Source organism: Hippoglossus stenolepis, chromosome 7 (assembly GCF_022539355.2).
Source record: "Hippoglossus stenolepis isolate QCI-W04-F060 chromosome 7, HSTE1.2, whole genome shotgun sequence".
NCBI lineage: Eukaryota > Metazoa > Chordata > Actinopteri > Pleuronectiformes > Pleuronectidae > Hippoglossus > Hippoglossus stenolepis.
In genome coordinates this window covers 8,263,357-8,401,560 of record NC_061489.1, presented here as the reverse complement: position 1 = coordinate 8,401,560, position 138,204 = coordinate 8,263,357, and the positions used below count along the sequence as shown (strand labels likewise).

Below are 138,204 nucleotides of genomic sequence, written 5' to 3'. Positions count from 1 at the left end.
TAGATAGATAGATAGATAGATAGATAGATAGATAGATAGATAGATAGATAGATAGATAGATAGATAGATAGTTAGTTAGATAGATTACTGTGTTAATCTGTCCATGTGGAGTTTTTTGACACAAGACATATGAGCAAAATATACAGTCAGTTCATTGACTGAGTTTTTCCATCATGGAACTGCAGTTCACCAACCACAGTCTAAAAACAAATCTTTTCACCACAGCATACCTCTGATACCCTTCATTTGGTCATAGCATTATGAGGGGTGGCAGAAGAGAACCAATTACTTAATTATAAGTATATCTATTATAAATATAATAATGTATATTGTTTATTTGGTTTACCTTATTCTATTAATTGTTTTGTCTTATCAACCATTCTTTTTTTTTGTTTTTTAATATTGTTATTGTAGATATGATTCTTTGATTATCTTCAATATTTTAACACATTTAAATGTCACGCCAATAAAGTTAACTGACATTCAATTGAATTGCTAAGACAAGCTAAGGTAGCTACTGTAGCTAAGTCAGTGGTGTTTGGGAAACATATTTATCTAAGAACACATTATTAGCTGTTAGATCATGTAGTAAATCTGAATATCATCTGTTACCGTCATATTTCTAACACTATAGAATGTAAGCCACATCACCATTCTGACACATCCACTCGTAGCCACAACTTCCTGAATTACTCCGACATCACCACTCACCATTGTGTCGCGTGCAGTGGCTGTAAAGCAGAAAACAAGCAGAGGTTTGTGTGTTTGATGAGCAGAGGGAAAGTTGCAGGCCAGTGGCTGAGAGGTGGGTGGAGATAAAGGAGACACATTTTGCATATTCATAGATCCACGAATACCGAATGAGGCAAAGGTGTGAGAGTTGCATCCAAACCAATTTTAGGCCATGAAGGGATTCTTTTAATGGGAAAAACTTCTGAATATCTAATTTCAAGGAACAGAGATTAGTTTTAATCAATGTCAGGAGAAGAATGTTTTTTACCCGCCAAACCTTTTTTAGAGATATCACATTCCGGCAATAAAATACTGTGGGTACAACAAAGAATCTTTAAAAATTATAAAATGAAATAAAATTACCTATTTTTATTTAATTAAATACAGACCACTGCTAATGCATGCAGCTTGTAAAGTGAAATGTTTTCATTAAGGAATTTTTACGAAACCTTTATAAAACCCCAAACACACACCAACACTTTAAAGTGACACTACCTCTTCTACTATCAGTACTACAACCAGTTCAGTTTGCCAAAAGTACCGAACCCCACTCTCTCTCTCTCTCTCTCTCCTTCTCTCGTGCTCTGACTCGCTCTCCTTCCCTCTGAAAGAAGGTCTTATTGTGGCAATGTCAGCTGTCTCAAGGGCATCCAGAACAAAGACGCTTTTCACCCCTCTGCATATCTTCCTCTCATCCCTCACTCTCTCACCTCACTCTTATTTCTCTCAATATCTCTCTCTGCTCATTTCTGAGTCTGGTATCATGCAAAACCAAGTCATTTGTTTGCACCTTTTCTTGTCCCTCGTCTCATGCCTGCTTTGGCACTCTCATATGTGTGTGTGTGTGTGTGTGTGTATATGTGTGTGTGGTTACTTGCGAGCACACTTGCAGGGAGCAGGTTGACGTAAAATGAGATTGGATGAAATGACTCTAAAACACTGCTGGAATATGAAAAAATAATAAATCCATGATTTGATTTGGACTTAGACACAGCACAGTGGAGAGCAGGCTGCGGCTGCTGCTGTGTGTATGTGTATGTGTCTGTGTGTGTGTGTGATATACGTCCTGTACGTATCTGTGCCTGGCAGAGTATGGAGGCAGCAGGAGAAGGATGTATGCAGGCAGCAGCAGCAGCTGTTGGAGATACACAGTGTCAGGAGAGCTCAGAGAGACAGAGAGAGAGGACAAGAGAGGATGCCTCCTTAGCTGACTGTGTGGAAGGGGGACAGTGGAGCATAACAAACAGGATCCACCTTTCTGCTTGGCTAATTTTCCCCATTAAAACAGCCCAGCAGGAGCCTCGGCAGTCCACCAGCTGGAACAGAGGTTATTTTAGTGCCTGTCTTTCAGCAGGGTGTGTGTGTGTGTTTGTGTGTGTGTGTGTGTTGCATCCATCCTGACGTGTGAGCCTGAGGTTTGGGGAAGCATAAAGATCTTCCATAGGAGCGGATTCAATTCACTGATATTAATTTCCTTCTCTCCAGCCATGCATAAACAAAGAAAATCTCCACGGCTGTCTGCTGTGTGTGTTTCACCCTGCTGGGCGACGCTATAATGTGCTCGCCGCTAATATTGATGTATGTGCCCATATTTGCCCAGTCATCTCTTTATGTGGCTAAAGTCATCAGCCCTCCTCTCCTCTGTCTCAGTCAGATCCTAAACTAATCCCCAACCCTGCTACTCTGACAAGAAAATCCCCTATTTTAATGCATGCACACACACTCTGTCTTCCTCCCTCTCTCCCCCCAGCCACACAAACCTGACATTCACTTACACACACGCACAAACACACACACTTTTTTTTTTTTTATCCCTCTGTGTACCTGTGCACCACATCTCTCTAGGCTCTTTACCTTACCGTAAAGCACGCCTGGTATGCAAGCCACCACCATTTGTGGTATTTGTTATGGTAATATCTTCACAGTATGGTGGCGCTTTTGGAAATTTATACTGTAATGAAATTTCTCCTTTTGTTCACACGAGGCCCAGTTTGGCAGCGCATGCACAGTTATTATGCTGGAGGCTGTCAGCAAATGTTAACCGAAATCTGTTACAGTCCATTTACTGTAAGAAAACATAATCAGATAACAGACATTTGTGATGCTCACGAAAAAAAAAAGGAAAAGTCATAACGGCAACTAATTTTTCCACAGTGCCATAATGGTTGGAGATGATTTCCAATGTAGTCTGAGATGTGGGAAACATTTAGTAACTGTGGAATGGATTTTGGAGACAAATAGTCCATGAAAAATGAAATGACATTTCTTTCTTCTATATAACGGGTTTTGTGGTTAATTATGATTGAATGTTACTTAAAGCGACATCATGTATAAACACAGACAACAGTTACTATAGCATAGAGGCAGCAGCTTTATAAATACAGGGTTTTAAGTGTCTAATAGCTGAACTCTATGACTTTTAAGTTTGTTTATGTGAGTAGAAAATGCAGACACTGCACTCAGCCTTTGGAGAATACTAATGAAAATATAAAAACAAGAAGGAAAATGTATTGACATGCACTATGTGTGCTTGCTTGTTTAAAAAGTGAATATTTCGACTGCTTTCAGATTTTAATTTTTGTATCAATTAGAACATGTTCACATCCTGTGAAGTTTAAAATATGCATTATTTCTTTCGTACTATGCTGCAGCATCACCTTCTGTTATAGGTTATCTTTTAGACTACCCCCCAAAAAGCCCTGATTGGTCAGTTGGCCCACTCTTTTGTGATTGGTTGGATCACGTTTTGGCGGTTACGTAAAGTTCCTAATCAGATGTGAACACAATTCGGTAACAATGGCGTCAGTCCTGCCATACCAATATGAGCCAAACTATACGGGCGTGTGAAACGCAAAAAAGTCAGAATGCAAACGAGGTGTTTCAGCTAATAGATAATAAACAGATAAATACATCTCTATTTTGCTGTACGGTTTTATTTATGTTGAGAGCAATACAATAAACCAATTTGCAATTAAAGTTGCAAACAACAATTTAAGATGGAAACATGGGATTTCAAGGTTCATTAACTAAACCAAATCTGAAGCCGTTTTCAAACGTAAAGCTTGGGAGTTTGCCTTTCACATGAAGAAGAGTGAAGAGTGAAGAGCTCCACAGTGGAAGTCACATGTTTTCGTTTACTGCTGGTCCTTATCACCAAAATCGTTCAAATCCCATTCTTTCCAAGTTGACATCTACATCTTCATCTCCGACATGTTTGGCTCCTCTTTTTTTTCATCCTGAGATAATTGGATTCTCCCAGTTGCATGTCCGTTGCATGTTAGGAGTATCATCAACCTGCCGACTCGCTGGCTGTGAATTTTCTGGACATTCTTACATGGGCTCACTCTAACATTTGTCCGGACATTTAACTCCGACATTTTCCTGTTCTTTGTACCACCCATCCATAAAGATTTTGGAAGATGCACATATGTCAGAGCAAGTCAATAAAAGAGTAAAAAACTGAGATAGCAGATACTGTTACTCTGCGCTAATAACCTAACACGAAATAACAAATGAAAAGGTTTAATAGTCTATTAGCTGTGAGACATTATAGTTAATGTAAGTGTCTGCAGCGTTTATTCAGTCCACAGATTAGCACCAGTAAACAATGGTGTGCTTTCTTAAACGAATTTTCGACACAAACAGCAAGGTGGGTCCTAGTGTATTCTCAGTCCTGCTGAAGAAAAGCACATACACAGGCAGAGAAGATGGACTGAGCCTTTAATTTATGCCCTTGTTGGCCTGTCAGCGGCTCTGCCAACTCCAACCCATTTGTATTTCACACGCTTGTTTACAGGCTATAAAACATTTTACTTTTAATTTCTGTATTTTATAGTTTATAGTGTATTAACAGTCGTGATAAAACAACACTGTTAAGCTGTAACCCTAAATACCGTTGCAGATTATTTATGAGCAGTTACAATAAAACTCAATATGACAGATGAACCACTAGTACATATCCACATGTTACCGCAGCTAAAATCAAATAAGAAAACATTTATCACACAAATATAACTTAGTTCTATTAGTTATGTTACATGCAGCATGCATGAGGACTGTCTGCGGTTTCCCGCCAGGAGAGATGAGGTGCAGTTGACCTTGGCATGTGTGCGAACACACGCGTGCAAACCCACACACACACACACACACACACACACACACACACACACACACACACACACACACACACACATACACACACACACACACACCATGTAGGGGCGAACTGACAAATGGCAGTGCAGCCGCTCACTTAGATGGTAAATGTGTGTTTAAACAATGCAGAGTGACGCTTACACACGCAGCACTTAGTGGCCGGTCTGTGATATAAGATTGATTTGGTTCACTCTCTCTCTCTCTCTCTTTCTTTCACGCTCACTCTCTCCTCTCGCTCACTCTTTGAAACACACACATAGTGGAATATGAGTGATGTGATTCAGGACACCTCTCGGCAGCCACTCTGCTTTCCATCCTAACGCCTGAGCAGAATACTAATCACTGGATCACATTACACAGAGAGAGAGAGAGAGAGAGAGAGAGAGAGAGAGAGAGAGAGAGAGAGAGAGAGAGAGAGAGAGAGAGCACGGATTATACCAGATAACAGAAATATAAAGGTGGGCTTCGCAGGCCTGTTTTTTTTCCCCCTTTACATCTACACCTTCCTGTGAGCAGCATGCAAATCCAGTGTGTTAGTGATGAAATAGTAATGTCACGGGCAGGTGAGAGCCAAGCTAAACAGCAGGGCTGGAAACAGAGATGGGATCAGATGCAGCAACAGAAGTTCAGTCTCTATGAAAGTCACCCACAATAGGAAGCTACAGAAACAATTATCCTGCAGTTTAAAATACATTATGAATGCCTAAATACATTACCTAGTTACTGCACTAATATAATTTCAAGCACTTTCATCTCAAAATACCTATAGTTCACTACATTTAGATGCAATTGCTGTACTTAAACTGCTTCCTTTACTTTAATGACTATACTTTGTAAATTAGGATGTTACATGCAAACATATTTAATACAATGTCCTAAAGGTTTAGGGTTAGTGGTTAGCACTGCCACCAGTTTGAATCCCAGTTTGGCTGGGGGTCTTTCTGTGTGGAGTTTGCATGTTCTCCCTGCGTTAGTGGGGATTTTATCTGGCTGCTCTGGCATCGTCTCACAGTCCAGAGACATGCAGCCTAGAGGGCCAGATTCATTGGAGATTCTAAATTGACTCTATGGAGGCATTTTATGTTGTTTTCCTGTGAGCGTAAATGATTGTAATTCTCTGCATGTTTGTCCTGTGATACGCTGGCAACCTGTCCAGGGAGCACACTGCCTCTCACCCAATGTCAGCTGGGATCGGCTCCAGCCCTCCACCCATGACCCTAATGGATGGATGGACTATTTCCTAAATTAAAATAATAGTTAAAAGTAGCTCCACTTCAATCAACTACACCAGTCAAACGGATTAGTGTTTGAAAAACAATACCTTAATAATTTATCACTGACACGAGCCAACATTCATACTTAGCCTAAATACTAAAGCTTAACTAATTACTACATGTAACACAATACAATATAATATAATACAACTTCATTAATCCTGTAGGTTATTTGATTTGAGTAAAAGATGGGGAAAAAAAGATACAGATATGCTCTGAAAAACATCCTCAATAACACAATATTACATGGTAAGTTTGTCAGTTGAGCTGAAACTATAATTTCTTAAAAATTACTAATGGTCATACTAAATAAATAAAATAGTCCACATTGCAGATAAGCATTTGAGAGTATGTGATTTTAAATGTGTCAAGCTCTAGATGGAGCAGAGAATTGTCCCATGATGCCGTCTTCACCAGGAGGACAGCTGGTGGCAGATACATATGAACAATGGTCAAATAAGTGAATTAGTGTCACTAGATCAATCCAAGGAGAATTATCACCCTCATTTCTTTGGTTGGTTTGGTTTTCTTCTTTCGCATGCTACTATCATCCACCTTGTTTCCTGAAGTGCACCACCACAACACAACAATGCTGCAGCTTGTTGCATGGCCCCCCAGTGGCCAACAAATGAATTTAAACTGCTTTAAGTTTTACACATTGCTGCTAATAGTTATGTACTTTTTTAATGCTGGACATTAACTTGTACTAGATCATTTTTGTACTGTGGCGTTGCTGATTTGATCAAAGTTAAAGATGAGAAAACTTCCTCCATTACAGTCTGATACAATAAGGAGATGAAAGCAAAAGAAGCTCTATTCACCGGTGGGACTGATCTGTATTAGAGACACTGAGTCAAATTAGGTGATTCTGACTCATTTTAAATAAAGAAACCATTTTGGACTCAAAAGGATAGTTCACAGAAAAATGAAAATTAACTCATTATCTACTCACCACTATAACGATGGAGGGGTGAAGTGTTTGAGTCCACAAAACACTTTTGGAGTTTTAGGGTTAAACAGCGTTGCAGCCAAATCTAATACAATTCAAGTAACTGGTGACCACTCCTTCAAATGTAAAGAAACAACAGGAAAAAATACATAAAATGCCTCGACATTCAAATTCGACTCACAACTGAGTCATTTACACCATGTTTTTAGCCTCAATGTCAGCTACCAGACGTGGCGATGCAACTGCGCACCCTTGGGCGAGAGCTTGTGTGCGGCATGTGAGTGTGAACGTGAACGCGGCTCCTGAGGAGGACGTCAGAGGACATTTAGGATAAAAACATGGTGTTAATGACGCCGTTTCAAGTGGAATATGAATGTCGGGGCTTCCGGACACCTGAATGACACCACAGGAGCAGTATGGAGGCATTTTATGTGTTTTTTTCTGTTGTTTTATTACATCTGAAAAAGTGGTCACCAGTTACTTCAATTGTATTGGATTTGGCTGCATCGCTGTTTACCCCTGAAACTCCAAAAGTGTTTTGTGGACTCGAACACTTCCCCCACCCTTCCATCGGCATAGTGGTGAGTAGATAATGAGTGAATTTTCATTTTTTTCAGTGAACTATTCCTTTAATCTGCATCATCCGGGTGTCAGTTTTAGTTGTTGTGGCTTCCTTCATCATGCACTTGCCTTGTACGACTAACATGCACAACAAAAACACTTGCAATGAAAACCTCACACACTCGCTCCTTCTCCTCACCCTCCCTCCCTCCCTCCCCCTAGCCCCATGCTGAAGCAATTATGTCCAGTGCGCGAGTCTTCCACAGGCAGTGTGAGGGTGATTGATGATGCTGTCAGCGCAGGGAACATGTTTTAACGTCAGAATAATCTCCCTGCTAATATATTACATCCACTGGATAGGGTTCAATCATTACTAATAGCACTGCTAAGTTGGTGAGAGGGGAGCTGGTGAGAGCACGTGCCTTGTGTGTGTGTGTGTGTGTGTGTGTATGAGTTTGTGTTTATGTATCTCATTAATCAGAGTGGAAAGAGAGGCAGGGAAATCCAGTAAGGCCAACCAATAAACAAGTAAGCCGGTGCAAGGTGGAATAAGCAGCCGGCAAAAAGAGTGTTTACTTCTTACATAATTACAACCTCGTCCTACAGTCGGTGAATGAACTGAGGGGCTGTTATTGTGAGGGCGAGAGTCTTACCACCTCTTGATATAATATCATTTTATGAAGTGAAAGAGGTGGGAAGAATGGAGCACAAAGGCATGTGACGCTTCAAAAAGAGGCAGCCTTGTGGTGTCTAATCCGCGCCGTCTAATCTCTCAAATTGCTGTAACGTTTGATGAAGGGGATCGAGCTGGTGTGAGGAGAGGCCCAGTCACAGAGAGTGTGTGTGTTTGTGTTTTTTGCTGATGTGTACAGTACAGATCCAGCTGTGCCCTCTGCGTATGAACAAATCCTCCTTTAAATACGAGCTCGTGTTGTTTGCAGTTCTCTGCCTCCAGACACCATCAGCTCTCTGCCTACACACACTGAGTTCATTTGACACTGCCTCCTCGCTTATCTGCTGTGCGTCCTGCTGATCACATGCACCATCCCCCCACTACACCTAGGAGAACATGCACGTAGACGCATGTTGCATTCACGGTCACGTAGACATGTATGTGCTATACATTTCAAAACATCTGGGGGAAGAAAGAAAGAAAGAAAGAAAGAAAGAAAGAAAGAAAGAAAGAAAGAAAGAAAGAAAGAAGGGGTTGGTGTTATATTCTGCTGGTGTCAGCTGGCTCGTGGCCTGCAGATTAATGTATGTGTGTGCACACGCATATGTGCATGGCGCAAACAAAGACGCCCTCACAAACACCCGTAAACAGATTAGCTCGTCTGAAGAAAAACAAAGGGTTAAGAGGGAATGCAGATTTCACAGGGAAAGGGGAGGGAGCCGGGCTTCGCGTCAAATTTTTTGGGGGTGTGTGTGTGTTGTGTATGTGTTATGGGCTAGCGGGGGGCCAGCGCGGCGGTGGAGCGTCGTGATCCCTCTCCCTAATACTGTGTGGAGAATCTCCTCGCCGGGCTCAGCTGCCAATTCTCGGCACTGTAACAGTTCCATTCTCCTCCTCAGCCAGTGAAACAATGCGGCCCTGCCTTTCTGCGCATCCCAGCACAAAGAGCCCAGCGCCGAGACAGACGCTCAGAGTGAACTGAGACACAGCGCCGGGACAATAGACTAAGAATGGTTTTTGTTTGGCATTGTGTTGTGTGTTTGTGGAGACAAACAATAAAGGAAAGTTCCAAGGGGACGAGCGACTTCTTCGTCATTGTTGGAACTTTAAGAGGATGGACAGTTTACAGCAGTGGGAGCAGGGGATTTCCTTCTATGGAGAACCAGTGTGTACTGATACTTGTGTGTATTCTTTCCAATATCACTCTATTTGGAGTCAGACTTGGAAAAACAAACCTGTTTTCCAGCTTGAACTATCACCTCGACCTGATCTAGTAATGGCCAGGCCTGTATCCGATGTACACTTAAAGCTTGTCTAATGTTATGTACTGTATCTACCTGCTCATTCCACAAACGTCTGTCTGTCCTGAAACTTGGGTGTGAAGATTGTTCTGATTGATTAACAGACCTCTGCACATAGCCAACACGTATGAATATATAACAGCAGTTCAGTAAATCATTCAAACTTACATATAAACCACACACATGAACAGTAATACAGCAAATTCAGTTTCATTCTATGAAAAACATTGACTTTAAAATCTGCATTGCAGCTGAACCAGGTATGATGACCACAAAGTGTTCACTCTGCTCTATTAACTATTTATAAAAAGCTCTGCACACAACGTCCAGCTCACAAACGATAAAAAGTGACAGTATATTGTAGAACCGTTTGAGGAGGACTCACTAATGACAAGGAATAATTCTGAAGTAGCTCCGGAGCATTAACACAGGTTTAGAACGGGCGCTGCACTCCTGTGTAAAAGCAGCAGCACTATCCCAGAAACAGTGGACTGTCAACAGTTCCCCCTCTACTGGCGGTGGCGGATGCTGAGACGCACTGCCACAGAGGACCACCTCTCTGGGACCCTGAGCCAATCACGAACAGCCGAAAACAAGCCCTTTATCTACAGGGGCTTATTAAGCTAATTGAATTAGCATGTTGTGGTTTCTGAACCCAAATACGATTAGCCTGTTATTACTGTGTTATCAGGGTCCCTTGTTACAGTAACAGCAGGTTACTTTTGGCTGCTTCGTCGGGGCTCTTCTTCCCTCTCTGTCTCTCTCGTAACGCTGCATCACTGTGGAGCACATGACAGCTCCTTATCGGCTATAGAGCTGGCACGGTTACAGCGTCATGAAAATCAAAGGCATTGAGCATCAAGCAACTGTTAAATCTCAACCTGTGTTCATTTTGAAATCTTTTTTTTTTAATCAGGCAGATATTAAAGGGTCCTCGAAGGTGCTCTTCTCAACAGTTTTCTATTAACAGTGGGGGGGAAATGCTGCAAGTAACTAATTATTAGTGACCCTGCATACTTATTCATATTTTGCGTCTTTTAGCTTCTTGTTTTGGTTCACTCTCTCTGCTCTCATCCGTGTTGTTTAAAGACACAAGACGCAGGTCAGCCCGACAAATAACAAACAATGTAAGCAACCTCTTGCATTTCACAGCTTATAAACTAGATGTTTCCCTCAAATCGTATTACCATCATCTAGTGGACACAAACACAGCTTCAAATGAATGTCAATATTGCTCTGTGTTTACTGAATGTGTAAAAAATTCAACTGGCGGACCATCAAATATTCATATGTTGATAACAAACTCACCAAGCACCTCATGGGGAACACCTGTACACCTGCGTATTCGTGCCATTATCCAGTTATTATCCAGGAGCTTTATTCAGTGTTCACATTAAACATGAGAATAGAAAGAAAAATGTGATCTCAGAATCTGACACGGACAACATGAATCCATGGACCCAACCGGCTTTGTGTCAACAGTCCAGAGGAATGTTTTCTTGACACGGTACTTAAGACCAATCACTCATGGTTTGAATGCCAGAGTGTTGCTGACCATGTGCATCCCTACATGCAGCAGGATAATAATGTTCCGTGTCACAAAGCAAAGGTCGTCTCAAACTGGTGCCATGAACATGACAGCTCGAGAGTGTCGTCTGTACATCAGTGACCAGATGTGAACCCAGAAGTACAGGAGATTGGCAGCACGAAGCTGAAGGGGACGAATCGTCGTGTCAACATGGAGCAGAATCTCAAAGGGAAGTGTCCAACAGCTCCAGGAATCCCTGTCAGGAATAATTAGGGCTGTTACAAGAGCAAAGGGTGGGACTAGCCGTTATTAGTGTGTTCCTACTAAAGTGCTTGGTGAGTATGTTATTCTATGTACCACAGTCTGTATATAAAGATGAACGACATATCTGTTATTCCTTCCATTGTGGAAAAATCAAGCCAAAATATCTCAGATACTAGTGCCACCGTGTTTGTATAAAATCAAATTACTAATTAAAGCCAAAGCTATTGACAAAAATTGCACTTGAACAATTATCAGTGTGATAAGAACTAAAATAACAAAAAACCTCTTTGAGAAAATTGTATTTAACATGCACTTTGACTTGTTTGTCCGTGTCTCATCTCATCCCACATCCTCCATTAACATGGAAGATACAGGCTTTATGACCTATGCAGCCAGCCCCCAGAGGGCGATCCAGATGATTTGGCTTCACTTTTTGGGAGCTGTCATAACATCTGTCTTTTAATACACTCTGTAGTATTTCCATGTGGAGTATACAGCTTGTTGTGCTGCCTCCAAGTGGCCAAAAAGTCAACTAATCCAGATTTCAGTGATAAGTGAACTGATGAAATTGATAGAATATATACCAAAAATCTAAAGCTTCTACATCCTACTCTTGAATAGAAGCAGTATTGTTTTGATATTGCTTAATTTAATGATCGATAAAAAACAACAACCTTGGAATTAAACTATTCCAGAATAAATATATGGCTACAGGTGTTAATCATTGTATTTCTTTACCATTTACTTAATATGATATATCTCTTTTACGGTTTTGGTAAAGACAGCAGCGCCACATTTAACATAAAATAAAAACAATATTATTATATATATATATATATATATGAAACGAATCAAGGATTGCAATCAGGGAACAAAAGACCCCAAAAGTCCAGGACAGCAATAAATAAACCATTTGACAAATATTTTACATTTTTAAAGTACATATGTAAAATGTATTAGTACAAGTCACGTATCACTGAGCCAAAGCAAAAACACCAGGGTTTAGTCTCAATGAACTTGTGCGAACACAGCCTTCCTTGTGCAACAAAGCTCCCTTTAACAGCCATGCAGGGAGTCGCAGAGGCTGGCTTCAGTGGGTGAGTGGGAGGCGGGCAGACGTGATGGAAGGAGGTGCGGGGGGAGGAGGAGGAGGAGGGGGCTGGAGGACCAGGTTAGGGAGTCAGCTGGTCTCCCTGAGCCTGTGATTAATTCACTGGGGCTGCTCTGTTCCACCTCCACACCACACTGTCCTCACCTCCAATTAGCATGCTAATGAACCTGCACATGTGAGACTGCATGTACGTGTGTGTACGAGCGTGTGTGTGTGTGTGTCACCTGAGGGCTCGTTCTCACTGTGCAGCATAAACACAAATAGGCTGGCATTCAGAGGAATGGCTGCTGCTCTGCTAATTGAGACTGTGCGTGCGTGCGTGCGTGTGTGTGTGTGTGTGTGTGTGTGTGTGTGTGTGTGTGTGTGTGTGTGTGTGTGTGTGTGTGTGTGTGTGTGTGTTATGGACTGTGACCCCGGTCGTACTCTCTGCTGTTATGGAAACCAGTTGAATAGGAATGTTTCCTCTGTCTAGTTATACCTGTCATGGTGACCTTTGTTCTCAGTGATCGCTGGGAGGTGGACACGAGCAGTCGCAGCTCGTTCTCCATGGGTAACATGATTTACAGGTTCACAATGACACAGGAGGCATATGCAAATATTCAGAGGCCCTAAACACACAATACGTGAAACAAAGATACAGATGAACACCACCTGAAAATATGTGTTAAGGAAAGCATTTGAAAATATAAAATGTTTTAAAGGTGCCATGTTGAGAAATGTCATAATTTTAACATTTGGGATGCCTCAAGGTTGAAAAAACAATCCTCATAAATGAGATACCCTCTCTGTTCTTCTACTTTCTTGTCCTATTTTAAGCTATTTTAACACGTAGATACTGTATATACATACCTATATACATACCTACATAAAATGTACTTGGATGTGGGACATTTTGGGAGATTTGCATGTTCAAGAATGAGCTCAGAAGAATGAAAGGTTGTGATTTATACAAAGCTGGAGCCGACAACCATAGACTGCGTATAAAAATGGACGAGGACTCTGGGTCCCGAAAGTGAGGCCAACGCAGAAGTGCCTGAAAACTGTTTTCTCTCGAATGACCAGCACAGGGCAACTCCACTGGTTTTAAAAAGAAGTCAGTATAGTCTATGTGATATTGACTACTTTTCACTTGATATATAACGTCAGTTAACATTCTCAAACAAAGTTTATGTTCTCTATCACTAGTTTGAACTCTTCTCCAATGCTGCATGATGTTCATGATAATGGTTCAGACCTTTCAATGCGGCTCACCCCCCCTCCTCTAAGAATGGTTACGTCTGGTTTCAAAAACACTCGTCAAAATGCAAAACTCAAGGGTTCAAAACAACAGCTCGAGAACCATTGGGTGATGTCATGACACAACCGACTGCACAGAGACTGGAAACTGGGAAGAAAAGCATGGCTCTGTCCAAAACCCTAAGAGTAAAAAACACACCCGATTTTGAATGTAGATTTGAACCAGAATGTTTCTCCTTGCATGCATACACCAGCCATGTGGTTTTTGTTCATATCAAACAAATACATTAAGTGTAAAGGAGTGAGCTTTAGAAGTGGTGGTAAGTGGCTTTTGGAGAGATCGGCTGCTTGCATACAGTTTTTGTGCTAAGCTAAGCTAATCAGCTGTTGCTGACAGCTTCAGATTTGACTTACAAATATGAGAGAAGTATCAGTGTTCTCTTTCTCTTCATTTAAGCTTCATGATGTTTACACTCATGTGAAATATTAAAAACAGACACTCCATGTTTTCATGGCTGCACCATCCATCACATCTAAGTGCGTGGTGTACAAAGTTTCATACAAATTTAACTCCACTTTAATCTTCTCTTGATTAATAGAAATATTGATTTATTTATCGCTGACAGGCAGGTCAGTGAGCTTCAGAGTGCTTAGGTCCCGAAATCATCAGTAAATTAATTTTAAGATATTTATAAATTAGTAATTAAGTGGAACTGTACATGAGAATTTCTTTTTAAAAATACGAAACTCTGCTGAGGACCCCTTCAGCCCTTTCGCTCTCTCTCTCTCTCCCTCTTTTTACCAAAGTTTTTCAAAAAAGTGTCGGAGTAAGAGAAAAATTTCAGCATTTTCCGCCTAATGATTAAAGGGAAAAGAGAAACTAATGCAGGATGTGGGAGGACATGGAGAATTTTTTTTTTCTTGTCCTTTTTTTTACTGGCGGTGACCACAGGATTTATGGGAAACGTGGTCCGTATATTTAGGAAACACTAGCACTTGTGTAGGATAATGGCTGAAACTTCTAGTTTTTTGTGTTAGTGGTGCTCAACCAAAACCATAATGTCACAGTCCTGCATCCAAAATGCAAAACGGTAACAACCACACATTTCATCAGCTCTAAATAAATACATCTCCATTTCACCAGTGTATTTTGGCTGTGATGGTGAAAAAACAACCATTTTGACACTGGAATATGTTTCACATGTATGGTCAGTAGACTAGAGAATTAAAGATAATTTAATCAACAATGTAATCCTGTTTCTAGTTAGGCCGCTTGTACAAGAATGTGCATTTTGGTGAAAGAGTAGTAATGCACACGTGTGCTTGTGTGTGTACGGACACAGGCAGGGAAACAGTGAGCAGCAGTGCTACAGTAACCTTTGCAATAATCAGTTCTGTCTGATGGGCCTCTTTAATTAACCTTGTAGGAAATTAATCCCAGTGTTAAATGGACAAGAAAAAGATGTTTGATTACCACCGCGAGCCAACTGGGACTTCTCCCTCTGTCTAATTGCCCAGGAAGAGAGAACAAGAGAAAAAAGTAGCGAGAATGAGAACGGGAGAAACAGATAGGGAGAGAGAGGCGAGAGAGCGGCGAATGGAGCGCCTCGAATCCTGTGGTGTCATTAGCGTCTGTGTGAATGTCAGTTAGTCCCCGGAGCACTGATAAGGCTTCAGCAAGAAGAGACAGGAGAGAGGGAAAGAGAGGACGGGGAGGAGAAGGACGCCAAGGAAACAGAAGGAAACAGTTTGTTAAACTGAGAGGGACTAGGAACTTTACATAAGGGGCAGGAATTCCCAAGTAGTTACCAGGGAATAACTTAGGAAATAACAACGCGAGGCTAACGAGCAGCTCCAGAGTAAAGGCCGCGGGATTCTTTAAACTGCTTTGGTTGTGTGCCATGTTCTCTAAAGCCAAATATATTTATACATGTTCTGAATAACCACACTCGGAGGAGAAAAGTTTGCCTTCATATGTGTGGTTTCAAGACGTCTCTTCTCCGAGAGACTTCAGTTTTACACATGAAAATGAAAGTAATGTCAATGTAATAATCATATTTAGAGCACATTTACATGACTTCTGACAATAATAAATATTTTTATAGGTATATGTTATTAGGAAAGTGGTCAGCGAGCAGGCTTCCAGAACATTTTCCTCTGGGTTTGAGGTTTCTGTGTATCTGTGTACACATGTAAAATGGAGCATTTGGGAAACAATGACATCACAGTTCCCTCTGCACATGGTCACTGTTGCTTTGTGTTATGAACATGCACCAGGAACAACAACAACAACAATGGCAGCTATATATACGGTTTCTCCATGATTGGCTGTCACTGCTAGGTCTAATTACAAGTTTGTAGCTAAATTCAAAATCACGGCACCACATTACTTGGGTCACAGGCGTCTCCTTCACCCAATATTACCTGGACCTCATCGTTCTTCTCAGGTATTTGACAGATCGTTGATGCAGACTTTATCAGCACCTACTGGCCTGGAATGCTTGTTTGAATGTTCATTTGTGGTTGTTTTTGTGTTCTCATCTGGACAGAAATAATGTGGAGTATAAGAGTCATGTATAGAGTCTTTTTTTCCTCTAGTTTGCAGCTTTTGAACAGGATGGCAGCTGTCTGCACCCGCGAGGCATGATTCACACTTACTTCCCTATTTTTGACAAAACTATTTTTTGTAAATGACTTTGCACATAAACAGCAACGTGCATAAACATCACGAAATAGCAAATAATTCTGAGGCGAATATCTACACTTTTCACATTGAGTGGGATGCCATTCAGGGATTCAATTATTAGAATTAAAAAATGTGCCCCAGGAAAAGAAAGATGGAAGCAACATAAAATGATGATGATCTGCTGCTCCTTTCATTTAATGGAAAGTAAAAAAGATGTAATACCTGGGTACACCCGATATTGATGACGAGAGTAGAACTTGGTGCATTTCACTGAGGAAGGAGCTTAAAGGTTCAGTTATTTGTAAAGAGACGCAGCATACTTTTGGAGTCGAGTCGCCTGGGGCTTGATCTTAGCTTCAACTTCATGTCAACTACATCACATCCTTCAGAAATAACTGTGACCAACAGCTAAAAAATATAAAGACAAAATACTATTATATCAAATGACAAATTCAATAAATAAATCAAAAAGCTTTATGTCGGACTGGGTGGAGGAAATTGTTCTTCTAGTACTAATTCTTCAGGATGTGAAGTTGTCAGTAAGACTCTTTCTGATTGGTTACATATACGCATTTTGTAAGCGAAACTTTGGAAAAAATTGCAACTTTTTTTTAAGTTAAAGAGTTAAAAAAACATCCAAATAAATCTCGTGAAAAAAAACGCATCTCGGCCAACACACTCGATGTTACACTAACAGCAATTTGCGATGTGAAGGAACTTTAAAAGTCTCAAAAGTTTCAATCTTCCTCTCATCCTCTCATTCAATCTGTCCGTCTCTCCCGGTTCGAGCAGGTGCTTCCCCTCTCTCCTCACTAATGTCTCCCCACTGACCTCAGCTCTCCATGACTCATCCTGCAGCGTGCCTGCTCCGTGTGTCGGTGCATGTGTGTGTTGGCTGTGTTCATCGGTGTGAATCGACTTCCCGGATCTCTGCAGGTGTCTGTATCAATAATCCACAGGGCAGAACGAGGAGAACCAGCGGAGGCTACGTATCCACTGTTTTCGGCGTCGGCTGTTTCATCTGCCGTTAAACCTGGGTCTGTCTATATGTCACAGAGTTTGGCAAAGAAGTCTGTCCTCTCAGATTTTCATCCATTATTGAGGAAGAAAATAGGTTTTGTGTATTTTCCACATTATAACTGTTGGTATATTTAGTTAATGTAAGAAACATTTCCACCAGGAAACACTAAAGTATGTCTTATCTAATTAGTTACTGTTCAGAGTAGGAGGAGTTAGCATGCATTTTGAAGGTATTGCAGAACATCAACCGATAAAATTAGACACCCCAAGTGACTGCCCATTTTCCACATCTTCACACTGTCCATTTCTGAACGACCCAAGTCTTGAACTGAGACTTACCACTGGACGGCTAACTAGCAAATGAGACAACTTGTGAAACATGTGCTTAACTAGAGAGATTTAGTTCTCCTCTTGTGGTGGAGGCTAGCCACCTACCAGCACCTCCTGACTGGGTGATTAATCAAGTTATTTCCCTGAACAGAACTCTTTCTATCTTACCTGTGATGGCAGAATTTTTTGAACTTCTAGCAAAGGGCCTGCTGAATCTGAGTTTGCCGATTAGTCGGTGTGGACAAGGTTGTAGATGTGGTGTTGCTCCAAACTTTAGTCATGATCCAGCTGCCTCACTTGGGTGGCGAGCTAGCAGGTGAGTCCACAGATTCGTTGTCGTTGTAAGACTTTGTTGTAACTTTGCCAGCTATCCTTCCACTCGCTTCTTCTCAGAGACTTTGGTGTCACAATTGTCTACTTAGGACGACTTCGTTCGCGAGTGTCTTCCATTTTCATGGCATAGAACAACATTACTAGCTTAATAGGTCAATATAGCATGCAGTAGGTCAAGTTGATAGTGAACCTGTAGAGCGCCCTCTGCTGTTCAAGTACATCTACTTTAGATGGTCTGTTGTGTTCATAGACTTAAAATTTTGACTTTGAAGAGGCCGTTATATTTCAAATATTAACCCTTTAGTTTTAGCTGCCAATATCAATTTATATTATTTTATTAAAAGCTACAACTTTTCTTACTTATCTTAAGTTTCCATTTAAGTTTTAATATTTGTTTCTTTTAATTACCATGAGATACCGGTCATGTGATTAACTGACTCTCCGACATCTGTTTTTCAGATTTGTGCTAATCTGCGAGACTGTTTGAATATTGTTCCTGCCAGTCGAGCGTCCATGAACTTCATTGTCTTCCGCTCACCTTGCCTTCTCCTCTTTACGAGCTCGTTAGTGTTAACTCATCAGCAGGGTCAAACACTCTGAAAACACACATTACAACACAGCCAAGAGATCACGTTACACAATTTGAATAAATACAAGGCAATTTGTCACTGTCATGTCAGAGTTGCCCCTTTCTCTGTCTGCCCTTGCCGCCTCCCTCATCCTCCCCTCCACCCCCACTCCCTCTCCACGCCCGGCCTCCTCTGCTTGACACAGCAGCAGGAAGCAGTAATGGTGATTGTATTAACCCCCTCGCAGAAAGCACTGACCTTCGCTTCTGTTCAGCTGGAGGTAATAGTCCTGGAACACACACACGCACACATGTGTTGGAAAACACTCTCTCTACAGGATCAATCAAATGTTTTGGGATGAAGCAGCGGCTTGTTGAATTAAAAAATTGTCTTTCTGATACGATGATATGTAAAAACATGTGCATTATGATCTCCTGACTAAGTTTGTCGGTAGTTTTTGCAACAGTAGTTCTGGAGTTGGTCAAACAAGGAACAGTCTCCCTCAGAAGACACACTTCACTCTGTCTCTAAAGTCCAGTGCTGTATTCTCTCAGCGCCCCGGGGGAAATCTTATTATATAGTTGCGATGGGGCTTCATGTGTTTGTGTGATGACAAACTGAATTACAGTTACAGTTACTGTAAAGGCTCATTTATGCTGCTCTTAAATATCAAAAGAAAAATGATGTAACCGTCACTGCTTATACCTACACGCGTCCTTTACGTTGACATGGTTGTTGAGCAATACATCCACTAGATACTAGACACCCTAGGAATCCTTCTTTGTCTGACCGTCTCATTGTTTACTCGCTCATAGTGTGACTGATTATTAAGGTTGATAATGATGATGAGTATTTCTTGTGAGATGCTGCCCACACATATGGACCCTTTCAAATTTCGCCAATCCCACCTTCGACCAGGTGTGATTTGTTGCTGGTGCAGAGGATTGTTCAGTTGCTTGCTCAGTTGCTTTTTTCATCCTTGTTTTGCTTTTAAGCTCCTCTGCATAATAAGTAATTAGCTTTAATAATTAGCTAGATAAGAAATACTGTGGGCATGTGTAAGCTATTTGGTACGATGTAGATAAGAGCGTTGTGTAAGTCATGTATTGATACATGTTTGATACTGAACAGGACATTTAATTATGATCTGCATGAAGGTGAGCTCTGCAGTGATATGTATAAGGTACATACTTTTAATACATACTACAGCTGAGTTAAGAAAATAGATGAGAGTGTATGTCAGTGTGTTGTTTAGAATAGTCAGTAGTACTTTATAATAACTACACACTATGAAGCATTAGTTAAGTATTAGTAACTAGTGAATTCCTCATTTACAAAGCATTGCTCCAACATTAGTAGCCATGAGTAAGTAATTCATAAACACAGTCGTAAATGTTTTATTCTTAATGAATAAGGTCATCTAAAATACATTTCATATTTTTAATTTAATAATTTGTAAATATACTATATAATAACCTTTTCTATATTAAATATTTTATCAATAACAAACCTGTTATTTAGGAGTTGTAAATAGTTAATACGATCCTTTAGAAAGTGTAAGTACATGGTTAACAAACTATTTACTTTTACATTTGTACATGCCATCATTAGTTAGTTAGTTAGTGAGTTCATTAACAGTTTTTTTTGTAACTACTTATTAATACTGAGTTAAGTATTTTTGTATGACCTCATCTACAGTGAGAACTATCTATGCCTTATAAAGCATTTACAAACGAGATTGAAAGGCCATCAGTACCTTGTGACTCACAAAAGTCTCAGTTATCTTCTCAAGAGACAGAGGAAACAGACACAATACAAAGTGATATGGTGCGAGCATGGACTGTATTGCCACTATGGACATTCAATGCTTTAGTAGAATCCAAGCATGATTTAGGCAAATTACCTTCCCTGTACAAAAATCTTTGCCAAAATTGAAATACATTTAAATATATTAAATAAATTGTGGCCTTCTTGTCTAAAAGCAGGGGTAAATAAATGCTTGAGCCATTTTGCTCCATCAATTCCAAATCATTGAGGACTACATCGCCAATCCCCTTTTGGTGAATTGCAGCCACTTTCAGCACAACAGCATTAATAGGAGGTGGACATGCTCTCTGTAGACCAGCTTCGGTCTAGTGTTGAGTGAACGGGCTGTACACTTCTAAAAATGGTAAGGTGTTCACTTTCTGATGTGACTGTTTTTGGTCAGAAATAAAGAAAGAGTAATACAACTGGCCCGGCTAAAAGAAACAAGCTCTACCACTGTCAGCTGACTAAAAAAACAGCACATTTACCATAATCACTCAATGAATGTCCAGACATTAAAAACTACTTCATATCACTTCCCTTGAGAGTCACAACCTCAGCTGGCTTATTTTCATTGGTGATTTGACAGCAGATTAGTGGATCTATCAGTGACTCCCCGTACGTGATATCTTGCCAAAATATCGCCCACATTAACCCTGACTCCTTCACACATGGATCGGTAATAGTCCTGAAATTAAAACGAAGGAGGAAAACATAAAAATATTACGATTATTTTACAACAGAGGGATTTTTCCTTTACACTCAGATGTAGACTTTTGTCTGGGGGGAAAAAAACATCTTTGGGCAGAGAGGAGAGCCTTTAATAAAAGTTTCTCAGAGACGTGTGTGGGGCGAAAGTCACACGGGGCACCTCCAAGTGTTCGGGGTTTAGCACAACAGCTCAGACCTCCTGTACTCTTTCATCTGCCTGTTTCAACATCCCTCTTTCCCCTCTGCCCGTCTCCACTGCTCTCTCTTAAACAAATCCTCTTGTTTCTAACAACTGTCGAACTCTTAAATAAATCCTGCCCCATGTGAGATCCCCGCCATTACCTTTCTAACCCAGACAATTCCTCTCCGAATGCACGCACACACACACACACACACACACACACACACACACACACACACACACACACACACACACACACACACACACACACACACACACACACACACACACACATCATGTACTCCTATCTTATATCTTCTTGAGGGCTCTCATTAGCATATGCATTCCTGGCCCCTTATACCATCCTAAATGCCATACGCCTCACCTAAACCTAAATAAACCATAAAAGATTCTTAACCCTGAAACAACTCTTTGAATAATGAGGCACGGTCAAAATGTCCTCACTTTCCAAAAATGTCCTCTCTCTGTAAGGTTTATATAATGGTCCTCACAGAGAGATAAGTACAAGTACACACACACATCCATTCAAAGACCTCCGGGTCAGATCTGTGACCTATCAAGACTTTGACCTGTGTGGGTGAAACAGTCAAAGTCCTTGTAGACCCAGATGTCCTCTCGGCTTTTAAAAACCGCAGTCTCTCCTTCACTTCCTTTTCTCCTCCTCTCTTCCTCGCTCGCTCTCCTTTCCCTGCAGTCCCTCTGGAGACTCAGTGATAACCAGGGCAGACGGGAGGAGGAAGGGAGCGGAGGAAAGAGGGATGGAGGGAGGGGGAGGAGGGGGGTGAGAGGGAGTTGTGATGTCCCGACTCAGGGATATTTAATCCTCTCGGTGAGGGGCGAGCGTCTCTCTCCCTCTGTTTGGCTTTGGGAGATCAAAGAGGCGGTTCAGATCCTGGTGAGATCGCTCGCACTCTCCTCCTGAGTGAACCAGAGAGTCTCACACACACACACACATACACTGAAGTGCTTGGGGTGACTGGCGAGGATGTCGCTGGTGGTGGTAATGAGGCAGAGACTGATGGGACTTTATGCAGTGTCCTCAACCACCAGTATGTGAGCACACTCCAAATAAAATCCAATCTGTGTGCAGAAGGGAAATGAGGGGAGCAGAAGCCGCACACTCAGGTTAATTTTAGTTCAGTCTCTATAGAGTTACACCAGTTCAAAAGTTAACGTCTTGCTTGAAGAATCTTTGTTCTCCGGTGGACTCACAGTCTGTTTCAGTGTGTGAGAAAACAAACACACCTGAGGTTACAGTCACTGTTGTGTAATTTCCAATCATCTACAGTCTGAGAACCCACCAGATGCACTTTTCGTTTCAGGGCACACTGTTGGCTTTAGGCCATGGCTATAATGCTCATGTGGATACATTTGAACAACCATCCTTTTTTTCTGGTTCGGCCGTCCACCCACTCTAAATTAATAATTCATCCCTCAGAAACAGATTATTTAAAACATGCTCCCCTAAAATGAAGAGATCTGAGAACTCTGGTCTTATATTACGAGTGTTGCATGTTTTCAGCCATCTTGTTGTCACATGGTCAACTTTTAACATGTAATCGCAACAACATCAGTTTGATCTTGGCAGGTGATCTCTGTTGAATGTCTTTCTGTCTTTCTGCTCTACTCTCTTGTTTATTGGCTATATGTAGTATTATATAATAATGAAATGCTCTTCCAGAAATAAATAAATGGCACAAGCTGCTAGAACACACAGGCCTGATAGAGTTGTTGTTTGTCATTTGAAAGTGGATGATAAACCTGAAAGTCTGAAAATTATGCTGGAATTCCAAGTTAATCCAAGAGATATACACATCTGTTTTACTCATAAGGTTTAGGTGTTGGTCTATGACATATACAGCCCACAAAACAATTCATAGATACAAGAAAAAGTAACAGAGAAATTCAAAAGACTAACTTTCCTTCCGGTTTATCTCCTCTGGCTGCAGGTCATCGTCAGGGTGAACAAAACACATGTAGCTATGAAGTCTAATTTCTAACAAGTATCATGGCGTCTGTCAAGAAAAGTAGATGTGGAATGTTGCGTTTATACGTTTTTTGTTCAAGCAAAAAACAAGTGAGTGTGTCTCGTTAGCGGGGACATGATTGTAGCAGCGTGAAAGCCCAATTTTGAGAATTTGTTAAACTGGACAAGTTACAAGGACGTATGTCATCTGATAAAGTTAAAGCTCTTTGGTGGTGTTTGTGTGTTGCCAACAAACAGCTTTCACAAAACCACATTCTCACAGAGACAATGTTACACAGGCAAGTTTTGTGGTGTGAGCTAATAGCTGAGAAGCTGAAACCCCATTCAGAGGGAGAGTTTGCAAAGGAGCCTTGATGCCATTGCAGAGCAGCTGGAACCGAATAAAATAAAATTGGTCAGGGAAGAACAAATCGTTTTTAGTGCAGATCAAAGAGAAGATCCAGGATTTTCTTTTCTCTTTTTTTAACAGACATTTTTCAACATTTAACCATATTCCCAGGGAATAATGCATGCATGGTCAGTGGTGAAAAAAATTTGGCACATTTAGGGAACTGATATTTATGAGCGTGTGAAATTTGGTGCAGATCCAAATAAAAATCGGCATCTCGTGAATTTAAACTGTTGGGCCTTGGCTGAGGTATCAGTGCCATTCTAGTTGATAAATATATTGGATCACTGGAGATATGGAGAATGAATTGCTGTCTCTGCAACCCATGAATTGCACTACCAAAGGTGACAATTTGTTTGAGCAAGTCGTTTGGGCTAAAACCAGGTGTGAGTAGCATCATCATCATCAGCATCATCACTACCATCTGACATCAGACACCTCCTCATACAGACTTGGCTCTGAGTTAAACATGTTAAACAACTCTGTGAATACGCTCATCACAGGCAAAGCGCTTTATTGTTGGACGCAATACTGTTTTTCTCTAATTCCTAAAATGAATTTCAAACCCATTGCAGTAGAACTCTTTGCCAAGTGTTTATAATATTACTTAAAAGATATCCTGTGAGTCATGAAGTGAGTACATTTCAGCGCTTTCTGTTTCATAACCCTGGAGGAGTTTGTTAACAGTGGGAGCTGTAAACCGTATAGCAGGCGATAACAAAAGTGATGATTCCAATGTTTCCGTTCTGTTTGTGTTTTAATTTTATACCAATCCCCTGAAACACACACAATCACACAGCACACTCACACTCATGCACGTACACACACAAATGTAAACCCACGGCTCCCCTGCCACTCGGCTTCTGAGGTTTGCAGGTCTCTGATAGGAAGCCTCTGAAATGGAAAAGAGATAAGAGTAAATAAACAAATAAATACAATAAAAATGAATTTGTGCTGGTTCAGTGCACACAGAGGGAGCGGGGGAGAGGGAGGGGACGGGAGTGCACTCGGCGAGGCCCGACGACGAATCCCACAAAGATGCATTCTCAATAAAAGCAAAGCAAGGTAAATAACTAAGTGAATTCATGCAAGTTCCATTTATTCAGTGGGATCTGTTGAGACTTTGCACTGAGAGAGAGACCATTTGGCTCTCTAACAATGGAGCTATCGGTTACTGTCTCTGTGTTCCCTCGATATGATCTCTGACCATTTTACACAACTGAATTGCTCCAAAAGACAGATTTTATTTCCATCACAATAACTTCATTTTGGGGTTGTCAGCTAATTCTCAGTGGCACGGCAATCTTTCCTTCAGCCCCTGCCGACACCTTCGCTGAGGAAACCGCGCTAAACCAAATGTTCTGCGGTGCCCATCTGCCTTTAAAGCGGCGCTACAAGGCTTTGATGTGCACCCACCAACACGCCACTCCAGCAGCCTTTCTTCTCAGATGTTGCTTAATTACACTATCATAGTCAGTTAATTACCTTATCAGGGCTGCATAATCCCATGGTCAGTGTCTGAACGCCATGTATCAAAGCAAAGCAAGTCTCTTTCATGTGCTTTTATTTTGGTCGTGATTAGTGGATTCAGTGGTTTTAGGGTTGCAGATGAAGTTGGTTATTTTTACTTACAATTATTGTCTTGAGGAGCAAATAGAAATAGGTGTTTGTTTTATTTTGTTTATTTAGTGTAGCGGTGCTCGGATAATTCTAATTGTGCCCCGGGAGAATTCATCTTGTGTCATAGGAGTAATGAAAACAAAACAATGTGCTGGCCTGGTTTGTGGATGTGATGGTAAAGAAACAGCTTAATGTTTTTGGATATAAGAGTTATACCACTGTTGTGTCTTTACTTTAAATACAGAACCAGAGCTGGGAAGCCTAGTTTAACATAAAGACTGGAAAGAGGAAGAAAAAAATCTAGTCATATAAAAAAAAATGGATACAGCACCTTTAATGCTCAATATTTAAATAAAGGCCTAAATCTAAAAAGTCAGCCTCTATTTAAACAATTTTAGTTAAACAATATTGACTCTCCCTTTATCTGAGGGGTAATCTTCATTTGGATTGATTCAAAATGGAAAAACTGTTAAATCTCCACCAAGGCCCAACAGTCTCCCTGAGGGAGAGACGGACAGGAACGGTACAAACTAACAAACTTACTTCTTTTCATCAAGATCCATGAATTATACTGAGAATGACTCAACAAAAATGTTAAAATTTCACAATGTTGAAGACTTAAAAAAAAAATCCTGACATTTCCTCCTGATCTGGATCCACACCAAACAATAATGGTTTCTTCCCTCAGCCACACTGCATTCTTCTACCAGATTTCGAGATAATCTGACCATTCGTTTTTTTGCATAGTCTTGCTTACAAAGAAACAAAAAGGAAAGACAGGGGTTTAAAACATAACCTCCATAGCAGCGGTAATAAGAAACAACCTGAACACAGTCACTGCACCTTCTGTTTTTAGTAAAGAAACAACTTTGTAGAACCATAAAATGTTATATTTCATTTTGTTACTGAGCTACACAGATGCTTCCAGATTTTATTTTAATCTAGCTAACACTTCTAGCTCAGTGACACCCAGGCATGGGATTTATGTCAATCTTTGTATCTTGGAAAGAAAGTCTGTGTCTGCAGAGAAGCATACAAAATGATTTATAGGTTAATAATCGAAAAGTAATGTCAGTCCTCACACAACATCCTAATCTTGTATGTTGGAAATCGTGGAGTGACTGCAAACATGCTCTGACTGCCACGTGTATGTTTACCTTGAGTGCATCTGATGTGTTGCATACGTGTCGGTTTGATCCGAACACGGCTCTGTTTCGGCAATGGAAACGATAATTAAGAAATAATTGGAGGGGCTAGTGAAATGTTTCTCAGGCGTGGAAGATGCATGCCTAAATGTTAATTCCACTCAGAATATGTTACCGTGTGCACAGATGTTAATGTAGACTCCACGTTAGGCTCTTGTGTTGAGCACCTTAGTGCTTTCCCCCAGTGCGCATGTGTTCCCCCCCTTAGCTCAGCCAGCAGCCTACTGGTTCTGTCAACTCGGGGGAAAATTTCCATTTTGCAGCTAACTCTGCAGCCTTTTGATGGATACGTCTTGCCGACTTTTATCTCTCAGTGCGTCTGCAAACTAATTAATATTTTTTTCTCTCTCTCGCCCTCTCTCTCTCTCTCCTTCAGGCAAATATTTGTTTCTTCAGAAGTGAGCGTGGGCAAACCTTCCTCACAGCTCCATATGCTGCCAGCTGCCAATCAAACGGGCTGGAACCCTGAAACTAATCGCAACCCCCCTCCTCCTCCTCCTCCTCTCATCGAGTCTCCTCTTCCTCTCCTTCAGCAGAAATGAAAGACAGAGGGGCGGGGAGGGGGTTAAAGGAAAATAAAGACATACAGTTGAGGAAAAGGAAAGAGGATGGTTGAGACACTAGCCTGAAGCAGTGTCTCCTCTGTTGTGTCTGTCCACACACAGTGCTTCATGCTCGTCTTTGTTCTAAACTCTTTGTTTCTATTTTACTTTATTGTATTTTTTTTATTTTTTGTTCAGTCGGATTTTACTGTATCTGCACTGGATTTGGTTTGTTTGCCAAACAGCTCCAGCAGTGAGTGGCACATGTACACAGCGGCTTGTGTTTGTATCTGTGTGCATTCATTGAGTGTTTCCTACCCAGGTAGTGTTGTGTGCCAGGTCCAAAACACAAGTACACACACACACACACACACACACACACACACACACACACACACACACGCACACACACACACACACACACACACACACACACACACACACACACACACACACACACACACACACACACACACACACACACACACACACACACACACACACACACACATTGGGCCAAAGCCAACAGCTGTAGATCAGCAGGAAGTGAATGAAGAAGGCAGCACCAACAACAAAAATGATTAAAGTTGCGTATTATATCCGTCACACTGTTGTATTTATTATATTTTAATCTGCCGGCTCTGACGCTGCAGCTGACCTGTGAACGCCAAAACAAACACTCAGAATTGGATTTAATAACTACAACTTACCCGATAAATATCGTGTTATGTAACGCTAGCACTGTGCCAGGTTTTGCTGAGCCCACCATCGCTGTCCTCTGTCGCTAGATAAATTGGTGTTGAAATGAGGAGGGAGAGAGAGAGATATTGGAAAACAAGGCAGCAAAGGTCAACAGCCAGACTCAAAATGCTGACTCATCAACACTGTGGTCAGATTCCTGAATTTCAGACCCACCACAAAGTCCCAGCAAAAAGCTTTTGAGGTTCATTTGAGTTTCATCATCATGTCACTTTAGGTCATGTCCTCTTGACCTAAAGTGAGCTAGCGATGTTACATCTTCTTGCAATGACAATGGAGGACGCAGGCAGCTAAAGCCGTCCTGAGCGGACAATCATGACGCCAGCATCTGAGGAGCGATGTGTGGAAGTGTTTTGGGTGAATATGCAAAATCTTTAGGTGACAAGATTTTGGAGCTAGAAGCCTTCTGCTTTCCTCATCTAGTTTGACCAATCACGTTTGAGCAGTCTTTGGTTGCCCGCAGGTAAACAGTCTGTGTGGAGAGCAAATGAGGTGGAACACACTGCCCGAAATGTATCAGCTGTTTGATGTATCTACATTAATATGCAGAACAAAATGCAAGCAAAATGAGCTGAAACACGTTCAAAAAGTATCACTGTTTTTGTTTTGTGTGGAAATACGTGCGACTCGTGTGATGAAAGAAACAAGTCTTTGCATTTGATATTTGCTGTCTGAACTGGAAGCCCCGAAATATTGGCCTTTGCCCCAGAGGCCGGTTCGTCATCATATAATAGCAAAGACAAAGACAAATGCTGCTATATGAGGCGTCTTGGTTTATGATGTTATTAGTCTGTTTGACCCGCTGCAGTTTACATGGACTGTTGTGAATCAGGATGTTGAGCTGACTCTGGTTATCAGGTAGAGAGTCTCAAAACCACTAGAGGGCTACAAGAGTTTCTCTGTGAGGGCGTGAAAGTCGACTAAACAGTATGTGGACTTTACTTTGCTGGATGTCAGGGTAATTGCTTACTCGTCAACAACTCTGTTCTTCGGGTGTTTGTATTGTCTTGATGCAAAGAATCACATAAGTTTGAATGACAGACAACACTTATGGACAAAGCCGGATAAAATCCATCTAGTTTAAAATTGTTTTCGTAAACCACATTTCAACTTTACCTCCTGCCTAACAATCACTAAGCTGTGGCCATTTGTCTTGGCCAAAGTGAGCAACATTCTTGAGAACTGGTTTGAGTTGCTGTTGAAGAATCTGACCACCAGTTTGTTTATCTCACATCGCAAGTCCTTCACTTTGACCAAACTCTAAATGAGACAGAAACCAGCTTCATACAACCAAACAGTTTTGTCCTGTTACACAAAACCTGCCCCCAATTATCCACATCAGCCCTCACATGCGGTATAATACAGAAACAGACACATTAGGCACATGTATACATTTTACATCCATTTCTAATATTTACGCAAATATATAAGCAAAATGATATAGTGTCTATTATTCTTATTCTAGCAGGACTTTACATCTTGGGTATTCTCCTCTGCCCCTCACCTCACTAGTCTATGTCATTTCCCTTCCAAATGTAAAACCGAGCTGTTTCTATTCACTACACATTCAGCACTTCTCAACAACAGCAACATCAACATTTCACAATGCATTTTCAATCTCTTCTGTTTTCAGCAGCAAAACAACATCTGGTGATTTGGCTGTAACATTAGAAAGCACATTATAGTGAATAGCGTGAACATGCTGAGATGTTTTCTTTCAGAAGAAAAGAGCATATGATATGTCATTCACTCATAAGTCATATTGTATGATGCCCTGCTCTGTAGAGACTGTGTTGTACAGTCACACACTCACTCTGTGCTGTCTCCCTCCTGCTATCATCATCACAGTGTGTGTGTGTGAGTGATCCTGTCTTTGTGAGGTTAATTGAAGGCAGCAACTCTGACTGTATCAGACATAATCTGCCTGCGTGTGTGTGTGTGTGTGTGTGTGTGTGTGTGTGTGTGTGTGTGTGTGTGTGTGTGTGTGTGTGTGTGGTGGTGGTGGGGTGGGGGGTTGAGGGGAGGGATGTCTTTAATAACCACACTAGTGATTTATACAAAAATTGAAAAAGAATCACACACAGCAACTATTCTTTATTCCTCCACCTGCTCCCTTTCTACATCAACTATACTCTCCCCAGTACAGATTAGTGTGTGTGTGTGTGTGTGTGTGTGTGCGCGCGTTGGGGGGTGGGGGGGGGCTTTTCTGGGGATTTTGGCTGTACAAAAGAAACAAAAAGGCAAGAGTGATGCCATAAGGCCTGCTATTCTCTCATATCAGCTCTTATCAGGGCAGTCATTTTTGACAGGAGAAAAGCCTTTATCTGGGAGAAACTGTGTCCGTCTGCACAAACACACACACACACACACACACACACACACACACACACACACACACACACACACACACACACACACAAAGAGCTGCGCTCAGTGCCTGGTGGGCCTGAGCTCACACACACAGAGCAGGTAATCGGCTCACTAGGAGAGTTAGGGGGTTAGAAAAGGGACGGAAAGATCTCTCACCAAGTGTATCCCCCTCTTTGACTGGATTAGAACCAGCAAGTATTCAGTCCAGGTGCTCTGGGGGGACCGAGGGGTGAGGAATCCACCTTGGGGTTAATTTTCCCCAACCTAGTGTGAGACCACATCCTGCTGTTTGGTGTCTGACATCAATGTACATGGGACCTTAAGCAAATACTGGGAAATTATCAGCAAATAATGCTGCCACACCTTAAAATATCCAAATCCATGCTTACACATGTACTACTGGTCAAAGGTTCAAAACACCCCCAGTCCAGTGAATAACTGTAAATGGCACAAAGATAAGAGGTAAACGGCCTAAAAAACGGCCATGGACATTTTATATAAAACAGGCTTTTTTAAGGAATTAAAATTGGTTAATTTACAGTTTTTAAATGAAGGCTTGGAAGGGAATGCAATAAACAATTCCTAAAGATTACTCAACAGAGTCAAACTGTGTTACTGCTACTGATGCATCATCGGGTCAACACTGTGCTCCAAGAAGATGGAGGATACTGTGTATGTTGTCAGAGGGGTGAGATACAGACAAATAGCAGAGGAAGACAGTCTGGTTGGTCAGAAACACTGAAACATTTAAAGAACGGAGACAGACCTAAACCATCATCACTGAGCTGGTAACCTCGGCCAAGGAGGTTATGTTTTCATCTGCATTTGTTTGTATGTGTGTTTGTTTGTTAGCAGCTTTACGCAAACTAGCAGGCAGGTTATCACCAGACTATTGTGGTATAGGTCGTTACATTTTGGCGTTGATACAGGAATTTTTGGTCATTTATTTAAATATTGTGAGGGGGTGTTTTTAGTTTGTTTGTTTTATATTTTTGTGACTTTCACAAGAAATAATGCAGATATCTAAAAATATCAGGCATCTGTAGAGCACTAATATCTATTAACGGGTGATATTAGATGTGGATCTGGATGATGATCCAGATTTTGTGAATCCGAAAAAATATTTGGGTGTGATCTTTATTCAGTTACTGCACAGAGAGAAATATTATTTTCATCTATATCAAATAATTGATATTTTCCTTGTGTTTAATGTGAGCTGTACATTTCTGTGTACATGGTTTATGTATCTGATCTCACGATGCAATATATAATACATAAAGTAGCCAATCAGCCTTGGCAGAGGTATGCATGCTCTGAGTGCCCTTCAATTTAGAGATGAACTGGACAGAAGGTAAAAGCAAAAGCAAACTACTGAACGCCACACGTCTGTTCAGCTGCTGAAGGAGTCAATCATTAAAGCATTCAAATTTATTTCAACACAAAGAATTGTTGATTCCTTGTTTTAAAAAACTTGTAGTGAAGAAAACTTTGTCTCTCCCTCCTGGCAGAGAGAGTTATTACACAAACACTGTTGATGCACACTTATGATGTATGCATAATAGGTAAACCTGCCCCTCTGGGTACTCTCTTCAGCTTTCATTTTTTAGTAATAGAGTAAATAATAGCTAGAGTTTAGCAGAAGTATGATCCATATTGTATTTGTAAGATAATTTCGCCCACTGTGCAATCAAATGTCCAATATTCCCATAATGTACAATAGTTTCATCATTTACAGACAGTATTATCAGGATAGTAAAATAAAGATCCATGTCTAAATACGCTTGTTGTGTCCATGTGTCTGTTTTTTTAAGCTTCTCTTTTTGTGTGATGTCTATCAAGCCAAATACAACTGACACACTATTGTATGGCAGTGTCAAATACTTGTTTGTCTAAATGTGTTTTTATGAAAGTATTGTTGATTGATAAACAATTGATTTTTTGTTTTCTTAAATATGACTTGAAGCCTACTTTGACTCCAATGCTCCAGACAATAGTAAACCAATCATTGCTTGTTGATGTAAAACACACTGGTCCTCCAGCGTAGAAATGTTGCAACAGACACCAGATTTAAAACTCTCAGTTTACGAAATACACCGATTTTACCTGGAGTGGATAGATTTAAACAGTACTGAGAGAATGCATCTGGCATTAAAGTAACTGTCGTCCATTTACATGTGAAAGTCCCACACTTCATGTTTCCAATTGTTTATTAATTCTATTATTTAATTTCAGAAACACAGAGACATTCAATTATGTAAAATGAAATAGGGGCTCAAAAACTTCTAACTGGTAACGTACATTTAATTCACAGCCATTACGCCTAATCAACAAGACGTATGCTCTTTGGGTTCCTCGGGTGTGCTGGGGTTAATTTGCAAAGCATTTATTACTTTATTATCATGTCATGTCTTTATTCACATGATGCTCACTATGACATATGCATAATATTATAATGCCATTATTGCTGACACTTCAAGTGCAAGATTAGTTCTTCCTTAAATGAAGTGATAGTGTGTTTCCATTGTTGTGGATGACAGGGGAGGAGACATAAGAGTTAATTAACTATAATTAGAAAGAGCTACAGTCATTGAACAAGCCGGCGTTATAGTTCAATACTTTGCTCCGTAATTACCCCCTTTCCTTTCCTTTCTTTCCTTCCTGCCTTTCCTTTCCTTTCCCTTCCCTTCCCTACTTTCCTTTTCTCTTTCCTCTTCTTCCTTCTGTCTATCCATGCATAAGAGCTTCTCCCGTTGAAAGAGGAGAGCCGGAGAGCCATCTGCTGGCTGACTGTGGTAATGTGACTTTTTGATACTTTAACTACATAAATGTGTATGAATAAATTGTGTTCTGCAGCATGGAGAGTCTTCATGTGTCTTGGCTCCTCCATGATTGTTGACTTCAACCTAGGATGGTGATGATCTGAGCTGGAGGGGGTATTTTTGTTTTTGTCATGTCATTGAATCTTTCTTTGATTTCTCTTGTATTGGTTGTTGATAGTCATCACCACATTCACCATTGGGATTCCTAACCATTTTGGTGATCCTGGCCTTTCCACCTACAGGCCAATGATGGTACAGGATAATAAAAATTAATAAATGTTTTGATCAAACGTTTTTCAACTACCACAATCAGGATAACCTGCTTAGAATAGCTAAATCATATTTGTATCTGTGGATGTTGAAGTTCCCAAAGCCAAGAAAAGTTGTTTGGTGAGGAAGCAATTCAATTACAATACAGTGAAGTGAAGAAGAAAACAGAGGATCTCAAAAAAACAAAACAAGTGAGGACAATAGTTTATATTTTCAAACAACGTATTCTCCTTTTGTGAGCAACTTTGAATAATAGTGAGATGCACACGCCACTGAATATACATTACAGTATATAATCATACATACAGTCACCATTAACAATTATGTAAAAGACCAAAGCTGCGATATACCAGAGGCAGAATGATACCATGACTATCCCCTACAAGTCGTAACATGGCACGTGTGTGTGTGTGTTTGTGTGTGTGTATATTTAATCAGCCCTCCCCAACACCCCTCCCTCTCCACAGCCGTAGATGTGGCTGATATGTGTGATTGAGCGTCCACTTGCTTGTTTCCACACTCCGCCCATTCAGACCAATGAAAGGGGAGCGTGATCTAATATTGTAGCAGTTATGATACAATCACAAGCTTGTGTTTCTCCTTTGGACAACACCGAGGAAAAGAAGGGCTGACTGGAAGGGCGATCTGGCGAATGCATTGGAAATTTGTCAACAGACTGGTTTTAGTGTTTGCATGTCGGGTACGATCGAGAGGCAGAAAAGAGAAAGTAGAAGGATTTGAATGAGGGAGTGAAATATGATTGGGGTGAAGGAGGCAGGTGGCCGGCCCGCTGTACACCAACCAATCCCACAAACAGCTGTTCATTTCTCAAAGCCCCCTTTGTACCCCCCAACCCCTACACGCATCAATTCTTTCCCTATACCCCCCTATATACCCACATCCCCTCTCCTGCTCCACCCCCACCCCTCCATCCAAACCCTGCCCTTTCTGTTTCACGTCCATCCAGCCTCTCATCCCCTCCCACCTCACTCTGCTCCGGCAACAGCCCACTCTGATCGTGTGCCAAAACCAGGACAGGGGGGGGACACAGCTGGCTCACCCATGCGTACCTCACCTTCCGCTCTGTGGAATCATCATTTGCAGCATCAATAAAAAGCAGCAGTTGGCAGAATTACTGAAGGATGCAGTTGAGCAGAAGAAATATTTATATTCTCGGAGTTTTGCTTAAAAAATAAATAAAAAAGACTCTCAGCACATTTTATACTGCTGGTTAATATGCCAGATAACACATCATGTTTACATCTATGAACCCGACTGCTGACCTCTTGTGTAATTGGTTATTTTTATGGAAATAAAGCAAAGCAAGTGACAGAAAACAGCAACACCAAACCAGTGTCTCTGGCCGCAGGCGGATTAACTTCCAAAGGGGTGATGCAGTAATGTTGGTCGTGTGTTTCCAGTGGGTGTTTACATCCCACATGTGTGCCACCGAGTCCCAGTGCAGGACATAAAAAGGTCAGTCCGCTCTTCTCCTCCGGTCCAGATGGTGAGCTCACTTGCTGGCAAGCAGCGCCCGGCCCACCAGCATGAAAACCAACCCAGAGACGAGCTCCAGGGGCACGCCAGCAACCGCCACCATGAACGACAGGCCGTAGAGCACAGAAACCTTGGCGTCTGGACAGGCCTCTCCCCTCTCCTGCAGGACGTAGCTTTTCACGTCCACCACCTCCATCCACAGGATGTAGAGCAGCAGCATAAACAGGAACAAGCAGGCTGCGGGGTATGGAGAGTGTCAGAGCCTGTCACTGCCAGAGGAATGCAGCTCCCTTACTCATCTCTACTGTTACCACAGCAGCTGCTGTCGTTATAGCGACAGAGCTGCAGAGTGACATTTGCTGCTCTGTGTGTTAGGGTATGTATTTGCAGTGTGACGAGTGTAAACAGCTGACAGCCGCAATGACTGCAACATGACTTTGTGTCTGTGCATGCGCCTACTCCCCTGATAGTGTATTTTCAAATCCACTCATGTGTATGAACAGTAGATTATGTTTTACCAGCAGTGATGAGGAAGGCTCCACCCAGCTTGTAGAGTCGGGGGCTGATGAAGGGGACACCACAGACCAGGAGGAAGCCTCCAGCCAGAGCTGAGACCAGCCCGAGGATTATCAGCAAGGTCCAGAAACCCCGAAACACTGCGGGAAACACAGCCGAGGCCGCCATCAGAGCGGTGCACCTATCTATCTGTGTGTATACTGGGCCTAGGCTAATACCCAGAAGGTCATATCAATGGTATTTTTTTAGAACTTGCACATGGAGGCTGTTTTACAGGCAGATAACACTATTTCTACACTTAAATTGTGCATGTATAGGTCAATGAATGAATTCAATATTTTGTATTTTTTAACTCCAGAAATATTACTGGCAGAGTAAAGAGACGGCATTTAGATCTTAGTGTTGGGAAATGAAATATTAAGAAAATATTGAGCAATAAACCAAATACATTAATATTAATAATCCAATTTATTACTAAATTTGGCTGTGGGGAGGCTTTTAAGGACTTCACTATTTTACTTTTGAATATGAAATGATGGGATCTTAGTTTATCTTAGTAACTGTATAATGTAAATGGCCTTAATGTCAATTGTGCATGTGTGTGTGTGCAAGTTGTTGAAATACTGGCATGTATCTATGTGATTGTGTTTGGGACTTTGGGACTTACCTGCTGTTGTGTCATAACTGGGATGAGGCACCTGTCCAAGTGCGACAGGTAGAGGGAACAGGTAACCATGGCTACACACCTTGGACTCTGGCTGGTTCGCTACAGTTAAAAAGTAATGGTATTTTTAAAAGCTCAAAACCTAAAAAGGAAAACACAATGTGGTTCTAGCAATGACTTCATGCGGTTGAGTACAGCAAAAACTAAGATACGCCACAAAAGTGCAAAAGAAAATAAACCTATAACCTGTAATAAATGCCGACATATTCGTATTACTCTCCTGCTGTATATATTCTGTCAAATATCCAAATTATAGACATTTTTCCTTCCTGCACATGTGAGCGTGTCGAGCAGACCACACCACTGAGCATGAGACATTCAACCACATTGGACAAGCACCAGCAAAAACCTTGTTTTTTCTACGTACTGAAGAGAGTGGCCACGACTGCATGTGCTGCAGGCTCCACCTGGAACACACAGCGCCAGAAGAAGCCCTCATGGTGGAGGGTGAGCAACCTCTGAGGAACAGTGACTGGTTCCACTTCTGACTGGACCTAAGGGGGGGAAGGAGATTGTAGACAAACACAGACAGACACTAAAAAATAATTCAAGATGGATGAACTTTTATATGTTTCATCATCTGTCAGCACTTGTCTGTTAGCCGCTCTGTGTGAGTCTGTGCTTCAGCCGAGCTGTGGCATTAAACGTGGTTCTGATTATGGCCTGCTGCTCCGTGAGGTTTTTCAAGGGGGAACTTATGAAACACGCATGAGTGATACTCTCCGCTGGCTTGTCAAAAACATGATTGATGGCGCTGAATAACACACAGCAACTTTAATCATCCTCTTTTATTGAAAATGAAAGACTTTGTCGTTCACAGGGGATTTAGCTTTTAAAAATATATCCCTTACTTTGCATTTCATGAACTCTCTCACACATGTGGCACGAAAGAATAGAAAAATTTAAGAAAATTAAAGGGGCAGCACAGGAAGATCAGGTGACTCGCCATGGGGGAGTCAGCCAATGAAAGCAGTTGTATTTTCATGACTCTAAAGGAGCGTGGCCACGTCTGAGAAAAATAACCCTGGTGATGTCATCAGGGTTATTTTTTATTTTTTTATCTTGCACCTTGAAACGTAGTCACAAGGGGAAGTGGTTGAAATCTTCCCCTACGAATTGTGACAGCCCTTCAAGGAGCCGTTACATCATAAGCAGTCGTCGGGGAAACCCGACACATCATCAGTAGTCATCGATGTAAACAGACGAGACAGTTTTGCCGGGGATGTCATTGTAATAACATTGTTGAGATCTTAAATAAACCAATGCTATTGATTGCAGTTACTAAAGTGACAAACCTATAATATCAAAATAACATCTATGCTAATGCAGGTGAATCAATCACATTTGCAAGGCATTCTGGGTTACCTCTAGGTTTGAAGTGTGGGTCGGAAAAATCGCAGTTTGGAGGGGTATAAAGCCCTACCCCTCGGCCCTACCCCTCGGCCCTACCCCTCGGCCCTACCCCTCCATCCCAACAGGGATTGAGACAGCCTACCCCTACACATGAACGTGAAAAATGAAGGGGAAGGGGTAGGGCCAAGGGGTGAAATGGGATTGGGCCTAAGATCCAGTGTTTTTAACTCTTACTACAAGTCACTAAAGTCAGATTAAAAACCAGGATGTCTCAGTCTCTGCTGCATGTTCGCGTATGAAAGTGAAATACCAAATCACTTCAGTATTAAATATAAATATCTTACTGTGACATGCACCCCACTGTCTACACCAGATCAGGTTCCCCAGAGGTATTTTTGTGGTTATGTGATGTGTCACAGTTAAAAATAATGTACTGCTGTGACTATTATTATATGCAGTTGTTTAGCTGGAGATCACCAAACAGTTCTGAAAGCCAGCAGCAAGGTTTGCATTCAGAATGTGTATTTGTTTTGTAGAAGTGAACAATTACTTGCGCGCGCGCACACACATATACTGGTTTCCATGGTCCATTTATCATCACCTGTGGGGACCACCCTTTCTAAAGGTTCTAGAGGTATGAACAAAAACAGGGCCACTAACCATAACTTTGTTAGTTTATTCACACCTTAAAATATCTAAATTGATGAGGCAGTGTTTTGACTAGTAGTGTGTTTTTGACCCCAAAATGGGGAAAAAAATTGTAAGCATGGCTGATGGGGACCTCATTTACATATTGTTTGCATGACTCGCACAACTTGTCATTAGACTAATGGGGACCTTGCTGCAATAAAGCTTATTTTTACTGATAAACAACCTATATCAAGTAACATACCTTCCATTATTACATTTGTTAGAGCTGTTTGTTTAAAACTAACAAAGTTTAAACTAAAAAAGAACCAAAAGAAACTGCAGTATTACATTGATAACAATTCAAATTTTATCTGGGCTCAGTTGTCGATAGATAATGTTGATATATAACCTGTAAACGGTGGTAGGGATGAAAACCATCACTTTGCACAGAAAACCTTGTGCTGCTTATGTACTCATCTTCACATGAAGCAGAATTTAAGTTCAGTGTAACGTGGTTGAAGTGAATATTAATAGATGAAACTGTGACAGGCTGTCTCTATTTGTACAAAGAATACATCGTCAAAATAATTAAAAAATATATTTTAATATTCAGAGCAACAGCTTACTACTATTCAATCACCCGACACTTCAATTCCATGAGATTAAACTCACATTTAAATTGTATAATTAAACTTGTATTGAATTCCACTTCACAGAAAAACTCAAAAGATTTGGTTGAATGAATCTCAAAACAAATTCAAGTTATCTGAGTTCTAAGGAATTCTTAAACAAATACAATTTCAAGTTTTGCTGATCCTTCCTTTTTAAATAACATATAAATTTTGGCCATTATTGGCACTTCAGTACAGAACAATATAATACAAAATGTTCAAATGCCTCTTAAAACATAGTAAATAAACACTTTCAGTAGACCTTTAGGACCAAGGTAGTGTCAGCCATACGGATCGATTCATGTGCCTTTCCACTGCTTTCACTTCTGTCTGCTTCCAGGGTGTTTTCTTCTTTTGGGCAGCTGTACCTTAAAGTGGTCAGAAAAACCCATTTGTAATGACAAGGATACCGAAGTGTGTGTGTCTGTTAAAATTCTGATCCAAAGTTATAAATCCTACACAGTGTATACTAGCCTCTAAAGTATAAGAAAAATGATCTGCACTCTAACTATATACATAATTACATTGCCAGGCAAACACTGATTTGTGCCTTCTGCCTGAAATTATCAGTGGTAAAGAGGAAATTATTAGGATTCAATTTTCTTATAAGCTGTACATGCTGTGTTATGTTAAAAAATAAATTGTTTATTCTAATCACCGACATTGGCTCACCTTTCCTGACATCAATTTCTCAAATCTTTCAGGAAGAAAAAAATGTATTTATAAAACTTTGGATCTGTTGGATAAATGTATCTAGGTTCCAAATGGTGATGGTGATTATGTTTAGTTGCTTTCGCAGTAGGAGTAATACTGTAAGTTATTACTATGTAACCATACACTCAGTATAAAATGGCATACCCAAAAAAAGATCTGATTTGTAGAACCTTGCACACGCAATGTTCACTTTATAAATCACAGTCCACCTGGAAACGTTGGTATGTGAATCTGCCTCATATCCCTCCCTCCACACGCCCACATTCAACCATAAATGCTCAATGCAAAGCACCTCATGAATATTGAATTATCCTGCTGACCAATGGGTTTCTACTGTGAATCATGGCATCAAGCAATGAGAAGAGGAAGCAGAACTTTCTGACACTGACATCGAGGTGTTTGGTAGTGAGGTGGAGATGAAGAGCGATTTTATGGGACAGCAGTGATGTCCTTAATAAAGAAAATACACTGATACTCTGCTGCTGATAATACAGTGAGTGAGAGTGAGGACGATAAAAAGAACGGAGCATGAAATAAAAAAAGATCTAATTCAAAGGCGGAGGCAAAGGTGAGTACAAATAATGCTGTTGGATGAAGTGGATGAATAATCTGGTCTCAGTTCACTACCTCACGTCTGCATTTAAATTTTCCCATCTCCAAAATGTTCCTACGCATGGGTCAGAGTTAGCGTGGGAGTGCGCACAATCACCCATCAAGTTTGTTTTTATAAATCCCAACGTTTGCTTGACAAGTGGCCTACGCAAGTTTCAGGCCCTCGTTTTGTGTGTACGCAACGGTTATAAATGAGGCCCCTGGTCTGTGGATGGATGCTTGCGCAAAAAATTGTGGGATTAGAAATATTTTAAGAGCGTTGTGTTAATAGTTTGTTTAATAGGCAGAGGAACAGTTTGTGAGATTTGCACATAATTTAATAATTTGGCTAAATTTCCAAGATGTGCTTCTTTCTTTTTATGACTGCTATCTAACACATTTGGCAATTTCTAGTTTAATTGTGCAGTTAAAATCCATATCCAAAAAAGAACTACACATAATTAATACTGATATTAAAAACATAGCAGAGGTACTATCGGTCAAAAGTTTAGCTTCAGAGGAAGGCCTCATCGTATTGACTCCTGAAGGTACCTCACCATTTAATGATATTGCTTTTGGTCTATTGGGTGGTTGTGGCTACATTTCATTCCTCTCAGTGGGAGGAAGTGACTCCTCTGCTGTTGGTGCTATAAAAGTAAAAAACTAATTTTTTAAATAACAAAATTATAAACAGCTTAAAGGTGGTCAGGGATCAGGTCGTTTCTTTTTCTGTGTCCATATGGCTGCTATGACATTGCCATATATGCCATTTCTAGTTTAATTCAAACAATGACAATTCATATCAAAAAAGAAGAATACACAATCATTACTGACATACAAAAGATAAAAGAAAAGTGTCATGAGTTCACCTCTAGAGAATAATAACAGAATTATTTTTGAATTATGGAATGTTCTGAAAAAGATCAACTTGGGGTCAAAGAAAAACTGATGAGCACCTTAAAGAGATTATACTTTACAGACTACATGATTTAAAATGTAAAAATATAATCCACTGAATTAATTGAAATAATCCAATTTGTGATTGCAGCTCTAAACACATTTGCAGCTCACCTCACATTCAGAACTTACTGACATTTTGTTATTCCGTCTCAGTCTTGGTATAAAAGTCTCACTTTCATTTTGGAACTGTGACACAATCTGTAAATAAAAGGTAAATGCACAATTATTTACATATAGTAATGTGCATTATAAGAATATTTCCAGCCAAACAAAAATGTTTGAAATAATAATAAGAGTTTGCCTTTCACATATGAAGAACACAGCAGGAGAATTCAGATAGGGGGAGGCACCTGGGTAGGGCAAGCCAGAGGCATGACATGATGTACGACTTCAGTAGCAGAAAGCATAGTGTTTTTGTTTACAGCACATCGAAGATGATGAGAAAAGAATAGTCATTATGTTTAGTTTTACGTTGACACCAATGCTACTAACATTTGGACGACAAAGAGTCAAAAGGGAGATTTTTTATTTGTATTCTCCCAGCCTCACGTCTGTGGGGTGTTGGAAACGCTATGAACTTGCCTACTCACTGGCTCTGAATCCTTCGTATTATCTCCTGCTGTGTTTTCTCATTGGCTCATTCGGACAATCTGCAGAGTTTTTACTGGGGGGCTGACAGGAGAAAATATACAAATCTGCTTACCTTGTGCTTCACTTTTGCTCCTCTGCACAAGTTATTATCTTCTTCGCTGGTATCTTCAGCAAATAATCTTCTTTTTCTCTGTTGATTACCACCTGTAATGCTGAAAATGTCCACCCTGCTTAAAACCTTCCTAATGAGTACCAGGAAGTCGGTGGTACCCAACCATATTTGGAAGATGTGCGTGTGTGAGAAGCAGTGGGTGCAGTACTAGCCAGAAACAAGTAGGGGCACTAATGAGCAATGCTCACACACACACACACAGACTCACTAAAAAACATGCCATATGGGCCGAAGCTAAAAACTTCACAGGCACCTTCAGAGTAGATCCTGTATTTATTTAAAAGGGTTATCCTTATGGGGACTGGATTTTCGGTCCCCACACCGCAACCGGTACCCATGACGTGACTGACACACACACACACACATTTGTCCTACCTCAGTCCCATTGACATCTTTCCACCCTGTCTGGGTTGTTTGTGTCGGCCATGTATGTGGTCCACAGTTGTCACTGGCCACCAGCCAGTAGTCTGTACCAAAGGCCAGGACGAAACACAGGGTCCCCACTGCCCCAAAAATCCCCCCAGCCAAGGCCGCAGCTCCCACCCTCATGACTCCGGCTGAAAATCTCCTCCTCTGTGCCCCTCTCTCCTCAGCTTACAGTCCTCAGGTCAGTGACTTGTCAAGACCCCTCACCGGTGTCCACTGTGCAGCCCTCTGCCCCAGCCCTGGTCCTAAAGAAAACAGTGTGGATCTCCCAGCCACTCCCTGCAGGAGCTGTGGTGGGAAAAGAGAGAGACCACAGCAACTGAGGAGGTCAAAGTGGGGGTGGGTGAGTGGATGGTGGGGGGGCTATTTTTAGGAGGCTGTCCTTGTCAAATTACCACTGGGTGTGCTGTGCATTTAGAAAGAAAACAAGGAGAGGCAGGACTGATTTGTGTGTGTGTGTTACAGTGTGGATGGCCTGTATCAGCGTTTATGGCTGCAAGGTATTTCTAAGGTGGGTGTAACTCTTGGAGAGGCACTTTGAAATTAAATTAGACTGCAGATGCAAATGACCCTCAAACCAGAGCTGTTCAAGAGGTGAAACACGAAGAGCAAAGCTTTGTCACTGGCAAACATTCAAAATGATAAAGCCCGAAGGTGAAATATTGAACACTTTTAATTGGAGGATGTCCATGAAATTGCTAAAAATCCTTCATAAACCCAGTCTCCACACCCCACAAGTAGTAACTTATAATTTTATGGAGCCAAAATACTGTAGCTGAACACACTGAAGTCATTGCTTTACATTCCTTTCTCACAGTCTGTGCTCATTGCTGCTTCTCGTTCTCGAAAACTGTCAGAGTTAAGGTGTGCAGGTGGACCCAAAAATGCAGAAGCAAAGTTCAGTAGCAAAACAAAAAGTGTCCTTTAATAAACGTACTAACAAAATACAAAGTCTAAAAACAGAAAAACACTGGAAATTAGAAAAGACTCAAGAAAGGCTAAACTGAAAAAACAGAAAAAACTAGGAACAAAAAGACACTGGAAACAAGACAGCGAAAATCTGTGACAAACCAACGACGACGAACTGACAAAGAGAAGCACAGGGACTTGGGACAAGGGAGGCAGAGTTGAATACAGGTGAAACACATGAGGAACAGGTGCAGACGATCACAGGGGAGGGAAGCAGGACAAAGGCAGGAAGTAAAGTGACAGACACACAAGGAGCAAAATTTCACAATAAAACAGGGTAACAGAACTGAAAATGAACACATATCCAAACACAAGGAAAAAACAGGTAAAAGTCAATAAACAAACAGAGACCATAATCAAAGGAATCCAACCCTGAGCAGACAAAGACCCATCTCCACTCATGGACGTCCTGTATAGTGGCCAAACCCAGGAAGATGAAGATCAGTATTTCACACACACTGCACCCCATCTTCTGGAAGAACTGGAGTTAGCTGGTGTTGCTGCTCTCCGACACGTTTGCCTCCACATACGGTCTCATGGTGACGGCAAAGGTCACAATGCTAAAGGAAGATCCTTCAAAATCCAATTTTACCAGACAAGGCATTGAGAAAACAAGATTTTTGGGTTGAAGTTAGTATTCTGCAGCACTCACGTTATGATACCAGAGAGGTGACGCATCTCTTAGATCAGGTACGACATGCATGAGTAGAGGAAAACAAAGAGTGGGGCGATAACATCGGCTCTAGGGGTGAATTTTCATGTCAGGGCTGCCACCAGGCCAAAAGAGAGGCCTACACACAGGCTGTCGAGGCCCACCACCACCAACCTGCATCCACCCAGCAACAAGTCCAGCCGGGAACGACTCAAAGAGCTTGTAGAGCACCTTAGAGAAAGAGAAGTATGTTACATACAGTATAAAACTCTTTAATTCACAAATACATGTACATGTGAAGCTCCTCTGCCCTCACCCCAGTAATGGCATCGTTGAGCAGTGACACATCAGGCAGTGAAGAAGAGCGGCAGCACACACACACCGTACAGAGACAGGCCGATCCCCAGCAGGATCCATAACATTCCAAGCCCTGCATAGCTGGATGCATGAACAGAATCAGCTGTTTTATTGCACACAGGAATTTGGTAGAGACGAACCAACTACATTGAACTGACAAAGAGAAGCACAGAGACTTGTATACACAAGGGAGGCAGGGTTGATTTAACGCAATTGAAACAGGTGCATATGGTCATAGGGGCAGGAAACACGACAAAGGCAGGAAATAAAGTTACAGACACACAAGGAGCAACATTTTGAAAATAAAACAGAACTCAGAATAAAAACGAATCCAAACACAAGGAAAACACAGGTTAATGTCAATAAACAAAAAGAGACCATAATCAGTCGGACAAAAAATCCAAAAACTCTTCATCTCAGAGTTTAGTCATGACAAAAGCGAAGCTGAGCTGTTTCCTGGGGAATCTTCTCAAAGGGGTTCTTGATGTCATGGAGAGATCTGATCCTCTCCGGCAGCTGAGGATTTTGGATCCAAGGTTATTGGGCATGATGTTTCCTGGAGGGTGGGCCTCAGGCTTGTGGAGCACTCTGTGGAGAGAGAGGAGAAGCTAAAGGACTTAAGAGCATGTGTATGCTTAAAACTATTATTTCTTGAAAGCTAATTTGAGTACTAATATTTGTGCTGTTGAACTCTGCAAACTATTTTCCAGAAACTGTCAAGTTTTGCAGTATTATTTTAGATACAAACAAACAAAGATTTACATGATTCTGTATATAAAAGTCTTTAGGACCTTGGTCCAGAGGATGTTAAACCCAAAGACGACCCTGCATTTGGTTTTATAAATGAATTAATTTGCATGTTACCTGTGTGAGGCCTGCCGAGTCCTGCTCTCACTCTGTGTGATCTATCGAGCTCTCCATCGTCCTGCTGTTTTAATGGAAACAGAGGAGAAGGTTTAGTTTTTCTAAATATAATTCCCATTGCTATCTGCTATTATTTTGGCTAATTTCGCTTTAAGGGTACCATTAACTTGTTCTACTGTTCCCTGTGACTGAGGGTGATACACACACCCACATTGTTTAGTTCCTAGCATTCTGATCACTTGGGCCACGACATGTGGTCCATTGTCTGAACTGATAGTCACAGGCAGTCGAAATCGTGGAAAAACTTCCTTACATAGAAACTTATAGCTACTGATTTGTGGTCGTGTTGTTTGCGTCGCCTCAATCCATCTGCTAAATCTATCGACTACAACCAGAATGTATCTCATTCTTCCTATTTTTTTTGGATCATGTCCACATAATCTATCATCAGATGCCTACATGGGCCATCTGGTGGTGGGATGTGTGCTATTAGACCTGAAAAGGCTTTTCTTGTGTTGCATTGCGCACATATGTCACATTCATGCAGCGTTCTATCTACCCGTGGTTGCCATAAAAGGTGACCACCAAACCGCTTGGAGATGTTTGATAACCTCCCCCCTTGCACAATGGTCAGAATCATGCACATTTCTAATTGTAAACCATAACAATGTAATGGGCAATACCTAATGTCCACGAGCGCTTCTCCGTAAACCTCTTTGAGGACTAACTTGCATGATTTTGATAGTTCCCCTTTTTAACAAAAAATGCGTTTTCGTGGACATCAGCCCTATCTTGCGCCAATATTGGGGAAAATAAAGTTGTAAGGGGTTCACAATCTTCAGCTATGTTATAATCTTTAGCTACTAGGGAATCTGTTTTTTGATGCGCTGGGCATTTAATGATCGCAAGAGCTTTTGGCAGGTGCATTGCTTCTATAAGTTTGGATCCGGCTTCTCCGTGCAATACCTTGGTGCCATCAGCTCTAAGGAAGCCTCTCTGCTTCCAGGTGTTACCGTGTACATGACATACACCGTACGCATATGCTGAATCTGTATACACAAACAACGTGAGATGTGTAATGACAGTTTAGATATGATTATAATCTCCACACATCACTGTTGTTAACAGTTCTCATATTTATTATGTTTATGTTTTCACACTGAGAGAAGTCAAGGGACTTGATGTGGACTGTTATCAACAGCACCGTGAGAGATTATCACCTTGATTATTACAGATGAGGTAGAAAGACATTTTATATATTTGTATAATATGTTTATTTCTTTCAGTACATCAGTTCTGGCTGAGATGATCTGTGGTGCTTCCACCTGCTGAACACAGAATAAACTGTAAGTACCAGTCTTGGCTAATTAACACAGCTGATATTGCATGTGTCAAAAGTATTGTAATTATTAATTGTATTGTACAGTATCTGTAAAAAGTATTTACAGACTATCTTTAATCTGAGGTGTTGCTCCTTTGTTCCATGTTATCATACAGATGTGACAGTGATCCTCCCTTAACTAAAGATGGCCTGCAACTGTTTAGAGTTGGCAGTCATTGCTAAGTGTCATGGATAATATTGAGTTAATTTCTTTATTCATTATGGTTGGTAAAAAGAAATGAACACTGATTTGATACACTTTTGATATAAACCCAGTTTTTTATTTTTCTTCTTTGCCATAAGAGACAGAACACGATCAGCACAGCTGTGTCCTTCAGGCTCGTCCGTCCCTAATAAAATGACAGGAAACATAAAAGTATGGCATTATTGTAGACGAAGTTCCTTATGAACAAAGTTTGTGTCCTTATTTTCTGTGGATATTCAACTATGTATTTGAATATGGTTTTGGATTAAACAGTGCACTACCAAGACAATGAATGTACAGTATGGAGTTCTTCCACATTAATAGTATTGCATATATAATTTAATGCATTATGTATTATGTGCAATACTTTGCTTTGATTGTTTGTAAGTTATGAAAACAGGTCTGTACCTGGAGTCAGTGTTGAAGTGATGACTCAGTGTTCAGTCTGGTTGGAGTCCAGTTCTGTCTCATGTTGGACATCCACATCCAAAAATAAAAGTTTATTACTTAAAAGTTCATCAGATCATAATCACTTCAGCTTAGGAAGCAGGTGGTGGACATCGGCCTCAGGTTCTCTCTGTGACTGTCTATTCTAGTAAAGTTACACTTCCTATAATTTATTTATATGTGACAAACAAATACATCCTTCTGCATGTTCACTTATTTAACAAACGAATGACAGATTCAGTAAAGTCGAGGCTATCAGAGCTAAGCTAACAAGCCAACTACAGAGACACCAATACCTGCTCATCACTACTAACAAATAAATAAAATACTGACCTAAGGAACTGGACCACAGACGTCTAATAATCTTCAGTTGTAAGTGTTCCCTTCATTTTTTTGAGCAGTGTATATTAAAGGCAATGAAACATTGGGGCACAGTGAAAGAATGTAATATGGAGACAGAAAACACCACGACCCCTGCCAATTCTTTCAATCCGAAAAAAATATGTTAATCATTTATATCCACCTCATGATCACTAATATACTGCTCCTGATGTGTTCTGTCTTAGAAACAGTCAGTATATCAGGATCTGTTTGAGGGACCAATATTTTCAAGTATAGTTTTTGCTGCTGGAGTAGACCTCTGCTGTGTAAATTAGTCAATCCTAGTCTTAAACTCAAAAGGAATTATTGAGACAGGCAGTAGGCTGTGTAGTAGGAGGCCCACCAAGCCACATGGTGGAGCCAGAGGGGGCATAATGTGTGGGCTGCCTGGAGAAGACAGCAGACATCTGAAGGTGGCACCGCTATACTCCTTACTATATACCTTAGTCTCATTGATTAGGTTCATAAAAACAATCAGCTTTGCAAATTTAAGAGCTGCTAATAATACTAATAATTCTAATGAATAGATGTCAACGGCACAACCCTTTTGGTTTTCTTATTATATTATATTATTACAGCCGGTGTCAAGTATAACATTGCGGGTGCAGGGGTGTTACTTAGACCCACTGAGTAGATCAGACCACCTCTATGCCTTTTTAAACTAAACACAACATAGGCAGCAGAGTCAAAAGCTGTCCTGTTTAAGGAACTACCTAAAATGTGGTTGCAATGAAAGTAAGATAAAAATAAATAAAGGAAATAACACAGTAGTACCAGAGTTACAAATCGCATGCATGTTAAAAATGAATTCCTATAAAAATACGTTTTTAGCAGTGATTTAAAGACAGGTAGTGAGTTGGGGAGCCTAACCTCGTCAGGCAGGGAGTTCAAGAGCCTCTGGGCCCTGACAGAGAAAGCACCAGGTCCCCCTGAGTAGTCAGCCTTGACCTAGGGACAGCCAACAGGGACAGGCTAGCTGATCTCAGGTTGCGAATAGGATTGCAGGGAGTCAAGAGCTGTAAAATGTAAGTAGGGGCAAGTTGAGCTTTGAAAGTTATTAAAAGAATATTTAATTCAATCCTGAATGTAACTGGCAACCAGTGAAGGGAAGCAAGGATTGGCCTGATATGAGACCTACTGTTTGTTTTAGTTAAAATACGAGCATCAGCATTTTGAACAAGCTGCAAACGAGTTACTAAGGTTTGACTAAGGCATGTATACAGGGCGTTGCAAAAGTCCAGACGGGAAAAGACAAAGGCATGTATTAGCTTTTCTAAGTCAGGGAGAGATAGGACTGATTTAATCTGGATATATTTCGTAGATAGAAGTAGCAGGATGTAATGATTTCATTAACGTGTGTTTTAAGATTCAGTTGGGAATCGAACTTGACACCTAGATTTTTGACTGTTTTAATATTGGTTGCCAGGGGACCGAGAAACTGTAGGAGTTTGCCTGCTGATCGGGACTGATGATTATTATTTCTGTTTTGTTTGAATTTAACTGAAGAATGTTAAGTGACATCCATTCCTTAATGACAGTTAGGCACTCACACGGCTGACAGGTACAGTAGATTCGGGTGTCATCGGCATAGGAATGATAAGTGATCCTGTTGTTGCCCAAGCTGCCCCAGCTCTGGCCACTGGGAAGAAATGGACATCCGGCAGAAGTAACCAAGCTGGCAGAGGTAGCGCTCAAGCACAGGGACATTGTGGGCTGAGTACGGCAAGGGAGGAGTGGTCTTGGCCTTGGGACCAGCACATCAACCTGGAACAAGGCTACTTTGTCTCAGAGGCTCAGCGGTGCAAAAGATACGCCAGCAGGAAGAGGCAACAAGGTGTGCAAAAGCCATCGCACAGGCCAGGCAAGGACAGTGGATGAGATGGGAGGGAGTGAGCAAGGGAAAGATCTCAGAAAGAGTTGTGGGAGATGTAAACATTCAGAGCAAGCTTAACCATCAAGGTATCTATCTATGATGTCTTGCTGTCTCCCAAAAATCTCAGCCAGTGGTACAGAGACGACCCCACATGCTCTCTCTGCCCAACGCCAGTCACACTAAAACACATCCTGGTGGTTAACAAAACCAGCCTTACTCAAGGCCAATACACCTGGCGGTGTACCTGGCAGTACTAGAAAGTCGGCGGATGCCCTTCCTCCTCCTTCACCCTGCTGGGCAGCAACAGCATTTGTTTGGGAAGGTGAGGGTCAAGCCAGACTCGCCACTTCAGGACCAGACACAGGGCAGCTAGTCGGAGCACATGACTGGGAGTTAATGGCAGACATATGGTAGAGACTCTGCTTTCCAGCTGAGATCGCTGCAACCAACCTCAGTACAGACCTTGTGCTATGGTCAGCCTCACTCCGGCTCGTTTACATCATCGAGCCTACTGTACCCTGGGAGGATGCAGTGGAGGAGGCCTACAAGCGTAATAAGCTGAAGTATGCAGAGCTCTCGGGTTAAGTGCAACAATAAGACTGGAAAGTATATATATAGTGTGGGCAATTTGGTTCAAGATCAAAATAAAAATCTGTATCTAGTGAATTTAAATGTGGTTTCATAAGGTGATAAGGCCTTGGCAGAGGTATGCACTCTACTGAGAGTCATTCTAGTTTATAATGGCCCTGCAGTGTCCCGGTGAGGGAGCTGGGCTCATTGTTCAGGTTAAACATCTCCAAAGAATTTATTCTTATTCCTATTTCTTTTTCTTTGTATTTAGTTTTTAGATTAACAGCACTGCATTATCTGGAAATTAACAAATAAATGCTCTAATTTCTGAACTGAAACTGTATAAAGCCTTAGAGACACCATCGTCTCTGGTCTGATAATTACGGATTTCCATCTTTTTGCACAGATGAGTGAATTGGCTCAGGTTTCCGAAAAGCCAACGTGTGTGTCAGTGCACGTTAATGGATCACCACTTCCCTCGCTACGTGTGCTCTGATAGGCCCAGATATGAGGAGCTGGGCCTCGCACTTCACAAATCAACCTCAAGCAGGCAGATGCATCATAAATCCACAGGCCTCTGTCGGTTCATGTTGGACCTCACTGTGATCTGCAGGTGCATTTTAAAGAGCTGCTGACTCCAAACAGACTCAACATGTCAACATGCTGGAAATAGACCATTTCGTCAGGTTGTGATGCACAGCTCCTCAATAAAGTACTTTTATATTTTACAGTTAAGTAAAAAATACAGAATCTAGCTCCTAACTGGCTGTGGCTCAGGAGATAGAATGGGTCGTCCACTAATCAGATGGTTTGTGGTTCAATCCCCAGCTCCATTTTGCATTCCCAGGTGTCATTGGGCAAGATATTGAAACACCAATTTCCCCTGAGGGCTGGGCTGAAGGTGTGTGAATGGTATGTGATAGAAAAGGTGCTGTGTACAGAAGCGCTGTATGAATGTGTGTGTGTGAAAGAGCGAATGCGACTTGTATTGTAAGTGGTTCATAAGACTGGAAAAGCTATATATAAACAGTCCATTTTACATTTACACAGGCAATATCTCCATAATGTAAATATCAAAATATGAATATTAACCTGTGGTACCATCACGTTGGCTGTAGTTGATCCGTCTAAATTTAAATCTTATGATCAGTTTGTATATTTAGAGGTTTGTCATGAAACAGGAAAGATTGAGAGCTGTGGTTGAGGAATTATGTTTTGTAAATTATTGTTTAAAGATATTTTTAAAAAAACATGTAGACTGTAATTTCAGATTATCATCAGGTTCCACTCCCACATTTAAGAATTTTTGTATTCTGGCAACATGTAATGTGGCATTTACATTTGTGCTTTAGCTCATGTTCTATTATATATCTCCTGCTTCGCTCTGGTACTGAAAATGGAAATGATGAGCAAACTGAAATACTGCAAACAGCCGCTGTCGATCTCCATATTTAATGTTACAGCCTGGATGTGGCTCTGTGTTTCCCGGTTTGTGGATGTGTCAGAGCTCAGACAGCCTGTCATTAAGATCACTGATGATTTAATGTTTCTCTCATTGAGTTGGTTTACAGCAGAGGGGTTGTTTACAGACATATACATGACTATGCGTACACGAGGACTCTCCAGGGTGCAGTATAACACTTTACACTTTGCTCTGTTATATTACCTACCTTACACACACCCACTGTAAATGTCAGGAAAATAACTTCTCATGAACTACAGGTAAAGTTACTGTGGTGTAGTACAACAATTCAACAGCAGGTGGCACATGAAAGCAGGTCAAATTGAGGCATCATTTTTTATCAAGCAAGTAAACAAAGATGATGTAGATACAGAAATAGAAAATTAAAAAAAATATTTTTTACTGATCTGTGTCAAAAGAAAGAGTCAGTAGAATCAATAGAGTCAGCTACATTTCATTTTGCCTGATGTGTTCCTTCATGTTTCATTTCAGATGAGTATTATCATTCTCTGAAATCCTCAGCACAGGGGAGCTGAAGTTAGACGAGTAGGGAACTACGTTGTGGGTGCTCAGATAACTGATTTTCTTTTCCGCTCCTCCTCCTGGTCCTTCCTCCAGACTGACCTCCAGTGAGTCGGGCCCCTGTGGCAGCACTAGGCCGCGCAGGAGGCTGTTCTCCAGGTACGGGTTGCATCGAACCAAGTTGTCGGTCAGGTGCTGCATGTACACCTCCTCCAGCTGTTTCTCCAGCAGCCCGTTCAGAACCGAGTTCGACATGGGCTCCAAGCCAGATCCAGGCAGGCCCAGGCTCACATTCACACTGGACCCCATGACCAGATATCCCTGGTCTGGTATGGATGAAACAGGCTCCCTCTGCAGCTCCTGCTGGGCTGCCCTCTCTGCGTGATGTTGAACTTCAAAGACAGGTGTGTACAAACCATGCTGGGCGATGGCGGCTCTCAGCGGGTTGTGCGAGATGCGGCCTGAGTCTGCCACCTGTAGGTCTGGATACAGTTCCAACAGGCTACAGTCGTCTATGCAAACTGTGAAGTCCTGGTCCAGGGTGAGGGCAGGTGGACATCCAGGGATTGAAAGGCCTATGGGGCCTGGAGGCCCAACTCTCAGTCGCTGGGGTTGGGTGGAGTCTAACTCTTCCTGATTTGGATCTGGTTACACAACATAAACTAGTCGTTTTCAGTTTCAGTTTGATCAGAACTTTAAAACACATGTTAATCAAATCATGAAATCCTGCTTTCATCTACGAAACATTTCTAAAATCAAATCGGTTTTATCTCTCCCGGACTTAGAAAAACTAATACATGCCTTTGTTTTCTCCCGCCTGGATTACTGCAAAGCCCTGTATACATGCCTCAGCCAAACCATAGTTACTCGTTTGCAGCTTGTTCAAAACACTGCTGCTCGTATTCTAACAAAAACAGGGGATCATATCAGGCCAATTCTCGCGTCCCATCACTGGTTACCAGTTAAATTCAAGATTCTTTTAATAACTTTTAAAGCTCAACATGGGCTGGCCCCCACATACATTTCGCAGCTCTTGACTCCCTGTGATCCCGGTCGTAACCTCAGATCGGCCAGCCTGTCCCTGTTGGCTGTCCCTAGGTCATGGCTGGCTACTCAAGGTGACCGGGCTTTCTCTGGAACTCAACAACACTCAGTCTCATAGTGTTCAAGTGTGATGTTCCTGATCCCCCCCCCCACCCCCACCCCATCTCTCTCTCTTTGCTATTCCGTCTTTGCCACCCACCTCCTCTCTTCCCCATTTTGCTAAGTTAAACTTTTCACTTTGTTTATATGTTAGAACAGTTAAGGAAGCTGTTTACCTGCTTCGGTTGAATATGACAGTGAATCTGTAGAGTCGGAGCTGGAGAGAGTACAGCTGACCTGATCCGTACCATGCGTCTGCGTTTTGTGTCGTCTAGAAGCAGAGGCAAGTTTCTTCTCCTCCCTGTAATGCTGCACTCTGAGAAAACCTTCGGCCAGCATGGTAGAGACGACTCTCCTCTTCTTCAATGTCTCTCCTTTTGCTTCTTTTGGTTGTCAGTCTGAAGTGCTCAAGACAGTGTGACACAGCCTGTTTCACTTCTGCAACTGAGAAGGGGCCCCTCCGGCCCAACTACATACTTCCTTTATCTGCAACTGAACACACACACACACACACACACACACACACACACACACACACACACTGAGAAAAGAGTGTGTGTGTGTGTGTTTCTCTGATGCTGCTGTGTGGGTGCTGCTCCTAGGCCTCAGTCAGTTCCACATCCTCAGCTCCGCCTCCGTGGGTGGTGCCTCTGTACACCTGGAGCCCTAATCCAAAACTGAGGAGCTTCTCTTCAGTCCCCCTCTTCCTCCTGCTCTGCTGTTGTCTGCTGTCGTAATCCACTGCCGTGTGTATTTACTTGTTGAGCTGTTTGCCCGCTTGTACTAGTGAGCTTTTTGTTATAGTTAGTTTTGGGATTCTCTGTTAGACTTTTGGCCAGGAAGCTGTAGGGGAGAGTAGCCATTTTGTTTCGACACAGTTTCCTCCTGTTTAAGTGCTGCTAGAGAGGTTTAGTTTTTGTACCTTTCTTTTTGTTAGACAGAAGTATGTTTGGTTCTAGTTAGGGATGAGTTTTGTTAGTTATATTTGGTTAGGCTCTCTCTGAAGTCGTTTAAACAACCTTAAATGACCTACTTGACTCCTGACATCTTTTAATCTGGTATTATGTTACTCCCCCTACCCCTTGACCAAATTGGGGACGTAACACCATCTATTGGATATAAAGAATAAAAGTTTATTATGAGGAGGCCGAATTGATTTCAAAATTAGTCGACTGTATCTTTATTAGGTGCGGCAGTGAGTGCTGTCGCCTCACAGCAAGAAGGTTCCCAGTTCGAATTGCAGTTTGGCCAGGATCTTTCTTTGTGGAGTTTCCATGTTCTCCCCGTGTCAGCGTGGCTTTTTTCTGGGTACTCCAGCTTCGTCCCACAATCCAAAGACACAGAGATTGGGGTTTCGCTTGACTCTAAATAAGTGTGCATGCAAGTGTGAATGGTTGTTTGTCTCTGTATGTTGGCCCTGCCATATGCTGATGACCTGTCCAAGGCCTCTCGTCAAATGGGATTGGCTCCAGCTCCCCCTGTGACCCATTCTGGATAATGGGTGTATGGATGGGTGGATGGATGGAATCTTTGTTATTTCGTAACCACCAATCCAGAGTCATGCTTGCGGTCTTATTTCTCTTTTATTTTTGGGAAGATACCAACTTATGTAAAACAGGAATTTATAAAACGATGTGAAACAAAATGCCACAAGCGAAGTGCAACAACTATCCAAGTCCCATAAGCAACAAACCCAGCAAATAAAAAAAACTGTCACTTTCACATCCCTCTGTGTTTGCATACATTTTGGCATGTTTTATAATTTTTAAACATATCTTATAGAAAAACGTTGCTATTAAAACAGCATTAAGACAATATAAAGTAAATAAAAACACAGGGAATGGGATTGTAATAGCTAACTCCTACAGAAGGTGCTGCGGGTTTGGGCGACAACATGAGTGGTGGGTGAGGAGCACAACATTTGAATCAATGTTTTCCAGAATTCAACAAATAAGACTTGTGCTTGATTAAACCTGCTGAGTTACACATATGACAAGGGTGTCAACATGGACAACATTCTGTTTTGGCCAAACAATGAAATCCGTGTTACAATTTTCAAGGTGGGCCCGTTTTATTGTGTCTAATGATGTGTTCTCAGACAGGAAGCTACACATTCATGCTAATGGTTGATTGACATGCCATTAGGCCGAGAAGGCTTAGCAGACTGAGGTTAGTGGAGGACGCAGAGCTGTTTTTAGATGAAACCCATGATGCTCTGGTGCAGTACCTCCTTTCACTATAGCTGACAAGGCACAGCTGAACACAAATTAATAATAGAAAAAAAAAACAATCGGGAGAAACCACCGAACATCAACATATTTATAAGCTAAGTGAAATGTTGCTTCTTTTTTTTCATTTCCTGGATCTTTTCAAGGACAGTCCGGGTCCAGGTCTGGGTCCATGTCTGGGTCCAGGTCTGGGTCCAGGTCTTAGCCTGAGGTCTCAGGTAGAAACAGTGTAAAGCTGCTACTGCTGGGCTTTCTTCAATAGGGCCTCGGCCTCCTGGAGAGAGACAGAGAGGGAGAACAGATGACAAGAGGGACAGAGTATTTTATATTAAAATGGAGGATATTGGTTTATATATCCCCTGCCACCACTCAAAGGAAAACCCCTCTGTTTCTATGGTAACTGGCACACCTCCCTGCAGTTCCTGTTAATACAGAGAGGAGGCGCCAGTGTGCAGGAGTAAGAGGAAAAGGGGTAGAGGCCTGCTTTGGCCTTAGATTATCATGAACAGATGTATTATGTAATGTGTGTGTTTTCTGCATAGAAATCACACTGCGTTGATAAATATATATTCAGGCACCGGTTTTACAGGAAATATGGTTGAGCTGCAGGAATGCAGTTCATTCAAAGGACAGCGATCAGTGTGTGTTTGTGTTTATAAGCTCACCTTAGAGCCCGGGGGAGCAGTGAGACCCAGAAAGGCATACACAGCGTTGTCCTCTCTGGCATCGAAGAAGGCCTCGTAGTTCTGAGAAAGGAGAGGGAGACACAGAGAGACGATTAGACGTGGATCGATCAGCGGATCAGCTGTCTTAAGTGTAAAACAGACTTTGGAGCAGCACCCGAGGGCGACAGTCCGAACAGCAAATGCCACAAGTCTGTGAGAAACAGTCGTAGTCGTGTTATTTGTCCAAGGACAGGCCTCAGTAGTCAGCCTGATAGCGGGGTATTGTCTTTGAGAGTAAAACCCTGAGTAAACAAACTAACACATTCACCCATTTACTGTTCGGTCTCATTTCTTCACTCCTCTCATTCCTTTGTTTCTCTCCCTTTTCTCTCCCACACACACATACCAGTACACACACACACACACACACACGCACACACACACACAGGTTTCTCAAAAAGGGACACCACAGCGACAAGTATCCTGGGAAATGCTCTTCTGTTTGTCTGTGACATTCAATACAGCCCATCCTGCATGTGCGACTTGACTTGCAGCGATCCATTTGCTGCACATGATGCCTCGGAGCAATCAGGCTAAAGACCCTATGTCTATCTAATGGCAGTGAGACAGGACAGAACATCAGGGCCCATGGTAGAGTATATCTGAGCAGGGCCATCGCCAGGATGTTAGAAATACTGAGGTCAAATGTCCCAAAATCCTCATATGCAATCCCATTGCACCTTTCTGAATAGTTAAAATATAACGTGTGATTTTTCAGTTCTGTAAATTTTGTCTCCTCAAATGATGGTTTAAAGGAATAGTTTTTTAATAAACATTTTCTCTTTGCAGGGCATTAAATTAGAGGATCAATACCAGCCTCATATCTGTCCGTTATATATTAAGCTAAGCAAGCTGACAGTTAGCTTAGCGCAAAGACTGGAAGTAGGGGAAACAGCCCCAGTAAAGCTCACAAATTTACACATTTTATTGCATTTTAAGGGGGTTTACCTATTTTTTTCACTCAGATTTTTGTGACGATCATAGAAATGAGATATTTTACCTTTAGACAGGCCCAGCTTAGCCGTTTCTCTGTTTCCAGTCTATATGCTAAGCTAAGCTAACCAGCTTCATGTTCACTAGATAAAATGATATAGATCTTTGCAAACTGTTGAACTATTCCTTTAATTGGCTGATCTGAGACCTTAACAAGAAAAATATTATTAGAGAAGTTTAAAATTCCTCATAATTATATTAACTCGCTAACATTGTCATCGTCACAAACATGTTAGCCAAGATTTTTTTTCAAATATCTGTGAAACAAAGAATTGTCATGTTTTTCAGCATTCACAAACAAACTGTCACCTCAAATTAAATAAATATTTGAATATGACACAAGTGTTCAGGGCTTGTAAGAACCTTTATCATTACTATTACTTACCTCTATTTAAAGATAATACACCACAATCTGAATTCAACACTGATTAATCTGTATGTGCATCTATCAATCAAAGGGTTGTTGTCAAGGCTGTTGCTAGGAGTCATTAGCCAGCATCATGACGCCGTCAGCTCTTTATCAGTATGCTAACCCTTAGCTTTTATGACAAAGATCGGTATAATCTAAAGAACTGCCGGAGGCGTACTTCATTCAATAAGCTGCCTGGTAACAAAAATGTTGCGTTTCACTACACCCATGGCATTAAAAGGTGACCAGCTGAAAATATATGGTCACTCTATGCTTGCTGCATCTCACCAGATTGATGAGAGTGGTTAATTGGGGCCATAAAAAGAAAAAGACAAACATTGAGCTAACAGGAGCTGAAAGGCTTTATGAAGTCGAGGGGGAGCTGTAGACTCAGGTGATAAGTCTCTGTGGATTCTTCACTACGAGCGACACTTAACATTAAACAGTTATTTGATCTGTTATTAATGTAAAACATTAATAAGTGCAGCTTTTTACAGCTTTTTTTCAGCATTCAGAACCCACCATGCAGGATTTGTGTGTACTGAGGACACACTCCAGCTCTGTAGGAGTAGTACGGTAATTGCATGCAACACTCATTTGCCAACATTTCAGGGCATTTGTCTGCGTGTCTCTCACCCCGCAATATTTGCTTTCATTAAATATCTGTGGGGGCAGAGGGTTCCCCGTCGCTGGCCTGGACTCCTCCGGGATATTCTCTCTCATCCACTTCCGGTTGGCCTCGTTGGCCGCGATGTCACACTCCTCGTATTCAATCTTATTGGCCCCCATGAAGCCCAACACATCCTGCTGCTGCTTTTTGATCTGCGTGCAGGGGGAGATGAGAGAGAGAGAGAGAGGAAGTTGTCAGTTAGACATGTGTTAACTTGAGGAAACATAAGGGTTCAGCGTGTTGCCCTCAGTCTGTTGCAACAATAAGGACACTCTGCCTCTCCGCTGTGAGTAATAACACCACAGAGGTTCGCAGGCTGCGCTGTTACTAAGTTACAGCTCATTTGCTGACAAGTGAATGAAGTGGTATAAGAGTACTGAAGAGGGTGAACTCAGGCGAAGCTCGGCCGGGACAGACTGTGCTTTATCTGGAAGAAAAATGTCAGAGAGTGAGGAAGACGGCGACTCCCAAGACTGGGCTCCAAAATACTCTCCATAGTTTAAAATGGGACCATTTCAAAACCATTTGTGACACGTTGCATACTTTTAATTTGACAAAATGTCCAGACGACACATTTTTTGATAAAAAAGTGAGAAATATTTCCTGCATATATGTGTTGACAGTTCACACAAGATAAAATATATGGTCTTTCTCACTATATGGGATATTGTACTGTTTGTCTGTTTTGTCTGTTTTGTCTGTTAGCAGGATTGCACAAAATCTAAAAGGGAAGTTGACCACAAAGCTTGGTGGAAGGATGTGGTATGGGTCTGGGAAGAACTCTTAAAAGTTTTATGTGGATCCAGATCAGGGGGCAGATCCCAAAAAACATTGTGAGATAGGATTTTTTTGTAATTTTCACTGATTTCCCAGGACTTAATTCAAGAATCTTGATCAGGCTGATTTCTTTAAGTGGGTGCAATTCAGTGCAGCTTTATTGAATTTTTAAGGAGACTTTTGTGCCTTGGTGGAGGTATAGGTTCTACTGAGTGACATTTTATATTAATATGCAACCATTTGTGACACACTCCACACTTTTAATTTGACAAGATGTCTGGAGCAGACATTCTTATACAGAAATGTGAGAAATATTTACACCAACGAAAAACTTGATGTTAACAGTTTACACCAGAGTTGCTGTCTTTTTCACTATCTGAGATTTTTATCTTTAACAATAAAAATTGCAACTTTTAAAATAGTCTATCATACTTGGTACAAAACCTGCCTGTACAAAAACTCAAAGAGACGTGAAAGTCTATAAAGAATAACACAGTGACATCCTGTGGGCTCTCACCTGTTTCATAGTGAAATATAAGGTCTGTCCTTAAAGGGATAGTTCCCCGAAAATTATCTACTCCCCACTATGCCAATGGAGGGCTGGGCTAAGAGTCACAAAACACTTTTGGAGTTTCAGGGGTAAACAGTGTTGCAGCCAAATCCAATACAATTGAAGTAAATGGTGACCACTAAAAAGACAACAGAAAAAAACATTAAATGCCTCCATACTGCTCCTGTCATTCAAGTGTCCGGAAGCCCCGACATTCAAATTCGACTCGACACTGCGTCATTTACACCGTGTTTTTATCCTAAATCTCTCTTATTCTCCTGCCTGGAGCCACATTCATGTTTGCTCTCGCCCAAGGGGCACGTGACGCCATCAGCAATACTTAGCAGTACCTGCAGCTATGCAGCGATGCTACCGGAACTAGCGATGCTACCGGAACTAGCGATACTACCGGAACTAGCGATGCTACCGCGTACCCCGTGTGCACCCTTGGGCAAGAGCTTGTGTGCAGTGTGTGCGCGCTAACGCGGCAGAGGAGGATATCAGAGGACATTTAGGCTAAAAACAAGGTGTATATGACACTGTTTCGAGTCGAATTTGAAAGTTGGGGCTTCCGGACACCTGAATGACACCACAGGAGCAGTATGGAGGCATTTTATGTTTTTTATGTTGTTTTTTTAAGTTTGAAGATATGGTCACCACTTACTTCAATTGGATTGGATTTGGCTGCAATGCTGGTTACCCCTGAAACTCAAAAAGTGTTTCGTGGACTCAAACACTTCACCCACCCCTCCATCGGCATTGTGGTGAGTGGATAATGTGTGAATTTTCATTTTCATTATCCCTTTAAGTTGCTATATCACAGGGTAACCCCAATTACAATTACACACTTTAAGACCATAAAGATGCTAAAGTATACTGAATGTGTCCTTCCTGCTTCTGTCTCTGTCTATAAGGACGTGCATGTGTTATTCAGTGTATGAAACTGTGGTCCAATGAGCTCTCAGTGGGTGTGTTTCACAGGGAGGATGGCCCTACAAGGCCTGACGGAAACAAGCGCTCCTCTGGGACTCGAGAGGAGGTAACTGGTCAAACACGAGCCAAATAAGGCCTGCTGCATGGGGACACACTCAACCAGCTTGTGCTTCACCACACACACACACACACACACTCACACACTTTATTTGTGTAAGAATGGATGTATTCTCTTCCTGTCAGTCCAGACGAGTCCACGCGAGGGCTCCACTAGACTTTATGGTTTTGCAGATAGGACAGGTGGATTATTCAACAGCCATCTGCCGAAACAACACCGAAACATGGAAATGAGGGAGCTGGCAGATTAGCTGTCGCACGGCTTGAATCATTTGACGGCAGTTTCACTCCCAAGGCCAAAGTCCTAAAAACAAGCTCCCTCCCCACCTGCTTGGGACAAAGCAGCCGAGTGGAACGCCACAAGCTCTCAAACTCACTTGAACTCTCTCTGTCTCTCCAAACACACACAAAGACAAGCCCCTCTCTGCTGGAAAGATGTGCTCGGGCTCCTCTCCACACTTACTCAACATCTTGCTTCTTTGCATTGTGCACGAGATTGAACCTGAATTTCTAAAATGACAGGTTATACATAAAGATCCACAGACCCTGTTTTTCTCCTTCACTTGTGCCCCCTGACCGTTCCCCTAACAAGCCTGCATTGTACTGTTGCCAAGCAAAATTAATTTGTAGGGCAAACGGGCCTCATGCCATCTGCCCCTAACTGTAATTGCACAGTGAGAGTTCTCAGCTTGGGCCCTTTTAGACCTTTCGCTTTATTCTCTGGTGTCTTGTAGTACATTTTTTTCTTCCTCTTTAAATTGGAAGAAACCAAACTGCCACTATCGGGTGTGGTTTTTAACAACTACTCTTCTCTTGTTGCCTCACATTAACCCTTGTCTTTCAGTGAAGAAAGCTACTAAATGACTTATCAGTCCATCTAGATAAAACAGAGGGAGACAGAGTTGAGCCTGAGTCAGGCCTGCAGACAGTCAACAGACAGGACCGGGACTCATCAGTAGGATTTACATAACCCATTGCAAATGTATGCAAATATAGACAGTGGTTGTGTCTGAAATTACTCACTCACTCACTAACTAACCCCTAGTCAGAGTTTTTAGCCAGGCTACGCCAGTCGATCAACCACTTGTTGACTGAAAGATCTCAATAACTATTGAATATACTTTAATGCAGTTTTGTACAGACATTCAAGATCCCCAGATGATAAATCCTGATGACTCTGGTGATCCAGTGACTTTTCCTCTCGGACCACCAGCTGCTCAGTTTTTACACATCAGAGAGACTGTCTTCTTGTGCATGCCTTCTAAGTCATATGCACTGTTCCTGCACTGTTCCTGCTCTAAACCCCACCTCCCCATGTTAGTGGTTGGGACATGGACCAAAAGTCAAAAGTACAAATCAAACACATTTTTAGGCAGTTCATATCACAGTGATGTATGTTCAAATGCTATTTTTTGTTCTGGTAAGTATGGTTTCACTTAGTTGATGATATAAAAATGGTGTGAAATGTCATGCTCCATGCCCTCATTACCCCTGCGCAAGGCTCAATATACGCAAGATGAAAAGGTTCATTCTGGGATGTTTTGGCTACATTTCTGGATAGGGGGTCATTTTTATTGAAAGTCTATGGTTCAGTACTGTGATCACTGAGCGACCCACCTCCACCCGTGCACCACCCCAGATCTGGATACACGGCCATCTCCCTTCAAACCGTCCAATCAGAATCCCTTCATGAGACGTTCTACTAGTGTCTGAACTAAGCATTTAACTATAGGACTGCTTCCATGATGTTCTACTGCCTGCTAGGGTCTTAACACCAAGGTCTATTCTTTGTGTTCATGATATATTTAATTTGATTCTAATTTACAAATTTTCATGTGTTTCCCTATAAGTTTCTGCTGACTGAAATATCTCAACATCTACTGGATAGAATGACACAGAATTCTGCACAAACATGCATTGTTCCCAGACGATGTACCCGAGTGTCTTTAATGAACCCATGACTTTCCTGCACTGGAAAAAGAAAATTGTTAAACAACTTTCAAACATTACTTCAATTGGTAACAAACTAAGGGAATTCAGTTTTTTTTAAAGTTTGTAATTGTGTCAATATAACTTGGAAACTTTGTGGTTGAACAAATTCAGGTTATTTGTGTGTTACCAATTTTTTATGTTGCTCCAATAACTTTATTTTTTTCATGTAGCACCACTAAGAGTGTGACCATGGTTTGCTGCAGATATTAGTGTAACTTCGGTGATTCTCATACTCCTCCTCTAATGGCATCATCACATCAAATTTAACTTCACCCAATACCTTGTGTGAATTGAAATTTTATATGACAAAAACATGCAAAACTAGTGACATTCCCATCAGCCTCTGCTGTACTTTGAGTTGAGTGCAAATTAGCAAAGTGCTAAAAATTGTCAACATAGTAAACATTATACCTACTAAAACATTGTGTTAACATTAGGAATGTGGAAATGTTGCCAGGTACATTATCACTTGTACTAATCTGATTTCAAAGTTTTCTTCCTAATTTTATTTCACACGACACCAGAGAACACTGTTAACACTGTTTGACACAAACCTGTTCTTTTACAACACAAGAAGAAAGAACTGCTGCATCTCAACATGATTTAGATCAGTCAGTAATGGAACGATCACATGTGCATTTTTACTCTTGCAACACTATGCGCTGCAGAGTTTAAGTCATTCAATGAATCCTTTCTATACACATTCTGTTTTAGACAGCACAGCACACAAGAACAGATACAAGAGATGAGAAGTCGGTTTAATTGAACTCACCTATTGTTGCACTGATCATTACTTTTGACAATCTACAACCATGTGGTGTTTGGTTTATGTTCCACATGATCATCATCATCATCATGTGACAGTGTGGCAGCAGGGCACTGAGATTACATTCAGACCTGATCAATCCCAGAATAGGGTCAGAACTCTGACATCATCAGGCAGACATTGATTAGAAGCACTGTATCCACAGCACAGGCTCCGATCAATACAGTGGAAACTGATTGTGGTTGGGAGTGATTCACTCACATGCAAAGGAATTCATTTTTTTAATGTTTTAGATACTGTAAGATTAAATGACCTCTCTATTCCCTCAGGTGTCCAACATTAGAATTTGGAAAAAGCTCTCTCTGGACCAGAGGAATCACTCGCAGCTCTTTGTGACTGTGAGAGACAAACGTTTTTGTCTTGTACTGGAACTTAAGCAGCAACAGTAGCCTCTACCCAATCCTGTGGTCAGTCAGCATTACAACATCATTAGAACAGTGTCTTACACTGCTGCTCTGGCTGGGTTCCCTCACTGCAGCCCGAAGTTGAAACAACAGCAAAAGGCCCAAAACCTGACCTCTTGTACAAACCAACTGACTCACAGCCAACTTGAGACCATAAATGTCAAACAGACAGTGAAGACCGCCCAGTGAATCTGAGATTTACTGAGGAGAAGAAAGCCTGAGACTTGAAAGCACACACAGATAAAACATTGGAACACAATCTCAAACAGAGTGTTATCAAGCTGTTGCTGAGTCTTGGTGCATTTACTGTGGCAATGAGGAAACTGTACAATATGGCTGCAGGCAGTAAATGTGCTGTTTTCACACAAAGAGTCTCAGCAAGTCTAGTTGGCCTAATGGTCTAGTCAAGATAAACGGCTGTGTGTGTGTGTGTGTGTGTGTGTGTGTGTGTGTGTGTGTGTGTGTGTGTGTGTGTGTGTGTGTGTGTGTGTGTGTGTGTGTGTGTGTGTGTTGTCTAGGTATTACCCATATAGTCGCATTGTGGGGACTTGTCTCCCTTATGTGGACAAAGAACAAGACCCCATGATGTCATCAATTACATTTTGAGGTGAATACATGTTTAATGTTAAGTGTTAGTCAAGTAATGGTTGAGGAGAAAGTCTATGTGATGTACTTTGTATGTGTGTGTGTGTGTGCTTGTATTTATTTCTTTAGGACCTTATTTTGCAGCATAAACATTGGCCTTGTCAGGATCAGTAGATCTTACGGCTGTCCACAATGAATTGAAATCAATGTAAAGGCCTAATTAGGATAGCTATGCAAACCTGTGTGTAAGTATGTGTGTGTGTGTGTGTGTGTGTGTGTGCGTGTGCGCGCGTGCACACACACACGTGCGTGCGTGCGTTTGCATGTACAATTTATTTATTTACATGTGTAATTTAAAGCATGTTTGCTATTGAAATTTAGCCTGAATGTAACCAGTAGGAAAACATGGAACTACTCTCTCAAACATGTACATACAAATCTCATAAGAACATTGTTTAAGCTTTATATTAGGATGTGTGTATGTAGTATGACCTAATCTTTACAAGACCATCGGCGGTAAGGTGAGAAGCGTCTCCGGGGAATTGACAACGGGTCAGAGCAACCTTTCTTCAGGTGACTCCAACTCTCTGCTTCTCATTAGTGGCTGGAAATGCGATGATGTCAGCACTCGCTCAGTTTGCAGGGAAAACACCGTCCTCGTTGGATTGGCACGGGTCAGAGGTCAGGGGGGGGGAATAAACTGGCAATCAGTCCTTTGCTCAGAAACACTTACTCTCACTGGCTGTGGCAATAATCTTTTGTCTTTATAGCTTATGCGGGTTGATTCCACAATATGGAACAAACTTTATATACAGTCTATGGGAATAATGTGAGACTGTAGTTTAGTGTTTTACTAAATAGCTTTATGTTATAAGGCTGCTATATTCTTCTTCATATTACAGCTTGAAAGATAACATTTATTCCAGGGCTGATATTAGCTTACATGCAGCAAGTATGGACTAAAGAGGAAGAAGAGCCAGCACAAGCAACCTAATCTATTCACCATACCTGCACATTGAGGAACAATCATGTTGACATGCAGCAGCTTGCCTAAGTTCTTCATTATCTGTTATTACCATACTGTACTTCTCTGTAACTCATCTTTATGGATTATTACACATCTTTTGTGCATCAGCCGTGGTTGTATTGTATTACAAATTGACAGGTTATTTCTTAAACCTTGGCCATAACATTTTGCTGTTCTATGAATCATATTCTGCAAAAAATGTATGAGCAATAAAAGCTATTAAAGTGCTTGTCCACAAAATAGTGGAAAGTCTTGGGAAATGGATCAGTCTGAATAATCCTGACGGTTGCACCATGTGATCTGCTGAATCTGACACATTCCTCTGGATCCCTTTACACTGTCTCCTTCGCTTCACTGCAGTCATTACCCAAGTCAAGCTTGAGCTTGAATTGTTGGTTTTGAAATACTCCTTCTTGTCTCCCTGTTTTTGGCTCTTGCTCCACTCACATGCCTAACTAGACTGGAGCGATTCATGTCGCAGTGGACACTGGTGGATGGTGGAATGCAAATCACATTGTTGTGTGCGGTCACTGATGAAATCTAACTACAAGCCTGGGGGAGGTCAGAGTTTCCACCATCCCACACTTCCTAAACACATTCTCAAGACATTTTTTAATAAGTACTGTGTAAGTCAGACATAGAGTTAGTCCTATAAACTCTATAATGTGACAGCACATCTCAGTATTAAATTAGAGGGGCACTCAGAGAGAGCAAGCCTCCACCAAGGACCAACAGTCAACTCATGAAACCACATTTAAAATTACTAGATCGGGATTTCTATTTGGATCTGCACCAAAACGCACACACTCATAAATTCTTAGTTCCCGAAACATGTCTGATTGTTTTCATCAAGATCCATATTCACTGAAAAAAAAATCAAGGAAAACGTCCAATGTCCCTTTGTTACAGAATGTGAAAAAATCATTCCTGGATCTGAACCATGAACAAGGTCCACAACAACATTTAAAGGATTCCGTCCTGAACAATTACACATCCTTCCACCAAGTTTTGTGGTAATCCATCTAGTACTTCTGCGTAATCCAGACCGACACATAAACAGAGAAAAACATGGAGGTAATGAAACCAAAGAAGTTAGTCAACACACTGTAGCGGATCACGATGAAACAGACATGATGCATTAACTGTGCAATGGCTCACTTGAATCAGTACACCAGTGCTGATGCAGACTGTAGATGATAATGTGAGTATAAGTCTGTCCGTGCAAAGAGCAAATATCGTCGTCCACCAACGGCAGAATCTACTAAAGACAGATCGAGGAGGGACAGTGCATTTTCCAAGACGGGCTCCAGCACGGTGATGGCATCACTGGCTCTAAATTCGGACTTTACAGCAGGCTCCATGTCCTGTAAGGCTGCTGCTGCTGCTGAGTCCTTATAAATGTAATTTACTGTAAGGGCAATTAAATAACTCAGTGCTGTCCAACTGAAAACAAGCTCTGGGTTTGATAATTTCCTCTGTGCGTCAGCTATGAAAATGAGCTGCTCGAGGAGTGTAAATCATCCTAAATGTGATCTGAGCTGCAGGATGTGACAAGGGACTTTAATCTAAGTGACTTCTTTGTAGGGAGATAGTGTGGATTTTGATATAAGTCTGTTATTTCTTGGCTATTTCCATCACAGCCTTTTCAAAAGTGCAATATTTAACGTTTTAATAACAACCTTAAATATATGAGAGACAATGCTTGGATGCTAGAAACACTCAGTTTATGTCAAGAATCTTGCAATAGCCATGAGTTGCATAGGTTAAACTGCAAAAGGCAACACACTAAAGACAGATTTCAACTTCTACTGTTGCCCAGCGTAAGTCTACGCTGACCCAGACCTCCAACGAGTCCTAAACAGTGCCTAAGCATTTCTAGGCTGCCGCTGCATATCTGAAAAAGGGGCCCTGGAGAATTGCATCACCATCATTCCTCCCCACTCTGGGAGAAACTGGCAATAAAAATGAAGCTGAAGCTGCAGGCTGCAGAACAATGAAAGCAAACCATCAAGACTCTAGAGCACAACTCCTTCGTCAAAGACACAAGCGGTCTGCGCAGGCATCAGGTGACAGGGTGTGGAGAACTTTCAGTACATGTATTGATTTGTAACCGCATGCCCTTTCCTGTTTTCAGTCTGGTTCCAGTTGCAGAAACGCATATCTGTCACTTCAGGAAGCAGAGGGAGAAATGTGTCCTCTACTCGGTTTGTCACCTCAGACTTCCCCCCTGCCTGTGTGACAAAGTTTGAAAGGGACAGAGACTTTTACAGACTCCATTTGTGTACAGAGTGCTGAGAAGGGCAGAGCTGCATGCTTTCTGATGAGTCAGACCACTCCAGACTGAGTCGCTGACAGTCGGGTGGACATCACTTATTGAGTCCAGTCAAACTTCAGCCTCCTTTCAGCTGGATGCTGCAGACAAAACCACGCACATGCATATACAAACGATGCTTTTCTTGTGTCTCTTACCGAGGTGGATCCGGAGGACGTTGCTATGTACACTTTGATCACCATGATAAATCCCCGATGCTGACTCGAGTCCGGTTGGTCGGTTGGTTGTCCTCGCCCCTTTGCAGACACTTTGCAGTCTCGGATCGCTCGGTGATGAGACAGAAACGCAACAATGACAACAGGAGCGAAACTTCACCGCGCTCGGATGCCGTGTGTCAGCTGGAAAGGCAGCGCAGACTATGTGCGTAAACGCTCCGCTTCTCGACACTGGATGGAGCTAGGCATTCCTCCTCCGCCTCCCCGCCCCTTTTAGTCTCTCCCTCTCTCTCTCTCTCTCTCTGAATGTGTGTGTGTGGAGAAAGATCACACACTTGGAGACACGTACACGCACGCTCACAAAGAGCGAGAGAGAGGGAGAGAGAGGGGCAGTGGGCCTATCATGGTGGCACCACAGTGAGAGTCTGAATTTTTAGCATCGAACCCATTGTCTTCGCGCCAGACACCCACCCATTGTTCCTTTACGCATGGAACGAACGCACGGTTGCAGGTGTTTTTAGTAAACACAGGCGTGGTTGCACCATACGTGTGAACGTGTATGCATGCATAAATCTGCCATGATTGTGATCACTGCTGAGCGCTTTGTGTAACAGCACAGCCTGTGGAAGCGCCGTCTTGTGCAGCCTCGTCCATTATTAGACGGGCTCTGTGGGCCCCCTGCAGGCGTCTGGAGCAGACGGCGCACGGCTCGTTCCCCCAGAAATGAATTTCGGAAAGCCGACTGACAAACAAAAAAAAAATGTGTCGGGAGAGGAGTGGGCGCCATATTGGACTCAAAGTGTATTTGTGGAGAGGTGTCTCCTCGCAGGGCTGCTGCAGATGTGCGCCCCCGGCCTGTTTTATTAGGCGCAGCCAGCGTGGATGTGTGGCTTTAAAGCACCGGGGCGCGCTGCGCTGCCGCCGGTGGCCTGTGTAACGGTGCACACGGCCGTGAGCCGCGGGGCCTAACGGTGCACGGCGGGCACCGCTTGGTGTCGGGGCCAGCGTGTTGCCCTCTCTCGCTCTCGCAGGCTCCCTCCAATCGCTCCCTGCAAGAAGGAGCCATTCGAGCAGACCCCGAGAAACATCACCGGCTCCAAAAAATTCCAAGTGTTCTGCAGCCCCGAATGGCGTCACCCGATTGGCCGAGGCCCTATCAATCATGCCTTTAGCCGCACCCCTCCCCCCATTCAACCACTCGCCTCTCTGTTCCAGTGTGTTTACTACACTGCCGAGCATAAGGGAGACACTCGTCTTCACATGCACTGAACCCACAGAGAACAACAGTTTTAGTTGTCTTTGTAAGAGCAGCTCCCGGAGATCAACATGCCCAAGAGAAAGGTGCGTATCCTCCAAACCATCCAAACACTTTGAGGCGCCTCTCTGCTCCCAGAGCAATGCAAACGACCGGGAAGACATCCCTCTGAGACATTACTTAATTATAACGCAATGTGTGACGGTTTTTCATCGCCGCTAATTTTTGCCTATGTTCCAGATATAATGTGCATTTTTTGTGTGTTAGTGTGAATATTTTCCTGCTCGCACACGGCCTGTATTTGGTGTCGGAGTGTGAGCGCCGCTGTCCTTTGGGGGAGTCAGAAGTCTCTCTCGGTCTCCATGCAGTTAAAGCACAAGCAGCAGCCATGCTTTGCAGCTCTCGTCCACCTTCGTCGCCGACCTACCGAGAACAAACGCCCCGCTTATCGCCGTTCGCGCGCCGAACCGGCCGCGAGTGGCGCCAGAAAATGCCCCGGTGCTTTTACTTTGCGTTTTGACCGCGAAAGCGAACATTCGCCGTCGCGTTTCGGTAAAATTATATATTTTCTCTCTTTGTTCGTGGTCCCAAATGGCTGCGATGGCGCCGCACCGCCGCCCGGTGGCGCCCGCGGCCAGCCTCGGCCAGAGTCCCTCCCCCCTTTCTCGGAGACTCCCGCGCCAGCTTTCAAATCCGAGCTGCATGCACTGAATGGGAGAAGGAGATGGGGGAATGAGAGGGGAGAGCAGGGCCTGGGCCCCCAGAACATGGCTCCAGGGGCCCGCATGGCTCAGCCCTCACAGCCTGATCCTGAAAGCACACATTGCCACAACACCACCAGGCTGTGACACATTAAATCTAACTCTATTTAGGATAAATTTTTATTTTGACACCAAACTCAAAAGTTTTTTCAGCAGGTCTGTAATTATCCATAATATGCACCTGAAGCATTTAACAGCAGTTTGCTGTTCGTGTAAACACAATTAAACCGATAATAATGTTGTATATGATAGTTTTTCTATTTTAACTGTTTCTGTTTGTGTTTTTCAGTCACAGGGAACAGAAGGAGGGGAAAAGGATGAGGTAAGAGGGCGAAACACTGAGCAGCACACAACACATGAGATAAGAAATCATTTTGAATCAGTTTATTTCTTAAAGGAGGTACTTTGATATCAAAGTCACATGTGTGTTTTCTGAATACAGTCTCAATCAAAATAAAGACCCCCTGATAACAGTCTTCTGTTATGTTTCAGCCCAAGAGGAGATCGGCTCGGTTATCAGCGGTAAGAAGAAACACAGTGTCGCTACACTAATTTACATCAACAGATACAGTTCATTAACATGGAAAACCTATTCTAATTCTTCAAAGGGCTCACACACACACAAAACTGATTAAATCAAGTAAATGCTGCTTTTAGAGACACAAAAACAAAGAATTATTCTTCTCACAAGTGCTTCAGTTTGATTCCCTTGACAGAAAACTACTAAACACATAATTTTTTACAACATCAAGCTCAAGAATTAGTAAAACACATTTATGTACTGCATTGCATAGTTAATAAGTTGGCAGAAATCTTAAGATAAACAGATGGTTAAGTTTTTAAAATATATAAATGTCAGCAAAAGTAAAAAAGTGCAGGATCTGTTTCTAAACACAACTGCACATGTATCTACTTGTGTTATTAACTAAATACCAATAGAGGCTCTCAGAATTCCAGCATTTCATGTCTTAATGTTGTTTTAATTCCTCAAACAATTGAGACATTCAATAAACTTTGTATCAAATCCCAGTGAAGGTCTTTATTAAAAGAGACGATTTTAGACGTTTGTTTCTTTGTCGTCCTTTAAAAAAGTGTCTTATTTGAGCTGGATGTTCTCAGAATAACAAGAAAAACTGTAAATTGGCAAATCATCGAGGTCTTACCTGCATATTTTCTCTTTTCTCTCAGCAAAGACCGGTCGCAGCCAAGCAGGAGCCAAAGGTCAAGAAGGCAGCGAAGGTAAGGAGGCGCTAGGCCCGAAAACGATGTGTGACACAGGTAGACGTGCAAATTCAACCCACTAACACTTCTAATTATTTGCCACTGCAGAAAGAAAAGGCCGTGAACGACAAGAGGGAGGAAAAGAAGACCAAGAAGGCAAAGGAGAACGCCGAGGCAGAGGCGAATGAGGAAAACCACTCCGAGAATGGAGAGGCCAAGACCAACGAGGTGAGCGGACGACAGAGTTCTCCGCCGCAGGAGAAGTCCGGTATTACCGACTTTAGAAAAGTTTTGACCCCTGTCGTCTCCGTCCCACAGGTGGAGGCAGCCCCTGAGGAGGCCAAGGAGGAGGCCAAGTCCGAGTAGCACCACTGCCCAAGCTTCCTCTTCCTCCTCTACACCAACCCCCTACCCCCACCCCACTCCCCCAGATCCCCCCAGCCAACCTGCCAGCCCCCCCACCCCCTCCGCCCCAAGTCTCTCACACGGCTTCCCTCCAAGGCGTATTGTTAACAGAGGAATATTTTTATCAATGATTTTATAAGTATCCGTACAGATTTTTAGCACAAAAAGCAAAGCTGATTATGGAGCGCCTTGCAGATTTGCAGTGGTCATATCAAGTGTCTGCAAGCAAGATGAACACACTAAAATCTTTTTTAAATGGCATTTCATGATTGTCGAAGGCTTGTTTGGTGTAGAAAGTGTGTCCCTGCTGGATTGGCTACGTCGTGAGTTGTGTATTCCTGTGTTTTTCCGCCGCTCGCCCCGCCCCCTGATCTCCCCACTTCCTCCTTCTCCTCCTCCCCTATTCTCCCTCCACAGGTTAGACCTTCCTCCCCCGACAGTTCAGCTTTTTATCCATGTTTTATCGACAGTTTTAGCCATGTTAATGTGGGTGATTTCTTTTTAGACCTCCTAAATGTGCAGTGAGTTTCCCTTTTTGCTTCCGCCTCATGGTCTTGTTTTTCTGTTTTTGTTTTTTTTCTTTCATTTAAATCGTGCTTTAAAAGAAAAAAATTAAAAGCGTGTTGAAGAGTGTTGTCCATAAGAAAGAGGAAGACGAACATGCGAAAACATTCCGGGAACAGCGATTGCCTCCGACTCCGTCTCCTAAGACGACCCTGCGTGTGACAAAACAGCTCCTGCTCCATCCACGCTGTCATGTCAGCTTTTCTAAACACTCTGGTTTTTTTAAAACGATCAAATTTGGAAACCTTCTCTGACAAATGCAGGTGTCTGGTCCCTCTCTTATGTTCTGAAATTCTCTTAATAAAAAGAAGTCCTGGGAATTTTCCTCGAATTGAGTGTCTCCTGTTTGTTTCTTAAAAGCACCTTTTTATTATGATAGTTGTAGTTTCTATATTAACAAACTGTCAAATTATAAACTTTGTCAACATGTATCTACGACAGTCCACTTCAGGGATAGCTCACAGTGCAGCTTAAAAGCTCCAGCGCTGGTTTCATTAATAAATACAATAATGTATTATCTTGAAATGAAAATTCAAAGCTACATAGTAGCATAATAACAAAGCCTCCAACAGGTTGTTTAGCAATCTTCATTATTAACAACATGTGAGAGGTTTTCACTGTACGAGGACATGTTTAATTAGACCTTTAATGCACACCATTGCATTCACTTTAGTAGAAGTGGGACTTGTACAACAGGGTGGTGCCAAGACCTCCGACAAGACAAACCACATCTCTGAAGTAATTTCACAGCAGACACTTCCCTTGTTTAAGGATGCTGCCGAAGGAAACACGTTAGGTTCTAACAAGGGGCAATTCATAGACAGTGGAAGTTTGAAACTCAAATCAGCTGAGGATTTGGACCTAGATCTTCCCAGAAATGTGATTTACTCCACATATGTGTTGCTTCAGCTACATAGTGAGGTCATGGAAGCAAAAGGTCACAAGCTGGGACGCAAATCCAAGATTCCCCGACAGTAGGAGACATTTGCTCTTTCATTCATCATCTCTAAGGATTCATCCTTGTCAATCACTAACATTTTCAAGTTGAGGACATGATACCAAATAACCAAATGAAGGCCTCTAGTGAAGCCTTTATATTTCATGGCCTTGTCTTGTCCTCCAGCAGCATGAGACTGCTGGAGGTTACAGCACACGCCATGAGTGTCTATCCACCCAGCATCTTCCCTCCCCTTCAGGCTTTTGCACATTCATATTTAACTCTACATGAACCCAAGCGTGAGCGCCGTGACCTAAATCAAACACAACCCTCAGACAAAAGTATCACCGCTGCATGTAAGCCATGTCGTTTAAAGACGGTTGCATATTTAGTTTATTGCACACAAAAGCTGCATGCATGAGTTCACGGTGGAAGCCACAGACATGATAGATGCATGTCGTTGATTAAGCGAATGCAGGACTTGCACAGAGCTTTGTGTGAGCCCTTGCCTCCAGCACTTGTGTGTTCGCCGGACTCCTTCAAGCCCCAACCTGAATTCCCTGTGCATTAAATAAGCAGAGAGATATTTTTATGTGATCATAATGAGTACGATTGGTGACCCCCTCTGCATAATAATCATCTCTAAGCATTTGATTTGCAGCATCTGGCTGCAGCAGGCTATCTGCAGTGCCAGTTTAACTGTAAATCACTTCCTGCATTTTTCCACAGAAGGCAAAGCTATGCTCATTGTCAAGTCTTTTTCTCCCGCTATTCTGAGCAGCAGCTGCAGCTCCTCTGACCTGCATTGTCATGGCCGAGCACCGGGCTCCATTTTGTCGATATTATTTTTGTTGTGTGCAGAGCGTTAGTGCACAGCGCCGTCGCTAGATGGCAGCATTTGCTTATCTTTTGGTTCCCCCTGCAAACACCGAGGAGCTCCCATGCTCATGGCACCCACTTTGATTATCGTTACAATTTATCAGCTGATTGATTAAAAGTGTTATTATTTTTGCCTGAGGCATATTATCATTATAGGCTCCATTGTGAAAAACACGTCAAACACTCAGAAATGGATCCCCCAAGGCTTTCATCCTCCTTCATACTCTCTTTTAATCCCCTTTTCAGCATCATCTGTTTGATTTGTTTGCTTTTTCTCTTCTTGTTTCCAAGCAGCAGTTCAATTAAGAGCCAGTTCTGAGGCTCTGAATGGAGCCTCCCGTGAGTGAGGATCTATTGATAAAGTGCAGTGATGTGAAGGGAAACTGAAGAGTATTGATTGTGCAGAATGTTTCAGATCTCAGACACACGGTGGCCTCTCTTTTCTGCGCCACCTTCTTTCATCTTATGATTCTCCTCAGCTCTGAAACCTTCACTGATCCGTCCATTTATCCCATCTCGTCCAAAACACAGCAGCTAGACTCCTCACCAAATCGGCTTAAAGAGATGGCATACGGATGTAGGCCACTTCAGGCAATGAGGGAGCACATCTGACCTTCTTGTGGATGTGAGCCTAAAGTTGTAAACTTACAAATGTGGCCCAAATATCCCAAAACAAACGTGGGCCACTTTTGGCAAACATGAGATGCTCTAGGCAAGGTGAAATCTGGATGTAAACCTTGAGCGGCCCATGTGGTGAATGGTGAATATGGCCCAAATATCGTTATACATATTGGGGCCACCTTTTGCTCCTTTGCTTGACATGCAGTATTGTTATGGCTTACTTGTGGCCCACATCTGGCAAACAGGAGTGGAGCGCCCAAGTGCCATCATTCTACGCAGGCCGGTGGGCCGGATGTGGGATGTGGCCTCTGGGCCAAAACAATTTTGCTATGTGGAGCAGCATGTTACTCCGATTTTACCCTCTCTTCATTGGCTTCCAGAAAATTTTATAATTGATTTAAAGATTTTATTACTGACTTTTAAAACCCGTTCTAAACTTGCACAGAAGTACATTTAGGATCTTTTGACACCACATGTACCCAGTCGTCACCTGAGGTCCTCAGTTAAGCCCTACTCACCTTTCCACAGTCGCAGACTCGCTCTTTGGACCAATATCCCTGAGAAGATCCATCTGGCAAAGTCCTTACTTACCAAATTTAAATCTCTCTGAAAGACTAATTTTTATAGGTGTGATTTCTCCTAGTTCTGATCTTACCAACTCCTTAAGTTCTGATTCCTTAACCTTTCTTTACATCTCACCACAGTGAATTATACTACACATAAATAATGAGTAAAGTGTTGGAGAACAGAAGAGCAAAGTTTAAGAAAACAGGGATTATATTAATTAATTTGTTACATATCCCATACAAGGGTCTTCATCTCAGCTGGTCCAGGATTATTTACACTGATTGCTGCTGTTCCCTGAGTTTTTAAATGTCACATGCATAGGTCTTAAATGCAAGTGGAAGAAGAGACCCAAAAAAGAGTTTAAAACTGTGGGAAGCTCTCAGGGTCTGTGCTCAGAAGCAGAAACCATGCGACTCAAAAGCCCTATAATCATTTTATTATGTTTTATCTTCTTTTTACTCTTTTCTCATGTGTAACATTTCTTGTCTCTCCATCTATGATCTAATGCTGTGTGATCTTCAAATTGCTTTTAAACAGTTTGCTATTGATTGCCTGCCAATTCTAATTTTTAACTTGTAAAGCATCTTGTTGCTGTGTTTTGAAATATGCCATATAAAGTTTATTATTATTACTAGTGTTGTTATTATTGTTATTATTATCTCCTGACTGCATTCATACTAAGATGCAGACGTATAGTTGAAACGTCTAAGAGCTAATCATTCTATAGTATTAATATGTGTGTGTGTGTATGCTCTCTCTCTCTCCCTGCTCTGCCTGTACTGAATGTTTGTCTGCGAGCTTAACTGTCTGTCCGACCATCTGCCGGTCTTCCTGCACCATCCTCTCCTGTCTCCTTTCACTGTCTAGCTGCAGTAATCCCAAGGGAGTTGTGACCCAGCCGTGCACAAGTGTTCACCCTCGTCTCTCTGATAGGTTATGATATGTTGACTAAAATAGCCCATTTTCCCTGTTTAAACATGCACATATCCCATTCTGTCATCCCACGCATTACCAGGCCCCTGTCTCCTCCCCCACACTCACCCATTCACGTCCACTGTCCACATCATTCTGGTCAAGGTCTCACACACAGGAGGGGGGCGAGTGAGAATGTGTGTATGTGTGTGTGAGGGGGTTTGTTGTGCGTAAATGCACCCACCCACACCTTCGCATGTGTGTGTAGTACGAAGAGAGGGAGAGAATTGTCTGTGTAAAGGAAGAAGATGACCTTTCACGAGGGAGTGATTTAAATGATGTCCTGTCGTCACCAGGGATACTGGCGTGTGAATGTGGATGAGCATTTGTTGTGTTTACACATGCTCACACACACACAAACACGCACTCAAGTTGCCAACAGGTACACAGTCACAGTTTAGTGTGAAAAGGCATGAGTCAAATGTCATCCCTCCAGACTGGACCTCAGTGATGCCTGAGATGAACAGATGTTTGGTGGCAAGGTTCTCCGGCGTGCTGCTCCGAAAGGATGTTGCTGTCTGGCTGTCTTAAATTGTTTGCGTTCAGCTGTCTTGTTTATCTGCCAGGCCCACTGCACTCACTCTTTGGGGCTGGGATGTACAAGATGCGAGTGAATGGGAAGCGGCAGGGTGAGGAGAGGGAGAGGAAGAGAGAGTACCGAGGGGGTGTAGAGCTGGATGCAGATGGGGATCTATTCTCTCCACACACGCAGACAACATGGAAATGAGTGGGCGTCTGTGACGTCAATCAGTGTAGACACACACACACACACATGCACACACACACGCACACACACACACACACACACACACACACACACACACACACACAGAGAGAGAGAAAGACACTCCCCTCCTCTCCTCTCTCCCAGTCCCATGCTAATACACGCTTCAGTGCAAACAGCAGCAGTGCTACGGATCACAGGCATAAACAGCAGCACACACAAACAGCAGCCGCACTCCCCCCCCCACACACACACCACCACCACCACCAATACAAACATGAACATACGCACACTCAAACACACAAATCAGACTTTCATCCCTGACCTCGCTGATGATGTCAGTCCATCATTTCTGTCTGTCATACAGAAAAAAAAAGAAAGAGCCACTCAGATCCTTTAGTGAAGTAAAAATAGCACTTTAAAAATAAAACAAATGATATGTTACAGTCCCTGCACTGGAAAACATACAGTGCACTCAGAGACCCCCTAACATTCACATTTTATTGTGCTGTACATGTAATTCTAAATAGATAAAATGCCATTTTTGTCAATTAATCTGCTCCCAGTAATCGTCAATAATCCACAGAGACAAGATGACAAGAAAAACTGAAATCTTTCGATTTAAAATTATTTTAAAAAAAGCCTCTTTGGCTGCATTAACACTTTTAAATCTCCTTGGTCAAAGTCTCCAGAGGCTTTGAACACCTGGATTTAGGCAGTTTATCCCTTTCTTCCTGGTAGATCCTCTCAAACTCTGTCCGGTTGGCTGTGAATCGTCTGTAAACGGACATCTCTCCACAGACATAATTCCAGTCTCTGGCTGGACCATTCTGAGACAGTCAGAGACTTGTCCAACAGACACTCCAGTATCTTTGTGGCTGTATACTTGAGGATATAGTGACGCTGAAAGGTGAACCGTCATCCTAATCTCAAGGTGAATGCAGTTCGGAGGAGGATTTCTGCAAGGACCTCACTGTATTTGCTTTCATTCATCCATCCCTCACCTCTGTCCAGTCTCCCTGTCCCTGCTTCTCAGAAAACTCCTCATACCATGATGCAGCCAACACCATGGTGCACTGTAGGGATGGTCTTACCCAGGTGATGAGCATAAGAGAACATTAAGTTCTCGGTCACGTCTGGGACCAAGTTTGGCCGGACAGCTTAGTCTGGTGGTTTCAACTTCTTCCATTTTGAGAGATATTGAAGCCACCGGAAACATTCCAAGTGTTAGAAATGGTTTTAAACCTTTAACCTGATCTATACCTCATCACATTTTTGCAGAAAGTTCCCTGGACTTTCATGGTTTGGTTTGTGTCATTTTGGGTTGAAGATTGGGGGGGTTTAGGTCAAATAACATGGTCAAATACTGGATAATTTCTGAATAATCGCTTGATATACTTTAGAAATAAATCACACTTTGTATGTCATAATTGCCAGATAATACCTAGCTTGCTATACTAGCTATAGCCAAAGAAGCAACAATAAAAGTGGGGTGAAATAAGTTATTCTTTGCTGGTGAGGCGAACTAAATTGAATCGAGAAAACCAACATTTATCGTCTTTACTAATATTTTTCATGTGGTGTGACGGTTTGATCATTTTGGGGGGTGGGGGAGTTGATTATTTGGGAGGGTTCTAATCCCAATTACCAGGTAAATTACGCCCCCTTGGTACTTCCACAGGTGTGTGTCTTTCTAAACTTTGTCCTATCTCTTCATTTTGCCATAGGTGCTAAGTGAATCCTCTGTCACAGAATTGTAAGGCCACATGATGCAGAAAATACATAATAGGAACACTGTGTGCTTTGTGATGTTAAATAATTGGTAAATGTCTACAACAGCCAGCTGCATGTACAGCTGTACTGCCTCGCTCACTAAATTGTACCCCTCGCTCTGCTGTAAATCTGCCTTTCCCTCCGCCTGATTGATCGCCTCTTATGTAAGCTTGTGTCTGTGTCACATGGCCACCATTATGATCCATTATGCTGCATATTTAGTTTGCATAATTAACAAAGTAAGGTCTCTGCGACCCACAGGTTGCTGAATGGATTCGATACCAAAGAGACAGATAGTACAGACACCATTCAGGAGACATAATCATCTCAAACTACACTCGGTGCACTATGTGGATTGATGCAAGAGGAGTTAAAGCAATTACGGTACAATTTGAGCCTGGAAATAGCACGGATGGGTGGAAGCTGTACGAGGAATAACAAAGCCGTATGAATGACAGGTTCACTTCCTCAAGGTTGTCTGATTCAGGCTCCATGCATTGCGAGCATTTGGCATGTTCGCCTTTAAGAAATCATTCATCCATGTCACAGAGTCGTGACGACACAGACTTCTATCTTGAGAAATGAAAAACTATTTTTGAAACACTCCTCCCTGCCTCCCCAATTTTGCTTTTAAGGATGAATTAGCTGATAAAGTGAGAGTGTATTAATTTAAATGAGGCGGAGGTGTGTGTGTTTGTTGAGGAAGGGTTGGAGGCATTTGTGAATGTGTGTGTGTGTGTGTGTGTGTGTGTGTGTGTGTGTGTGTGTGTGTGTGTGTGTGTGTGTGTGTGTGTGTGTGTGTGTGTTGTAAGCTGCATCACAGAACCAAAGATGCAGCAGCCAATTTCTTTGGCAATTGCTCCATTTCTTTGAGTGAAATGGTTTTCTTGGCTGTTTTTCATCAAGGTTTTTATCCTCTTGTACCCTCGGTTGGGAGAGGACTGAGTCATAGCAGTCAAGGAAGCAGTTGGGTGGGAGGAACACAGTAGGTAGGGAGGGAGGGAAGGAGGGAGGGAGAGAGGAGAAAAGGTAGAGGACGTGGGTGGTATGGGTTAAGGGGAGGGGAGGGGTGAGGGATTTTGTAGTGAATGAAAAAATTATGAATGGTGAATACTACACATCCATTTCATTACCCGGGGTTCATCAGTCACAGAAGCAGAAATTCTGTCGGAGAAGGAGCATAAAATCCTCACTAATGATTTTCTACATTAACTGTGCGACAGCAGGTGTTTTGTAATCCCAGTTTTATTTAATGGTTAATGGTATCCATATATAACACTCTCACATGACACTTTAAAAGGGGGCTGGAAATCGACAGAAAGTTACAGAGGAATTAAGTTGCACGACATGATGAAGGGTTTCAAATAAACTGTCTGGCAGCCATAATGATCTTGATTCACACTGGAGCAACATGTTTATCTCTTAAGCTCCAATACAAACACCAACTTGATGCTTTTGTCTCCATTTATACTCCAGAGGCTGCATGTGCCCACAGGCTATTCCTATTTTAACACCTGCAGACATGTAGAAATAAAAAGGTTGGATTGTTAAACCTTTAAAACCTGTGTGAAGATGATTCAAACGGGGCTGAGGACACAAGTCAGATCGAATGTGTGAGAGATGGAGAGACAGATGTGTGGGTGATGTCCTCTTTTGGTCTAAGTGAGTTTGTTTGTCGAGGGTGGACGGGTGGGCAAGCCATTAGGAAAATTAATGCGTATGCAGCTGTGTGTATGTGCACACTTGTAAGTGTGTGTGCGTGTGTATGTGTGCGTAGGTGTGTGTGTGAGTGTGTGTGTGTGTGTGTGTGTGTGCCCCTGCTCTGACATCACTGCTGCCGTCACTGCAGCCACCTCACAGTGACTCCCTTGTGACTGGGGGCCTGACAACCTCCCACGCTCTCCCCATCAACTCCCCTGCTCCCACTCCTCGCCTCATTTTATCTATAACCCCCCCCCCCCAACACACACAAACACACACACACACAATCACAATCACACACGGACACAACACCCCAAACCGGACTCACTCTCTTGTCCTTTGCTTTCCGTCTCAACTATATTTTTGCATCTATCCCTCTCTCTCTCTCTGTCCACTATCTTTCTCGTTTTCATTTCACCCACCTCTTTTTCCTTTTTTTCTCTGCTTTCATCTATCTCTCTCCCCCTCATTTGGTGTGTGGGTCTTCCCTGTCTTCCGTCATGCTCTCTGCGCCCACGGTGCTGCCTGTCTCCGTCTCTATGGAAACCCCAAGTGGACACGAGTGGCTCAGAGGTCTGTGAGACACTGATACAGACTCTATTAGATCACATGCTCTTTCACATGCTTTGCAACCTCGTGCACATAAGTGCGAGCCTATAGAGTGTGTAAATAGATAGTGTGTGGCAATTCCACTACTTGCCATCACACGAGCAACCCCTGTAGAAAGAGATGCCCCCATCTCCCAACGTGGCCATGACCTATCATTGGTGTGAAAAGGGAGGAAAAGAGGGAGGCAGTGAGGGAGTTAGAAGGCAGCCCCATTATTTTATTATACTGTGGGTCTCTTCAATTAGTAGGTGGAGAGGGGGACCACCTGATACCACCTCCCATCTGAAACCCACTCACTAAAAGACGCGCACATATTCTCCGACCCCCTCCTCTCCTGTCTCCCCTCGCCGTCTCACACATCACCAACCATATTCTCCTCACATTTACACATTGTTGAGCCTCCTGTGTTGCGTAGACCGTGCGTCATTCGGGTCCAAACACATCTGAAGGATGGTGATTTGCGATAAGAGGCCTCACACAGACAGAATTTCACAGCTTTGGGGCGCTCTCCGGGGCACCGTCGTGATTTGACGGTCACACTTAAGTGGATCATTGCGGTGGGAAATCATGGCCAGGATACGTAAGCGGTACAGCATATCATTTGGGGGAAAAGAGGTAGGGGGGGGGTGAGTGAGACTGGAGCAAAAAGTGAAAAAAAATGTAAATTTTTAAAAGAATTCACTTTCTCTCACATCTGAAGGTTTGTTGAGTTTCCACCTTTATTTTATCAAAATGTACATGAACAAACTACAACAAAGGACTACATTAAAGAAGACATCAAAACGGGCAGCAATAACAGGGGTCAACAACTGAACACACACCCGACCCAACCCCGAGCCCACCCCAGTAACACCCCCAGTGCAGTGAGATAAAGACATGCCAATCATGTCTCACATTTAGGCACTTGATTTCCCTACCGAACCATCTTTGGTCATAGGTTGCTGTTGCACGGATCTCAACTTAGATTCAAACAGGTTTGATGTGGATTTGAACTTGTTGATTCTGAACTGAGTTAAATTGAGGATGCTGATTCAGGCTGCGAGGAGTTTAAATGTAATTCCTTCAGGTTTGGACAGACGTGCGTCTGCCATGTTTAGAGGTGACCCAAAGATGGTTGTAACCTGACTACCTCCACTTAAGTAAACATTAGCATTAAAAAAATTGACACTAGATGGTACAATACTTCACGTGATTACAGAAAAGACTCCACGAGGAAAGAAATCAAGCACTTCATCTCAACACAATTTACCTGAAAACAATTCAGTGTATTTGCACACAATATACTGTAATCAATGCGCAGTACAGTCTATTGCAAAGGCATTGTTATTGGCATTTTTCTGTAGGAACAAACCAGTCTGTTTACCACTGAGTATTATCTTTGCAAAAATAGATAGATTTGTATTATATTAAAAGCCTTTGCTTTGACTTCAGGATGTGAATTATATATTCAGCTACTCATGCATTGTCTAACTTTGTGTGCATACAGTATACTGTATGTACGTATGTATGCATGTATGCATGTATATTTGTGTGTTTTTGTTATGCATGCATGTGTGCATTTTGATAAAAGTACTGTACACACCGGCAGACTTGTCCCTCAGTATCTTTTCAGAATACACCCCTGTCAGTAAAAGAATAATGACGGTACATTAAACTGGTTAAGAAGCATAGTAGTCACACAGTATTTGGCAGTGAGAGAACAGTCCTAATTTATCCATGCACAATATCAACCACAGGCAAGGTCCACATTCTGAACAAAGCCATTAAGAACAACACAGTAAGAACATGAAAAAAGTGTACGACAATTCAAGAACCTGGAAGTGTGTTTGCACGTGTGTGTATGTTTGTGTGTGTGTGTGTGTGTGTGTGTGTGTGTGTGTCCGTGCATGTGTGTGAATGTCAACAGCACAGTTGGTTTCCCAGGGAGACCAAAGGGCGATGACTCATGCAGTGCATACAGCATTTTCTGGAATTCTAACAATATCGGAAGAATTATTATTTTCCCACAAAGCCCAGATAATTACATATAATTATGTTAGAACCTTACAGAGAACTCTGGGAGTTTACTGTAAAAACCCACTCAATCCTGCCCACATAGGTCTATTATAGACCAAACAGTTTATCCCTGGATAATATTTCCATTCTCCAGTTTTTTCGTCATGGCAAGCACCTTTCCCCTTGTGTTATGTGTGTTTGAGTGTGTGTGTGTGTGTGTGTGTGTGTGTGTGTGTGTGTGTGTGTGTGTGTGTGTGTGTGTGTGTGTGTGTGTGTGTGTGTGTGTGTGTGTGTGTGTGTGTGTGTGCTTTACACTAGTCCAGTTTGTGTGTGCAGGTGTAAGGGGTAAGGTTGGTAAAGCAGAGTTGATCCCCCTTGGGGTATGTAGTAGCTGCAGTAGCTGGGGTCTGCTAGATAGGGGGCACTGTGCTCTGCAAGGTATGGGGCAGGCTGGTAGAAGCATGTCACATGGTCTGTGTTTGGAATTATGTTCTGCTCTCCTAGAACCTTCAGCGCCAGCACTGTGATCATATTCAGTGTCTGACGCCTCTCGTGTCCCATCAGACACACCGTGCTGTCGTCCACCACGCGACGCAGCGTCATCAGGTACTGGTACTTGCTCCTCTCCTCGCCGATGAAGTGGTTCTTCAAGTAGGATAGGATCTTTCTCTGCTGCTCCTGCACATCAGGGAAATCGATGAAGAAGCGTGAGCACATGTAGCGCTCCAGTGTCTTTATCTGAGTTTCGCTGGCCGGTCGGTAGTCCCTGACCAACAGGTTGCTGTATTTTAACAAGCCACCACCCCGAATCTCCTCTGGGTTCCTGGTGGCGATTAGGCGGTAGTGCAGGTGGTCCATGGCTGCTTTGAAGTCACCGTACATGCTCTCTGCCAGGACCTCGACAGCAGGGACCGAGCCAGACGCCCAAGGAGCATTGCTCTGTTCAGGCATGTCTGCAGTTAGCTCAGGGGCCTTTCTGATCTCAGGCACCAAGCTGGATGCCTCTTCAGTTTTTGGAGGGCCAGATTCCCCTGGGCTTCCAGACTGAGAGTGAGGCAGCACAGGCGAGGTTGAGCTCGGGATGGTGATCGGAAAAGAGACAGGCTCTGCAACCCCAGGCAACGGCGAGATATAATCATGCTCCTTTTTATCCTCCAACTGCAGTAGACTAACCTGTGGCTGAGGGGATGATTCTTTAATCTGCTCATCGCTGCCAGTGTTCAATATCAAAGGCTCCGTGTCTGGAGATACCTGAGGTACGAGATCCTCCGACTCCACCGGTGGGGTGAGGCAGAGGAGGGGAGGACTGAGGCAGGGGGAAGGTGGGGTGAGACAGAGTGGGGGAGGGCTAAGGCTGAGCATAGGGGGAGTGAGGTACGGAGGCGAGCTGAGGCAGGATGAGGTAGGGCTGAAACTCAGGGGCGTGGAGCTAAAGCTGGTGCTGAGGCTGACGACGCTTGGCAACGGAGGGGGAGGGCTAAGACATGGGGGAGGGCTGAGGCTGGGGGGCGAGGGGGTGAAGCAGGGAGGGGAGAGGCTGAGCACTGGAGGGGTGAGACAGGAAACGGGGGTGAGTGCGATCTCTTGTGGGCTATTGTTGGGCTGATTCGGGTCCGTCTTTTGGGTCTCTCTGTTTTCACCTTCATCACTGAGCTCAACTTCTGAGGTATGTGCAGGTTCCTGGGAACTTGAGGTTGATGCATCGGTGTGTGAAACTGATCTGTCCTCTGAGTCCAGAGGCTCTGATTGGTCGGGAGTTGAGACAGTTTCTCCAGGCGAGGACTGGCTTTGCTCATCAAACGCCTCATGTGTAGATGGTGTCTCCTCTAAGCTCTGAATACTTGTCTCACATGAACCCTCTGCGACCGGCTGAGACGAGGATGGCGGGTCTTGGGGTAAAGACGTGAGTTCCACAGCAGATGCTGTGATATCAGGGGCTGCATCAGGAGCTAAGGTAGGGTCTAGGTTTGAGGGTAGGTTAGTGGAAGGGTTGGATTCAGGCTCAGGGTTTGCTTTCGTAGAGATACCGGGTGTTGTGGTAGTTGTAGCATCTGAGCTTGGAGCTGTCGACTCTGGGTTTAAGGCTACCTCAAGTTCAGGGCTGGCGCAGGGGTTTAGATCTAGACAGAACACTGTGATAGGTTCGCTTTCAGACACAGAAGTGGGGTAAGGACTTTGGGTAACCTTCCTGCACATCCTGCGAGGGGGTTTTGGGGAGGAGTGTTTGAGCACCACCATGTGAGACAGTCTCTCTGAGGACTTACAGGCGGGAGGAGAGGAGGAGGTCTTTTTGTCAGAATCAAGGCTGGGCGGTACAGGGGAAATATCCTGAGAATCTGGAGGGTTATCGGCATCAAGTACGTTGGGGGATTTTTCTGAGTTATCTGTGTGTGGTGTGCTGTGAATCTCTGGTGTATCCTGTGTGTTGTGAAATGTTAGAGATACTGAAGAGAAGGAGCAGGAACAATCAATTCCCTGTGTGTCTCCTATGTGTTGGGCTTCTGGTGCTGAAACCTCTTCTGTCTCTTCGCTGGTTTCTGATCCATTTTCCCTTTCTGCTTGTATCTGCTCGCCTGTCTCTGTTTCAACGTTTTCTTCATCTGCTGACTGTGTCTCTTCCTTAGCATGTGGAGATGTGTCAGTTACTGGAGCAGACACATGTTCTGCGTTATCTTTCTCATTGTTCCTCTGATCCTCACTGAAACTCTCACAGAAGTCTGATTCATCAGTGCGCTCTGTTGTGTGTGATTCCTCTGCTTCTGCCTGCCTATTGTTTGAGGCTTTTGGCAACTCGGACTGTCCGATCTGCTCTGTGAGATCGTTCTGTTCATCGGGGGGTTTTGTGTGGTCGGACAGTTCTTCCTGGACAGGGAGTTCCTTGTGGGTTGGTTGTGCTGGTTGTGGGCTGTCACAGGGCTGGGTTTGCTCCGACTCTTCTACCTGTGTTGAGAGTTCGGTCTTGTCCAAGAGCTCTGGCTCGTGTGTGAGTTCAGTTTGAGCTGGTGTTTCAGTTTTCTCAGAGGTTTCGGACAAAGGGTTTGAGGATGTCTGCTCAGAGATGTCTGTCTCCCTGTGTTGTGACATTTCCTTCAGGTCTGCAGGTGTTTTGTCTTTTTCGTCTTCTTCCACTTTAGACTGTGTTGTCTCATTTGAATTTTGAGTCTGTTGTAAGAGGTCTGTCTGTGACTCCTTCTCATGCACCTCATCTTTCTGCTGAGTCTGGCTAACCTGATCCCCCTCTTTGCTGGAGGATTCTCCACCAGCGGGACTCTCTGTTTCTGGAGCAGTGGCCTGTTTGAGTGGCGAATGAGAGGCTTTACTTTGGCTCTCCTGCTCCTTCAGCTCAACTCTATTATTTCTGTGCCGTGACTCCTGCTGCATGTAGGACTCCAGGAGGCGATCCAGAATGATCTGGAAGGAGTCAACACTGAACTCAAACTGCCTCCGCAACACGCTAACGAATTTGAGCTCCAGGTTTTTGCCGCTGTTGTTTGAGAGGGAGATGAGGCTCCAGCGGTCGTGCTCATTGAAGACCTTCACCATTTTTTGGACGTAGGCCTCCTTCATCGTCGCGCTGCTTATCCGCTCCCTGTTGACGCCGGCAGGCAGGCAGTCCAGCAAGCAGCACAGCACGGACTCTTTAATAACCTGGGAAAAGAGGTGGTCAACAACATGACACCCACAACTAATGACTGCAATCTTTTTGCAGTTTTGCTTGTATTATTAAATTGAATAGTGTGAGACTCCTGTGGTTTCTGTATAATGAAGTTAAAGAAACAAAATCACTACTATTGAATCAGCCTTAATGTAAAATATTCTGCAATTTGATTATCTTTACGATTACAAGAACATCATTATTACTATAGCATAACAAAAATCCATGCTGCAACACCCCAGAGAGAGTAGATATTTACTGCCATTTTAACAGATATTACAGCAGAATGAACCCTAATGATTTCCTCTAATTACACTGACCTGCTTCCTTCTTACAACTAAGCACTGCAATAATCGTACCTGGAACTCCTCCTGACTGGGCAGCTCCACTCCAAAGATGATGTCCAGGTCTTTGTAGCTTGTCCCGTTGTCTCGGACGAGGACGTGGCTGGCCGTGGAGCCGTTCAGGCGCACATCTCTCACAGTGATCCCCTGCTTCTGCAGCCTGGTCCTTACGGCTATGATGATGTCTCGAGGACGCAGCTCCAGCGTGGGGAAGTTCCCGCGTCCGTGGATGGGGACCACCTCGGACAGGACCTGATGGAGAACTTCGACCTGCTCGGCATTCAGGCTGTGGAACCGCTGGCTGGTTTTGGTTTCAGACATGCTGCTGCCCTGGAGGGAGGGAGAATGAACGTTTATTACAACTCTACCAACAAAATGTGTTATGTGTTTAACTCTCTTGCTGTCCCACAAACACACACGTAGCACTTGCTCACGCTCCCTGCCAGTCTGCTGTCTGGAAGTCACAGTTTGGCTGACAGCTTTTCCACAATGCTAATGTAAATGCTGTGTTGACAAGCTGGCACTTGGAGCAAAGCATGTAGATTTGCTTTGCAGCAGTGCTCACCGACATCATACAATCTGACATTCATCATAGTTTTTACTAGATTTTTATTCGACCAAGTTCTTTATAGTTTTTTTTCTTCATACTAATCACACACTCCATTTCAGTCAGATACAATATCTGGATCAGGGTCCACACCAGCACTATATCATTACAAATAATGAAAATGCATTTATAAATAATTATTGTGTAAGAGGATTATAATTACTATTATCATCATTATTATAATGACATGTAAAGCCAGACTGAATCTTTGATTATTGATTGTTTTCACCGGAGGAGCAGGGGTTAGGCTGAATGAGTCATCACCAGCAGACTGCATTAATCACACTAACGTCACTAATTAAAGACACACATCTGTTTTCGTGTCTGTGTGTGCGGCACATGATGTGTGTGTATTAGGAACAATGAGTGGCGCACGCATTCATTGTGAGTGAGAGCAACCTTTTTTACAAAACACCTTTTGTAAATTGCAAGACAAATCGAAACAGAGTGAAATTTAACACCAGCCAATTATTTTCTCTGTTTGGCTCTCACATGTGTAATCCTCCTGGCAGTTACTCACGCAGCACTCCGCACCCAGACTCCATCAATCAATCTCTGCAAACAAGACTCATTTTTTAATAGCCCAAACAACATTTTCCAAACTGAGCTGCAGTCAAACGAGTCTCTGTTATGTGATTATTGAGCGTGTGTTAGTGGGCGCATATCGGAGTGTTTTGAGGAGAGAGAGAGAGAGAGAGAGAGAGAGAGGGCTTGTGTTTGAGTGTGCAACTGTGGTTCATAGCAGCCCATTATGATCTATTGTTTGCTTTAATCAATAGTTGTCACTCAGTGCTACAGCTGAATGCTGCTGATTGCTATGATTTGTCAATACTAGCAGGGTAAACATTGGGATACTAATGAGTGGTAATGGGATGCTTTCTGGTAGCAGTTTGTCAGTCACCAGAGGGCTATACAGTTGTCTGTAACAACCACGAACACTCGCACCATTTTCAGAAACAGCACTTTACTCCATAACATCCCTAAAAGCTACAAAAGTAAACCTCAAAACGTGGCATCCTTACCACAAGACAAAGAAGTTGAGCCCGACAACAGAAAGGTCCTAAACGGTTTGTGGGCGACACATGGGTGAACTTCAAGACATCCAGATGTGATAAATACAGATGATGACACTGCTCATATATATATGTATATATACAGTGAAACAATGTGTTGAGGAGGCAGGGAGGCACTGCAGGACTGTTTTTCTGCTGGCCCCTGTTATCCCCCCCCCTCCCCTTTCGCATGCTTCTGCAAACTTGCAGCCTGAGTGACTCATCCAGGCGTATCGGCTCAGCTCTCACATAATCTATGGCCAATGACAACCCAACAAATCCAAGGCTCTCATAGACACGAGGCTATAGATCTAAAACAAACAAAGACAACATTCCCTGGGAACTTATAGTTTCCTATAGTCTCTGATAAATTCGATAATAGAACCAGACAAATATATGACTTCTCTGTCTGTATGTAGGGGCTTTCTTTTACATATGGGACAGAGTGGATAGAGCCATAATATGTAGACTTTTAGTGTATTTATCTAAATATCATTATTTCTTTTCTATTCCCCTAAGCTCAACCTTTGTTGCAAGCCTAAAAGTCTAACCATCTTTATACCACTTGTCCTATAAGGGTATATGACTAACTATATACTGTAAAAACATATAGAGAATAGGATCTTTAAATGTCCTCTTCTAAACTTGTGTCCTGACAGTACTTTTCTAAGAAGTGGGAGTGGAAACCCCAGCAGCTGGAGGTTATAATTCACCTCTTGTGCAGTTTCACACTCCATCACTACTTATAAGATTTAGTGGGAATGATCCTCGGTCCCTCGCTGAGTTCCACTCTGTCCTGCTGGGCTTCACTCTAATCACCTAATCACGCACTTACTCACACCTGAGATCTGCCACATGAACGCAATTAACCGCAGCTAAGTACCTGCGGGATAAAGAAGCTGTGTATACTCTGAGTTTATGTATGTGCACACGCATCCAAAGTTGATTATTTAGTGGTGGAGGGGTCTTACCTGTTGCTGTGGCGTGTGATGGAGCGACCGGCTCCAATAGGGGGGGATTTAAAACCTCGGGTATCCAGCGAGCCTCGGGTCCGCGGAGTGCGCGTCTCCTCTCTGGTTAGTTTTGCTGTTGAAGTCCCGGTGCGCTCCGGTGGTGAGACTCGGTGCTGACGCGGCTCTGTCGCTTCCGAGGCGCGCGGGGCTGGAGTCTGCGCGAGAGTTCATCCGGGCGGGCGCTGTCCGGGGGGCGCGTGGTGCTGAAAATGAGGAGGACCGAGACGAGTCCTCCGCTCTTCTTGTTTTCTCCCCCGACCGCCCGGAGCGTAACGCAGTTTCCATGGCGACCTGCCGTCATTCACTTGTGACTGTGTGTGTGTGTGTGTGTGTGTGTGTGTGTGTGTGTGTGTGTGTGTGTGTGTGTGTGTGTGTGTGTGTGATGTTGGGCTTTGTTTGTTGTTGTGGTGGTGGCGTTAACAGGTGCTCTGGAGTATGTGCAGCAGCTCCATGATTGTCCCTAACAAATATAACAATAAAAAAAAGTTGAAAATACGACTTTAATTCCGAGGGAAGCTTTAGTCCAGACCTGTGCGTTGTAAAAGTCTTAATTAAAGACCGAGTGTAAAAGACTCTCAGGGTCATTATAACGTATAAGTGGAAACGCTGGGGAGACTCTTCACTGTGTTTGTAAATGGAGGTTAACCCTATTTCGTGTGCTGAGGTGCCCTTGGGCAAGATACTAAGCACCACATTTTCCCTGTGAGTGTGTGTGACATAGTAAGGGCTGCACAAAGACGCACTGTGTGTGTCGGTGTACAGATATCTTTGTGAGGATCATTTAGAGCCTACGACCTATTGAGTGATACTCCTCCCTTTCTGACCTGTTTCTGACTTTGTATGGCTGTTTCAGGGTTCAAACTTGGTTTGGGGTTGGGGATAGAATTAGGTTTACGATTAGAATTAGGTATGGTAAGGGTTAGGCATTTAATTTTGATGGTTAGGGTAAGTAGCTAGGGAATGCATTATGTGAATAAATGTCCTCACTAAGATAGACGAATGTACACACAGTGTGTGTGTTTGTGTGAATGGTAAAACTGTACTGCAGCACTTTCAGTGGCCATCAAGACTATAAAAACACAAAATAACACAATTTGAATTGGCTTTTGTATGTTTAAATTGACTCAAATCATTAGAGCCACAATTCAAATGTCAGCCCATGGTCATGTAGGGGTTGACATCAGAACTTTATAGGTTTATGCACCCATTTTAATCCTGAGGAGACCCCCCCCCCCCCTCCTCCTCCTCATAGGACCCTCTTATAATGACTGAACACTTCATTTCTGAAACACTCCTCATCCACGTCAGACACAAATCATTATATCTTCGTGCAGTGGCCATATACAGACTATCAGCAGATACAGCATGAGTCATACATGCCCCCTCCCCCTGACCCAGCCGTTAATCCCCCCTGCCCAACCCCAACCCCGGTCCCTTCCACTGGCCGGTGCACGTACACACAAGAAGCCTTTTCTTTCTCTTTCCATTCTCTTCCATTCTGCATCTCCATCTCTTCCCCACCAACCAGCTTGATCCCTCCCTTTGTTTTGCCTCTGAATCTGTGCACGCGACAAAACATCAGCCCCAGATGTTACCACACCAGGCCCTTCACGCGTTACTCAGAAATAAAGTTATAGAAAATTGCGTTGAGGCGAGCAGTGAGTGGCTCCCGAGAAAAAAGGTCAGTTTACTCCTTTCTTTTCTTTTTTTTTTTCATTTACAAAAAAAGCACAGATGACGTCATTAGACGTGTACCACAACCTACCGAAACCGGGAACAAACTATTTTTAGCCTGGATGGAAGTTGTCTGCTCTGGACACGCGCGGCCCGACCGTCTCTCAAACGCTCGTGACGTAGAGAGGCGCGTGCACGCTCATGCAAAGTCGTGACCATGTGACGTGACGACGACTAGAGAGAGACAGACAGAGAGAGAGAGAGAGAGAGAGACAAACACACACACACACACAGAGGGAGGTAGAGAGAGAGAGACACACACACACACACACACACACACAGAGATAGAGAGACAGAAAGAGAGAAACACATAGAGAGATAGAGACAGAAAGAGAGAGGCACACATAGAGACGAAGGTAAAGAGAGATAGAGAGAAAGAGAAAGAGAGAGACAGAAAGAGAAAGAGAGGGAGGTAGAGAGACACACACAGGGAGGGAGGTAAAGAGAGACAGACAGAGAGAGAGAGACATAGAGAGACACACAGAGAGGGAGGTAGAGAGAGACAGAAAGAGACAGAGAGACAGAGAGAAACACATATACATACACACACACGCGCACACACAGAGAGAGAGAGAGAGAAAGAGAGAGAGCGGTATTAGCGATTTGTGTTCAAAGATGAAGATTAAGTCAAGATAGTGCCTGTGCCGTTTTCCAAACAGCAATCTTAATTAAGTTTAGCAGAAATCATATGCCACACAGCCCTTTCTGTTTCATATGAAGTCGTTTATCAATAATAACAAGTAACTGGGTATAAAATGTAGATTTAGCTCAAATATGAAGAAAAATCACTCCGCGGATTGGGAAACAGTCGTTTCGAGCTGCCACCCTGAATTTAACTGAATTTAAGCAAATACGGAAGTACGCGGGAGTGAATGATCTCGCCTCGCTCCTCTCCTTGAATGCAGCCCGAATAATCCAAATAAACAACTGTGGGAAAGAAGCTAGTGGCTGAAAACTGTTTTCTAGCTGTAATATATATACATCTGTTTGTGTCAGACCTCATCATGTCGCATATGGAGAGTATCCTTTCCTGGCTAATGGTATTCAGTAATCTACCAGTGGAGGTAGCTGCTAGCTAACTATCAGCTTGGTTTGATAGCTAACCACGTAGCTTGTAACTTTTGCCCAGTCATTCAGCTGTGAAGGAAAACAAGAAGAGTTAGCGAGCTAATACCTGTGACACGTGTTTAATTTGAATTTATATTGGTGAATCAATTCGTCTTTAAGTTGTTTAACTTTGTAATTCCACTGCATGTGTTCTCTGGTATTACGTATATAAAGCACCTGCTAGTGTACTATATATTTATAAAGTTTATTATTATTATTATTCTCTGCACTGAGTTGGTTTGAATTAGCTGAATGTCGTTAGATGCATTGTTATATGTCCAGTGCAGGGCTGGGTGATAAAACAATATCACTAATTATTGGAATAAAATTTAGATCAACAGCAAAATATCAAAGGTTCAATATACTGTTAATCAATATAATGCCTATGCATTGTGCGGCACAGTGAGGAGATATAACACACACATATAACATATACATGATTGAGCTTTGCCAGATTTTATAATGTTTTGCTCTTTGTGTTTGTCATTCTTCCCGTAAAGAAGAGTTTAAAACCACAACTTTCACTCAAGAGCAAACTTGAAAAGAAAGGGACATTTATTGTGATGATTATTGTTATCGACTTAATCATTCATCTTTTCATTTACAGAACATTCTTGGCCGTATTGTCCAATGCTAATCCATTATCAATATAATGGTGATTTCCACAATTACTGCTCTAAATGATCCTTTGACTAGTCACAAGAACACTTATTCAACCTCAAGTTTGCGGCCAAGGAGCTACAGCGCAACTCAAAGAAATGTGACAAAGAGGAAAAGGCAGAAAAGGCTAAAGTGAAGCGGGTTGGTTTGTATAATTTGTTTATTTACCAGAGACCAGGAGCCATGGCCAATCTGAACTGCAGAATAACTACACTGTATTATGTGTATATATGTATATATATATATATATATATATATATATATATACTCCTCTTTCTTTTGTCTCTTAGGCCATCCATAAGGGCAACATGGAGGCAGCCCGGATCCATGCAGAGAACGCCATCCGTCAAAAGCATCAGTCCCTGAACTTCTTGAGGATGAGCGCCCGTGTGGATGCAGTGGCGTCCAGGGTCCAGACTGCTGTCACACTGAACCAGGTCAGGACTGAATGCCAATGAGTCACACAGGCCTTTTTGGGTGTTGTGTTTTAAAACAGGTTTATGAGAATCAGGGAAAAACACACCAAACCTACTCCCTCTCTATTTTTTTCCAGATAATGATAACCCCACCATGTCTCCTAATGTAAGGTGTTTGCATTTTAAACTTATTATTACTAGCCTGGTCAACATTATAACATTTTTATCATTATGTTTTGAGGAATCTTCTGTCTTGATTAGATTTTGATAAATTAGATGAATGGAAATGAGGATGAGACAGCTGGATTCAAAGCAGGGACATTACAGTTCATTGCCGGGGTCCTACCATGTAATTTCAGCAAAACAACAGAGCCGGTAGTCATAAACTTTATCAACCCAACCACCTACTGCCTCCTTGGTCTGTATCTTAAGAGTAGCCCCCTGTATTTGCAGGTCAGAGATGTAATAATGAAATGGCTTTAACCAATATGTGATACTACTGTCATAACTATGGGTATTGATATTTACCAGATAATGCCATTCGCTGTGCATGAACTTATCACAGTTACTATTTGTAAAGTACATCTTAATTCAGAAGGTGTAGAGCTACACGATGTTACCACTTCACGGCAAAAAGTCCAAAGGAGATTTTCACTCTGTTAAAAGCTCTTTAAAAAGGAGATGGATCCGTAAACAAAACACCACCAATTACATTCAGTCATTAGATGTGCTTCAGATTTTGTGCTATTAGCATCTCGCTCTCATAAGAGTGTCAGCCTCTTGTAAAATGCTTTAATGCAGGTGCACTCTGAGACAGGGCTCCTTTCATAAAATAGAGATTAATTGTATCTTTAGAAACTGAAGCAGAAGCACAGCATGAGATGGTATAGTGGAAAAAAACACTTCTTCGAACATCTGTATTTTGTTGTAATGCTGCTGCCTGTCTTATAAAACATGAATAATATAGCCCTTAAATATAATAAACTAAAATCAATTATTGATGTTTTGGATTTGCAAAGATTAATCCTCAACCAGGATCATCTTTGAAACGTTAGGGATGGTGTAAGGATGACAGGTTGTCCTGAAAAAGTATCTGGTTAAAAAGCTAAAAGTGACACCTAGTGGAAGTATTAGGATACAGCACTTTAAGATAAGACTCGTCAACAGCCATGTCACAGTTTGACATCAAATACCCTGAGCCTGTTTTAAATCATGAGAAATCTGACTTTTAGAAATAAAGAAGAACAGAGACTCTATTTCATGTGTTTTCTACACAGGTATCTAAATCCATGTCTGGGGTGGTCAAGAGTATGGAGGCTACACTGAAAAGCATGAACCTGGAGAAGGTAAAGTATGAACCCACACACAAAACAAAGTGAAATTGATATATGTTTTTTTCTAAGACCTTTGAAAATTTGTTTTTTGCGTCCACCCTCTTCGCCAGGTCTCCGCATTAATGGACAAGTTTGAAAAGCAATTTGAAACTCTTGACGTGCAGACCGCTCAGATGGAAGACACGATGGGCAACACCACGACTCTGACGACACCTCAGGTAACAAGCCCCCTTTTGTCATAACAAGAGAAAACTTCTGTGCTCCTGCTGCTGTTTATGAGGACCTTCTTGTCCCAGAATTAATTCAAACATTTTGAAATTCCTGTTTGCTGCTTAGAACGAAGTGGATATGCTGTTGCATGAGATGGCTGATGAAGCAGGGTGAGTACGGCCCTTATTTATAGAGAACAATAACAACGAGACAAGCAAAAGCATGAATGGAGCAGAAATATAAATGCAGGGAAATAAAAACATGCTATACCTACTTATTAAATCTAGAAGGATACAACTTTTAAAAGTCAGAATTTTAATGATTAATGCTACAGTTTTAAAGAAGCTGTGTTGTAAGGTCAGAGTGACTTAATGACCTCTGTTTTGTTGATTGTAGCCAAAGAGAATTTATAGTAAAACTGCCCCTGTGTGAATCTCTTACTCTCTTTTTTAGTTTGGATCTTAACCTGGAGCTTCCTTCAGGCCAGACTTCCTCACTGGCCTCCACTGTGGCCTCAACAGAGCAGGTGACACATCCACTCTTATCATTGTGAATTTCCCTATTTGATGTGTTTTGTATTCCAGGGAAGAATTTTCATTTTAAGTTTACTGCCTTTGGTCATATTGTTCAAGTACGTAACTTAGGGTTTAAAGGGATAGTTCACAGAAAAATGAAAATTCACTCATCATTTACTCACCACTATGGCAGCAGAATCCGATACAATTGAAGTCAGTGGTGACTTACACTTCAGACGTAATAAACCAACAGAAAACAACATAAAATGCCTCCATACTGCTCCTGTGGTGTCATTAAAGTGTCCCCAAGCCCCAACATTCATATTCGACTCGAAACAAGGTAATTTACACCAAGTTTTTAGCCTAAAATTCCACTGGAAGTGGCTAAGTTACCAGACTTAGCACCACGATGGTGTGTTCGAGTGTACGTGAACGCACCTCGAGGAAGATATCCGAGGACATTTAGGGTTAAAACTTGACTCTGAATGAATGAATGTTGGGGCTTGCGGACACTTGGGTGACACCCAACAAGCAGTATGAAGGAACTTAATGTTTTTTCTGTTGTTTTATTACGTCTGAAGTGTAAGTCACCACTCACTTCAACTGTATTGGATTCGGCTGGAACAAAGTTTACCCCTTTTAGTTTAGCAGAATTTTGGCCTCAGTTTTAGCCTAGTATCACAGATTGGGCTAGAGTTAGTGGTCAGTATTTTTCTGGAAGTTTTCTGGAAGCTGGTGAAAGGAGAACTCAGGCAGCAGCTGATGTCTTATGCAGAAGATTTTAATGTAGACTTGATGCATCAAGGAGACCAGAAGGTGAAACAATATACAAACGCTGACAGAGTAACATGAGCAATTGTCACCCCCAAGTCTGAAGATGTCTCCCACAGCATCCCAGTATGTCTTCCTCTACTTGCGTCACCCATTCTAACAGCACATCCATGAAAGACTAAAATTGCTGTTACTCTCTATGTTACATGTAGGTGTTCGCATCCTATTGGATAGTTAAGCCTAAATTATGCATAACTAAATCACACCATGTCCATATGGCTTGCCACTGGTGAAATACACAAAAGAGTTAGAGTTGGTGCGTGAGTTAGATATGAACGTCCCTCAGCGTAGACACTACAATGTGCTGTTGGTTGGCCCTTTATCTATAACCTGACCTTGGGTACTGCTAAGAGAGAGAAGGGAGTATCTGTGGAATTAGACAGACACTGTTCTCCTGTACAGATATAATGTAATATAAACTATATACAGTACATAATATATCAAGACATGTACAGTAATTTGTGAGGATGGTCAGAAATTCCTCAACATGCATGTAACCTCGAACTTCTCCCTCCAACAAGAACACACAGAAGTTATTATTCGTTTATGCTTCAAATTAAATTGAATAGAGAAAACCAACAACTTTGTCATGTTTTATAACAATTTATATTTCTAATTCAGCGTGAGGGTATGATTATTGGGGTGCGATACACAGGCCAATTTTGATAATTAAGGGGTGTTACAAATCACACCGTAGTTCTCATCGGTTCACATTAAGTAGTTTCACCAATTTTGTTAGATTAAAAGAATAAAAGAAAGTGATGCTCCACTGAAACACTCACCCCCTCTACAAGTGAAAAGTGTTGAATAATTGTAGTTTTTTACAGTGGCTGTGGTCAGCTTGAAATATATAGGAAACAATGTTTCCACAATGAACAAAACTAATAAATTACCAGAGGAATTTTTTCAAACACAGCTCCACACCCATCTCCACCATCGATATGAATATTCACCATGCTCAAGTGTTGCACTAAAATATCACAGGGTGCACAGCTTCTGCTGGAGCTTTTTTTAGCTTCATGGTGGACAACACCACGACATCAAAACAATTCACATGTTACTTAGTGATCATACAGATGCGACAGTGGAGAAGTGGTTAATAAGACTACGTTTTTTTTGGTAGTTTTTCCTAACTCCTGTCGAAGGTTAAGGGTTGAGGATGTTGCACTCTGTTAAGCTTCATGAAGCAAATTGTAATTTGTGAATATGGGCTATAAAAATAACATTTGATTGATTGATTGACAAAGATGGTTTGATACATTTTCCATCCTGACAACTCACCACTGGACTCCACTATTGCAGCCATCTCCTTAAGGGTTAAGTGCTCTCTCCAGTGGTGATTCAATGACATATGTTTTGTCTGACTTGAGGAACTATTTAAACCAAGAAGGATTTTCCCATTTAATAGCCACTAATATAATAATAGAGAAAGATTTTTTTTAAACTGACTGATCCCAGTAGGAAAATATCCATGCCTCAAAATAGTGGACTGCCTGTCTGTTGTTTGTTTGCTGTTTACTGATTCACCTGTGTTGTGTTGTGTTTGTGTGTTGTCATCAGGACGAGCTCTCCCAGAGGCTGTCCAGGCTGCGAGACCAGGCGTCATAATGATGCAGAAAAGAACAAGAGTTGGAGGAGAGAGAGAAGAGCAAGAGGAGCAAAAAGAGGAAAAAGAACAAACCAAAAACATACTACATGCCTGCAAAGCTCTGTGCTCTATTTTTTGTTCCAGGTATTTTTCTCTTGCAAGGAATAGAGAGAAGTTGCCTCATAGCAGGAGAGGATTGTTTTTAGAGAGGTGTTGTTTACAGTCCTGGTATTCATTACATCACCCTATGACAGCATTAATTTGCACGTTCATATTTAAAATGTATTTATTAATATTTATTAGCTCAGCAATAACACGATGCTATGTGTTAATTTGTTGTTGTTTTAATTGTGTATTGTTTAATAGCCAATTGGGCTATTCAGTATGCACAACATTTATTTATGTATGTATTTATGTATGTATTTATTTACTGATGGAGAATTGCTCAGGGCATGTTTTGACCGCATGCCTGAGGATCTTTCCTGGTGCATCTCTGTGTTTTGCTTCCAGTTTTGGCTGCAACTCAAACTCTTTTTTTAAATATTTAATCCAAAAAGAGGTCTCACGATAAATATTTGCCTTGAAAGAGCTGGAATATTTTTGATTTTCTTTATGTAACCGTAACCACTGTGGTGGATCGCAATGCACTTATATACACAGACAGAATGTCATTAAAAGAAGTTTCAACATGTTTTAGTTGTTGCTTGTTTTGTTATTTCATTGCTGTGAAGTTTGCGCCTCCACATGCCAACATGTCCCTCATGTTTCCATCTCACCCCTCCTCTCTCTCTCCTCCAACAGGGAACAGATGAGAGGTCAAAGGTGTCACCTGTAGAGGAAGCGGCCTTCTGCCACTCGCATGCCAGAGCCTCATTACACACACAGACACACACACGCGCAGTTTCACCATATATCCCATGGGGGCGGTGAGTCTCAGCTGGGAGCCATTACAGGTGCCGTCCAAGCACACGCAAATATCTTTACAGGAACACACCCACAGCCCTGTAGCTGATGGGAGTCCTCCAGAGTGGCACTCCACCACCTCTGACCCTTTTTGTGTCCATTCCAATCATCATCAGCGCAGACTTAACTACATTCACAATCATCATCAGTGGCCCTAAACTGACACAGTTCCTCTATTTTGCCTATTACCAGATACTTTGATGAGCGGGACGTCTGCAGTTTGTTTGAGCACACACGCTTCGTTATACTCTGACCCCCACTGATCCACCAGTTGTCAGTCATTCCTGCCAGCAGTTAGATCACCTGAAATTAAAATTCCACGTCCGTCTGTTAAATTAAGGTAAATTTCGTTTTTAATCTATACATAGCCCCGGTGGTTCCTTTCTTCTCTTTAAGCATGATTAAAGCAGGGAGAGTCTGTCATGTCCTATTTTCTCTCTGTCGGGTGCATCCTAACACATGGTGCGGGGATGCTTCCTCCAGATGTGGTGGAGAATATTCCAGTACGAGAACTGCTCAGGGGGAAACCTGTGTTTGTGTGTGTCAGGTGTTGATACCTCGTGGTTCTCCCCTCCTGTGTCCCGTCAACACAACCTTGTCCTGATAGCGAGTCCTAGAGGAGTGTAAGTTGCTGACAGGCAGGGATCCGGTGAGCTGGTGGTCCTCTCCCCGTGGTTGACCTGTCTGCTTCTGCAGAGTGGGGGGGAGAGCTGCTCAGAGCCACACACATGCTTGATGGCTCAGTGAAAATGCTCTAATTGCAACGGAGGGGGCTGGTTGGATTTGTACATGAGTCACACACAGGATATGATACAGGATGTCCAGCCAGGGATCAGCAGGAGAGAATACATGCAGCTAAATCCCAATATTTTATCTTGAGAATTAAATATCAGGAAACACTAATATACTAGTGCCTAACCTCTCGGTAGGTTCATAATGATTTCTCAGAAGTTTCCCAGAAAGATTTATATATTGTGGTTCTCATAAGAGAAAAAGCGATGACGGGAACACGCATAACTTTGAGTCATTCAGTCACTGCACAGCCTGACCTTCAAACAGTATTGTCTGGAAACATAAGCACATCAAAATAATAAATATGTTCAATAAACTTTCCACAGAATACAAAAGTGAATTTATATTTTCTTACATTTAGTGTTGAAATGATTAATTGACACCATTTTGATGCAGTATTTGATTATTTGTTTCTGTAAATCTTTAAAGCAAAACTAGTATTGGGCTCACTCTGAGCTCTGTGATGTTATTAGATATAATGATTAATGGATTGATCAAAAATAGAATCAGCAGATGAATCTATTTTGAAAACAGCTGTTAGTTGATACCACAGACTGTTTATAAAGGGTTGATCCCCTTATTGGGTTTGAAATTGCTATTTTGCCAATACTATCACATTTCATTTGAATATTAGCAAAACGTTATGATTTTGTTGTTATATATTGTATACATATTGTTTGCGGTATACCTCTCAAAGATGTGTTGTAGTTGAGATTGTATAGAGAGATTTGTCTTCAGCAGTGTTTGTTGTTGGAGAGCTATATGTCCCTGTAAGGTGGCACAGGCTCCTCTTTCCTCTCCTGAACTTCTTTTTCCCTCACAGGCTCCCATTTGAAAGATTCAATTACTATGCGTGAAGGGTCAGGTCAAACACAGGAAGCCGAGCTGATTGGTTCTACTCAGATATCGATGGGCATGTGTGACCAATCGGTGCGGCCCAGGGCTTTCCTCAGTTTCCATCTGCTGCTGCCGCTGATGTGTGTGTGTGTGTGTGTGTGCGTGTGTATGTGTGTGTATGTGCGTGTGTGTCTAATCGTTCCAGCCAAAGGTTTCCACTCACCTCTTGACCATTGCTTCCTGTCAGATGTGTTAACGCTGCTTTTAATCAGTTTTACTGCCTCATGGGCACACACACACTAACACACACACACACACACACACACACACACACACACACACACACACACACACACACACACACACGCCAATACAGCTGGCCCTATCCATCCCTGCCCTGCAGAGCACGCTTCGTTAAGATTCAACCAATCCTCTGCTCACACCCTCACAACCTCTGTCATACCCACACACAAATACACACCTGATCCTACCACCCCTCTCCTCACCCTGTTAACCCCCCTCCACTTGACCCACACCTCACCCCGTCACCCACCCTGATATCTCTTACAGTGAAACAACCCGTGAACAAGGACATGTAGCCTTGTCTTTTACTCTTTATTGAGGCTGTCTGCCAGTCTATGTGTCTACACTGTATCACACTATACAGCCCTTTATCTTTATTGCATTATAGTTATTCACCTTACACAGGGAACTGTTGCCTCGGGCGATCAGATCACTCATTTAATCTGTGTGCTGCAAAACTGTGTTGACACTTTTCTTCTTTTCCCTCTGTGTCTGCAGTGCGCTTTTTTTTTTAGCTTTAAGGAAGCAGCTTGACGAAAAAGAGTTGTTTTGACAACTATGGATTAGCGTGAAATTTGCTACAGATATTCATGTTCAAGTTTTCCTCAGGATTTCATGTTCCCCACGGCCTTATTTCCCCAATCCTCAACTTTTTGGCTAAATTCCAACTAATTAAATCCCATCAGCCTCAGTTGTATTTTTTGTTTAGTATTAATTAGCAAATATTGACATGCAAGCAGGCTCAACTAAGATACTGAACATGTTAACATGGCATCGTTGTTTTTTCATGCTAAAGCCATAGATAGTTATTTAGCAAATTTTAGTTTGGATAATAGAACCTGGATGTTTTTGTACATTTTATGTTTTACTTAATAAGTATTTAATATAAAATGGATCTTGTTATCTCCTCCAACAAGGTTATGTTTTCCCCTGACTTTTGTTTGTTGGTTAACTTGTTAGCAGGATTACACAAAACCTACTTTACAGTTTTCCCCCAAACTTGGCAGAGGGATGCAGGGGGTGCTGATGCAGCCTAAAGGGTGGATCAAATTCTAATTTTCTAATTTTTTTATGACAAATTATTCTTTTAGGTTATCAGATCTATTCCCCCTTTCTGGGTTTGGGTTAGATGTAAATCTTCTGTATTTATATAGAGCTTTTCTAGTCTTGATGATCACTCAAAGAGCTTCATAGTACAGTTTTGCCATTCATCCATTCACACATACATTCATGTAGTGCATATTTGTGAAACACTTTCTCCAACACACATCAATCATACACTGACAGCACAGCCACAGGGGAAATTTGGGGTTCAGTATCTTGCTCAAAGACACTGAGGCACACGGAATGGGTGAGACTGGCATCAACCTGACAACCTTCTGGTTATTGGAAGACCCACTCTATGTCCTGAGCCCCTCAGCCCACCATAAGAACCAGACAATAATGTGTGTAGGTTTGTTAGACCTTGAAAAAGGTATGTGTTATTCTGAGTGCAAAGTTTAAAGAGGTACATAGTTAAATAAAACGTAGTTCAAATAACAACAGCAACATCTTATATAAATAAATATGGTTGTGTTTAACTACATGTTTCACTTCTGTAGTATAAGTTTAGCGGTAAATATGCTGCAGCTCTGTAGTTGACAAGATGACTGTTTCCTCATAATGAGGGAAACAGGAAAAGAGGAGATCTATTAATAAGATTTATGGAATTACATTATTGTTATACCATGGATGTAACAGATCTGGTTGCGTGTGTGTGTGTGTGTGTGTGTGTGTGTGTGTGTGTGTGTGTGTGTGTGTGTAAGAGAGAGAGAGAGAGAAAGAAAGAGAGCGAGAGAGAGTGTGTGTGATGCATATGGTAAAACACTCTGCAGGTCTGCTGTTAGTCACACTGCCGCGTCTCAAATTGAATTAGCGTTGACAGCGCACAGCGCCAGCCGCGTGTATGTGTGTGTGCACTGGGGGCACTCGCTGTTGGCAAGCTGTCTGTGTATGTGTGCAGGTGTGTGTTTGTGTGTGTTTGTGTGTGTGAAACAGAGGAGAGGAGAGGGCCTTCTCCCCTGAAATCAATTAAGCGAGTACAGTTCTGTAGTAGTGGGGGTGAGAGGGGCACATCCTGTAGAGGGCAGCCCAAGACAGACAGCACCATCTGGGGCAGCAGGCAGGTTGACCCTGGGCTGAGACATGAAAGAAGCGGGGCACGGATAAGAAGAGAAGAGAGTACAAGTCAGCTTTAAATCACTCCTGTCTCCCCAGCCCATTCCCCCACCCCTTCCCCTCATCTGCCATCCGATACATCAGCCATGGAGCATCATTCTCACTCACTCACTCTCCCTCTCTCCCCCCCATCTCTCTTTATCTGTCCCAGGAGTGATAACCTGTCATACACAGGAAACAAAAAGAGGTAAGAACGATCTATCCCTTTGTCAGAGACAGGCGTATAGGGCCAAAGAGGAAAAGAATATCTCACATCTCTTGTTCCAAAAAGGTTGATTTATAGGCTTGTATTAAATAAAATCAGTGCCAGAGAGGGCCTCGCTGTAATGCAATTATTCTCTCTCTCTCTCTCTCACTCTTTCTTACATGCACACACACACACACACACACATGCACCTGTAGAGCCCCCCCTTTGGTCCATCAGACAGGGGAAGGAATTAGCTCTCTCCCTCATTTTCTTGGGGGGAGGGATGACCCCGTGTGATGGACAGCCAGGGTCAGAGTTTGTGTTGTGTTGGTCATAAGCTGAGTGTTGACAGCCCTCTCCCCACCACGCTGCAGTCTAACACACAGCTCCATTGATGACCAAACACTACAAGAAAGATTGAGTAATTGAATTACATCAACCACGGACATGGTAAAACACTATCATCTGTGCAATGTTGACTTTTTTTGAAGGGATCCCGTTGTTTATTCAGTATTAACAGAGGCACATACATCACTACAATATTTTATAAGTATGCTATTATGCCACTGGTAAAAGAAAGATTCAGATCGATTACCTTATCGCGGGAATGCCAATATTTAACAATACTAAATTGCAAATAAGATAATGTAACTATTAACAACAAAAATACTTTAATTATACTATTTAATTATCCTAATAACAGTGGTGGAGGAAGTATTCAGACTATTGATTAAAAATGGTAAATGATAAGAAAGTTATACAACAATTGAAGAAATACTACACCATGAGTAAAAGTCCTGAATTCCCAATAAAAGTTACTTGTCATATATTTAAAATTTTAGTCATTTTTAATTTTGAGGTAAAATTGTGTTTCTTCCTTTTTAAAGAAAAAAAACTTTAAAAACCCACTAGATTTGCTTAAAATACTGGACAGTGTTGTATGGTGTGTTTTTCTTCACCCACAGAAAAGCTCTTGTTCACATGACAGCCATGAAAAGTAAAAGTACGGATCATTCTAAAAGCCCTTTTGTAATATTATATTACATTATGACATTATTTCAGTGATGGATTGACTTGTAAGCAGTATTTCCATTGATTAAGATTTGTTTGTTTGATTTAATATTTTATCATTACATGTTTTAAATCAGTCTCCTAATTTCAATGTAAAATCGTAACCCAAAAATATATCTGTAGCTGGAGGGGAAAAAATGGAGAAAAGTTCTTATATCTACAATCTTTGATAAATGTAGAATAGAAGTAGCATAGTGCTGAAAAACCTGGAGTGTTGCAGCCCTCTCCATGTTACAGAAACATGCCTGTTTTTAATGAACATACAACATTGCTGAGTGCGAGAGCTGTCTAGGTCATTAACACTTTCTCTGATGAATGACGTGAGTGTGTGGCCCAGATGAAGCTCTTAGAGGAAACCACAACACACACACACACACACACACACACACACACACACACACACACACACACACACACACACACACACACACACACACACACACACCAGGTGCCAGGCCATATGTTAAAGATGTTTGTCGTACACTCATCTAACCCCTGCTCCTGTAAGACAGGGGTCTGTCAGGGAGCACATGCCTGTGTAATGCCCCAGTGACCCCTGTCCACGCACACGAGGACATGCAGCAAGGAGCATGAATACACACACACATACACAGAAACATGCAAATACAGGAAGGCTCCTCCAAGGTCCTGTCAACACGCCTGTGATCTAATGCTCCTGATCACAACATGGGCATTGAGAGGAGAGGCGAGGACCTTCACTATTCATGAGGCAGTGTCCGGCTAGATAGGGCAGTAGTGGAGCGCTTAATAACTGTTAAACTACCCTTGCTTTTCACATTACTCACTCAGTGTAATTCAATTTCAGCCACAGCTGGTTTCACTTTTAACTTTACAGCTGAGCCCAGTCACGTCCCACAATCTGACCTGATAAATAACCAGCTTTTATTGAGTTTGCAGGGAAAATAGCGTCCAGTATAAACCCGAGCAAGAGACGGAGCCGAACCCGAGCAAGGCTGGAGGGCATGAGGCCGAACAGGAAAAGGTGTTTGTGTGTGTGTGCAGGTTAGTAGTTGTGTATACATCCCAGTGCTAGTGAGCAAGTGTATGACTGCTATTATTAAGAGATAACTGACGTGTGTGTGTGTGTGTGTGTGTGTGTGTGTGTGTGTGTGTGTGTGGCGTGTGCAGTGTATGTTAATCTAATAAAGGTTAGAGTATATTTACACGTTCCGACTCTCCGCTGAGCTTCTCTCCTGTTTCAGGATGCCATTTCACATGATTGGAAACAAATGACTTCAGGATCAAATTTCCCTCCCTTTACTACCCGTCAATCACTCAGGAACGGCCCAGAAACTTTCCCTCCTCGTGTTATTACACAGTTGAATCAGCACAGTTTCCATGTTATTTCAGCCACCATCTTCAAGAGGATTATGTTGTACCCGTACCAAGCAACTCAACAAAACGAAGACACTAACACGCTAATGATCGACAGGCTGATTACATGTTAACCCAGTGGTCGTTAAAACTTTGGGGGTCTAGCAAGCTCTAAAGCAAGAGTGAAGACACAGTCTGCTCGGACGAGAAAGTCGAAAGGAAAAGTTGGAAATATACTAAAAATACCTTCCTTCTCGAGATTTAAATAAGAAGGGTGATAACCACGCTTACAATGACAGCATCTCTAAAGCTCACTAAAAAAACACGATGTCTCGCTTGTTTATCAAAAACAAGAACCACATTGTAACAATGACGGATGTTGTAGGTGCTCGGCATATTTCCAGCCGTCAGACAGAGCTAGGTTAGCTGTTGCACTTGTTTCCGTACAGATAGGAGAATGTTATAATTTTTTTAATCAAATTTTCTGCAAGAATGTCAATTTGTGTTTTTCCACAAAATGCCAAAAATGTTTCTTCCATTAAAAATAGGGTTTTAGATTGAAATTGCTGCCAATCAGCGACTATTTGTATTTCCTCGAAATGTAAGACAGCAAACAAACACCCCATGAAAAGAAAATCTATTTTGTTCTTTACTACTGCAATAAATTATTGTATTTATACATATTCTACAAGTGTGTGTGTGTGTGTGTGTGTGTGTGTGTGTCTGCATTACTACACTGAGAGTGGCAGGTGCAAAGTTCAGCTCTCCGGGTATTAAAGCAATTTGTCTAACTGAAAGATCAGGAATTAGCCGGGAGTTTCAAATGATTGTCCAACATCGGCAAACATGGAAATGACAGACAGTATCAAATAACCAGCACAGATTATGTCTGTCCGCAGACAAAGGCCAGGCTGTTGGATGGCGCACCTGACCGCTTGCTGAAACCCGGGCCATCCCCTGCCTGAGTTCCTCAATTAACTCCTTCCTGCTATTTCCACGTCCAGCGCGTATTAGTTCACTGCGATGCTCGGCCATGACAAGTAAATTGCTGTTTGGTTATGACCGTTTGTCGGGAAACAGGCCATTTCCCCCCGCTTTGCCTAAACCGCTGTTCCTAGCTCTGCTGAGGGAGAGAGTAAAGAGAGATGGAGGGAGGGATGGTGCTGGGGTTTGAGTCTGAGCTGAAGGCAGGAATTATCACATCAGCGGCTGAACGGGCGTGCCCCCTTTGCTAGGGACAAAAAAAACACAGCATTATGTTGGCCCACAGTAGTGAGGGGTTTTCATCCGGCACCGACTCCCTGTTCCTCATGCCACACTAGAATTTTCTGACAGCCGTCCACATGACTCCGAAAGTCAGCTCTTCACTCAGCAGTATTGATTTACTGTTGATCCTGGAACGAAGCTACAACAATGATGACACGACTGCTTTTAGTCCATCTCAGACTGCAAGGAGCCTTGTCCCAGTCCTGTTACAGACTGTGGCTAATAAAAGCCTCTACAGAATAACCGTTTCACCTCCATGCGTCCCTGATTAGTCCTATTATTGGTAATAAAGTACAGGAATGGAAACTGGCTGCCTGAATCCTGGCAGCTGTTGTTCTTCCCCTAAAAATCACAAAAAGACCTGATGAGCTCATGTTATTAGTCAGGGGTGGCCAAGTCTGACACTGGGATTCATCCGAGCTCGGGGCTCGAAAGAACTCAAAACACGCTTTTGTTCAGTTCCAGTGAATACCACTTGATTATTGCAACATAATGTCTTTCCCATCATTGGGGAGATATTCATCTCATCTTATTACAAAGCACCATCTGTCACTCAATAGCACTTGTGTGTGTATTTGTTTACTTTGCCATATACTATATATTCAGATCAGTAAAACAAGTTTCCTGTTTCACTTTGTGTACACATATGGTATGTGTATGAGAAAAGAACGTTTTGAATGCCGGTGTATGATCTGAACAAAAAATATGAAAAATATTTATTTTAATGGGCACTTATGGTCAGTTTAACAGTCATTCTCATTATATTACATACCTCAGGTAAGGTCCTATTACTGATGCTCTTTACGGCATATGAAGAAGTTAAGGCAGCAGAGGTTCTTCTGCGCCGTTAAGACACTGTGTTTTCTGTCGCAAATAAAAATCGACATCCTGCCTACATTTAGTCCACTGTTGGTGTTTTGGAGAAGAGCCGCTCACAATCTGCTTCAGGACCAGTTTTTGTGCTGTTGAATCCAACACTCTGTACAAATTAGTTTATAAATGCAAAAACTCCCCCAGAGTTCTCTGTTTGTTGGTCCTTAGAGTCTTGCACAAAGAGACAGAGCCCTCTCCAGTTTGTTGCAATAAGCTTTGGCTTCTCATTCTCAATGGGCCAGAGTCTGCAAGTGCGGTCCAGCTGTCAGAGGCAGTGGTTGGTGGTCGGGTGCCATGGAGACTGGCGCAGCAGACAGTCTGTGGTGTCCTCGGCGAGCTTGGCGTGCCGGGATATAGCTGCGAGTTGGGGGCTCAGGGGGAAGCTGTAGCGGTAAAGGCAGTAGGGGCCTGCAGTGTCAGAGAGATGCGGCAGGAGGGAAGGCCCCTGAGGGCTGAGGGGGCTGTGGAGGGGGATGAGGCAGGGGGAGCTCCCAGCAGATCCGTGAAGACAGTGGTCCCTGTAGTGGGGAAGTTTCTTTCCCTGCAGGGCCGAAAAGAGCGGGAGGTCTGCGAGCGGAGACGACGGGGGCAAGCCCCTCAGTCTGTCTGCTCCCAGGGAGGCGAAGGCTCTGCTGTGCAGTGGGGAGGTGCCGCCGGGCAAGGTGATGGAGGTCTTGCCATAGAGGGGGAGAGCAAGGGCGTGGAGAGCGGAGTCCTGGCAGGAGAGCGAAGAGACGGCGAACGGGTGAAGGGTCGGAGATGAGGGGTGAGGGAAGAGGCTCTTCACACCACTGGTCAGCGACCCTGAGCTTCCTGTAGAAGAATAAATCAGAAACATGAATCACAGATACACACACAAAAAAAACCTGAGAATGTATAAGAGCTGCAGCACAGCACCTTGGAGCTGTATGGTAAAGGGTTTGAAGTCCAAGCTGAGAGGGCTTCTCCAGGGATATGACTCCAATAAGCCATCCAACACCCCTCTGTAAACACACACACATACAGCATATACTGTAAAAACACTTGAAAATGTTATTCCAGGTTTTTAAATATTGGTTCGGAGAGGTGTGAAATCCTGCACGACGCACTTCAACTTCATTTGAAGGGTTTATGTGGCATCAGGTTTCAGTGGCTGAACCCTAAATCCCTCTCGGGTCCTTTAGTGAAATTCTTTCTGCGCTAAAGTAAGTGTTAGGCTGAGGGTTTCTGTACCTGTTCCTCCCTGGATCTCTGAAGCCCTTGGCGAACGGGTTCCTGTCGATCTTCAGTTTTGTGATCTGGCCCGTGAGAGAAGAACAGACATGGAGTTAGAAGAGTGGAGGTGTCAAACAGTGACACGTTAAGCTAACAATGAGCTCAGCTTTACTGCAGCGTAGAGGGTAGCAGAGCTCTCCCTCTGGGACTGCATCTCCCAGCAGCACCCAGCAGGGCCATCAGCCATGTCAAACAGGGTTCTTGGAGAAGGGCGTTCGAGGGTTGTACAGTTTTATATGGTGCTTTTACAGGGTTTGGAATTCAGCAGTCGGCCCAGTCGCAGCTTGTTACTGAGTTTCTGTAATAATAAGTTCGCTGATCGTAAACTGGGCCCTGATGAAAAGAGCTGGCAGTCCCCGCGGATGGCTCCGTTACAGGAGGAATGGCGGCCAACACTGGGGTCAGCTCCCCTGCACGGGAACACACACGCCCTCACTGAACAACTGACCCCGCTGAAAATCAGGACCCTGCAATTTATGATCTGGTTGAGACCACAAGCGAGTGGGCCTCCTCATCTTCACGATGTGGAGATTAAAACATTTTTATGAGAGGTCAAAGGTCCCTGAGCTGTTGACTGGATCATCATGGTGACTACTAAGTCGATGACTGAGACCTAACATCTGCTTTTTGAATATATTTTTTGCGACATAAAGAATTAAGAATATAAATGAGCAAAATCAAACACTCAGTCAACTATTTTTATTTGCGTCTACAAAAGTTCAGTTGTTTACAGTAAACTTCTGAACAAATATGTCCTCAGTGCACACAGTTTCTCAACCCCAGCATTTTACTATTTTGCAGGATGATCCTGTTCCAGTGAGTGTTACCTGTTGGTTCTGATAGGCCGTGACCGTGGTGAACTCGGTCTCCGGGAATGAGAAGCTGTGCACTCCTTCAGCAGGCAGCGACTGGATCTGAGACAAGTCCATCCGAGGGTCGTGCCGTATGATGTGCACCCGGGGCTTGTACTTATGCATCGACTGAAGAATAATCTGCATCGGGAGAGGAAAATGAAATTTAAAATTCTGTCTGTTGGGCCTCTATTATGTCAACATCTGAAAGAAGAGATGCAGGGACAAATCTAAAAGGTCTCCAGCCAACAATTGTTTATATCATCAGTGAGTCTGAAGATTGTATTTTTCAATCAGTCATTTGATCTATAAAATGTGATATCCTACAGCAAAACTATGTGATGTCGTCAAATGGCTAAGCACAGACTTTACTTTAATACAGCACTTTACTGCATTAAACAAATAAAGCAAAATGCTGATAGTTGAGAGGCTGAAAAACTGAGAATATTTGGCATTTTGCTTTAAAAGTTTGATAATAATAATGTCTTTAACAATATTAATGTTTTGATCAACTAACAAAATGTTTGTTTGTCAATTTTGGAAAAAGGGTAAGTTTCAAATCATTTTAAAGATATAAGGACAACAAATATGGGGAAACGCCTGTTATTAAGTTTCTACTGTTATTAAATCTGAAAAGTGATAGGCCTAATGCAACATAGCATATTACAAATATAACTACACACAGTGTGATCAGTGAAAACAAAATAATATGCTGCTTAATAACATAACCTCAGCTATTGAGTACAACTACAGCAAGAACTGAAATGTGCTATTTAACAATTAAATCAACAAAAGCCACCAAATGCCATTCACATAACATATTCATGAGAAATATCAATTTAATAGAAAATAACATGATTTGAGGTTGACTTTACTATATAAACTAAACAATCAGGTTTGCCTGAGGCAACCGATGACAGCAAAAGAACATAATTAAAAATAAATAATGTGTCAATGTATTTAAATAAATAAATTAAAATAACGTAGTTCTGTAGTGCGTTATCATTATTCTAATTTGTTAAAATTAATACATTTGTACAATTAATGTATATATATATATATATATATATATATGCTAATTATAAACTGTATCAATATCTGTCAGTTTCAAAAAGGTTTCAAAACTCTTCTCTATAATTGTTTAAATCCAAAATGAGTTGACGAAGTCAGTTTCCATGATCTGAACTGACCACAACAACATGATGGGTTGTCAGGCTGTTTTAGTGAAGCAGGTTTCAGCTCCACAGAACAAACACTGTCTCTACATTCCTTCATCGTATAAAACGAATCCTCCACACACAGTACGATCTATATTCAGTGGTGGTTTTATAAACAGGAGGATCAAGTCAAAAGCCTCCTTCAGCCCCTCAGTCACCACATCTTTCACATCTGCCCATGAGTGAACTTTTACAGGAGGTTGTTGAGCAGAGAGGGATTTCCACTTCCTTTATCCCTGAAAGACATACAGACTTTCCTTCCTAAAGAATCATCCAACACAGTTTCAGATCTGACAGCAATCTGAGCAGGACTGTGTCAGACTCTGGTGCTCTACCATACCATTAAGTGATTAGTTATCTTCTTATGTGAACCCAATGGCACTCAGATTATCAGAAATATATTTAACTTGTTGAATCAAAATTTGAAACAGTGTTTTTTTAAACCATGTCTCACCTGTGGGCCTACTACAGCCCTTAAGTATTTTCTGCTGGACAGAAAAGAGTAAGCATCATGTGCTCAGATGTGTTACCTACATGTCCCTTATCGTCCATCTCATTGTTGGTGAGTTTGACCCGGTCGAAGCTGATGACCTGACGCATCCACGTCTCTCCTGCGCACGGCGAGTCCGGGTGCACGTAGAGCCGGGGAGAGATGCAGGAGTGGTCCGTGTTTCCAGCCACCATCCACTGCGAGCTGTGGTACACATACCTGCAGGGGAATAGGCATTCATGTAAATGTACAGTTATATGCACACAGAGATATGATAATTAAATATACACACCTGTAGCGTTTGGAGTCCACGGGCATGACGTCCATCGCGATGTAATACTGCTGGCACGGGTCCAGATTGCGCACTTTTACGCGTACCGAGGGAAACATCCTCCTAAAGGGATGAGAGGGAGAAGAGCTGGAGCTTAATTTAAATGATGACGTGTTTCAATTAATTATATTCTTTTTGTTTTGAAATCTTCTGTTAAATTAGTAGAAGTGGGCTGAACACACTTTTCACATCGCAAACCGAGTCAGAAACTGGTCAGGTTAAAACCCGAGGGCAGAAACTTTGCTGCGCGCAGTGGCCAAGTTCAAGGGAAGGTTCAGGGACCTCGAGGAGCCATCAGGGCATCTTCGCTGCCGAGATTTATAGCGTGTGTTCGCGGTAATTGAATAAACGGAAGCTAGATTTCAGCGAGTGGTTATGTCCCAATAACTCATTGCTTGAGAAAAACCACAGACGGGGACGCACATGCGGCTACCTATCAGACCACAAATGAATTCCTTTGAAACGGAAAGATAAAGTTAATGTAATCGAACTAGAATATCTCCCATGCATGTCACAAGATTTCATTATGTAATTAATAGTCCGGTATGGGGTAATATAGCTTCAATTTCTAATGGTCCCTGGAAAATAGAGTTTAATTAAGTTTGACAAAATGTAATAACCTTACTTTTAACAAAGGACAGGAATTTGTCTCAGAACCCATCATGTGCTCTGTTCTTTCTGTAGGCCACAACGCACTTTTTAAAATGCCACACTCTCGAGACAAATAGGACACGAAACACATCTCAGGTCTCCAAAAGCCTGTGTGTTAAATGTGCATGTGCTCAGTAAAGCAGAAGGTTCAGCCGCTCGCTCACTGCGCTGTCTGCGCCTTCAGAGCCGCTTCACACAAGCACCTGTGTCCACATGTAGTAAATATCATATCACATCTCATAACCACTCTGTCTACTGTTTCATATATGACACACACTAGAACACATGTAATCATAACGCATGGCAAATAAATGACTTAAAGGTCACAGTGGTCTAAGCGGCGCGGCCCTCGAGTCTGGGGCCTGCTGTTATATATTGATAAATAGTAGGTGAAGAAATCATATATAAAAAATAATAATAATAATAAAAAAATCGTATATATAATCTAATTAATAAAATATAAGAAAATGTCAGTGACAGTTTAAGACATTTTAGATAATTATCATAAGCCTGTATGAATGGGCCCAGTAATTTTTGTGACAAGGTTATTTCTGCTCTCGCTCCCTGGATATAGGGTAAAATAATTTGGAGCGCTGAAGAAGAACAAGAAGAAGAAAAGGAAAGAAAACCTAAAAGCTTAAGAAGTTTTCTCTAATCTGTGGACATCAGTTCAGTGTGAACCCAGTTTTCTCTTGACCAGACCTTCCAGCTTTGGTGATGATCATCTCGGTGCCGATCTCGTAGAATCTCTTCCACAGCTCGGAGCCCTGCAGCTCGACCCGGACCTCTCTGTCCGCCAGGCAGCTGCCCTCCTTCGGCTTGTTCTCCGCTCTGTCCGGGTCAGCCTCCTCGGGCCCGGACCCGGCAGTCTGTCTCTGCGGCTCACATGAGGTCTCCTCTGGCCGTCGCTTAAGCGTTGAACCTGCTTTCTTCGTCTGACTGACTGGACACCCATGCAGGCCTGAGGTGAAAGGTTCAAAGAAATGAGATGTGAGTGAGTGAGATGTAGAGAAAATGAGAAGAAGTAATTCATGCATTTTGTTTTATAAAATCACTGATGATTTGATGCAGTTTATTTAACGTTTCGATCCTAATAGGTTGTCGATATTACCCAAATACTGTTTTTTTAAAAAGGGAAAAAAGAATCGTTTCAGCAACTACATTGGAGAGCATTTACAAATCTTTCTATGATTTAATTATATCATTTTGTCTTTTAATTGGTAAATACAAAATATTGGCTAATTTGAAAATTATTTGATTGCAAAATATAGATCTGTGGTCGTGCGTTGTATTGTTTCATCTTGTGCGTAAAATGAATGGATGCAAACGCAGCTTTAGATGATCTCTAAAAATCCGGCACGAGTTTCCTTCTGTCTCACCGGTGCAGATGCTCCCGTCGTCGCCGGTGTCTGCAGCCGAACTTGACTCGTGTCCCTCCGACACTTTCCTCCTCTTGCAGGGCTTCCCCACCAGCGCCTCCACCGAGAACGCGTGAGCCCGGGAGCTCAGACCCTGCATCTTGGCGGAAGATCCCGTCGTCCTGCGAACCCTTTTATCCGTCTGAACTTTGATTTCGTCCCGCACTGTAAGCTCGGTGTCCCTGCAGCTCATTCAGGGCAGGACGGGACAGACCAGGCAGCAGCAGCACCTAAGGGAGCCACTCTTCTCCGTGACGCTGCGTAATTGATCCGGTGCGTTCCCATGCGTTCTCCAAGACGCGCACCTTCATCCAAAATCCTTGATTACTGGCACGCCTCTCCCCTTCACCACAATATTTCCCTCTCTTCCCCTTTATCCGTTCCTGTGTCTCCCCTTTCCTCTCTGTTTGGTAGAAGGCTTGTTCCTCTGGTTCCCCTCTGCGCGTCACAGAGAGGGAGGGAAAAGCGCAGCATGCATTCCTGCACATGGGCCTGCGCTGCAGAAAAAAGAAAAAATCCATCCTCCAAATTATCCATCCTTACCTCGACCTTAAAATCTGATTGTCTTGAAACGAATAAGAAAACAGTCTCACTACATGAGTCAAAATATACTCAGGCTAAAGTCATCAAGTTATTTTACTTTAATCATATCAGAGCTTAGAAGCACCGCAAATGACTTATCAGTATCCACAGGTGACAGCTGATTAAACACAAGTGAATCGCGTTAATTTGAAAGAAAATAAAAAAGTTAAATTATCGAATACATTATTCATTGAGATTTGATAAATATTCAATACAAATATATGTTTTGCTCGATCCCAGTGGCTTTTACGCGTGTAGGACAACCAGCACCATGTGATGAGGTGACCTGCACAAAGGTTGTTTTTATTTTAGGTTCGTTCCTCTTTGTAATATTATGCAACTCCAACCAATTCCTTCCCAAACGTGTGGAAGAAAATGAATGAATTAATATGAATTCAACGAACTGAGTGAATTTGTGTATTTAAAGCACGTTTTCTCTTAGGCCACTCTTTTGCAGAAACAATCTGCCTGATTGTTTCCCATGATGCTTCCCTCCATTTGGACAGCGCATAGATAAATACAATGAACATTTCAGAGCACCAGAGGGGGAATCGAGGCACAAATATTTAAGTCTGTTAATTCAGACCATCTGGAGAAAGTAAAATATCTCCACCAAACTCGCTGCGTTGCTGTTGAAGCTAACATTTCCTATATTAATTTGCAGGCTTTTCCTTAAAGCACACGCTTGTCTCTCGCTCCTCCGGCATAGAAGTGGGATCTTTTCTTTTTTCTTTCTCTCTTTCTTTTTGCGGTGCCCACTGAGGGTGTGCGCCAGTCTGGATTTCATAAGTGCGGAGATCAGATGGAGTTTGGCGCACTTGGAGGGGGGAACTGGGCAGTAATGACAGCTCGGGATTATTACATTACTGCTCGACATGAAATGGATCCGCTTTACACAAATACAAGTCATCGAAAGGCTCTATTTAAAATGTTTTTTAATCACATGATATAATTGCTGTGAGGAGAAAACAAATGAGGGCTGTGTTTACGGCACGGTTGGTTTGGTGGGTGATGGAAATCTCTGACAACAGCCTGGAAATGGAGAACTATGACCAACCGGAATCACATGTTCTCATGTCATCATAACCTGTTTCAGGTCCACGGCCTGGATTTGTGTTTATCCTTCTTTACTTGTCGTTTTCTTTCAGTACTGTAGTAAAGTGCATCATGGCGCAGTGGGAGGGAAACGCACCCGAAATAGCGGCGCACTGTGCGTCTTCGTGCGCGCCAGTCCATGGTGCTGTCTCCTGTTGAAATATAAGACAGAAGAAAGTGATAGAAATAGCCTGCATATAGTTTCCTCTCCACACACGTTGGAGAGACTATTTTTCCACGTCGCCTTCAGCAGTCAGCTCATAAATCTTCGTCACGGGATTATGGGATGTCAGCCGAGTGATGATGGGCGCGAACTGGCCTCGCCTTTGCTCTGCTAAACACAACAGGAAGCTCCAAATGGTTGTTTTATCATTTTCTATCCGGTGTCCCAAAAGAAATATGTTACATCCAAGAATGTTTGGCACACATGTTTCCTCTTATTACGCACAATACGCACGCTTGGCGGAAGCGAGACTCAAATCCAATTTAGCACGGGCCTCAGGTTTCCATTAAGCCGGAAGTTTGATGACCAGCTGCAATTAGGGTTTCCGATCATTGGGCTCCTCCAGGCTCGTGCTTGCATGCTGCTGATTTGCGTATCCACGAGCTAATTAATAAGCAATTACGAATAATTGGTTTGCAATTGAAAGTTAGTGGTATAGGCCTTTAAATGCACATCACCATTAACATTAAACTGATTCAAGTCAAACACATTCAGAATCAGGATAAATTTAACTTCCTTCGGTTTAAAGGAAAATTCTGCTGTTTATAAAATATGTTTTTTATGACTTAACTTGGTATTTACCTCTATTTCAATAAATATAATTACTGTTTACTGTTTATTCTCTGCATAATTTGTTTTTCATTGTATGACTTGATGACACTGTGGTGTGTGTGTGTGTGTGTGTGTGTGTGTGTGTGTGTGTGTGTGTGCGTGTGCGTGTGTGTGTGTGTGTGCGTGTGCGTGTGTGCGTGTGTGCGTGTGTGTGTGTGTGTGTGTGTGTAGCTGCTGCAAGCTGGTGCCCAAAGAGTAATCATGACCAGCCGTAGATTCATGGTTACTGTATGTGTGTGTGTGTGTGTGTGTGTGTGTGTGTGTGTGTGTGTGTGTGTGTGTGTGTGTGTGTGTGTGTGTGTGTGTGTGTTTATAAACAGGCCTGTCTGCCTGTAACTCAGTGCTGAGTGGATATGACGGGCCCAATGATGGTTTGTTTTATGTTGGATTCTGATGCTGGGCAGTTTGTGTGTGTGTCTCTGTGTGTGTGTGTTTGTGTGATGGTTATTCTGGGCATACAGGGCTGCCGGAGCGGATGCCCACTCACTGCCAAATGTCAAACTTCCACCACCCGTCCACTGTGACATATGTGGAGTGTTTGAATCAAGAACGCTGCACACACTTAGTGTGTTGTGGCACTAATGGGATGTGATTTCTCTATACTGCACTTGAATGAAGGCTCATCTGGAATACACAGTTTACACTGAGACAATGGTGCGGTAACTGTGTCTAAAATTGGATCCTGAAAACCTCATCTGTTGAAGGGATTTCAAGTAGCGTACGAGCTTTGTGTTATTTACTGATTTTGTTATTGACTGCCTCGACTGTAAACAGACAGTGGTGAAACATCCTGAGTGGACGTGGAAGAAAGTTATGTAAGAAGACTTGGGAGCAGAAAGAGAACAAAGAGAAGCGGTCGAAGCTTTTTACAACAACCAATTACAGAGTGACAAATTCCTTTGACCCTGAAATGTCATCAGCTCCACAGTGTGTGTGTGTGTGTATCCTGTCACATCTGCTGCTCATAACCTCCCGTCTCGTCCCTGTCCTGAGGGTACAGCTGTGTGAGGTACACCACGCCTCTCAGACTTTCTAAACCACTGCAGGAATCCTCTGTGCAGGACCAATGTCCGTCCATGGCTTCTGCTTCTTTAACGGCTCTGGGATTCAGGGAGCAGCTTTGGGGAGAGTCAGTGAGACAATGATGATGATGATGATGATGATGATGACGATGACATCCCTCACCACCTGTAGCAGTTAATTGACTGTGTCTGCCAACACTGTCACATCTTGACCCTTGATTTGCTGTTGAAACGCATCCAGATCCTCTCCTCCAATCAACTATCATTGGGAGAAACGTGAGCTTATAGGCTCATTTAGCTGCTGCCGTGATGTCTGGATACGAAAGAAGGAAATCTTACCTGCCAAATGAAAAAAAGAGTTCCAGCTGAACACTGTCTGCTACAACCAGTATCAAATCAGTGTCAAAGTATTTCACAGCAACTATCGTGGCTTCTGCAAATATGACTAATCAACACGTATCTCTATTGATTAACTGAAATAAAAATCTAACCATGTAAGATTAAAACCTGAATAAAACTGCAAGTGAATAAACAACAGATCATTTAAAAGATAAATTAAAGTAAAACATTTACTTCACTTCCAGAGCCAGTTTTTGGAGATAATGTTTGTGACATCTGCAGTTGTTTTACTCCCAAAAAAATCATGAAAAGGCAAAAGCTAAGATAAAACTAATAACACATAGTGCATCCAAAGCCAGATAGCTTCAATATACTGTAGTCTCTGATGTGACATGACCTTAGTTATCCAAAAATGCTGCTAAAACATATCAGACTAATGCTCTTACTCATGTTCATTCATGATAATGAATATAGGAGTATTTTCAGTTATGTACACTGTCCGTCTGCTAAATCTTCAAATCTGCAGCTGAAAACAGGTTCATTTACTATATCTCCTACTTCTGTTTGTTCTGTTTGCTTCAAACTGCACTGTACAGCTTTTTTAGTAAACTACTCAATCTTTTGTAAAAAAAACAAAATAAAAACAAAACTGAAACACAAGGTTTACATATTCAGGATGAACCAATAGGAGAGGTAGAGAAAATATTACAATGCAGGCAGAAGCAGTGTCGATTTTGGACTTTTCATGGACGTAGTTGACAGTGTCAAGAATAAAGAGTATCGCCAGCTTTGTTCTCTGCTCTTTAAAGATCAACACTCTCGGATCCTCAGGTAAAATGTTTTGGTTTGGACCATAAAAAGTGAAAGGGAGCCTCACCAAATGTGTTTCTCCTTCACTTCAGAGCAACTAAAAGGTGTGAGCCAATAGGCCTGAAGGGCCTCTCTGGTTCATTCATAACAGAATCATGCAGGCACATTGTTGTGAGAATCTGTCATGCTTAGAATATTTTTTAAATCAGAAAAAAACATGTAATGGCTTTAAAGTAAAACTACTGATTTTATACACTATGATCAGTGTAATTGTAATGGGAGAACAAGACCAGGTCTGTCTCTGTTGTCTACCTTCAAGTTGAAATAGTAACTGAAACACAGCCTGTCAAGAACATGAATTAACCAGCGGCCACTTCTAACCCATATCCAAGCTGCTGCTGCTGCTCAGCCAGTCCTGATTAATAAACACAGCAGCGTTGGACAAAATCAACGCACACAGATAAAGACAACATCTGCTGTGATCTTGACTATATTTCCAGGAAACATGATCATTTGGAGTAAAGTTAGAAGGGAAAGAACATCTTATTTTGTCTGCCACACACTGGGTAACTTACTGTTGCAGCCGGCAGTACTGGTGACGGTCTCTCCAGGAAGTAGCTAATCTCAAAAAGTCATCAAATTGGTGTTTTTAAATTAAAAACAAAAAGGGTTCTGAAAAGTCAGTAAATGATTTGAAAAACATGCAACACTGTCTTTGTTAGAAAAAACCCAGATGACACAAAAAGAGCTATTTTCCCTGTAATTGTTCATTTTGAAAGAGCAACGTCGAAGCACTCCCCTCACCGTCCAATGATTAAACCTTAACTGACATGTGGCATTCTGTCGACCAATAAATTCAACTCTATCACGTTGTCAGTGGGTCATTCAGTCGTGGATTTTCAGATGAATTGTAAAAGACATGCATTTAGCACCTATGAAGTGTCTAATAATAGACTATTTTTACAGGAGGTGTATGATCCAGGTTTTTTTGTGCTCAACAAAGGACATAAACAACCCTGTCTCCTTAAAGTTATGAGACTCTTCTGCTAAAAACAAACTCATATTGTTATGGAAGTTTTCTGGAAGCTGGTGAAAGGAGAGCAGCTGATGTCTTATGCAGAAGATTTTAATGTAGACTTGATGCATCAAGGAGACCAGAAGGTGAAACAATATACAAACGCTAACAGAGTAACATGAGCAATTGTCCCCCACAGGTCTGAAGATGTCTCCCACAGCATCCCAGTATATCTCCCTCTACTTGCGTCACCCATTCCAACAGCACATCCATGAAAGACTAGAATTGCTGTCACTCTCTATGTTACATGTAGGTGTTCGCATCCTATTGGATAGTTAAGCCTAAAGTATGTATAACTAAATCACATTGTGTCCATATGTCTTGCCACTGGTGAAATACACAAAAGAGTTAAAGTCGGTGAGAGTTGAAGTTGGTGTCTCCCTGTCTGGCTCAGCGTAGACACAACAATGTACTGTTGGTTGGTCCTTTATCTATAGCCTGACCTTTGGTACTGCTAAGAGAGAGAAGGGAGTACCTGTGGATTTAGACAGGCACTATTCTTCTGTACAGATATAATGTAATATAAACTATATACATAATATATAGTGGTATATACAGTAATGTGTGAGGATGGTCAAAAATTCCTCAACACATATGTCTTCATAAGGATTTTATAATGACTCATCGTTTTATTTCTTCACAGGAGACCCCTGGCAGCCGTGGTAAACATGTCAGGGGGTAGTCAGGAGATGCGGAGGTCGCGGTGGATGGATGAGTCTATGATTCACAATCTTTTTCTGAACCTAACTAAGTAGTTGTTGTGCCTAAACCTTATCAAGAAGTGACCATATTCCACAGCCTTTACCGAATATTTATTATTGTTACCATGACGACAAAGATCTAGTACTCCTGCTATACTGGCATGTTCCTTAATCTATAAGGTTGATTAGGATGGAGGGGTTAATGGACGTTACTTTTTCAGTTTTTAACCAAGACTCGTTTTCCCCAAATGCATGCAATGCACGCTAACCCTTGCACGCAATGATATGATTATAAAAAAGTGTATTCAAATTTTATTGTGTGACTGGATGATTTAATAAAATAAAATACAATATCTTTTACATACTAACGAGATTTATTAGTCAAATATATATTTACTTGTCATATTTTGGCACTTGGCAAATTCATTTAAAAACACAATTAAGGCAACATTACAGTTCTACAAATGTTCAAAATTTAGGACAGGATTTCAGTAGTGCTTTTATTTTTATTTTAGTCTGTAAATACCCCAACTTTATGGAAGTGGATTTGATGGAGCACCACTTTAAACTGGGTGTTAATGAAGTGCCATGTGTGATCTCTCTCTGGTCATAGTCAGGATTCAAATTTCTGGAATAATTGCAGCCGATTTACAAATTGATTAACTTTACAACAACAAAGCCAATGCTGTTTTGTTCTGAACCTCCTGTCCATCACCTTCCTGTCCCTCTGTGCGGAATCTCTGCACCCTGGGTCTCGGGCCTGGCAGCGTTTGGAAAGCCTGGGCATGAGGCCTGGTGCTGCTCCCTTCCCTGTGCCCACAGTGTAGGAAGATTTAATGGCTCATGTGCCACGGCATCCAGCCTTCACTGGCTCCCTCTGCCTGGTCGGGCGGGTAACGAGGGATCGGAGGCAAGAGGAAAACAGAGGAGAGGAGGGGGACATCGCTGCCAAGACGCACCCTCCTCCTCTCACCACAAGTGTGTTGTGAATTATCTTCTCCCTGCACCCCACAGCCTCTTTTTTCTCTTTCTCCCCTTTTCTTATCCCTTGCTACTCACCCTCTTCCTATTAAACACATATAGATCTTCATCTGTCTACAGCACTTTCATGAGGCCTGCTGCAAATCTGGCTCCATGGCACATTTATCTCACTTGTTTGGATAGCTAATTCTTTTTGATGAAAATTGCCTTTTCTCTCTTCGCCTGTCTCTCTCTCTCTCTCTCTCTCTCTCTCTCTCTCTCTCTCTCTCTCTCTCTCTCTCTCTCTCTCTCTCTCTCATACTGCCAGTAACTATGTGGTTAATGGTTGCGGTAAAAAGAAACAAAAACAGCCGTAATTGATAATGAGAGTCAGACTCTGCATGTGAGGATCCCGGCCGAGCATCTCTGCTCTCCTCTTCGTCCCGTCAGCTCCTCGGAGTGACGGCCCAGACGGGCGGCTCTGCCAAGCGGCACTTTGATTGTGCAGGGCACTGGGATCCATTGGGGCTTTGGGGAGTTGGGATTTGGGAATACACATCTATGGGAATGAGAATTGTTCTTCCCAGAAGGATGTCAAGGGGGTGGAAACGTAATCCGCAGGGTGTTAGGGTGTAATTTCCTAATACCATAATGTGTAACAAGGACATTATGTTTGGATAAAATAATGCATACAAGCGAATAATGCCAGCGCTCCAACATAAACACAATGTCAGATTGTTAGCCGACTTCAGTGAGAGTTTGAAATGTGTTGAGGGCTTCTTCTGGTGTTGTTAACATGCATGGTGAAGTGAGGTAGTAATTATTCAGGGGGAAGCTGTCGTTCTGTGAGGGCATGTGGTGGGAGGCTGTTGACGAACTCCACGGTCACACACGTCTTTGTCTGTTTCTGTCCCACTGAGGGCAATCAGTCTGAACACCAATATTTTTTATCAAAGCCTTGCCACAGTGCAGGGGAATTATTTTTAGATTGCCCTGATAAATGAGGGGTTTCATATATCTGGATGTGGTCGGGGGGAGGAAGAGTGAAATTTTACGAGAAAATACAGAAAGAGATGGGGGAGGAAACAAAAAACCTGGCAGTGCCACAAAAGCTTTTAAAACAACATGTGAAAAATCAGCAGTTCTTTAACAGTTAGCTTGTCATTTTTATTTGCCTCTTTAGATGGTGGCAGCGGTTGTCTTTCAGGCCGTGCCAGCTGGGATCGGCTGCTGGCTGGAAGGCGCAGGCCTGGCCCCCGTTAGCACTCTTATTATCATCACCACACACTGTAATTCACATGTCAATCACAGCTCGGAGCAGTGCAGGGCCGAGGAGAGCGGGGCTGGTTAGAAGGGGCCGCGACTGGGGTGATGGGCCGGGCGGGGCGGGGGCTGCACACTGAATACTTCCAGCAGGCCCTGGTCGGACCTTTCATTCCCCCCGTCTCTGCAGAACGGTTCTGGATCGGGGTGCGATTGGCTCGGTGGTGCTGGCGTGAGCTGAAGCAGGAGGCTGTGCCGGACTGGCTGCTGTAAGAATAGGGGTGACCTCTGAGGAGGGTTAAACTGTCAGAGTTTGGCTGGTGGGGCCTGGCTCCATCTGTCTCTAGCTGCGGTCGAACCAAGTGAAGAATGAGAATAGTGGGAATCATTTTAATCCATCTTTTTGAGCCAATAGTTGTTTAGACTGAGGAACAGTGGCTCACACTGAATGAGCATTGTTTGGGCCCTGAATTAAAACACTGTGTATGCACTTTGAATGTGAACTGTTAATGAAGTGATGTCCCTTTAATCCGGTTTTGTCTCCACGGTAACCCTTCTCCACTGGAATAGAGCAGGTTGCACCAGAAAACTGCTTTGTATGTGTCGACTTCTGTATCATGAATTCATCATGGAAGCCAGTCCCTATGTCACAGCGGTTACTCATTGTTTCAGTCTCTGTAAACTCAACGTCAACCCAACAATGTTTAATTGCTGCATGAACAGACATGGATGGAATTTGTGGCGGAAAGTTGCAGAAGATACCATCTGAGCTGGAGTCGAGCTCTGGACCCGATACTCACGACGACCACTGAGTCATTTCACCCAGGAATGAGTCCTGATTGTACCCGTTCCCACTGAAGACAAAAGCCAGATGTTTTTTTTCAGCTTTGAATGCTGATATATGACTGGATTGGTGGCGTGTAAAAAAGATCACTTTGAAAACGATCTACAAATTGAGACACTTGATAACATGCTTAAAGATTTCGAAATTACATTTGAGGATGATGATATTTCTCATAAAAATCCACCAATGATCCCTGGGAAATAAGTGAAATAAAAAAAATGGCCTCTCTCACAATGTTTAATAAAATGATGAAAAGTTGAAAGAGATCCGCTCCAAAACTGAATGAATTTTTTCTTGACTCGTGTACTGACGTGCCTCTAGTTTCATTGGAGTTGTTCAGTAGTTTTTGTGTAATCCTGCTCACAAACAAACAAACGGACAGGGGTGACAACAACCTCCCTGGCAGAAGTTTTGCTCTCACAAAAGACTGGAAGTCAAGTTTAATGTATTAATATTTATAAATAAAATAAAAGTGCAACAGACGACACAATTTTGTTTCAACAGTGCATCACAATTTGGTAAATTTGTGGTTTGAAACTAGCTACTAACAGTTACTTACTAAGAACTCTTATGGAGGATATAGTCAGAGAAACATGCAGCTCATGGAAACCAACCTACAGTATGTCCCTTTGCTATTCCTTCAAATTCCATCACCAGTGATCAACAGTGACACAGCACCTGTGGACATGAAAATCCACAAACATGTTAGCAGTTTGTGCCACTGACCGAAACAAATCTTCAGAGGAGAAATCGTTTAACATCTATTTAATCAGATCTGGATTGTCCTCACATGTAAAGAAAAGCATTTTCTCTTTTCTGACTTTATTCCCACCCCATGAGACTTTCTGCAGCCAAGCAGAGACACTATAATTTAAACGCTGCCGAAACGGGAACTCAAGACAACATGCTATTTCAATCAAAAGCCCAGTTCTTGCCCCATCATCCTGCCTGCCAAAGCATGGTGTAACTCACACACACATAAACACACACATGCAGAAAGCGCGCCTGCCAACGTGTGGTTTGCATTCACGGGGCCTTAATGCCTTGTGGTTAGTGCTCTATCAGGGCCATGAGAAATGATTTATTAGTGGCTCCCGCCTGTATTTATAGATAATGAGCCTCCGTCAGTGTTAATAAAGAGATCCATTCTCAGCGTGGAAACACAGCACCTCTTTAAAGGATTACGGTCGCTGCTAAACAATAGCTCTACCTCCAAAGATAGCCCTGTAGTGTGTGTGTTCAGCTTTGCGTACGAGTGTGTTCATGTATGTTGCGGGAGGGGAGTGAAAATAGCGCCAGGGCGAACAATACATCTCGCCTTCTCACCACAGACTCATTCATTAAACATACACATTTGTATTCACACAAAAGAACAATCCCATGGTTTGTTGTATCCAGACTTTTCAGTCTTCTCCGCAGGCTCTGATCCATATTTACAGACGCTGGTGTTGGCGTGAACCTTTCCGCATTTGCTGCGCCTCAGATGTTGGAGAGAAGCAAACAGTGTGAATAAGTGTTTCCCTTGTAGGCCTTTTTTTTTAATCACTTTTATCTGTCTACATGTCAGTCTCTTCTGTGTGTGTGTGTGTGTGTGTGTGTGTGTGTGTGTGTGTGTGTGTGTGTGTGTGTGTGTGTGTGTGTGTGTGTGTGTGTGTGATGATGGGGATGGAAGAAAGACAGGCAGACACATGAGAACTCTGGCAGTCAAGTGTGTTTGTGTGACATCATTCTGTCTCCCTCTGGTTCCAATCAGCCCATCCTCCTCTTTTAATGACACCTGATAGATTAATGACTGATAAAGCGTGTGTGTGTCTGTGTGTGTCTGTGTGTGTCTGTGTGTGTGTGTGTGTCTGCATGTGCATGTGTTTGGTAGGGGCCCACAGAGAGCCCGCAATCAGACAGCTCTCAAATTAGCGCTCCATAACTACATCCTGACCAGGGCTTTAGACTTCTGAAGCGCAGGAAAGGCCTTCCAGACAATCAGACACACATACACACACACACACACACACACACACACACACACACACACACACACACACACACACACACACACACACACACACAGGCTATCACTTTCATCCTCAGTATATCACATCACATTCATCTTCTTTCTAGCATGGTGAACTTTGACATGGTGAGAAACACGGGTGGTGTTGGGGATGTCATCAATTTAAGCAGCTTACTCTTATATCCTCCAACCCCCTCCCCTCCCCTCCACACACACACACACACACACACACACACACACACACACACACACACACACACACAGCAAGAGAGAGTGATTGAAAAAGAGAGAGAATTACGATACCTTAACACAATGATGCTGTTAGTTATCATGGGTCATATGAAATCAAGCCTTACAAAGACCACACATTCACAGTGGCCATACACTTTCTACAGGTTTCTCTTTGACTGACTACAGATCTCAGTTGAGTTTATGTTTAAGTTGTAGTAGCCATAGTAATATTAATGTTAAATTACATCTAATTCAACAAAGCAACATAACAGAGAAGCATGAAAATAAGCCCTACATAAAGATTAAAATGAACATAAAGCAGAAAGAAAATAAGAAAAAAATGCAATGACAAAAAGGAGCAATACAACAACAATTTATATGAAATATAAAAGGAAATGAAAACATGAAATAAAAAAATAAAAAAGAATCAATGATTATAAAATAATGAAAATAATACAAAAAAATTAACAAAAAATTTAAAATATATAATCTTTTCAATCAGGATAAACTTATTGAGCTTTGATAAAGTGTCTCTATGTCTCTGAAATATCATATGTAATTTTTGTGTATTTCTTTAATAATAGTAATCAGCAACCAATATTCAACAGTATTTGAAAGAAGGATTTTAATTTCCCCCTGAGTGATATAAACCAATGGTCTGACGACAGCCTCTTCCTCTGACCTCTGCAGACCACTAACACCTCATTATGGTCATTTTAGAGTCCAGGGACGAGTGCAGCCATAAGAGTTTCAGTCTGTCAGTCCTGTGCTGCACCCACTGTACAGTCCAATATACTGTATATGAGCTATAAAGCCTTAAAACAACCTCTGTGTCATGAAAAATACAGACCAGTCCATCATCCTCCAGTGGAAAGGTGCTCATTGTGTGTGTGTGTGTGTGTGTGTGTGTGTGTGTGTGTGTGTGTGTGTGTGTGTGTGTGTGTGTGTGTGTGTGTGTGTGTGTGTGTGTGTGTGTGTGTGTGTGTGTGTGTGTGTGTGTCTGCTCCTCCTGTGAACCTGACAGAGGTAACGTCAGTGAATCTGGAAGTGATTCGACCAGGCTCTGATGCTATTGGCTACAATTCAGAAGAGGGTGTGTGTGTGTGTGTAAAGTCAACATGGCTGCAGTGCTGTGAAGCAGTCTCATGATGATGAGGTAATTTCCCCAGAGTTTAACCCTCAGGAACATAACAGACATCCGTCCATTTCCATCCCTCCATCCTTCCCTGTACCCTTTCATCCTTTTTCATCCTATCTGATTCTTACACTTTTTCCTTTCTACCTGTGCCAGTTGCTTACCTTGAGTCGTCCTTCATCACATACATATGTGACCCACCTCTCTCCTCCTTGCATTCGTACCTTCTGTCCTCTCTTTCACTCCTGTGCTTCAAAAATGCTTTCATTCCACAGACTCAGAGTCTTTTCATCACCTCTTGCATCAGACAGAGAGATGTAATGGACAGATAGGCAGCAATGTCAGGTCATAAGCTCAGATAAAAACAAAAAATTCCATATAAATACAGTCATACAAAAGGTATCGTTTAGTGTGTTACATCACATATTATTTTAGACTCTGTAAACGACTCAGTGGGTGCAACTGAGGGTGCTCAATTTCACTTTCTGTGTGGGACACATGAGAGAAGACGTTTAAAAAAACTAGTTTTAATCAAGATTATCTTGTTATTGTAGTTTGTTCACACTCTATATTGCTAATATCTCTAAAGAATTGATAATAAAATGGCAATAATTTTAAATATTTACCTCATAGATTATAAAGATAGATGACGCCTCTCTATCTTCTCCAACTGTCCAGAAATTAAGTGAAAATATCTAAACGTTGCCATCTTGCACATTCGGAGCCATAGTCTGCCCAGTATATAGTGATTGGAGGGATGGAGCTCTAGTAGTAAGGTCCCACCGACAGATTCGCTCGACCATTCTGTCAGAGTACAAATAGATGAGATTTGGTATGTACAGTGAGATGATAATCTATGGTACAGTCACATAGACTGTATATAACAATGGCAAATATGTCTCCTCTTCCTCCCATTATCCCAAATGATCCCACCTTGCACATTTGGAGCCAGTCTGTGCAGTAATGATTGGGGGATGGAGCCTCGGAAGCAAGGTCCTGTCGATACACATGCTCAACAAATCGTGAGTCAGTCTCCGTTGTCAATCATGATGTTTCTCCCTATTTCTATAGCTTGGTGGCTAGCTGCAGCACAGGTCGAAAACACATCCTCCTCCATGTTAATGGGTGGGACTTGGACCAAACTAAATAGTCGACACGTTGAATGAATCTTTCTCAAAGATGGTTTCTGTCATTGCAGGTAGTTCTTATCACACTGATATCAGGCTGTAATGTCATGATGATTGACGGCTGAGACTGACTTGCGATAGCTTCTTTTCTGGACACAGGGAGGAAGTGGCGACGAGATGTTCCTCTTTATTTACAGTCTATGGTTGCAACACACACAGGCTGGCTAGAAACTATCCAATTGGTTATGAAGACTTTTGGAAGGGCTTTTCTGCCCAAACTGGTGCAACTTCATCCTGTTCTTTATTCTAACAGTACCCCACCACCCATCACTCCCTCCAACCTCCCCAGTCCCACCAGAGCTCAGCGAGAAATTATCACATTTCCCTGAGGGGAGCCAAGCCGAGAGGATGAGGAGCACAAGACAGGCAGACAGGCAGACAGGCAGTGCTATGGGAGAGCGAAGGTAGCTTTAGAAGCTGATACTCGCAGGAAAGACTCATTTGTCACCCTTGTCTCAAAGCCATATGTGACTGCCAAGAGTGTGTGTGTGGGGCCGGGCGAGGATCCTGAGAGTGTGATGCACAATGATGTGGAAGGGGGCTTTGAAGCAGCATCACTCCTCTCCGCCACATGTCGACCCCCATGATCCGCTCTTTTGTTTCTCCATCTCCCGCTCTCTCGTTCTCCTTTTCTCTCATTCTTTGACCACTAAGTGTTCTCCCACTCGAGGCACATGGTGATTATGGTGGGTCCACAAGACATGTCAGTGACGTTATGAGGCACTGAGCAGTGTCTAACTTTATGGTTCAGCGCAGCTCTGCGGCCAGCTATTACCATAGCAGTTTTGGGTTCTGTGTGTGTGTGTGTGTGTGCACTCTATGTATGGCTTTGGAGCAGCAAAAGGGACAAAGTCATTTGTCACTTGTGGCTTCACATGTCTGGTATTGAAATCGATGACAATTCTATGAGGGGTGTGTGTGTGTGTGTGTCTTCATAGTTGTTGGCCAGCAAGTGGGTGATGTCATGCATGAGAGCTTCTTTTTCTCACACTTTACTAAGCCAACTGTGCCCCTGCAGACTTTCACAGTTTGCTGACATTGCAGGCCAGGAGTGTGTGTTTGTGTATTCATGTGCATGTGTGTAAGCCTATGTATTTTTAATGGCTTTTATTGGAACGTTTGCTGCAGACCACAGGGAAACATTGGCATCCAGACTCCTCATTGGACACGCCTGCCATCCACCATTATGACGCCTGCTACCTCTGCGTGCCTGTGCACAATAACACGGGTGTCCATTTGTGTGTGTTTTGCTGCTTTCAGTCTTGAGAGGCACAGAAACTCTACCTCACAGGCGTGTTAGAAAGTTTGAGATGTAAACTGGATGGACGGCGAGTTTAATCCGCCGTTAATCAGCTCCTCGGAAAACTCACCCAAGCATCAGACACTGCAGATTGCTCTGTCTCTCCCTGTAACTCCCTCTCAGTGTTTTTTCCCAGTCATCACTTTAACCCCCCCCCAATCACCCCATTTCACCCCCACCTGCCTCCACATTTCTTCCCCCAAACATCCCCAGTTTCCCTCAGACTGCGGTCGCCCCCCTCCTCTTCTCCTGTTGTGTGTGATGCTGAGAAGCCCTCAGGATTAAAATGTAACTCTTTTGTTTATCATCTCAGCTATTACTGGTGATGCTGGTCTCCCTTTCTCTTGCAGCATGTGCGTATGCGTGTGTGTGTGTGTGTGTGTGTGTGTGTGTTGTGTGTGTGTGTGTGTGTGTGTGTGTGTGTGTGTGTGTGTGTGTGTGTGTGTGTGTGTGTGTGTGTGTCCACGCGTGCATGTGTGGGCAAGCTCTCAGATCAAACGCAGCGTAAGACGAGCCCATAAACAAGCCTTCAGGACCACTTAGGATTTTCAGGGAGAGTCAGTGTTTGGTGGGGGGGGTGGCTGGCGGAGGGGGAGTGAGCTGCAGAAATCAGCTGCTCTGTTTATGTACCTTTCAGTGGTGATTACCGGTCCAATCTGTCTGTTTAACAGAGGAAATATCATAGCCTGGCAGAGTTTGTGTGTATGTTTGTGTGAGACTGCAGATGCAATATGGTACAGTTGCAGTGCAGAGGGCTGGAGGGATGCCCATGGAGTTGCGTGGAATTAGAGAGCCGGTGCTGCACTAAGTGTTTATTTACACTTATGTACAAGCCTGAGTCGGGAGAGTGAAAGCAGAGGAAGCAGAGGACCACCACAGACCAGAGAGAGAGAGAGAGGGAGAGAGATGGATGGAGGGAGGGAGGATATGTGTCAGACGGGCTGTATTGCCTTGGCACCGTCCTGTGTTTCCACACGGTGCTGTGTGTGTGTGTGTGTGTGTGTGTGTGTGTGTGTGTGTGTGTGTGTGTGTGTGTGTGTGTGTGTGTGTGTGTCAGTGTGAGTGGGCAGACACACTGGCAGCCTGTAGGAGGGAATTTATTTACAGAGTCACTTTAGTGGAATATTCACTCAGATGAATTGACTACTATATATATAAATATACTCCAAGTATGTATCATGACATTACAGTTGAGTCAGTGCATGAGTGAGTTATATTTTTCTCATGAGCTGTTCAGAATAGAACAGGGCAATACGAAGTGTTTTCACCATGTCAGGTGTGGGTAGTTGCCACCTGCTGCCACTAGATGGCGCCAAACAGACAGGACTCACCCCCGAGGAGATTGTTGTGGTAAGAGAATACATCATTTTAATGGCCACAGTTAAAGCAGCAGAGGTAATCAAATCAAATCAAATCAAATCAAATTGAATTCTATTAAATCAAACAAAAGCAAGACTGTATCTCTTGTGTAGCCTGAGTTCAAAGCACGCTCTGCAGCTTCCGTCCTGGGCGACATCTTTAATCCCCCTGCGTGCACCGGAAGCGGTGGATAAAGCCGAGGCTGCAAAGTGCGTCACATCGCGGATCTGCCGAGAAGCACCGACATCGCACCGCTGCACTCCGCTTCTCTGCCACAAGAAACCCACGTCCTCCTCCACCGCCAGCATGGTGAAGATCGCCTTTAACTCGGCCCTGGCGCAGAAGGTGCTGGGTAAAGAGGCGCCAGCCGCAGAGAAGGTGAGTTAACGGGCTTTCAGAGTCTGGAGCCCCGGTGTCCGCTTCTCGTCTTTTCAGGCTGGTGTTAGCCAGGCCTGGCCCGGCCCGCACCGAGCACTTAGCTGCGACTTTACTCATGCATGTTCTCCCAGGGTGTGTTTGTGGGATCATGCATGTTGCACATATGATATTGACATCGTCGCAGGGGGTTCTTTTCCTCTAAATGTTGCACCTGACGCAGCACCGCCCATCTCCTGCACAGCTGTTCTGCAGAGGCCTCACATCAGATGGATTATGTTGCTGAGAATCATATTCACTCTAAATAATAATTAGTGCATGCAATATTATATTCTGTCTGTGTTTTATATATATATGTGTATGTGTGTGTGTGTGTGTGTGTGTGTGTGTGTGTGTGTGTGTGTGTGTGTGGTGTGTGTGTGTGTGTGTGTGTGTGTGTGTGTGTGTGTGTGTGTGTGTGTGTGTGTGTGTGTGTGTGTGTGTGTGCAGGACCCTGAGCTGGCCTCTGCTCCTGTGGGCAACGAGGGCTCCACAGGTCGCTGCCTGCTCACCCTGCTGGGCATCGCCTTCATCCTCAGCGGGCTCATCGTGGGGGGGGCTTGCCTCTATCGATACTTTACTCCAAAGGTATGTATGTATGTATGTATGTATGTGTGTGTGTGTGTCTGTGTGCTCTTGTACAGCTATCTTTGTGAGGACCAGTTTGAGTCTACAACAAAGTGAGGACCTTTGGGCCGGTCCTCTCTTTGTGACCCCCCCCTTAAATGGACTGTTTGGGGGCTAAGACAATGTTTTAGGGTTAGAATTGGGTTAAGGTGAGGTTACGGGTTAGGCATTTAGTTTGGATGGTTAGGGTAAGGGGCTAGGGAATGCATTATGCCAATGAGTGTCCTCACTAAGAAGCTGTACGTGTGGGGATGTGGGTGGGTGGTGTGTGTGTGTGTGTTTGTGTATTGTGGTTAGGTTAAGGGTAAGTATAAATTGGTTGTGGTAGGGGTAAAGTTTTTGGTTAGGCTGTCCACAATTAATGGGGTTAGGGTTAATGGAAGTAAATGCAAAGTCCTAATAAGGATAGCTGTGCAAAAATGTGTGTGTGTTTGTGCAAATGTTTATTCTTATTGTTTTGAGTTATATCATTAAAGTCATTAATAGGGTTTTCTATGATATGTTATTGTTAAAGGTGCCTCAGGAAAACATTGAATAACTAGTTTATATTTGTCCCATATGCGAACTTTGGCAAACTGCCACACCTCATTTGCTACAGTGAATGCATGTGATGCAAAATACTGATTACACAATCAAAAATGTTATATTGAAATTGCATAATGTATTGCATGTTTTAATCTGCACTTAAGCAAGGACTGGCCAATAAAAGAATAACAATAATTATCACTATTATTTATTATCAATAGCTATGTAACAAAAGGTTAATCAATCAATCATATGCAGCACCCCAGATTTGTCCTAAATCTGCATCTGTACATTTTGCAGACATTTAATTCCAGTGTCTGTTGAATTTGGGAGAAATGTTGTCAGTAGTTTGAAGAACAAGATCTGCATTTTATTTGAAAACATAGCTATAAAAAGTGATACACCTCTCTCTCTCTCATCGTGTTTATACACTGTTACTGTGTAATAAAGAGAAAATGCCAGAAACATAATCTTTAGAAGAATGTTGGTGCTTTGACTAGAGACAAGGGCAGGAGGAGCGTCGGAAGTGGTATTTGGGTTTGGGCAGAATTATTGTGGCTGCTTGTGACTGCTGATGAGACACTGTGTTGCCTTGGTTGGAAACCAGAGTGCTGACTCTCGCCTGCTTCCGTCTTCATGTGAAAGTGCAGACTTCACATATTTGAATTCTGCTGTGTTGTCAGTGGGGAGGGTCCCACAGTGAGTGTAGCTCCACTGTGGGATTTTCCTCTAATGCAAATGAAGCAAGTACTAAAGCGTCTCATTAAACTATTCATTCAATATTTAAACACCCTTTTAGTTCCAATGGAATTCAACTTTGTGTTGGAGATTAATCTTCTATATTTATTCTGATATTTAACATTTAACAAGCTTCTTACTTTCGTCTTCCTAAATTCTTAATCTTGTTGTTAAATTAAAGCAACAATTTCCCAAAAGCAGCTGCTTCCTCTCATGTAAACTATAAAATTGTAAGTAGACATAGATTTTTTTTTGTCATAAAATAATATTTACATTGCATTCTTGCAAAAATATACACAAAACACATGATATATTAAAATATATTTTTAAAAAATCCAGTTTTGAGTCTATTATCCAACCTCTATTGTCTGATAATCATGTTCTCAGCTCCAAGCTTTATTAGACCAAGTCAAAGGAACTGTTGCCACTCCTGCCCTAACTCCACTTTAACAGGCCCAAACAAATTTTAACATGTGCTCTGGCGCCCCCTGGCAGCCAAAAGTTGCTACAGTATGTTTTCGAAGTAAGGCTGCTGTTGACAGTGGCTGTACGAACAGGTAGACACTGTCGAGAAACCACTGGCTGTGTAGATCTGCGTATTTGTGTTAAAGTGTGACGTTATAACAAGTGTGTGAAGCTACATTGAGGAAAGTGGGAGCATTAAAAGACATAAATTAATAAATTGAATAACTAAATAACACTTTGATTGGTTTATTCATTTGTCTCCGTTAGAGGTTATATCACGGCGCCATGCAGTTCAATGACGCGTCAGGTGGAGCTAGAGGAGAGAACCAGCCGTACTACCTGCCCCGGGTCGAGGAGGAGGTGGAAATCTCTGACAACATGGCCGTCATCAGCATCCCCCCTCCCCGCTTCAGACCTGGAGACCCTGCATACATCCTCCACGACTTCAACAGGGTGAGGACGAGGATAAGTCCCACACTGACAACCCCACACACAGTATTTCAGATGATTCAAACAGCTTGGTAAGATGGTTTAAATTCCCTCTGTGTGTGTGTGTGAGTAGAAGCTGACAGCCTATCTGGACCTGACTCTGCGGACCTGCTTTGTGATCCCTCTGAACACCTCGGTGGTGCTGCCCCCTCAGGACCTCATTGACCTCTTCTCACAGCTGATGGTGAGTACTAGTGATCACCTTGTGATCTGAGGACGCAGCTGCCAATGTAATAATATGATAAAAACAACTTTATTCATATAGCACCTTTCAAAACACATTCAAGGAAAAGCCATTCAGTAAAAGTACACTATGAGAGATGAAATATAAGATCCATAGCTAACTTGGTTGATAGTAGAACAACTGTAGTCACATAGTTCTCTCGGTCAAACTTATGCATAGGCTCCAATATTAAGGACTAAATATGATCTGGGGATATCCAGGGATATGCAATAACTTTGTGCAAATCCAACATGTCTGCAATTTGTCACGTAAACAATTCCAGGACACACATCTTCGCCTGTTCCAGGCATTCAGTTACTCATTGTGAATCAGACTAGTGATCCCAACCAGGTATTGATTGTTTGTTTTTTTCCCCCCTTTTCATTGTCTTTAGATATCTGACGTGAAAATTCAACAGAAAAAGGCCTCAAATGCATTTTTTTTGCATAGGCATGTGTCCCAACTTCAAACTACACATTAATATACACATATGATATTAAGTTATACACCACCACCCACTATTACAATTTCCAGCGTGAGTAGGTCCTGCAGTTAGATTGTATATTACAATGTCATAGGATAATGTGTGCATCAACAGCACACACAAAAATCAACTGTATTTATTCATATGTCTGCTACCATATGTAATTTTATCATGTTTCTAGTGTGAACACAACATACCTAAAACATGCTCTGATGTAGTGTGGCATTTAAGTGCAAAGGAAACCAGCTCTGTGAGAGGCTTTATTTAGGCAAGAGAGCTTAAATTGCTAATATGCACTAAACGCAGTGTAACTGACGCAGATGTCATATGTTTTGCATGCAAAATATTAGGATGTGAACCACATTTTGATAATTAAATTAATTATGTTACTAAAATTTTGTGGCAATCCATCCAATAGATTTCATGATATATTACTAAAACCCAAAACACTGGCATCCTTAGAGCCGCGCTGCTAGAAGAGCTATAAATGGTCAAATCTTTATCATAAATGGCTCTTTCCTGGTGTCAGAGATTGTTTTCCTCACATTAATAAATTGTATTGAAATTTATTTTTACCTGTGAAATCAAAATGCTGTGTTGCCCCAGTTAAATGTTTTTCCACGTGCACTATCAGGTTCCTATAGAACATTTTTTCAGCTTGCGAAAGATGAAAAGTTGTCAGCAAGTTTTAAAGCAGTCATTTCAAATATGGTGTGACTTTTCACTGAGATATCCACCATGTCTTGTTATAACGCAGTTGGCTATTGGTGGGTGGTTGTGCAACTGCTGACTTTCATTATCTGATGTGTTTGAAAATGAAGAAGCTTGAGGATGATTCATTTATTACACAGAGTCCCTCCCACTCATAGTTTTCACACTCCTTCCCACTGCTTTTCTTCTTCCTTCTTCTATAAAAGTAGTTTTAAAAATGTTTTGTAATTCCTCCATGTTCCGTTCTTTTTGTCCCAGTCCGGCTCTTACCGCAGCTACCTGGTGCACGAGGACCTGGTGGTGACGGAGCGTATTGAGGACATCAAACCTCTAGGCTTCTACATCCGCCGGCTGTGTGACGGAAAGGAGACGTACAGGATGCAGCGTCGCTCCAGCCTGCCAGGTACAGTGTAGTGCACAGACCGAACTGACAGAACCTGTCATGTAATCAGCATGTACCAGCACATTTTGATATCGTTCTAAAGAGCATTTAACATTTTTTAGATATTTGAGGAAACAGGCTGACAGCCTCTGGGGAGCATTTGAAATGGCAGCAGTTGATTGACTGGGTGCCGACGTTGAAAACATCAAAATAAAATCCATTGTTTACAGAGTTACAAACTGCCTGTGTCGTCTATGGAGAGATCCATAAAGATGGATGACATGACTGGTCCCCTAAGTGAAGCCAAAGTGTACTGCACAGGCTGACTGCAGTATAGGTCACAAACCCTGCCTCCACCATGTTGGTGGATGGGATATGGGACAAACTACAAAGTACATGTTGAAAAAAATAGTTTCATACATTTGAGATCGTTCTTATCACATGTATGTTTGTTCATGTGTTCATTTCTCAGTCATTTTGGTTTTAATTATTTATTTGATGCTATTAAAACTGGGGTGAAGCATCATTATTGACAACTAAGACAACTGAATCATGATTGGCTTCAAATGTACAAGTTATTGCAGAAACATAAATTAAACTTAAATTTGTTCTTTTCAGTTCTGATCAAATTTGAAGACAAGTCAAAAACAAACATCAAGGCCACGTAGCTTTTGTGGTTCTTAATAAAAATCATGAAAAAAATCATGTGTTTTAAAGGGTTGTAACGATGCATTGATCTGGAACAATATATTGATTCAATTAGCAACTATATAATGTATCAATGAAAAGTGAAATATTTCTAGGAGGACCGCTACAGGCTTGTGCGCACTGAAACTGCCGATTTACGCCCTTTGTGTTTAATGTGTTAAAAATGTATCAAACACACAGCGACTTGACTATTCGTCCCTAATGTTTGTGTGTCTCTGCGTCCGTCAGGTGGAGGTATCCAGAAGCGCTCTGCAGACGATTGTTTCACCATCCACCACTTTGAGAACAAGTTTGTGACGGAGACCCGGATCTGCAAGGCCTGATGGGAAAGCCTGAGCGTATACGTCGGAGAGAGAAAGCGAGAAAGAGAGTGATAGAGAAAGCCAGAGTGACAGAAAGAGGGAGATGATGGGAGTGGAAACAGGAGGGAACAACTTTGAGTAGAAGTAGAAAGTTACTTTTGTATAAAAGACTAACTCCAATTTTTGCCTCCCCTGCTTTAACCACAGTGATAAGTGAATTTAAGTTACAGCATTAGAGCCTAACCCCCCAGCTCCTCCTGCTCCTCCTCTGCTATACTCCCCTGAACCTACATAGGTCATAACCCTTTTACTCAAGTGTTAACTAGTCTTGTACTGATAACCTGCGTCAGCCTGCTAACTAAGAATATAACTAAGCTTCATTTATGTTTTTATGGTTTTTGTTTTGTTGCCGTAGCTTTCTGCAGACTAATCTTATCGTTGTTACTGACGTGTTACAACATCTCGTCGCCTCCGGACGAGGGTCATTCTGCTGAATTATCTAGATATTAGGGGAAGCCATCCGTCTCAGCCGTGTCTGTGTGTCCGCCCACTCCTCCTGGGGTTTATAGAGATATACTACGTGTTATAGTGTGATACAGCACAAGTCACCCAGCGGAGGTACACTACAGTTCAGCACATGTCTTTGTCATTTTTTTCTTATGGATGGTACCAGAGGTGCACAAGCCCCGAGCTCTCAGTCTGCACTTTGTAGATATTTCTGAGAGTACCCTGCGGCTCCCAGAAGCCTCGGCTGTCCCGGTGTGTCATGATTTCATGTAACCCTGACGGTAAACAGTTAAACACCCTATATGACCAGTGTATGTGATTGTGTAGAAACCTCATTTGTGACAGTAAACTTGAAGGATGGTTGATGAAAGTATAAGCTAAAGGGAAATTTGACTCTAGTTTGAAAATTTTTATTTATAAATTCATACGGTCCCATAACATGGGATTATCTTTACTGAGACAGTGAGAAATAGATTCTTGTAGGTTGAGCATCTCTTTTTTAACAATACTATATATTTAAAAATGTCACTGCAGTAACAATTATCTGCACAAATATGTTGATCGGTGTTGAAAGTCATAAAGAAAAAGCTTGTATGAAAAAGTGGCTTTTTGGCAAATAAAGTCAGTTTCCCACACAATGTCTGCACAGAGAGACAATCAGACAGGAAGTGTGCTCGTAAAACTGTTTCTGTCTCCGCTTTTTAACTGAAAACTAGAAGAATAGATAAAAAACAATGTTGTGTACAGCTACTGAACTGAACTTCACTTTGTTGTTGAATAAAGTTGCATTTCTTTACCTACTGAACATTTTGGCAGTGTATTTTTTTGTTATAGCTCCAATGAAAGCCAGCAGTCACATTTTTATCATCCTATGCAAACTGGCCTCAGAGCTGTATTAGAGTTTTTCAAGTATCTTGATTAGAGATGTTTGCACTGATGAAAATTAAAATTAGAAAGAGCAGACACATTTTTATTGAAA

General features: G+C 42.5%; 9 protein-coding genes and 1 long non-coding RNA gene across 12 annotated transcripts in view; 3 read left to right on the top strand and 7 right to left on the bottom strand.

Moving 5' to 3' along the window:
* Positions 1-24,564: 24,564 nt before the first annotated feature.
* On the bottom strand, positions 24,565-42,577 carry LOC118112305 (transmembrane protein 182). 3 transcript variants are annotated; one of them, XM_035161504.2, is made up of 5 exons: positions 42,196-42,577; positions 36,506-36,632; positions 36,082-36,180; positions 35,417-35,554; positions 24,565-24,710 (listed from the first exon to the last, which is right to left on the bottom strand). In XM_035161504.2, the coding sequence occupies exons 1-5, from the start codon at positions 42,367-42,369 to the stop codon at positions 24,580-24,582; spliced, it is 669 nt and encodes a 222-aa protein (XP_035017395.1). In that variant the 5' UTR covers positions 42,370-42,577; the 3' UTR covers positions 24,565-24,579. The 3 variants fall into 3 exon arrangements, with proteins under 3 accessions (XP_035017395.1, XP_035017394.1, XP_035017396.1); XM_035161503.2 differs by lacking the exon at positions 24,565-24,710 and adding an exon at positions 33,594-35,135 and having other exon boundaries at positions 42,196-42,574; XM_035161505.2 differs by lacking the exon at positions 24,565-24,710 and adding an exon at positions 35,029-35,167 and having other exon boundaries at positions 42,196-42,576.
* On the bottom strand, positions 38,707-42,189 carry LOC124852061. The gene is made up of 2 exons (XR_007032813.1): positions 41,761-42,189; positions 38,707-41,255 (listed from the first exon to the last, which is right to left on the bottom strand). It is a non-coding gene; the product is annotated as an uncharacterized LOC124852061 (long non-coding RNA).
* Positions 42,578-51,468: 8,891 nt separating the features above from the next.
* On the bottom strand, positions 51,469-53,662 carry LOC118112207. The gene is made up of 2 exons (XM_035161332.2): positions 53,249-53,662; positions 51,469-52,573 (listed from the first exon to the last, which is right to left on the bottom strand). The coding sequence occupies exons 1-2, from the start codon at positions 53,409-53,411 to the stop codon at positions 51,891-51,893; spliced, it is 846 nt and encodes a 281-aa protein (XP_035017223.1). The 5' UTR covers positions 53,412-53,662; the 3' UTR covers positions 51,469-51,890.
* A 974-nt stretch (positions 53,663-54,636) lies between these two features.
* Positions 54,637-68,050, bottom strand: sh3bgrl (SH3 domain binding glutamate-rich protein like). Its single transcript, XM_035161333.2, has 4 exons — positions 67,778-68,050; positions 58,064-58,249; positions 55,966-56,046; positions 54,637-55,574 (listed from the first exon to the last, which is right to left on the bottom strand). Exons 1-4 carry the CDS (start codon positions 67,820-67,822, stop codon positions 55,539-55,541), a joined length of 348 nt encoding a protein of 115 aa, XP_035017224.1. The 5' UTR covers positions 67,823-68,050; the 3' UTR covers positions 54,637-55,538.
* Positions 68,051-68,732: 682 nt separating this feature from the next.
* Positions 68,733-72,332, top strand: LOC118112209 (non-histone chromosomal protein HMG-14A). Its single transcript, XM_035161334.2, has 6 exons — positions 68,733-69,136; positions 70,101-70,133; positions 70,304-70,333; positions 71,000-71,050; positions 71,141-71,260; positions 71,351-72,332. The coding sequence occupies exons 1-6, from the start codon at positions 69,122-69,124 to the stop codon at positions 71,396-71,398; spliced, it is 297 nt and encodes a 98-aa protein (XP_035017225.1). The 5' UTR covers positions 68,733-69,121; the 3' UTR covers positions 71,399-72,332.
* A 9,147-nt stretch (positions 72,333-81,479) lies between these two features.
* On the bottom strand, positions 81,480-99,482 carry LOC118112395 (histone-lysine N-methyltransferase 2D). Its single transcript, XM_035161672.2, has 4 exons — positions 99,366-99,482; positions 89,409-89,910; positions 86,794-87,108; positions 81,480-86,427 (listed from the first exon to the last, which is right to left on the bottom strand). Exons 3-4 carry the CDS (start codon positions 87,097-87,099, stop codon positions 83,089-83,091), a joined length of 3,645 nt encoding a protein of 1,214 aa, XP_035017563.2. The 5' UTR covers positions 87,100-87,108; positions 89,409-89,910; positions 99,366-99,482; the 3' UTR covers positions 81,480-83,088.
* On the top strand, positions 91,696-98,537 carry LOC118112396 (charged multivesicular body protein 1b). Its single transcript, XM_035161676.2, has 8 exons — positions 91,696-92,204; positions 92,995-93,092; positions 93,242-93,388; positions 94,645-94,713; positions 94,812-94,919; positions 95,038-95,081; positions 95,365-95,437; positions 97,818-98,537. Exons 1-8 carry the CDS (start codon positions 92,189-92,191, stop codon positions 97,863-97,865), a joined length of 603 nt encoding a protein of 200 aa, XP_035017567.1. The 5' UTR covers positions 91,696-92,188; the 3' UTR covers positions 97,866-98,537.
* Positions 99,483-107,502: 8,020 nt separating the features above from the next.
* On the bottom strand, positions 107,503-114,309 carry tbx22 (T-box transcription factor 22). Its single transcript, XM_035161612.2, has 8 exons — positions 113,863-114,309; positions 113,186-113,444; positions 111,794-111,895; positions 111,546-111,720; positions 109,771-109,935; positions 108,902-108,966; positions 108,587-108,672; positions 107,503-108,502 (listed from the first exon to the last, which is right to left on the bottom strand). Exons 1-8 carry the CDS (start codon positions 114,092-114,094, stop codon positions 107,955-107,957), a joined length of 1,632 nt encoding a protein of 543 aa, XP_035017503.1. The 5' UTR covers positions 114,095-114,309; the 3' UTR covers positions 107,503-107,954.
* A 16,527-nt stretch (positions 114,310-130,836) lies between these two features.
* LOC118112276 (integral membrane protein 2A) lies at positions 130,837-138,030 on the top strand. The gene is made up of 6 exons (XM_035161460.2): positions 130,837-131,028; positions 131,515-131,652; positions 133,687-133,872; positions 133,982-134,092; positions 135,585-135,729; positions 136,645-138,030. The coding sequence occupies exons 1-6, from the start codon at positions 130,957-130,959 to the stop codon at positions 136,737-136,739; spliced, it is 747 nt and encodes a 248-aa protein (XP_035017351.2). The 5' UTR covers positions 130,837-130,956; the 3' UTR covers positions 136,740-138,030.
* Positions 138,031-138,174: 144 nt separating this feature from the next.
* The window catches only part of gpr174 (G protein-coupled receptor 174), a 5,026-nt gene continuing 4,996 nt past the window's right edge, over positions 138,175-138,204 (bottom strand). Inside the window, exon 3 of the mRNA XM_035161459.2 lies at positions 138,175-138,204. This exon is cut by the window's right edge and continues 977 nt beyond it. The gene's annotated coding sequence lies outside the window, so the exon portion shown is untranslated.

What these genes read in the sequence shown, in the direction of transcription:
- LOC118112305 (XM_035161503.2), bottom strand. Translation starts at nt 42,369, where the DNA reads ATGAGGGTGGGAGCTGCGGCCTTGGCTGGGGGGATTTTTGGGGCAGTG. An exon ending in AAGATGTCAATGGGACTGAG is followed by an intron (nt 36,633 to 42,195) that starts GTAGGACAAATG and finishes TCCCCCCCTTAG; the next exon opens with GTCCAGTCAGAAGTGGAACC. An exon ending in CAGTTATGACACAACAGCAG is followed by an intron (nt 35,555 to 36,081) that starts GTAAGTCCCAAA and finishes TGTTTCCCGCAG; the next exon opens with TGTTTCGGGGTTTCTGGACC.
- LOC118112207 (XM_035161332.2), bottom strand. Translation starts at nt 53,411, where the DNA reads ATGCTGGCCGAAGGTTTTCTCAGAGTGCAGCATTACAGGGAGGAGAAG. An exon ending in GTCATATTCAACCGAAGCAG is followed by an intron (nt 52,574 to 53,248) that starts GTAAACAGCTTC and finishes TTGTGTAACCAG; the next exon opens with ATCCAAATCAGGAAGAGTTA.
- sh3bgrl (XM_035161333.2), bottom strand. Translation starts at nt 67,822, where the DNA reads ATGGTGATCAAAGTGTACATAGCAACGTCCTCCGGATCCACCTCG. An exon ending in ATGAAAGCAAATATTGCGGG is followed by an intron (nt 56,047 to 58,063) that starts GTGAGAGACACG and finishes CTCCTTTCTCAG; the next exon opens with AACTACGAGGCCTTCTTCGA. An exon ending in CTGCTCCCCCGGGCTCTAAG is followed by an intron (nt 55,575 to 55,965) that starts GTGAGCTTATAA and finishes GTCTCTCTCCAG; the next exon opens with GAGGCCGAGGCCCTATTGAA.
- LOC118112209 (XM_035161334.2), top strand. An exon ending in AGGTCAAGAAGGCAGCGAAG is followed by an intron (nt 71,051 to 71,140) that starts GTAAGGAGGCGC and finishes TTGCCACTGCAG; the next exon opens with AAAGAAAAGGCCGTGAACGA. An exon ending in GAGAGGCCAAGACCAACGAG is followed by an intron (nt 71,261 to 71,350) that starts GTGAGCGGACGA and finishes TCCGTCCCACAG; the next exon opens with GTGGAGGCAGCCCCTGAGGA.
- LOC118112395 (XM_035161672.2), bottom strand. Translation starts at nt 87,099, where the DNA reads ATGTCTGAAACCAAAACCAGCCAGCGGTTCCACAGCCTGAATGCCGAG. An exon ending in CCAGTCAGGAGGAGTTCCAG is followed by an intron (nt 86,428 to 86,793) that starts GTACGATTATTG and finishes CTCTTTTCCCAG; the next exon opens with GTTATTAAAGAGTCCGTGCT.
- LOC118112396 (XM_035161676.2), top strand. An exon ending in CTGCTGTCACACTGAACCAG is followed by an intron (nt 93,389 to 94,644) that starts GTCAGGACTGAA and finishes TTTTCTACACAG; the next exon opens with GTATCTAAATCCATGTCTGG. An exon ending in CGACTCTGACGACACCTCAG is followed by an intron (nt 94,920 to 95,037) that starts GTAACAAGCCCC and finishes TTTGCTGCTTAG; the next exon opens with AACGAAGTGGATATGCTGTT.
- tbx22 (XM_035161612.2), bottom strand. Translation starts at nt 114,094, where the DNA reads ATGAGCTGCAGGGACACCGAGCTTACAGTGCGGGACGAAATCAAAGTT. An exon ending in ATCATCACCAAAGCTGGAAG is followed by an intron (nt 111,896 to 113,185) that starts GTCTGGTCAAGA and finishes TCATCCCTTTAG; the next exon opens with GAGGATGTTTCCCTCGGTAC. An exon ending in CGGCCTATCAGAACCAACAG is followed by an intron (nt 108,967 to 109,770) that starts GTAACACTCACT and finishes CTCACGGGCCAG; the next exon opens with ATCACAAAACTGAAGATCGA.
- LOC118112276 (XM_035161460.2), top strand. Translation starts at nt 130,957, where the DNA reads ATGGTGAAGATCGCCTTTAACTCGGCCCTGGCGCAGAAGGTGCTGGGT. An exon ending in ATCGATACTTTACTCCAAAG is followed by an intron (nt 131,653 to 133,686) that starts GTATGTATGTAT and finishes TGTCTCCGTTAG; the next exon opens with AGGTTATATCACGGCGCCAT. An exon ending in TCCTCCACGACTTCAACAGG is followed by an intron (nt 133,873 to 133,981) that starts GTGAGGACGAGG and finishes GTGTGTGAGTAG; the next exon opens with AAGCTGACAGCCTATCTGGA.